Source organism: Salvelinus namaycush, chromosome 27 (assembly GCF_016432855.1).
Source record: "Salvelinus namaycush isolate Seneca chromosome 27, SaNama_1.0, whole genome shotgun sequence".
Classification (NCBI taxonomy): domain Eukaryota; kingdom Metazoa; phylum Chordata; class Actinopteri; order Salmoniformes; family Salmonidae; genus Salvelinus; species Salvelinus namaycush.
The window spans coordinates 22,904,023-23,048,201 of record NC_052333.1 but is presented as its reverse complement, the minus strand read 5'-3'; the positions used below and the strand labels follow the sequence as shown (position 1 = coordinate 23,048,201).

The 144,179-nt window shown below is 43.4% G+C and overlaps 5 protein-coding genes across 8 annotated transcripts in view; 1 reads left to right on the top strand and 4 right to left on the bottom strand.

Moving 5' to 3' along the window:
• Positions 1-4,538, bottom strand: part of LOC120022489 (RNA polymerase II subunit A C-terminal domain phosphatase-like) — a 119,720-nt gene extending 115,182 nt beyond the window's left edge. The window contains exons 1-2 of one of the 3 annotated variants that reach the window (XM_038966415.1): positions 4,085-4,537; positions 3,657-3,987 (exon numbers count right to left, since the gene is read on the bottom strand). In XM_038966415.1, the coding sequence (XP_038822343.1) occupies positions 3,657-3,958 (302 nt within the window). In that variant the 5' untranslated portion in view covers positions 3,959-3,987; positions 4,085-4,537. Of the gene's footprint in view, positions 1-3,656 lie in introns of all 3 variants that reach the window. The other 2 variants (XM_038966416.1, XM_038966414.1) reach the window with 2 other exon arrangements.
• A 596-nt stretch (positions 4,539-5,134) lies between these two features.
• LOC120022822 (uncharacterized aarF domain-containing protein kinase 5-like) lies at positions 5,135-14,452 on the top strand. The gene is made up of 15 exons (XM_038966826.1): positions 5,135-5,297; positions 6,725-6,804; positions 7,005-7,154; positions 7,262-7,337; positions 7,648-7,848; positions 8,629-8,769; positions 8,941-9,054; positions 9,207-9,338; positions 9,585-9,668; positions 9,749-9,830; positions 10,018-10,096; positions 10,235-10,326; positions 10,468-10,720; positions 12,033-12,149; positions 13,739-14,452. Exons 1-15 carry the CDS (start codon positions 5,274-5,276, stop codon positions 13,839-13,841), a joined length of 1,728 nt encoding a protein of 575 aa, XP_038822754.1. The 5' UTR covers positions 5,135-5,273; the 3' UTR covers positions 13,842-14,452.
• A 779-nt stretch (positions 14,453-15,231) lies between these two features.
• LOC120022821 (cleavage and polyadenylation specificity factor subunit 1) lies at positions 15,232-36,288 on the bottom strand. 2 transcript variants are annotated; one of them, XM_038966824.1, is made up of 35 exons: positions 36,118-36,288; positions 35,424-35,585; positions 35,256-35,283; positions 34,849-34,982; positions 34,572-34,652; positions 34,352-34,500; positions 33,922-34,068; positions 33,573-33,712; positions 33,357-33,467; positions 32,292-32,385; positions 31,995-32,082; positions 31,379-31,531; positions 30,664-30,715; positions 28,836-28,930; positions 28,657-28,731; positions 28,368-28,448; positions 27,118-27,351; positions 26,764-26,905; positions 26,428-26,606; positions 22,329-22,471; positions 21,908-22,100; positions 21,408-21,614; positions 21,191-21,280; positions 20,897-21,052; positions 19,403-19,763; positions 19,194-19,278; positions 18,902-19,043; positions 18,530-18,682; positions 18,075-18,251; positions 16,780-16,846; positions 16,637-16,684; positions 16,285-16,440; positions 15,945-16,074; positions 15,639-15,777; positions 15,232-15,475 (listed from the first exon to the last, which is right to left on the bottom strand). In XM_038966824.1, exons 2-35 carry the CDS (start codon positions 35,565-35,567, stop codon positions 15,428-15,430), a joined length of 4,422 nt encoding a protein of 1,473 aa, XP_038822752.1. In that variant the 5' UTR covers positions 35,568-35,585; positions 36,118-36,288; the 3' UTR covers positions 15,232-15,427. The 2 variants fall into 2 exon arrangements, with proteins under 2 accessions (XP_038822752.1, XP_038822753.1); XM_038966825.1 differs by having other exon boundaries at positions 36,040-36,129.
• Positions 36,289-40,477: 4,189 nt separating this feature from the next.
• On the bottom strand, positions 40,478-54,481 carry LOC120022662 (protein mono-ADP-ribosyltransferase PARP10-like). The gene is made up of 12 exons (XM_038966646.1): positions 54,093-54,481; positions 51,536-51,711; positions 51,061-51,303; positions 49,381-49,611; positions 46,831-47,888; positions 46,334-46,549; positions 43,190-43,316; positions 42,320-42,977; positions 41,735-42,144; positions 41,412-41,545; positions 41,140-41,314; positions 40,478-40,915 (listed from the first exon to the last, which is right to left on the bottom strand). The coding sequence occupies exons 2-12, from the start codon at positions 51,708-51,710 to the stop codon at positions 40,617-40,619; spliced, it is 3,726 nt and encodes a 1,241-aa protein (XP_038822574.1). The 5' UTR covers position 51,711; positions 54,093-54,481; the 3' UTR covers positions 40,478-40,616.
• A 6,939-nt stretch (positions 54,482-61,420) lies between these two features.
• Positions 61,421-101,807, bottom strand: LOC120022419 (CMP-N-acetylneuraminate-beta-galactosamide-alpha-2,3-sialyltransferase 1-like). The gene is made up of 8 exons (XM_038966304.1): positions 101,553-101,807; positions 81,180-81,328; positions 80,504-81,010; positions 77,465-77,658; positions 68,047-68,226; positions 66,348-66,393; positions 66,010-66,129; positions 61,421-62,956 (listed from the first exon to the last, which is right to left on the bottom strand). The coding sequence occupies exons 3-8, from the start codon at positions 80,792-80,794 to the stop codon at positions 62,783-62,785; spliced, it is 1,005 nt and encodes a 334-aa protein (XP_038822232.1). The 5' UTR covers positions 80,795-81,010; positions 81,180-81,328; positions 101,553-101,807; the 3' UTR covers positions 61,421-62,782.
• Between the last annotated feature and the right edge of the window lie 42,372 nt (positions 101,808-144,179).

Genomic DNA, 144,179 nt, shown 5'->3' with positions numbered 1-144,179 from the left:
TCAAACAATTCCATATGCCAGCTTAGTAACTCAGTAGAAAAGCAACGATTTTTATGGCCGGTTTCCCGGACAGAGTTTAATTTAAATCAGATTAACGATGTGCACATGGTGCTGACCTGAGGATGCCTCAAAAACCAGGGATGGGACAGTAATATATAAGCATTGTGTGAAATTGGAGCACGTCACCTAAACCAAACAATGGACGAGGTAAAAGAAAATGTTTACATTTCAGTGACTTTGAAAAAAAAAAAAAAAAAGGAAATTGTGTCAAACTACGCAATTATTGAGAACAAACAGCATGATACATCAACAGAAAACAAGAAAAAGAATGCCTGGACTACCATTTGTAATGAATTCGACTCAAATTAAAAAGTACACTACAACAACTTCAGGTAAGACACTGTATTTACTGTTGGCCCACTTTTACAAATCTGAGACAACACAGTGGGGCCTGAATGTATGTGTGACAGAAATGTAACAAACAATATCATACATAATTATTCATATAATTTCAATAACATCTTGTCTTCCTACGGTCCTATGGAAATACAAAAATCTACTTAAACAAGACAAATGCTGTTGCTCGTAGGGAGCATTTCAAGACTGGTGGCGGACCGCTGGTAAGACAGGGGAGGTAGGTAGCCTAGTGGTTAGTGTTGGGCCAGTAACCGAACGGTTGCTGGATCGAATCCCCGAGCTGACAAGGTAAAAATCCACTGTTCCCCCGGTAGGCCGTCATTGTAAATAATAATTTGTTCTTAACTGACTTGCCTAGTTAAATAAAGGTTCAAATTTTAAAAAAGAAGACCAAAGACAGATGAGCTGGGGGACTTGTTGACCGGGATCATTGTTAGTCAGCAACCCCTTGAAGGTATCCTCGATGACGACCATTTGGACAGATGGGGTACTGTTCCAATCCTCATTTGGTAAGACACATTCATTCAACATGTGCCATCCAGGCACTGCAGGGAATATGTAATGTCAGTCATCTCTTGCACTCCCATAATAAAAATGTAACAAACTCAACTCTTTAATAAATGATGTTCTCTAATGCAGCAATGTAATCATTTTATTGAGGAAGAATCACCATAGCTTGGAGGGGATAAGACAGGATGAAGTTCAGCCCGCTACGTCTGCAGCAGCCAGAAGGGCAGATTGTCCTCCGGCCCGGTTAGTGACAAAGAAGCTGAGCATGCATGAGAAACTGGCCTTGGAATTTCATGAGCGCAACCTAAATGTATTTAAAGGAGCATGATATGAAGATGCAAATCCCTCATGTTGAGTTGGCTATGAAGGAGGAGAGAAACATGAAGCAGCAGCAGTACCAATGTTCTTCTCAAACCAGCACCAGTTTGGGGTCCCAATATTTCCATTTGTGAATTAAAAACCATGCTGTTTGAGTTAATTGTGAATGCAGCATCTTCTTGTTTGAAAGCGTAATGTGTTTCTGAGACTGGAAATGACTCTTCCATACACCAAACACCTCTGGTGCAGATATTAGCTTGGTTGTACCGTTGTTGCTCAGGTCCTATTGCATGACGATAGGGGGTGAGCAAGAAGTTGATCTGTGCATACCCACTGTCGTCAAGTATGATTCCACTAGGTTGTCCTCTTTCAAGCTGAGCATACAATGAGGCGTTTTGGAAAATCCTTGAGTCATGAGTTCAATGTGCAACAATGTTGGAGAACTGCGAACACCATGTACATTTATTGAGAACCAGTTTTTACGATTCCTGTACTCCACAGCATCTGCTGTAGAGGGACACTTGATGGGAATATGACATTCATCTATACAGCCAATGACTCCAGGGAAGTTCCCATATTCATAGAACTCTACCTGGTAGTTGGCTTGGGCAGCAGCATCAGGGAACTTTATGTAATTGTCTTTCAGTTCACATATAGCATTGCAAACTTTGTGGACTATGTTGCATACAGTCAGTTCACTTACACCGCACAAATCTCCTGTTTCACAATGGAAGGTTCCAGATTCCAAAACCTCAAGGTGAATAGTACTTGTAGGGAAGTGCCTTCCCCTAAGAGAGTTAGATGAAAGTCTTGGCTCAAGCAAACAAATGTCAGCTGCATTAGCTTTGTATATACGGAAACGGTCACCGAAATGGATTTGATCTAAACCATTCAGTGAGTTGATCCTGTCTATAACCGCCCTTCTGTCTGGCCTTGGTAGTGCTCTTTGATCGTCATTGAAATAGTCCAGGTAATCCATTCTCCTCCATTGCCAAGGTCAACCTGGGGGCCAACATCCATTAATCTGAAGTTAAACCTGCCCCTGGACATATTTAAATTCAGCTTAAATCTAGATAATAACTAATTGTCCTTCTAGAAATCAGACTTTAAATCTAGACAAGGTCAAATCTGAGACTATTTTAAACCATATCTAAGAAATGCAATTTCAGATAGTCCAGGTTGATACTGCCCCTTAAAAAAATGTTAAAGGGGTTTAAACAGGGGTTTAAAAATGTTTTTTTTGCTTTGTAATTTCCAAAAATGTCCATAAAATATGTCACTAATAGTGGAATGATAGTGTTTCAGAGTATTACTTAGCCACAAGTGTTGTGATATTCGCCAAACTGGGAAAGCTGTTTAGACTTTTTCGGCTGTGTTTTCTAATGAAATAACTAATTTCCTGGTTGAGAAAAATCTACACTTTTCGGTCAATTTGATCATTGTACCATCTAAACAAAAAATTATAGTTTTTACAGCCGTTTGAAGCTGGTGGACCAAAACCTCTTGAATCATAGATGGTACAACGATCCCTTACACTATTCAGTGCTTATTTTTTTACAAACTGAAATTGAGCTAACAGTGTACAATGTTAGCAACCAAGAAATGACAGAAATTCCACTAGATAACACAGCCAAAGTCAGAACAGCTTTCCCAGTTTGACAACAGATGCTGCTCCATCAGGAGAAATCAATAGGCGAATATCCCAGCCAATCACAACACTGGTGGGTAAATAACTGTGAAACACTATCATTACACTATTTGCACACACACTTGCTAGCTTAACATAAGGAATTTGAAATGATTTATACTTTTACGTTAGATACTTAAGTATATTTAAAACCAAACTTTTAATCAAGCAGTATTTTACTGGGTGACTATTACTTGAGTCATTTTCTATTTGTTACACAAATTCATAACACCAAAATGTTTTCTGAGGCTCAAGCGGAACAAAGTATTCTAAGTTCTTCTTCCCCAAAAAAGTGCTCGAGCGTGCAAATTCGACATTTTCGATACCATGTGGATGATGTCATGTACGTAGTACTACAATATTGGGCCAGTTCGTTTTGCATGGCCCGGTGCCCCTTGTGGGTGGAGATTTCACTTACGGACCAATGGAATGGTCTAAAATAAACAAACTCGGCTCACCAGGGCACCGGGCCATGCAAAACGAACACGTTAATGTACATGATCCATCCAGCTGTTGTAGAGATCGGCGCTCCAGCACACGCACTGGGTTAGCATAGCTAGCTAGCGTTACCATTTATTAGCTAGGCTAATTAGCTATGCTACTACGAATCTGGTCTATAAGTAACAACATTAGCTAACGAACATAGTATATGCAGCACACTATAAAAAATTGCTGACATAGGCAACAGTCTATATAGCTAACGTTAGTTAGCTTGCAGACTCACCCAGGCGATATGACTTGTCCAAGTTGACAGCATAGCTCTTTCACCACTCCAGCTCGGTCCGATTTCAGCTTCTTCTCTGACAGCCGATTGGGCTGTTCTGGCGGATGGGACCCGGCCTCTTTCTCCGGTGGGATGGGAGCACATAACGCCAACACCGAGTCCACATTGACGAGGGAACCGGGTTTGACTTTCCATTCCAGCAGCCGCATAGGACGCGCTGCTATTGGGCAGCGGATCTCCGCCACTTGCGCCATGGGGCCCTGTGCTGCCCCGCCACCGCCGGAATCTGCGGGCTCCTCCATCAGTTTCGCGCTTCAAATCCCTTTAAACTCTGGGCACAGGTCAAGCAAAGATATATATCAGAGTCGCGGGGAATTCGGTTTATCATAAATTATTGAAACTGAGCTAAGAAACAAAAACAAACGTACCACTAATGTTTGAAACACAACGATGCAAGAACACAGACCGATAGTTTAGCTTCTTTCGCTCTTCCCGCCCGTAAACAGGAAACACAAGACTGAAGCGGCGACGACAGTCAGAGAGCTTCCGGTGGCTCTGATGACAGAGGTCCTTTCTACGTTCACTGAGTTCCACAGAACATCAATTTAAGTCCATTTAAATACTTTGATCAATGGAAGCAACAGCTAGCTTCCATTTGTGTTTGAATAGATGTGTCAGTTTGAGAGTCATACACAGCATGTCAAAGAGAAGTTGAAGTTGGGATGATCATGTAAACAAAATGCAAAAAAAATCCAATGGAAGATGCAACATCATGCTGTTTTTCTTTTCCACTCACACATTGTTTTCTAAGCCTTTAAAGCTCTGGGGACATCCCTTGATGGGCTCTACCTGATATGATGTAAGATGATGTAATATATAAATCATGCATCTACTCCTGGTGACAACTAGTAGAGTTGCTACCACTGATCTAAAGCCACACGAGGGCCTGGTCCCAGTAATTCGCACATTGGTGTTAATGTAAACAGTTATCTATAATACATATTATTCAGGCTATGCCCGTGATATGACGGCTGAGATGCTGGGAAAGAGGATCCCACATGTATGTGCCTGTTTTATATATGTTTAATAATCTCAAAATGATAGTCAAGACGCAGTCAGTAGTATTTTATCGTTATCATTTAAAACAACAGTGTTTTAATTCCACAGACCATACTCTACTACCGTAAACCTGACTTTAAACAAGTTTGTACAGAGACGGCACACTTGAATCGTTTCCGTTACATGTTATGTTAGCCTCATTAATTAATTATTTACAACGTCCATTCCTGATTCACCCATACACATACATGCATTATTCTGTACATTTGTAATTTCAATGAAAAAAAACAATGACTTGGGTTGATTAATTGACGATACCTGAAGAGGATATCGAGTCGTCATGATTCTTTTCACTAGAGAAGCTTTGGTCACATCGAGTCGGACCATTTGTCACGTGATCAATTTCGTGCACCTTCTGCCAGTCAAATCATTTGTAAGCAGTTCAGGAAATCAAGAATGATCTGAAACAGGAGGTGACAGGTACAAGGTTACATTAGAATGGTGACTACACAGTTTTAACGCCATATTAGTGAGAAGAGATCACAGTATAGGTTGAACATGGCAGGGGAGACCTTCAAAGCAGTGAGTTGAGCTGTTTGTTATATGTCTTCTTTGCCTGCTAGGCTAGCTAGCTAGCTCAAAAGTAATAACTATATGTATGTGTGCGCGCTTTGTATGTTAATAACTTTTGCATATTATACATGTTTATTTACAGATCACACTAGCAAGAGTTCTCATTCCATGAACTACTCTCTCTGACTCACAGGAAATGAGCGTGGAGACGCAACGTTAAAGTCCCCTGATGCAATGTATAACCGCCATACTAAAATCAGAGCTCGATGTACAATCTCGCTAAAAGACATCGTGTGATGTGCCCTAATTTTGAGATTGTGGTTTACCCTCCATTATTTATAAGTTGTCACGTGTTTTGTTCCATGCCATGGAAAGTGTGTGTGTGTGGCTCTCTCATTATGCAGGATTAGGTGGCTGCCTATGGTGGCAGATTGACGAGGGCAGCATTTTCTGAGCTATACTGACCAAGACGCATCTCCAACAAGACCTAAAACCTCACATAATTCTGCCCCAAAACAATGTCAATTTCTCTCAACCAGTGGCATATGAGATTTTTTAGATGAGCGCTGATGCTGCCCTGTGATAGGTGCCCACTTTGTCAAAGTCAGGGATGCAAAATATGTACCTTGTCCATTCCCAGCGTGCCTCTCCAGGGTGCTGTTGGAGAGAAGAAGCACTCTACCAACATTCCTTAAAAAAAAAAAGATCTAACACAAATCATGTAGCAGATATAGCATATGGTAAAAAGAGTGTGGCCTTTAATGTAGCCTACAGGGTGCAGGAAAAAAAAATGTATGACAATGTAATGAGAAACTTTTAACATCATACAGGTTTCTCTGATCAAATAGCCTAACCTAAACGGTGCCTGATCAAATTAAAAAGAAATGTGCTGACACGTTAACATATCCTAAAAACAGGTCAAATGGACAATCGGGCTACTCACAACTGCTGTCCAGGAGTTTCATCCCGTGGGCTAAATGGTCATGATCAGTGGTTTCAAGTTTGTGTCCGTACATTTTTTACGAGCTGATCATAGCGGAAAAAAGGGTCGGCGGCAATTATTTTTTTGTATCGCCTAGAGCAGCAGAATGGCCAGAACCGGCCCTGGTGTGTGTGTGCATGTGGTCAGAGAACTGACATAGAGCCTCTATTTATAAATCTATTAGTCTGGAAACGGTTTGTCCTGTGAGAGACGGCTAAGAACAACAACAGTGTGTTCTAGCCTATGGAGAGTGACATTGATGCAGTCCCCACCACCAGTCTACATGTTGTTCAACGGAAAGAAATGTAACATGATTTTTTTTGTTTTTCTCTAGTTTTCTAGGAATGAAGGTCTTTCTCAGCAAGTCTACTGTAACTGGCAAAAACAATGGATTAGTTTAAAGTTGATGCTTCAAAGTGACAATGATTGTGGTGGTGTGTTTGTCTTTCTGTAGTTAAGGTTGTGTCATTTGGCCCTGCTGGGAAGATGTCCCTGTCCACAGCTGCAACTGTACAGGTCCTTCAGCTCACAAAGGTACTAAACTAACTAGAATGACCCATCTCCTGTTTCTATAGCGCGAGTCAGCTTGATGTACAAGTACACCCCCTGGACAGGACACCGAATTATACATGCTGTTACTTAAATACTAACCTTCTAGAAAGCAACTGCAAGATGGGTGAAGACATGGGCATTTCAGCAATACAGTGTGTGCTGTGCACATTTCTTTCCGTCAGGCCAAGGAAGAGTCAAGGGTTGTTCTGGAAGATGTTTTTGGGTGTGGCGGTGGGTGTTCCCGTGGTGGTGGGAGTCCAGTACGCCCTTGCGGAACCTAGAGAGAGACGGAAGATGAAGATCTTGGTGAAGGGAGTCGGTCGCTTCTGTAGGTGGGTCCCATCATAACAGTAATATCACCATCCTTTTTGTATGTGATCAAATGTTTTGAATAATTTCCTTTTGGAGTTACTCTCAAACCATGTCTCTGTCTTTACAGGTCAATATATGTAGGACTCTATATCTCAGTAGATTATTGGTGGACCTCCAATGTGATGTTACGTGGCATGGACAAGGTAAGTTTGACAGAAATATTGGGTGCGGTCCTCTGCCCAGGCATCGCTGAAGCATTCCAGATATTACAACGGCTAGATACGTAAAATACCTATCAGCTAACCACATATGTTATAGCAATCTGGTGCCTGACAGCACAGTCGAAGACGTGGCACGGAACCATTGGTTGACGCATGCAACGTCTGAGCAGGGCAACGGGACCATTATGAATTGTGACAGGTCTATCTGTCTGTAAACAGTGGCGTGAGTGTGCAACGATCTCAGTAGTTCAGTCAGGAGACTCACGTCATCTTCCCCTCCCTGTTTTGCCAGAGCAGCCCATCGTTTGTGGCAGGGATGTCATTGTGCCATCAGAGGGCAGCAGACGGCATGGTGGAGGGAGCGGTGCAGAACGGAGGGATATACGTTAAACTGGGACAGGGCCTGTGTGCTTTCAACCACCTGTTGCCTCCTGAGTACGTCAAGACACTGCAGGTCCTGGAGGATAAGGCTCTCAACAGGAGATACAAGGAGGTGAGACCTGCAGTACTTTGTCTTGTCAAACATTGAAGAACAGTTAATGCTCGGCATCTGACCGTAAGGTGCTACAGAGGGTAGTGCTTAAGGCCCAGTACATCACTGGGACCAAGCTTCCTGCCATCCAGGACCTATATACTAGGCGGTGTCAGAGGAAAGCCCCAATAATTGTCAGACTCATGTCACCCAAGTCATAGACTGTGTTCTCTCTGCTACCGCATGGCAAGCGGTACCGGAGGGCCAAGTCTAGGGCTAAAAGGCTCCTTAACAGCTTCTACCACTCAAGCCATAAGACTGCTGAACAATTAATAAAATGGCCACCTGTACAATTTACACCACCCTCCATTTGTTTTTTTACACTGCTACTACTCACTGTTTATTATCTATGCATAGTCACTTCACCCCTACCTACATGTACAAATGACTGACTAACCTGTACCACCGCACATTTACTCGGTACCGATACCCCCTGTATATAGCCTCATTGTTACTTATTATTTTGGACTTAACTATTTCTTGAACTGCACTGTTGGTTAAGGGCTTGTAAGTAAGCATTTCACGATAAGGTTGTATTCAGTGCATGTGACAAATATTTTGATTTGATGAAGCAATACGATACAAGAGGCTGTAGTGAAAGTGATAGAGCCATGCTTGTAGTTTTGTCACAGCTTTCAATGCCTCTTCACCATTCATAATGTGAGGCTAGAACAAGCCATTTTATAATGAAAAGTGTTGAGGAACATTCTTCCATTTAAGTTATCTGGTATGTTCTACCAGGTAGATGCTCTGTTCATAGAGGACTTCAATACGACTCCAGACAAAATGTTTAAGAAGTTTGACTATGAGCCCATCGCAGCAGCCAGTCTGGCCCAGGTCCACAAGGCAGAGCTGCAGGACGGGACTCCTGTCGCTGTCAAAGTGGGTTCAGGTTAACTATACTACACATTCAGCCACTGAATTAAAAGTATACTGTGTATGATTTACACTATTAAATAGGGGTCACATCACCTTGTTAAACCAAACTACACTTTGGTTAAACCAGGCCAGGTGTATCTCTCCTGATTCTGAATAGTAACCACTCTTCTCCAGGTGCAGTACATAGACCTCAGGGATCGGTTTGATGGTGACATCAGGACTCTGGCGATCCTACTGGACGTTATAAAGTTCATGCACCCCAGCTTCGGCTTCAGATGGGTCCTCAAGGTAAGGGCTCAAACTTGTCTGACAACTTGGTCAAAAACGGTGTTTTATTTTATAGGACATTTATCAGATAATACCTGCAGAGCATGATTAGATACAGCCCTAGACGTGGTCCCCTAAACTAACCTAATGTTGGCATTCTCTGACGATTTTAGGACTTGAAGGGGACATTAGCTCAGGAGCTGGACTTTGAGAATGAGGCCAGGAACTCTGAGAGATGTGCAGAGGAACTGAAACACTTCAAATTTGTCATCGTGCCAAAGGTGTACTGGGACCAAACCAGCAAGGTGAGAGACCGAACTATTCACTGCTGTATATCACGATAGCTGCAATCAGGCAGCCCCCCCCAAAAAATTGTCTCTCTTGACCAATCACATCGGATCTTTTTCTGAGCTGATCTGATTGGTAAAAAGACCAATTCCTGAAGGAAATAAATATCAGTATTGGGCTGCCTGTCTAAACGCAGCCTTTTGATACCTTTTTGACCACTTTTGTATTATTGTACTGTAATAAACAAACAATTTTTCCTTTAGAGAGTGTTGACTGCAGAGTTCTGTGAAGGCTGCAAAATCAACAATTTGGAAGAAATCAAAAGACAAGGACTTAGTTTGAGAGATGTAAGTGCCTATTGTGACACAATAACCTTTGATCATTAGTACTCAGATGAATGTATAAACAGTTTTCTCTGGCTTTTCAGACTGCTGACAAGCTGATCCGTACGTTTGCAGAGCAGATATTTTACACTGGCTTCATCCACGCTGACCCTCACCCTGGCAATGGTAGGGTTCAGTGTCTACTGAACTCTTAACATGCTAATTTATTGATTTGTGTAACTTGTACCAGGGCAGTTTACAAGATGTTTTTCTGAGAACTGGGTCACGTTGATAATAAATAACTACAGTACAACAATATTTGCTTAAAATGACTTGGTGACCTTGAATGCATGTTATCTGTACCATGTCACAGTGCTTGTGAGAAGAGGTCCAGACAAGAAGGCAGAGCTAGTACTGTTGGATCACGGCCTGTATGAATACCTCAGTGAAATGTAAGGTTCATAATATGCCATTTAGCAAACACTTTTATCCAAAGTAACTCACCGTAGTGTGGATACATTTTAGATCCTGCATGTTTTAATGGTACAACTTGTATGTTTTACTATCAACTCTAACCTTTGGCTCTGTAGTGACAGGGTAGCTCTGTGTAAACTGTGGAGGTCCATAGTCCTGAGAGACGATGCTGCCATGAAGAGGTACTCCAACAGCCTGGGGGTCAAAGGTGAGAGGACAACTGTCATTTAGGCTTAATAAAGTTTCATTTTATTTCAAACGGATTCCTTCATTTAAACAGAAGTCAAATGCCTTGAACAAATCCAGTCTCACAACAAAGACCTGCTTACAATATCCTGTATCCTATCAGACTACTTCATCTTCTCTGAGATGCTGCTGCAACGGCCAATCAACATGCGGGAATTGGGCCTGTCCAACATCCTGAGTCGTGAAGAGACAACCTATATGAGGAACATGGCTGTCAATCACTTTGACAACATCATGGTTGTGCTCAAGTCCATGCCACGCCCCATGCTGCTGGTGTTCAGGAACATCAACACGGTCCGCAGCATCAACATCACACTGGGAGCTCCTGTAGACCGATACTGTGTCATGGCTAAGAGGTTAGTAGCAGCAACATCACACTGGGAGCTCCTGTAGACCGATACTGTGTCATGGCTAAGAGGTTAGTAGCAGCAACATCACACTGGGAGCTCCTGTAGACCGATACTGTGTCATGGCTAAGAGGTTAGTAGCAGCAACATCAGGCTGGGGGCTCCTGTAGACCGATACTGTGTCATGGCTAAGAGGTTAGTAGCAGCAACATCAGGCTGGGGGCTCCGGGTAGACCGATACTGTGTCATGGCTAAGAGGTTAGTAGTAGCAACATCAGGCTGGGGGCTCCGGGTAGACCAATACTGTGTCATGGCTAAGAGGTTAGTAGCAGCAACATCAGGCTGGGGGCTCCGGGTAGACCAATACTGTGTCATGGCTAAGAGGTTAGTAGCAGCAACATCAGGCTGGGGGCTCTGGGTAGACCAATACTGTGTCATGGGTAAGAGGTTAGTAGCAGCAACATCAGGCTGGGGGCTCCGGGTAGACCGATACTGTGTCATGGCTAAGAGGTTAGTAGCAGCAACATCACACTGGGAGCTCCTGTAGACCGATACTGTGTCATGGCTAAGAGGTTAGTAGCAGCAACATCACACTGGGAGCTCCTGTAGACCGATACTGTGTCATGGCTAAGAGGTTAGTAGCAGCAACATCAGGCTGGGGGCTCCGGGTAGACCGATACTGTGTAATGGCTAAGAGGTTAGTAGTAGCAACATCAGGCTGGGGGCTCCGGGTAGACCAATACTGTGTCATGGGTAAGAGGTTAGTAGCAGCAACATCAGGCTGGGGGCTCCGGGTAGACCGATACTGTGTCATGGCTAAGAGGTTAGTAGTAGCAACATCAGGCTGGGGGCTCCGGGTAGACCAATACTGTGTCATGGGTAAGAGGTTAGTAGCAGCAACATCAGGCTGGGGGCTCCGGGTAGACCGATACTGTGTCATGGCTAAGAGGTTAGTAGCAGCAACATCAGGCTGGGGGCTCCGGGTAGACCGATACTGTGTCATGGCTAAGAGGTTAGTAGCAGCAACATCAGGCTGGGGGCTCCGGGTAGACCAATACTGTGTCATGGCTAAGAGGTTAGTAGCAGCAACATCAGGCTGGGGGCTCCGGGTAGACCAATACTGTGTCATGGCTAAGAGGTTAGTAGCAGCAACATCAGGCTGGGGGCTCCGGCTAGACCGATACTGTGTCATGGCTAAGAGGTTAGTAGCAGCAGGCTGGGGGCTCCGGAGGACAGATACTGTGTCATGGCTAAGAGGTGAACAGACGAGTGTTTCACATAGCAGCAGTTGTAGATACTTACTAACCTGTTCTGTCTCCAGCGCTGTGCAATGTTGGGGGCGGCTCCAGGCAGAGAGGCCGGGTGTCCTTCCAAGGTTCAGGGTGTTGCGATGGGTGCGGGCCACCTGGGAGAGCCTCAAGTTCGAGTGTGCCCTGAGGTAACGAATTATCCTTACACACTATACACAGTAACCACGTTTCCATCCAGTTTTATGCAATTAAAGTCATACAGTATAAAAAATTAAATAAATTACGACAGCTGTGATTGGAATTGGACGCTTCGGTGCAATTTTATAAATGCCGACAGATAATTTGTTCGTTCGAAGTGGTGGGATCTTTGTCGATAACATTTATTATGCGAGAAATGGCAGTGGAATAACTTTTATGCGAAAATACTGATAACCATATCGAAGTAAACTTGTGAGTCACGCGATATGGTGTGTGTGGTCTACCCACTACGACTCGGGAAAGCATGACGTTTATTAGGCTACAGATTAAATAATTTCTGACCTTCACAGGGTGGGTAAAGCACACGGTAATCTTAATGCTTGATGCTCCTTTCCAATGCATATCGAGGGTCCTTTTCTGGTGACATGATCGATGCGTGACTGCCGTTTGACAAATGCAAAAATTCTCCATAAATCTCATGTAGACTAGCCTAACCACTATCTGCTAGCTGTTGGCTAGAGCGCTAGTGTCAAGACCAGTGTAGGAACATTTGCTATTTAAACACCATTTGTGACAACTATCAGTTGACAATGCGATGGAAACACATTGAACTTGAGATTTTTTTATTCGGTACATGAAAACTGAAGTGGAAAAAGTACATTGTGTGCAATACATCACATACTGAAAAGGTATCAGCAACTAGTCCGTTTGGAAACACCACCGGTAGGAAACCGCATTTTCTTTATGCGGATTATTGAATATTTGCATAAATCTGTTGCCAATTTTATGGAAACCTAGCTAGTGGCCAGTTTCGGGACACCCATCTAGTACCAGGTCTGATCCTCCCACCGTACCTGCCTCCAGATCACCATGTATTCTTTGGGGTATGGAAACGTTTCATAATTGGTATCAAGGGACTTTCCCTACACCACCAACAGCCTGTACTGTTAACACCAGGCATGATGAGGTTATTGTGTCATGCCGCTTACTGCCGTTAGCATAATGCAACAGAGATTCGTCAGACCAGGCAATTGTCCAGTGTTGGTGATCATGTGCCCACTGGAGCCGCCGCTTGTTTTTAGCTGATAGGCATCAAACCCGGTGTGGGAGTCTGCTGCAATAGCCCATCCTTTACAAGGACCAACGATTTGTGTGTTCCGAGATGCTGTTCTGCACACCACTGTTGTACCTCGCCATTATTTGCCCGTTTTGTGGCCCATCTGTTTGAAACTGTCATGTGTGCAGAGCCCAGGAGGCCGACCATGTCGGAAGATACTGGAACCAACGATCAAACCACGCTCAGTCGCATAAGTCACTTGTTTTGTCCATTCTAATGTTCAAACAGTAACTGGATGCCTGCATTATATACCAAGCCATGACCACATGACTGTCTGTAGGCGCTAACCATTTCTGGGAAAGGGGTGGTGTACCTAAATAAACTGGCCAGTGTATAGCAGTAGACCCGGCTGGGTAGGTCTTGCTACAAACATTCCCCAAAATACATACAATTTGGCATTTTTAGTTCCTACAAAATTGCCTAAATTTCTTACCGTTAACTTCAATCTTTGTATCTTCCCAGGTCTGAGATGGCGATGATGACTCTGACACGATCCCTGTTGTCTTTGTTGTCTTACTTTAACCTCATATCGCTGGACGAGGAAGTTTACCAATACCTGAAGTAGAGGCCGACAACACAAACCTCAGCTGCATACCTGATACTAGTGACTCCTGTTTCAAGCTCAAGAAATGCAACCCGTTTGACAGGACATGATAGTTGTCAAATGGATAGATGTGCTTCCAAAATGGTGCTATGCATTTCCAACATCTACAGTACATACCAAATCTGCAGATTTATGATGTAAAATTGTCTTAATCAGTCAGGACAGAAAAAGTAGTAAACACAGCTCCAAGCCAAGGACTTCATTCACCAGCAGTCATGGCATTGAGGCGCACTGTCTGTGCTGCCAAGGAATATGTGAACTGACATGACATTAACGCTATTTTATTAAACACAGAGCCATTTAATGTTTTTTTTTATTTGACCTTTCTTTCACGGGTTGAATTTGATGGCAGTATGTGGAGGTAAACAGCCTGAAAGTGATTCCTTTGAGGTAAGATTCTTGCTGTGACCAGTCAAGATTCAAATCAGATTGCTCTGTCATTAAGTCTTATTAATAGCACATGTTTAGGCACTGAGCACATTCAGGCCTTTTAACCCTCCTGTTGTGTTCGTTTCATGTTAATTGTGTTCCCGGTCCAAAATGACCACCCCATTAAAAATCCATGAAGTTGAGCTATTTATGGCCTGTAGGCCTCATTGAACTGAGCAAAAAAAAAGCATTATGTATGGATTATTTTGACTATAACATACTCGGATGAAACTGCTGTTTAACAAGGACTCTCTTCACCAGTGTCATGATCAAGAGCCTCAGTATATAATTTGGTCATTGTGCTGCCACAATGAAGTGTGAGCAAGGCCTCAAAAGCTTCATATACCAGAACGGCGAGAAAAGGTCTATATTATTGAAACAATGTTGCGATTATGAGAATGCCAACAGGTGTGGTTTCTGTGGAAGCCAAGAAGGTGAGTGCTGAAACACACATGCAGGGGTTTGGCAGAGGAAGTGTGTCTGTGCCTGAACAGAAGTTAAAACACCCCAAAAAATTGAAAATCTATGTATTTTGTGTGGACAAAGTCATGGAACCTTATGACAGAGAGAACTTGTAAATGGGTCCAAGTCGACCGGAACACAGCAGGAGGGTTAACCTTATGTTGCATTACCTGGATAATGGCACATAGATTCTGAGAACTACATACCTGCAGTGAAAGTCATTCATGTTCATCATTTTAAGGAAATATTGGGTGCATCGCTCAATCTAATGTGTAAATCTCCAACTGAAAACAAAAGCTTACGCTGCTGAATAAATGACTTTCATAAATATGAAGGTAAGAGTTTGTCAACTAAAGTGCCCTACCTCCCCTTGGACATCATTTACAAGTGCCAAAGAAACCCATGACAGATTTGTGAGTTACATGTGCGGATCTCAAATTATTGAGCCTAAAAGACCAAGATGGATATAACATTTTATAAAGACCCATACAATTCATATTTTGTTGAAAAAAATATTCTAAGAAACATGATTAAACACAAACTTACATTTCCATACAGAAAATAGATACCAAAAAGCCTCCTTTTCATTTAATATAAAAAATGGGGGAAGACCCTGGGTCTCACATGCTGAGGGGGCGTGGTCAAGGATGCTGCTCTCAGAAATGAGCAGTCACCCTGTCAACTTCAAGAAGATCATCCAAGACCTAAAATGGACAGAGGGATACATTATTCAAATATCTCAACTAATAGCTATTTGCTCCAAGTTGATATGGACTATAGATTGGATTTAGCTACATTATTAAGATGCATTGGCTTGCATAGCTAGTTTTGTCAGAGAACTAGGCCAAAGGGACTAATAATACTCACTATATCAGAGGTGGTGCCAATCTTCTTGGCCAACTCACTACGCTCCATGGTGCTGAGGTACAGGTACTTGTTGAGCAGCTCTCCATCCAGAATGTTTCGCACCGCGTTCTGGAGCTGCCGCCGGTCAGCATGCAACATCCTGGTGGAATGAGATCCAAAAACGGCATTAGTCTTTACCCAAAGTGTCAAATTTCTAAAAAGCCACTTAATGTTGCTTCAAAGCATTTAAGTGTTGCCAACAAGATTTATGGGGAAAATACTGATAACCAACCAAAAAAAGTTCAGTGACCTTGTGTGGCAAGTTACCTGAATGCCTTGGGGTTTAATCCTGCGTGGTGTGGCAGCATTGTGGTAAGAGCGTTTTGCAACATCAGCAATCTGCGGTAGGTCTTCTCCTGCATGGGCAGCAGCAGCCCGAGGCCTCCATCCAGAGTTGCTGGAGGGAGGGAAGAGGATTAGTTACTGCTGAAGCACCTGGAAATCCTCTTTTTAGCTATTAACACCATGTTGATCCTTCTGAGAACATACCAAGAGGAGAATTTGATCACATATACTGAAGGAAGATATCAGACAACTCTTTATTCACATGACCTACTCCTACCCTGTATTTGTCGATAGAAATTACAAAGTCAAAGTTGTGTCCTACCAAACCATGTGATGTGTTTGTTGTCCCAGGCCAGGGTCTTCTTGTTAGCTGTGTCCAGTGCCCCTCGACAAGGCATCCTCCAGAAGGCGTTGACATGAGCTCCCACGTTGAAGTCTGCCCTCCTCAGCAGACGCATGCCTCCGAAACTCTCCTTAGCTTCAGCAGGGCGCAAAGTAACACTTCAGTGATCATGACACAGTGGAACTGCAGTTTGTCATCACACATGACCTCGGTCTTTATTTGATATTCGGGTGTTTGTGGGATAAGCATTACAACATTTGTGGTTAACCTGAGTATTCGATATTCTCCATGCTTGTAGGAGAAGTATTACCATGTTTACGTTGTAACTCACCTTCAGGCAGATACATGTACACCGACAGATTCTGGTCTCGGTCTGACACTGAAACGTAGAGAAAACAGGTTTACTTTGAGAGGACTAGGCTCTAGCCTGGTAGAGCGTTCTCCTGATTAGCTACCAAAGTTAGATAACCTTACCCAGGAATCCCAGCTGGTTGTTATCCACCATAAACTCTACGCTGTAGACCTCCAGAGGCTTGGCGTCCTGGGGAACCAAACACCGAAACAAAACCATTAAGACAGGGCTCCCCAATTGCATTCAGACGCGGGCTGATTTTTCCTTGAGTGGAAGGTCGGTTGGCCAGAACATAAGTTGTACACTACAAATTGACCGCTAGAATCCCAAACAGATATAGTATGACAATAACACAATTTGAAACCTTGATTACATTGGAATACGATCACATATGCCTCTCCATTTACATGTGGGAATAGATTTCCCAAAATAAAACTGACCTCATTTCCTGGTGATTTTACAGTCTTATGTACAAGAACTACAATTATATACACACACTGAACAAATATATAAAATGCAACATGTAAAAAGTGTTGGTCCCATTTTTCATGAGCTGAAATAAAAGATCCCAGAAATGTTCCATTCGCACAAAAAGCGTATTTCGCTCAAATTCTGTGCACAAATTACTTTACATCCCTGTTAGTGAGCATTTCTCATTTTCCAAGATAATCCAGCCACCTGACAGGTGTGGCATAACAAGAAGCTGATTAAACAGCATGATCATTGTGCTGGGGGAAAAAAGGCCACTCTAAAATGTACAGTTGTGTCACACAACGCCACAGATGTCTCAAATTTTGAGGGAGCGTCCAGCAGAGCTGTTGCCAGAATTTTATGTTAATTTCTCTATCATAAACTGCCTCCAATGTCATTTTAAAGAATTTGGCAGTACATCCAACCGGTCTCACAACCGCAGACCACGTGTAACCACACCAGCTCAAGACCTCCACATCCGGCTTCTTCACCTGCGGGATCGTCTGAGGAAGGGGAGGTGCTGAGGAATATTTCGGTCTTCAATAAAGCCCTTTTTTGGGGGAAAACTAAATGTTGATTGGGGAACCCTGCATTAAGAGAAGAGACTCAAACACTGGCATGAAGATCGAACATCAATGACCCTGATAATTTAAACATCCCCTCCGGCACAGCACTGCTCTCTAGAAGATAAACTCAACACAAGAAACCCTGGGATCCAACAGAGGAACACAGGAAAAAAACATAGTACTTCCTTTCCTTCATGAACAGAAACACTCATCTGGGATGTACAGTTAAATCCATAAACAACAAACTAACATGGAACAAAACCCCTCAGAGAATGACAAATCAGAAGAGACTAAATCACGTGTTACTTGAACACAGTACTTTGAAGTTGACGGTTTCCCTGTGTTACTACTAAAGTAGTTCTGTATTCTTGCCGTCTTACCCTGCTAATTAGCGACAACGTCTTACTCTCAGGCTGGTATCTGAGCAGAGAGATGCTCTTCATGACGTCAGCTGCCAGGATAAAGTTCTTGATGCTAAACATCTGGTGGATGTAAAGCTGGGTGTCGATGAAGGCCATGCCTGTCAGGTCGTTGTCCTTCAGACTCCACAGAAAGATCTAGACAGAGAGAGGAATAGACAGACACGGTGAGCACAACCAGGACTTTGTCTCAGGGTTACAGGAGAGATGGTTGACATACTGTACTTGTGCTCCTTAAAAAGGGCTTTCTGAACAGTTCTTAAAATAATGGCTAATTCAATAATATATTCAACTGCAACATGTTGGCCACACAATGAAAACAATGTAAATCGGAACAGAATTATATTGAGAGGTGGGTGGGAAATGCATCTAGACTGAGACATCTGTAGTGGTATAATCAGAGGTGGGTCTGTCACCTTCTGTCCGATTGCAGAGACCAAGTATCCGCTGCAGTGACACAGAGCTGTGACTGGTCCCTTCTGCTCCTTCTCATACAGAACCTTGAATTTGTTCTTCGTCAGGGGCTGACCCGGTTCCGGGACCACCTCAATCACATCCAGGATCAGGATCTGGACACAACAGTAGAGAGAGAAATAAGTCCAGACTAAAATCAACATCATGAATTCAAATGGCATCGTCTACCTGTCGGTCCTGAGTTTCTTGACCACCTGACCCAACTAGGAAAAACTCTGGACCCCTGCTTTAGACTATAACTTAGAGCATAGAACTTGGGCCTAAAAAGGTATTCCTGGCTCTAGTCAGTAGTCACAGAAGTGTTGGTGACTCACCCGGCCCCTACAGGTGACCTCCTCCCCCTGCATGAGACAAGTCCCGGCAGCTATGTATCCCTTCAGCCCAGACACCGTCTCCTGACTCCTCAACGCCACAGTCTTCATACAAGTCACATGTTCCCACTCCTCCAGGTCAATCCTGACCAATATCACATAGGGAGGAAGGTCAGAACAGACACCCAACTACTGTGGCGTAGATGCTTAAATATAAACATGCATCAGATCTATAATGAATATGCCTCATGTTAGAGGCTATGCTCCAGATAGCTGCAGTAGCTACAGTTGTTACCGTGTGTTAGGGATGGCCTCCCAGCTGACAGGAGATATGAGCTGAATGGAGAAATTCTCCTGCTGAGGAGGAATGTAGCGTTCGTCTGAGGAGAACACAGCACCAAGGAATTTTAATGGTGGAAGAATGAATGAAGGAACAAAGAAATAAACCAATGAGAAAGTGAAACGCACGTCATGGAGACAGACTAATGCATATACTGGTCCCACCTCTGTCTATGGTCTCAAACTCCTTCTCCTCTCCGGTCATTCTGGGGATGCGAGTGCAGGGGTCCTTCACGCTGGTGCACACTGCATACACCTTGGACTCCACATGGTAGGACACATAGTGAACGGTGCACCTCAGAGGAATCTTCCTGACTGGCCAGGGGGCGTCATACGACAGGTACGTGGGTAGAACACTGATCCTCAGCTCGCCCTGCTTGTTGAAGTAGAGGAAACCTTTAGGGCAGTTGATGTTGTGGAAGGGGGAGAAGGACTCGATTGGTCCGTCAATCGTCATGGGGTGGAGCCTCATCGCCCCCCGTGACGTCACCAGCATCCAGTGAGGGGAGGGGCCACAGATGAACACCTGACACACAAACCAGAAAACGACACATGAGAACACACAGAACTACAGTAGATATGAAGTCTGCGTGCACAGCAGTACCTCTCCAAGATTTATCTTGCAGGGAACCTGAGAATCCACAAGTGTACCCCTTGTTACCCATGATGTACAGTGCTTTCGGAAAGTATTCAGACCCCTTGACTTTTTTGTTGTTATGTTACAGCCTTATTCTAAAGTTGATTGAATAGTCCCCCCCAATCAATCTACACAATACCCCATAATGAAAAAGCAAAAAAAGGTTTAGACATTTTTGCAAAATTATAAAAAATCAAATTTACATAAGTATTCAGACCCTCAGTACTTTGTTGAAGCACCTTTGGCAGAGATCACAGCCTACTTGCTCCGTTCATCTTTGCCACGATCCTGACTAGTCTCCCAGTCCATGCCGCTGAAAAACATCTGGAAAGTTCTCCCATCTCCACAGAGGAACTCTGGGAGCTCTGTCAGAGTGACCATCGGGTTCTTGTTCACCTCCCTGACCAAGGCCCTTCTCCCCCGATATCTCAGTTTAGCTGGGCGGCCAGCTCTAGGAAGAGTCTTGGTGGTTCCAAACTTCTTGCATTTAAGAATGATGGAAGTCACTGTGTTCTTGGGGACATTCAATGTTGCAGAATTTTTTTGGTACACTTCCTCAGATCTGTGCCTCGACACAATCCTGTCTTGGAGCACTACAGACAATTCCTTCAACCTCATGGATTGGTTTTTGCTCTGACATGCACTGTCAACCTTATATAGACAGGTGGGTGTCTTTCCAAATCATGTCCAACTGAATTTTCCACAGGTGAACTCCAATCAAGTTGTAGAAATGGAAACAGGATGCAGGGGAGCTCAATTTCGAATCTCATAGCAAGGGATCTGAATACTTACGTAAATAAGGTATCTGTTTTAAAAATGTTATACATTTGCAAACATTTCTAAAAACCTGTTTTCGCTTTGTTATTATTAGGTAGTGTGTGTAGATTTATGAGGAAAACATTTAATTTAATTCATTTCAGAATAAGGCTGTAACGCAACAAAAATGTGGGAAAAGGGAAGGGGTCTGAATACTTTCCGAATGCACTGTGTATATATAGTCTTGTAGGAAAATAACCTCTTACCCCAGAGTAGCCTGAGATATCCTCAAAGTATCTGAACCTGGCCACGCGACCTTTGACCACCGTTGGCCCCTCCTCGCTGAGACCAACCTGACCCTCCGCCTTCTTATCTTTCTTCACCTTCGACTTCTTCTCCCGGAAGTTGATGTTGTGGGGCATCTGAGACGAGACAGGAGAACAGTTAGAGGACATACATCAGTGTTGAATGGGAGTTTTAGGACTGGTTTCCCAGACACAGATTAAGCCTAGTCCTAAAAGCTGTTGACTTGGCTTGTCCAATGGCCTTGCTCTTCTTACCTTCTTGAAGCGGACCTTCAGGTTGCTCTGATGCTGCTGCTGGTCATATGGGAACGCTTCATAGATCAGAAGCTCCTGTTCAACATGGACCTGGAAAAGAAACAGAACATACAGCCAGTTATATCGAAAGCAATTTCAAAAATTTGAATCAATGAAGTACTACTGCTACACATTCTGCTGTCGTCATTCCACTTTAATACCTGTACTGAAAACTCACCAGCAGGTAGGGTCTGCAGTGGTTGTTGCCGAGCGACACCAGGGCCACCTCTTTGACCAATGGGATCTCTCCTTGTCGTGTCACTTCCTCCTTTTTCCCCTCACCCTGGGCTGCTGATTGGCCGGCGGAGCTGTCAACCAACACTCTCTGGCCAACAGGGAAGTTCTTGACCAGGAACACCAGTCTCCAGTCAGGTAGCTGGTAGATCTAGAGAACAGGAGGAAGATGTTTTACTATAGCTCTACTGTATAGATAAAGTTCACCTGTCGGTTGTGGTGTCACTCATTACTATGGCCACTGAGTTCCTGTGAATTTCTGAGCATAAAACTAAAGTTCCCAGGTTTATATCCAACCTCTAAACAGCACCATAGTATAAATGTTGGCATTTAAACAGTTAACATCTTAACAAATGTGTAAATTATGTAAACTAAATGATATACAATGTGTATTGATACAGCTATTGTTAATATGATGCTGATAAACTAGACATTGATCCTGACCTCCATGACGCCGTTCTCGCGGACCATCATGCACCAGTGTGTAGGTTCAGCTCGTCCCAACCTCCCCTCGGACCCCCCACCCAGGGCCCCAGAGGAGAGGCGGTAGCCGGGGTGGGACTCGTCTTTGGTGGGGGTGATGCCTGCTGGGTTACAGTCTCCATACAACATCTCCTCCTCATCATCCACTGTGTTACTAAAGTGGAGACATGGGAGAGAGGTTTACTGCTAAACTCTGAGGTGAGACAGGCCCTTCACTGACTACGAGACGCCCCCCCCCCCCCAAATAAAAAAAAGTGTCCATGGGGAAAGTTGGTATTGCTCTCATTCTTCAGTTTAAAACAATATACTTTATTCAAAAACATAATACCTGAGGTCCTGTAAGATTGCCTCTTACCTGAGGTCCTGTAAGATTGCCTCTTACCTGAGGTCCTGTAGAATGGTCTCGGTCTCTGATTGGCTCTTGAACATGCTGTCTTGATCCTCAGTGTGACAGGTCTGCTTGTTCTCTGTGGTGAACATCCCGCTGACGTCACGGAACGCACACAGCGTGATCACACGGGGTTGCTGTAGGGGAGAGAGAGTCACCGGTCTGACAATCCTATTTTTTCACTCATTCATCCATCGGTTGTGTTGTAATACTGCCTGGCTTAGTTGTGCAGTGCAGGATATGACCGTGACTCAAAGCAGCTATATGTGGTTTCTGCCGGGCCAGGCTGTAGTGTAATGTGTTATGTAGTGTCATATCAGTGACTCACAGCAGCTATCTGTGGTTTCTGCAAGGCCAGGCTGTAGTGTAATGTGTTGTGTTATGTAGTGTCGTATCAGTGACTCACAGCAGCTATCTGTGGTTTCTGCCGGGCCAGGCTGTAGTGTAATGTGTTGTGTTAGGTAGTGTCGTATCAGTGACTCACAGCAGCTATCTGTGGTTTCTGCAGGGCCAGGCTGTAGTGTAATGTGTTGTGTTATGTAGTGTCGTATCAGTGACTCACAGCAGCTATCTGTGGTTTCTGCCGGGCCAGGCTGTAGTGTAATGTGTTGTGTTAGGTAGTGTCGTATCAGTGACTCACAGCAGCTATCTGTGGTTTCTGCCGGGCCAGGCTGTAGTGTAATGTGTTGTGTTATGTAGTGTCGTATCAGTGACTCACAGCAGCTATCTGTGGTTTCTGCAGGGCCAGGCTGTAGTGTAATGTGTTGTGTTATGTAGTGTCGTATCAGTGACTCACAGCAGCTATCTGTGGTTTCTGCCGGGCCAGGCTGTAGTGTAATGTGTTAGGTAGTGTCGTATCAGTGACTCACAGCAGCTATCTGTGGTTTCTGCCGGGCCAGGCTGTAGTGTAATGTGTTAGGTAGTGTCATATCAGTGACTCACAGCAGCTATCTGTGGTTTCTGCAGGGCCAGGCTGTAGTGTAATGTGTTAGGTAGTGTCGTATCAGTGACTCACAGCAGCTATCTGTGGTTTCTGCCGGGCCAGGCTGTAGTGTAATGTGTTGTGTTATGTAGTGTCGTATCAGTGACTCACAGCAGCTATCTGTGGTTTCTGCCGGGCCAGGCTGTAGTGTAATGTGTTGTGTTAGGTAGTGTCGTATCAGTGACTCACAGCAGCTATCTGTGGTTTCTGCAGGGCCAGGCTGTAGTGTAATGTGTTATGTAGTGTCGTATCAGTGACTCACAGCAGCTATCTGTGGTTTCTGCCGGGCCAGGCTGTAGTGTAATGTGTTAGGTAGTGTCGTATCAGTGACTCACAGCAGCTATCTGTGGTTTCTGCCGGGCCAGGCTGTAGTGTAATGTGTTGTGTTAGGTAGTGTCGTATCAGTGACTCACAGCAGCTATCTGTGGTTTCTGCAGGGCCAGGCTGTAGTGTAATGTGTTGTGTTATGTAGTGTCGTATCAGTGACTCACAGCAGCTATCTGTGGTTTCTGCCGGGCCAGGCTGTAGTGTAATGTGTTATGTAGTGTCGTATCAGTGACTCACAGCAGCTATCTGTGGTTTCTGCCGGGCCAGGCTGTAGTGTAATGTGTTAGGTAGTGTCATATCAGTGACTCACAGCAGCTATCTGTGGTTTCTGCCGGGCCAGGCTGTAGTGTAATGTGTTGTGTTAGGTAGTGTCGTATCAGTGACTCACAGCAGCTATCTGTGGTTTCTGCCGGGCCAGGCTGTAGTGTAATGTGTTGTGTTAGGTAGTGTCGTATCAGTGACTCACAGCAGCTATCTGTGGTTTCTGCCGGGCCAGGCTGTAGTGTAATGTGTTAGGTAGTGTCATATCAGTGACTCACAGCAGCTATCTGTGGTTTCTGCCGGGCCAGGCTGTAGTGTAATGTGTTAGGTAGTGTCATATCAGTGACTCACAGCAGCTATCTGTGGTTTCTGCCGGGCCAGGCTGTAGTGTAATGTGTTGTGTTATGTAGTGTCATATCAGTGACTCACAGCAGCTATCTGTGGTTTCTGCAGGGCCAGGCTGTAGTGTAATGTGTTATGTAGTGTCATATCAGTGACTCACAGCAGCTATCTGTGGTTTCTGCAGGGCCAGGCTGTAGTGTAATGTGTTATGTAGTGTCATATCAGTGACTCACAGCAGCTATCTGTGGTTTCTGCAGGGCCAGGCTGTAGTGTAATGTGTTGTGTTATGTAGTGTCATATCAGTGACTCACAGCAGCTATCTGTGGTTTCTGCCGGGCCAGGCTGTAGTGTAATGTGTTATGTAGTGTCATATCAGTGACTCACAGCAGCTATCTGTGGTTTCTGCAGGGCCAGGCTGTAGTGTAATGTGTTATGTAGTGTCATATCAGTGACTCACAGCAGCTATCTGTGGTTTCTGCAGGGCCAGGCTGTAGTGTAATGTGTTATGTAGTGTCATATCAGTGACTCACAGCAGCTATCTGTGGTTTCTGCCGGGCCAGGCTGTAGTGTAATGTGTTGTGTTAGGTAGTGTCGTATCAGTGACTCACAGCAGCTATCTGTGGTTTCTGCCGGGCCAGGCTGTAGTGTAATGTGTTGTGTTATGTAGTGTCATATCAGTGACTCACAGCAGCTATCTGTGGTTTCTGCCGGGCCAGGCTGTAGTGTAATGTGTTAGGTAGTGTCATATCAGTGACTCACAGCAGCTATCTGTGGTTTCTGCAGGGCCAGGCTGTAGTGTAATGTGTTATGTAGTGTCATATCAGTGACTCACAGCAGCTATCTGTGGTTTCTGCAGGGCCAGGCTGTAGTGTAATGTGTTGTGTTATGTAGTGTCATATCAGTGACTCACAGCAGCTATCTGTGGTTTCTGCCGGGCCAGGCTGTAGTGTAATGTGTTATGTAGTGTCATATCAGTGACTCACAGCAGCTATCTGTGGTTTCTGCAGGGCCAGGCTGTAGTGTAATGTGTTATGTAGTGTCATATCAGTGACTCACAGCAGCTATCTGTGGTTTCTGCAGGGCCAGGCTGTAGTGTAATGTGTTATGTAGTGTCATATCAGTGACTCACAGCAGCTATCTGTGGTTTCTGCCGGGCCAGGCTGTAGTGTAATGTGTTGTGTTAGGTAGTGTCGTATCAGTGACTCACAGCAGCTATCTGTGGTTTCTGCCGGGCCAGGCTGTAGTGTAATGTGTTGTGTTATGTAGTGTCATATCAGTGACTCACAGCAGCTATCTGTGGTTTCTGCCGGGCCAGGCTGTAGTGTAATGTGTTAGGTAGTGTCGTATCAGTGACTCACAGCAGCTATCTGTGGTTTCTGCAGGGCCAGGCTGTAGTGTAATGTGTTAGGTAGTGTCATATCAGTGACTCACAGCAGCTATCTGTGGTTTCTGCAGGGCCAGGCTGTAGTGTAATGTGTTAGGTAGTGTCGTATCAGTGACTCACAGCAGCTATCTGTGGTTTCTGCCGGGCCAGGCTGTAGTGTAATGTGTTGTGTTAGGTAGTGTCGTATCAGTGACTCACAGCAGCTATCTGTGGTTTCTGCAGGGCCAGGCTGTAGTGTAATGTGTTAGGTAGTGTCGTATCAGTGACTCACAGCAGCTATCTGTGGTTTCTGCCGGGCCAGGCTGTAGTGTAATGTGTTAGGTAGTGTCATATCAGTGACTCACAGCAGCTATCTGTGGTTTCTGCAGGGCCAGGCTGTAGTGTAATGTGTTGTGTTATGTAGTGTCCTATCAGTGACTCACAGCAGCTATCTGTGGTTTCTGCAGGGCCAGGCTGTAGTGTAATGTGTTGTGTTAGTTAGTGTCGTATCAGTGACTCACAGCAGCTATCTGTGGTTTCTGCCGGGCCAGGCTGTAGTGTAATGTGTTGTGTTATGTAGTGTCGTATCAGTGACTCACAGCAGCTATCTGTGGTTTCTGCAGGGCCAGGCTGTAGTGTAATGTGTTATGTAGTGTCGTATCAGTGACTCACAGCAGCTATCTGTGGTTTCTGCAGGGCCAGGCTGTAGTGTAATGTGTTATGTAGTGTCATATCAGTGACTCACAGCAGCTATCTGTGGTTTCTGCAGGGCCAGGCTGTAGTGTAATGTGTTATGTAGTGTCGTATCAGTGACTCACAGCAGCTATCTGTGGTTTCTGCAGGGCCAGCCGGTGGGTCTTGCCCATGTAGGAGTCGGTCTTCAGGACAAACATGGTGACCACTCCGTCTGCTGTCATGATGACCACATAGGGGTCCGCTACAGAGCACTGCACTATGGGAGAACCCAGGTCCACCGGGATGAAGTGCAGCTGGGTCACTGGAAGGAACATCAAATCAAAAGTATTTCCAAAGCCCCTTTAGTTGTCACAAAGTGCTTGACAGTCAGTGAAAGAGAGGATGAGAGTGACGGGTAGGGACACAGAGGATCATGGATTATTTTCTTCTTTGATTGAAAGACGGACAGATCTCTCTACCTCCTTCCAGTAGCCGTATGCCCATGGGGGAGACCTGGATGATGTATTTGTTGTCTCCGATGTTCCCAGCGAACACAGTGGGCCCCTGGGTGGCGAAACCACTGGTGTCCAGCTCCATGATCTCCTGGCCCGTCTGCAGGATCTAGAGGACCACACAGGAGGGGTTCCAGTTACTTTCAATAGACCTCAATCATTACCCTTAACTCAATCAACATCACAGACTCAATCTAAACGTGCTGGAGCACTGTAGGAGAGGAAAAAGCTCCCTTTCAGACTGCTGTGTAGAGCGGAGTGTGTCTCGGGGTGCAGTGTGTACTGTACTGTGTAGAGATGTGGTGGGAGGTGTGGGTGTACCATGGTGGAGTCCTCTCTGCTGAGAATCAGGAAGCCATGTTTTTTCTTATCGTCCTCCACTGGCGCAGGCTCCGTCTTCTCCTCTTCTTCCTCAGGGGTCTCACCTTCTCCCTCAGCTGCAGGGGGCTTGTCTTTCTCTTTGACTTTCTCCTTGACCTCATTGGAGATGACAGTCCACATGTCATGGCAACCTGGCAGCTCAAAGGTGGTGACCACCTGGGGTCGGATGCTTCTCTGGGAGGGGCCAGGACAAAAACGATCATCAATGATCAATAACAGAACAATGACCCCTAGGAGTAAGTGACCACCTGGGAGTGATGGTCCTCTGGGAGGACAAGGGGCCACACAAAACAGTCATCAATAACCACAGAACTATCGCCAGAGGGAATAACTGAATCAACCACTCTCAAAGCTGACACTGAAAATATAAGCTCTTCACATAGTTTTTTTTTGATCAGTGCAGTAATTTATAAGTCTTCACAATGTTCTTTCCATGAATGCATGTATAAGTGTGTCTGGGTGGTTTATAAGCTGCTCCATTGACCTCTGAGGCAGCAGCCCTGGTAAACCCAGAGTGGTTCTTCTCTGTAGCACCGTCACTGAACCTGAGGTAGACAGGCCTCGCCACCACAGGTCTTAGAACAGTGCATCCACAAGCATGCACTTGCACAGAAATACAAAAGACAGGCTGAGTAGAGTATTTACCTGGCCGAGTAGAGTATTTACCAGGCCGAGTAGAGTATTAACCAGGCCGAGTAGAGTATTAACCAGGCCGAGTAGAGTATTAACCAGGCCGAGTAGAGTATTAACCAGGCCGAGTAGAGTATTACCAGGCCGAGTAGAGTATTAACCAGGCTGAGTAGAGCATTAACCAGGCTGAGTAGAGCATTAACCAGGCTGAGTAGAGCATTTACCAGGCTGAGTAGAGCATTTACCAAGCTGAGTAGAGCATTTACCAGGCTGAGTAGAGCATTTACCAGGCTGAGTAGAGTATTTACCAGGCTGAGTAGAGTATTTACCAGGCTGAGTAGAGCATTTACCAGGCTGAGTAGAGCATTTACCAGGCTGAGTAGAGCATTTACCAGGCTGAGTAGAGCATTTACCAGGCTGAGTAGAGCATTTACCAGGCTGAGTAGAGCATTTACCAGGCTGAGTAGAGTATTTACCAGGCTGAGTAGAGTATTTACCAGGCTGAGTAGAGCATTTACCAGGCTGAGTAGAGCATTTACCAGGCTGAGTAGCGCATTTACCTGAAGCACAGACAGACCTCCGTTCTTCCCAAAGCCAGAACACACCACTATCTCCAAGTCAGGTTCTGGGTTGGTCTGGAACTGTGAACACAGAAATACCAGACACGGTGATTAATGTGTTTTACTGTTTGCATAGCAAAAGCTTGAGAAAATACCTTGGTAGTGGTATTAGATATTGATCAGCGCTTTCACAAATAGAACACAGCCATGATGGACCAGAGAGACTCTTAAAGGTTAGAAACCTCTTTTGCGAGGGTGATCTGGAATGAAAGTTAAAGTGTTTAAGTACCTCTTCAGAGAGGAAGGCTGGCTCCCCCATGGACGCACCAGCACAAGGTCCGATGTTCAGTATGCTGTCACACACCTGGAGGCAAACAAAACCATATTGTAAAGACTGCAATAACCAAGACTGGAGTAATATGAATAATGAACTGATGAAGCTTCAACTGGGGTAACAAGGGGTCCTACCTCAAAGGAGTAAGTGGCCAACTGTGTGCCAGATGCCGCCTCGCTCCCGTACACCTCAATTTCATCCACCTCATCAGGCAGTTGGTTCTTACCAGCTGGATACGGGACATGGGAGGAAACGCGGTCATAAATATAAGAACATTATTATAGATGACCTTATTACCTTAGTTAGTTGCATACATACGGTGCCATCGGAAAGTATTCAGAGCCCTTGACTTTTTCCACATTTTATTAAGTTATAGCCTTATTTTAAAATGTATTAAATAAAAATAATCTTCAGTCTACACACAATACCCCAAAATGACAAAGCGAAAACAGGTTATTAGAGATTTTAGCAAATGTATTAAAACAAAAAACACAGAAATACCTTATTTACATAAGTATTCAGACCTTTTGCTATGAGACTCGAAATTGATCTCAGGTACATCCCGTTTCCATTGATCATCCATGAGATGTTTTTACAACTTGGAGTCCACCTGTGGTAAATTCAATTGATTGGACATGATTTGGAAAGGCACATACCTGTCTAGATAAGGTTCCACAGTTGACAGTGCATGTCAGAGCCAAAACCAAGCCATGAGGTCGACGGAATTGTACGTAGAGCTCCGAGACAGGATTGTGTCTAGGCACAGATCTGGGGAAGGGTACCAAAAAATGTAGGCAGCATTGAATGTCCCCAAAAATACATTGGCCTCCATCACTCTTCAATGGAAGAAGTTTGCAACCACCAAGACTCTTCCTAGAGCTGGCCCCCCGGCCAAACTGAGTAATCAGGGGAGAAAGGCCTTGGTCAGGGAGGTGACCAAGAACCCAATGGTCGCTCTAGAGTTCCTCTGTGGCAATGGGAAAACCTTACAGAAGGACAACCATCTCTGCAGCACTCCACCAATCAGGCATTTATGGTAGAGAGGCCAGATGGAAGCCACTCCTCAATAAAAGACACATGACAGCCAGCTTGGAGTTTGCCAAAAGGCACCTAAAGACTCTCAGACCATGAGAAACAAGATTCTCTGGTCTGATGAAACCAATATTGAATTCTTTGGCCTGAATGCCAAGCGTCACGTCTGGAGGAAACCTGGCACCATCCCTACAGTGAACCATGGTAGTGGCAGCATCATGCTGTGGGGATGTTTTTCAGTGGCAGGGACTGGGAGACTAGTCAGGATCGAGGCAAAGATGAACGGACCAAAGTACAGAGAGATCCTTGATGAAAACCTGCTCCAGAGCGCTCAGGACCTCAGACTGGGGTGAAAGTTCACCTTCCAACAGGACAACGACCCTAAGCACACAGCCAAGACAACACAGGAATGGCTTCGAGACAAGTCTTTGAATGTCCATTAGTGGCCCAGCCAGAGCCTGGACTTGAACCCGATCAAACATCTCTGTAGAGACATGAAAATAGCTGTGCAGCGACGCTCCCCATCTAACCTGACAGTGGTTGAGAGGATCTGCAGAGAAGAATGGGAGAAACTTCTCAAATACAGTGTGCCAAGCTTGTTGCATCATACACAAATAGACTCGAGGCTGTTATCACGGCTTCAACAAAGTAAAGAGTCTGAATACTTATGTAAATGTGATACTTCAGTTATTTATTTTTAATAAATTAGCAAAAATGTCTAAAAACCTGTTTTTGCTTTGTCATTATGGGGCATTGTGTGTAGATTGATGAGGGAAATTTTTTATTTTTTATCAATTTTAGAATAAGTTTAACCTAACAAAATGTGGAAAAAGTCAAGGGGTGTGAATAATTTCTGAAGGCACTGTATGTAAAGAAGGGTAATATGCAAGACACAACCAAGACATTGTAATACACCAACTGTCCAAATACCTGTCAACTTGGTAGAGGACTCACCCCTCTTCTTTTTACTAGGAGGTTCCTCCTGGAATTATCATCAAGGTCATTATGCAATTTATATCAGAATACACACATGGGAATGTGCATCAGCAATTCATTTAGCATTTCTATTTACAAAATGGACAACGGGCAGCAGGTAGCCTGGCAGTAAGAGCGTTGGGCCAGCAACAGAAAAGACGCTAGTTCGAATACCCGAGCCGACAAGGTGAAGAACCTGTCGATGTGCTCTTGAGCAAGGCACTTAACCCTAATTTGCTCCAGGGGCGCTTTACTACTATGGTTGACCCTGTAAAACACCACATTTCACTGCACCTATCTGCTGTATGTGACAATAAATTAAAAAATTCAGGGGTGAACTATAACATGCGACATCATCACATATCATGTGTCATATTTCCACATCTGCTTGTCAAACAACAGTCACAACACCAGTTGAAGTGCTGAAAATGTCTTTATAGGTTGAACACGAGCACAGAAGCTATTCAAGGACAACGACTGCTACTTGTTTTTGAAACCACAAAGTGAATCCTCTTTTGGCGACATCAACATCCATTTACAACTGGCTACATTTTCAAACTCAATCTGATCAATTATGCCTCAGCTAATCCAGAATCACACACAGCAATATGCCACAAGGACCAGACAGAGGAGAATATCTACATATGAACTCAAATCCAAACCAACTCACCTGCTTCTCCTCATCGGTATCCTCTTCCTTCTCTTTGTCCTCTTCCACTGGTGGTTTCTCTGGATTCTCCTGGTACTTCTCTGTGTATTTCAGCAAGAGGCTGTTTCCCAGCCGGGACCCCAGGAACAGATACCCAGGCTCCATGGTCATCATCTGGGGGGGACGAGGGACAGGGGTGAAGGGGAGGAGAACCTCTATGCTTCCACAGCTCCATGACCAGTTCTCTCTTGGCCAACGGCTGGCAGCAGACTGTGAATATCACTGCACTGCTCTCTTCAACACTAAGTGGATGTGTGTGTACACCAGCCCTTCTTTGCCAAAAACTCTCTAATGCACTCTCTTCCCCCTCGCTTCCCTTTTTCTCTCCCCTCCCTCTGTACATGAGTTTGCGCATAATGCAGTAAATTGTCAAGTAAGGGCTGCTGTCAGCACATATTATCTCTGTGTGTGTGTGTGTGTGTGTGTGTGTGTGTGTGTGTGTGTGTGTGTGTGTGTGTGTGTGTAATGCGTCTGGAACGGCATCTGTCCATAAGACTTACACCGGCCCTCATAGTAAACTCACGGTGCCACACACACACACACACCCACCCACCCACACACACTGTATGCTACTTACACAGGTGGTGAGGACGCTGGCAGCAGCCTTGTCCAAGTGGAAGGCCCGGACACTCCTCATGCCATCAGTGATCAGGGTCAACACATAGCTGAGGAGAGGGGACAGGCACACAGTCAAAGCATGACTCTTACAAGGTCATGACAGAATACAATGCCGTTCCAGCTGTAGTTATTTCTACTACGCCACACCGGTTGGAGGGCACAAAACATCGCTTTAACAAGGTCTAATAAAGCATTTACGGCAAATAAATACACACAGCTAATAAATCCCAACACAACTGTTCTGTGCTCTACTCACATCTCTCCTCCTTTCAGAGAGATGACCATCTTGTCAGAGCCAATGAAGGAGGACTGGGAACAATCTAGAGTGATTTTCACCTCCTCCTGTATACCTGAAACACCAACACACAGCCTTATTAGAAGACATAAAGGCTCATACATAATTTTAACACGTTATGAAGCGTTATACCTGCAGGTATATTGCAGCTTAAGCACGACTCCAACACCATCATTAGGTTTGCTGACGACACAACCTTGGTAGGCCTTATCACCGTCAACGATTAGACAGCCTATAGGGAGGTCTGAGACCTGGCAGAGAAAGGAGGGCCGAACACGCCCCCATTCACATCGACGGGGCTGTAGTGGAGCGGGTGGAGAGCTTCAACTTCCTTGGTGTTCACATCACCAACAATCTATCATGGTCTATTCAACGCTTATTCCCCCTCAGGAGACTGAAAAGATTTGGCATGGTCCCTCAGGTCCTCAAAAAGTTCTCCAGCTGCACCTTCGAGAGCATCCTGACCGGTTATATCACCGCCTGGTATGGCAACTACTCCAAAAGACTCCTTAACAGCTTCTACCCCCCAAGCCATAAGACTGCTGAACAATTAATCAAATGGCAACCTGGACTATTTGTATTGACCCCCTATTAGCATTTTTTTTTTTTTTTTTTACACTGCTGCTACTCGCTGTTCATTATCTATGCATAGCCACTTTACCCCTACCTACATGTACATATTACCTCAAACAACCTGTACCTCTGCACATTGACTCAGTACCGGTATCCCCTGTATATAGCCTCGTTATTGTTATTTTGTATTACTTTTTTTTATTACTTTAGTTTATTCAGTAAATATTTTCTTAACTCTTATTTTCTTAAAACTGCATTGTTAGTTAAGGGCTTGTAAGTAAGCATTTCACAGTAAGCATTTCACCTGTTGTATTCGGCGCATGTGACAAATGAAATTTGATTTGACCAAATGACTTTCCTTGGCATGGTATACATTTCTTAGAAATATTAACTAGGCTGCTTTGGTTTCTATACGGAGTGAGCTTGAGAACAATGTCCTCAGTCAGTACTTACGCAGGGGGAAGGCGGTGGTCCCTGTGGTCTGTGTGTTGAGTGACACGCCATATGGAGGAACACTCTGGTTGAGGTATAACAGGGAGTTGACAGCAAACACCACCACACCACCTAGAAATACAACAGGAATACATTCATATGATCTCTAAACTGATCATACAAGTCTCCATATATAACGCTGAACATACAGTATGAACCCAGTGAGTGAGAGATTACCGATGGGCTTGGGAACAGCCATGACCTGTGTGCAGTCAAAGGGCAGGTTGCCGAGGGACCAGATGACAGGATGAACCTTCTGCATGATGTTGAGAGAGATGGCTACGATACTGCATGTGTCCTGTCTCACTGCTACACGCCTGGAGCAGGGGGACATGGTCAGACTGGAGTTAGACACCACAATATTACCAGTCATAAACAGGTCTGAAAAAGACATAGCTAAGTTCCAACAAGGGGGGATAAGTTCCTAGCCTTCTTCATGTTAACTCGTCAGCAGACTTTTGTTTCGGGGGGAGGACTCCTTAGACAGACGGAACAGAGAGGACAGGTGCTGTTGTGGTGTACTGACCCAGGCCACGTCTGGTTGGGCTCATACAGGATGAGCAATGTGGGCTCATAATAACCGTGGAGGAACTTCATATCTACGATGTTCAGAAGCTTTTCATCCAACTCACGGACATCTATGATGTAGCTGGGAAGAAAGCTCGACTTGGGCCTGCATGTGTGGTAAAAGAAAAACACGAGGCAAGATGGCTGATGATAAATCCTCAAATCCAAAACCCATCAAAAAACGTATTACAACTCAAGTGTTTAGTTTATTTGATAATAAATGTGATTTTATTTGATAATAACCTTTGTGCATTGCTATAGGTATCCTAAATATCACTACAAGATGCTATGGATTGTAGGACTCCCTGGAAAAAAACTGTGGCAAATGTTACTGAAGGGACTATCCTAGCTAAATAAATCAAACGATGAAATTCAGTATGCCTGCATACCCTTCCACTACTCCCTCCTGTTCGTCAGTAAGTGTGTCCTTTCTGAATGGCAGCACCACCAGCTGAGTTCCATACACCAGCATCACAGCACAGCGGTTCTCTGGGTCCACACGTACCATGGGGATGTGCAGGTTCTGGACAAACCCATCCTAGAGATAGAACAATTATGGATTAAGACACAACTTTGGATGTTTTTCGAGCACAGTTCATTTCCTCTTACCCTCAGCTCTGGCTCCTCAAAGAAGTGAAGCGAGAGAGTCTTCAGATCATGTGTTCCTGGATCATACTCCACCACTGACAGCTGGAGTAAACACAACCAGGACATTGTAAAAAGCAGCCAGAGACATTTTATAGGGTAGACTGCTTGCACCTACTACATATAGCTACTGACACATGATCAATTGATTTTGAAAGAATAAAGTAGGCCAAAGTAACCTGGAATATGAAAGCTGTGAGTTTAGGATTAGTAAAACAATCAATTAAGACATCTCAGGTACCTTAGCATCTTTGAAGCTAAGCAGGAGAGCGTCTCTGTTGGCTCCTACTAGCTGAACAGAGGCCATAGACATGACGTTACCGAACAAGGAGAAACAAGCCACCTGCTCCAACTTCTCCTTACGACTCTTGACATCTGCAGAGGACAAGGAAGAGATCAAGGAAGTGTCAAAGAAGAAATCAGGTGTCCGAGATGGTCTGAAATGTTGACACGTGCATGTCTAAGGAAGGCTGACAACATAATAATAGCATACAGTCAGTGGTGCACTAGTCTGTCTAAACAGACAGGTTGCATCCCAGTGTTACAGCATAGTGGAACTGTTGCCCAGCCCCTAGGTCTCAGATTTCCACCAGACTAGCTCTTCTCTCATCAGAATGTTGCTAGAGTGCAAGGCAGTTTTGGACATACCTGGTGATTTGTCTGTCTTTGAGGCATTCTGAAATATGAAGAGAAAGATGTGAACATAAACTGGATTTCGAGAAGAAAAATATGCCCACGAAAGGGTAGTTACAATCTTTGTCATTGTACTTTTTTAATCAGTGATCGAGAAATGAACATAGCTAAAAGTTCCTTGACCTCCACATCGTGAATGATCCTGTAGACGTAAAGCTGAGATGTTCCAGCGACGACCAGGTTTTTCTCCACGTTGGAGATGAAGTTACAGTAGACAGAAAACTCGATGGCGGTGGGGGAGTGGGCTTGGCGGTATACGGCATACATCCTGCAAGCCCTCAGCACCTTAACGTTACAGCAGAGATCAGTTATTGGCCTATGTTCGATTTTTATCTGGATAAGCATTTATTAGAAGACACGTCTATGGATATTGCACCAGTAACGTTACTACTTAGCATGCTAGAATAAATAGCTACGTTGTAACGTTACACTGTGGATCAACATATTGGTGTCAGGCTTGAATACAATCCAGGCAGGGATGATTGTTAGCAAGCTGGTAACACAGTGGTTTACAGGTCAATGAAGATGATTTTAGCTGGATCGCGTGTCTACTTGCTTCGCCCCGCAACGAGCCAAACAATGTAACGTTATCGTTTCAGGAACGAAGCACGTCTTCTACTTGTTATTACTTTATTTGGGAGAATACTAGCTACAGTATCTTTCCAATGAGTTAGCCATCTAGATATGTAGCTAAATAGTTTTTAGTTAGCTAGCTAATCAGCATAGCAGTTTGTCTTACTTGCTAATTAATGCTCCACTCGCGTCTGTTAGCTAGCTTAGCTTCAAGGTGTTCCAGTATTTTATCACATAAACCTACCTATCATGAATAAGCTACGATAGTTTCCAGTTAGAGTCTTGCCTTTCACTTTTATTACAGCATAATTCATACGCTCCAATTGCAAAAAATAATAACTGGCTTTAGTTATTTTCATTCAATCATTTCGCAGAGATCCATTCGACCAACGTGAGCAGCTAAACTGAATTCGGCAAGAACTAACGACCACACAACACTAGTTCCTATCTTTATAGAAAAATGTGTGTACGGATTGAAATCTCACCATGTGTGTTTTGCAGTTGTGTACATAAATATGACAGGACACGTTTAATTGAACACAAATCTTCAATTACAGCCACCTTTTTACAAAATAAAAAGTAAATCTAAACATGTCTCAGAGGGAATACAATAAATATAAAACTAAGGCAACATGATAAGTAAAGTAACTGTTTGGCATTGCCAGACATATTACCAGTTAAATGCGTACATTTCACAAGTAACATTCCATGTCACACCATTGGAGGTGCGTTGTTAAACTGATTATAAACATTAAACTATACTGGAAACAATATGGTTCCAAACTATTACATTCATCTAATTCATATGATTGAATTGAAGTGTATGCATTACAATCGTATTATTGATATGGATAACAATGAGTATTTGTAATCATTATACAGTAGGAGGCTGCTATAGTGTTGTCTTAGAAATAAACAGTAGTGGTGTAAACACAAAAATTATATTAAGATGCATATTAAGTGCTAACACCAGAGAAGCTGCTGTTCAGAGGATATATTGGCATGGGTGTTCTTATGCATCCTGTGTCCATTGATCAGCCTTGGAGATGTTTCTACAACTTGGAGTCCACCTGTGGTAAATTCAATTGACTGGACATGATTTGGAAAGGCGCACACACCTGTCTATATAAGGTCCCACAGTTGACAGTTTACACTACCATTCAAAAGTTTGGGGTCACTTAGAAATGTCCTTGTTTTCCATGAAAACATACATGAAATGAGTTGCAAAATGAATAAGAAATGTAGTCAAGATGTTGACAAGGTTATAAACAATGATTTTTAATTGAAATAGTGTCCGTCAAAGAATCCTGCATTTGCAGCAATTATAACCTTGCAGACCTTTGGCATTCTAGTTGTCAATTTGTTTAGGTAATCTGAAGAGATTTCACCACATGCTTGCTGAAGCACCTCCCACAAATTAGATTGACTTGATGGTCACTTCTTACGGTCAAGCTGCTCCCACAACAACTCAATAGGGCTGAGATCCAGTGACTGTTCTGGCCACTCCATTATACACAGAATACCAGCTGACTGCTTCTTCCCTAAATAGTTCTTGCATAGTTTGGAGCTGTGCTTCAGGTCATTGTCCTGTTGTAGGAGGACATTTTCTCCAATTAAGCGCCGTCCACAGGGTATGGCATGGCGTTGCAAAATGGAGTGATAGCCTTGCTTCTTCAAGATGCCATTTACCCTGTACAAATCTCCCACTTTACCACCACCAAAGCACCCCCAGACCATCACATTGCCTGCACCATGCTTGACAGATGGCGTCAATCACTCCTCCAGCATCTTTTCATTTTTTCTGCGTCTCACAAATGTTCTTTGTGATCCGAACACCTCAAACTTCGATTTGTCTGTCCATAACACTTTTTTCCAATCTTCCTCTGTCCAGTGTCTGTTATTTTGCCCATCTTCAATTGGCCAGTCTGAGATATTGCTTTTTCTTTGCAACTCTGCCTAGAAGGCCAGCATCCCGGAGGCGCCTCTTCACTGTTGACGTTGAGACTGGTGTTTTGCGGGTACTATTTAATGAAGCTGCTATTTGAGGACTTGAGAGGGGTCTTTCTCAAACTAGACCCTAATGTACTTGTCCTCTTGCTCAGTAGTGCACCGGGGCATTCCACTCTTTCTATTCTGGTTAGAGCCAGTTTGCACTATACTATGAAGGGAGTAGTACACAGCGTTGTACGAGATCTTCACTAGTCTTGACAAATTCTCTCATGGAATAGCCTGACGAGTTTCAGAAGAAAATTATTTGTTTCTGGCCATTTTGAGCCTGTAATCGAAAACACAAATGCTGATGCTCCAGAACCTCAAGTCTAAAGGCGGACAGTTTTATTGCTTCTTTAAATCAGAACAACAGTTTTCAGCTGTGCTAACATAATTGCAAAAGAGTTTTCTAATGATCAATTAGCCTTTTAAAATGATAAACTTGGATTAGCTAACACAACGTGCCATTGGAACACAGGAGTGATGGTTGATGATAATGGGCCTCTGTACGCCTGCGTAGATATTCCATTAAAAATCAGTAGTTTCCAGCTACAATAGTCATTTACAACATGAACAATGTCTACACTGTATTTCTGATCAATTTGATGTTATTTCAATGGACTTTTGTTGTTGCTTTTCTTTAAAAACAAGGACATTTCTAAGTGACCCCAAACTTTTGAACGGTAGTGTATGTCAGAGCAAAAACCAAGCCATGAGGTTGAAGTAATTGTCCGTAGAGCTCCGAGACTGGATAGTGTTGAGGCACAGATCTGGGGAAGTGTACCAAAACATTTCTGCAGCATTTAAGGTCCCCAAGAAATTTGGAAGCACCAAGACTCTTCCTAGAGCTGGCCGCCCAGCCAAACTGAGCAATTGGGGGACAAGGCCTTGGTCAGGGAGGTGACCGAGAACCCAATGGTCACGGACAGGTCTCCAGAGTTCCTCTGTGGTGATGGGAGAACCTTCCAGAAGGACAACCATTTCTGCAGCACTCAACAAATCAGGCCTTTATGCAAGAGTGATCAGACAGAAGCCACTCCTCAGTAAAAAGCACATGACAGCCCGCTTGTAGTTTGCCAAAAGGCAGCTAAAAGACACTCATACCATGAGAAACAAGATTCTCTGGTCTGATGAAACCAAGATTGAACTCTTTGGGCCTGAATGCCAAGCATCACTTCTGGAGGAAATCTGGCACCATCTCTACGGTGAAGCATGGTGGTGGCAGCATCATGCTGTGGGGATGTTTCTCAGCGGAAGGGACTGGGAGACTAGTCAGGATCGAGGGAAAGATGAACATAGCAAAGTACAGAGAGATTCTTGACAAAAACTTGCTCCAGAGCACTCAGGACCTCAGACTGGGGCGAAGGTTCATCTTCCAACAGGACAACGACCCTAAGCACACAGCCAAGACAACGCAGGAGCGGCTTCAGGACAAGTCTCAATGTCCTTGAGTGGCCCAGCCAGAGCCCAATCGAGACCTGAAAACAGCTGTGCAGCAACACTCCCCATCCAACCGGACAGAGCTTGAGAAGATCTGCAGAGAAGAATGGGAGAAACTTCTCGAATACAGGGGTGCCAAGCTTGTAGCGTCATACCCAAGAAGAGTCAAGGCTGTAATCGCTGCCAAAGGTGCTTCAACAAAGTACTGAGTAAAGTGTCTGAATACTTAAAATAATGTAAATCACATATTTTTTTTATACATTTGTAAAAAAAAGTCTAAACCTGTTTTTGCTTTGTCATTAAGGGGTATTGTGTGTAGATTGAGGGGGATTGTTTTTATTTGATCCATTTTAGAATAAGGCTGTAATGTAACAAAATGTGGAAAAAGTCAAGGGGTCTGAATACTTTCCGAATGCACTGTATATTGGCTCGACTTCGTCTCTGGCCTAACAACATCCGTGTCAATATATCCTCCAAATACCAGCTTCTCGGGCAGTATCACAAACACAATACACAGTATATTCTTAGAAGCCGTTTTCAAATAGAATTCCCATTAATCAGTCAAGATCATCCGGACTGGTTGCATCACTGCCTGGTATGGCAACTGCTCGGCCTCCGACCGCAAGGCAGTACATATAGGGTAGTGCGTACGGCCCAGTACATCACTGGGGCCAAGCTTCCTGCCATCCAGGACCTCTATACCAGGCAGTGTCAGAGGAAGGCCCTAAAAATTGTCAAAGAATCCAGTCACCCTAGTCATAGACTGTTCTCTCTGCTACCGCACAGCAAGCAGTACCGGAGCGCCAAGTCTAGGTCCAAGAGGCTTCTAAACAGCTTCCACCCCCAAGCCATAAGACTCTTGAACATCTAATCAATTAGCTACCCAGACTATTTGCATTGCCCCCCTCTTTTACGCTGCTGCTACTCTCTTTTTATTATCTATGCAGTCACTTGAATAGCTCTACCTACATGTACATATTGCCTCCATTACCCTGACTAACTGGTGCCCCTGCACATCGACTCTGTACCGGTACCCCCTGTATATAGCCTCGCTATTGTTATTTTACTGCTGCTCTAGAATTATGTTACTTTTATTTCTTATTCTTTTTGTGTGTTTTTTTTTTTAAGACAGCATTGTTGGTTAAGTGCTTGTAAGTAAGAATTTCACTGTAAGGTCTACACCTGTTGTATTCAGCTCATGTGACAAATACAAATTTATTTGAATCCTCTTTTCTCAATAGGGAGAAAACTAACAAATAAAACTCTGACGAAACAGTTCTTTGGATATCAATCATCTCCCACTCGCTCCTTCCCTCAGCGGTGAATCTTCTGACATGTGATGAGATACTCAGGGTATGCCTGTGTGTCGTTGAAGATCACAAACAGAGAGGGGTTGTCAGTCTTATCTGCCACGCTGTCGTATCGGAGTGGTATGTCAGAGCTCTCCTTCAGAGGAGCAGCCTTCATGGAATGACTGCCCTGAGTGAAGTCCCCAGTCAGCACCTTGGTCACAAACACAAACTTGTGTCCATCTGCGTTGGGGGGAGAATATTGATCCTGGATGGACAAGGCCGAGTTCACAGCAAAGTAGACCCCCTGACCATACACAGTGGCTGCAAAGAAAAACCACAACGAGAGACCAAATTATTACAGAAAGAGATACAATAGGCCAAATTAGTAAAGTACAACCCTTGACCGTACACAATGGCTGCAGAGACCAGCATATACAAGAGAGGCCACATTATTACAACCGTCTACATCTTCTACAATGAAAATAATGATGAAATGAAAACGCTGATGAACTACCAATACTTTTTTTTATATTAGAAGGCCTCACCATTCTTTCCACAGAAGCTTCTATTGAAGCCATGAACACAGATCTCTTTCACGCTGGTCTCGCTTGTGCCGTGGTACAGAGTCCGCTCCACTTCTGGGTCAGTGGTACTCTGATTTATACTAGCCTTCTTCAGTCTGTACTGGTTGTACAGGAGCCTATTCATCAGCTTCTCAACCTGGGAAATAAGATTAACAGAGGAATGGACTCCGACATCACTGATACAATACAAAGTTAATGGTTAGTTGCTGTAGACGTCGATAGATACTACATACCTTAATGATTCGGATTTCGTTGTGGTACTCCTGTGTGGAGTCGTAGAAGTCTTTCACAACATCCCGGAACTCATCAGAGTCCTTGTTCATTCTGGATGTTTCAGGCAGGTTGGACAGTAGACTGTAGTCCTCATCTGAAAAACAGAAACATATTGTAACATAAGTGCAATATAGCTTGAAGGAAAACGGTGCAACATTAAATAGCTTTGTTAATATTAACATAACAGGGATATTGCATCAGTAATGAAATAGCATCTCACAAATGTAATTCTAATCCCCCCCATAACAATAAGCTCACATACAGTATTTGCTAAGTTCTTTACCTTGCATCTCTGAGTACATGTCATCTGAGCTCAGCATCTTCCTGGAGATGGTTACGGACTTCCCAGAGGCAACGTTGTACTCCTGCATCTTCTCAAAGTTAATGATGTGCGGCAGGTTGTTGAGCAGGATGTCGATCTTTTTCTGTCTCATCTTCCAGGCGTTCTCCATGAACACTGTCGCCTCAGGAGCGTACGGGATCTCCGTCCCTGACGACGCCGGGTCGTGCCACACCCATTGCACTGTCCGCAGGATGTCAGCGTCTGATGTCGTCGTGGAGATCCTCCTCAGCAGCAGCTTCATGTCCGGCATCGCACCGGTAACAAAGTCCTTGAACCCGGAGATGATTGCCGTAGTTCCCTGGATGGTGACCTCCACGGCGTGTTTCCTCTTGATGAGGTCCAGACACCACCTGATTGGTTGATTTAATTGACAATGAATCAATTTACAAAAAAGTAAACATTCACACTGTTGCAATGTATTTTATATAAACCAATATGATATTGAACTCAAATCGGGAAAAAATGCACCTGAATTCAATATAGATTTTCCACAAAAAAAATACATAGAACTGTACACACACACACCTGTGATACGGAGACAGGCTCCTCAGGCTGCGGTGCTCTAGCTTCTCCTCATGCTGTTTAATACTGACCCTCTTGTTCAGGGCAATGTCCACTCTGATCAGGTCACAACTGTAGCCAGCGAACACAAAGATTGTTGCCGAGTTGGCTGACTGAATAGCCTCCTGCAGAGATACCTGGACAGCCTGATCGAGGTGGGAGCCAGCAGTAGGGAGGGAAGCGGTAGGCATGGCACCACCATCATCCCGAGTCATCTTCGTCATCTTCCTAGACAGCTCTAGAACCTTCTGCAGCTCCTCCTCCTCGTCAGCCAGGGACCTCTTGGTGGTCTCCATAGAGTACTGGATGGCCAGGGACATCTGCGCCTCCTCCTCCAGGGTAGTGGAGAGTTGCATGGCCCGGGACAGCTCTCCATCCTGAGTCACCACAGGAGCAGTAGCACCCTCATCGTCAGCATCCCCTCCCTCCACCAGGGGCAGTGGAGGCTCTTCCTCCACCTCAACGTTAGCACTGTCTGGGCCCTGGTCAGAGCTCAGGGTCATGGGTTCCTCGGCCGTAAACAGATCCTCCTCGATGTCAGTGGTTCTGGTCAAACCGGAGAGGCCAGAGTCCAGCGTCTCATCTATGGCTGAGAACAGCCTCTTTGCCTCCTCTATACGATCTGGGATCAGTACATAGATTTTCAGTGATGAATTGCAAAACAACAATCCCAATAGAATAACCACCTTCTCTGAACATTATTCTGGCCACCGTGCTTCCATATGCTCTTTAGGGTCCAGGCTGGGTTACTGTACAACACTGTGACAAATGTTGTAAAAAGGGATTTACAAATACATTTGATTGATATGAGAAGAGTAAAATGAAAGTATGCACCTCTGTCTGAAGCTGAGAGGTTGTTGGAAGTCTGGATAGTGTGAGTCAGAACTGATGTTGAGGCCTGTAAGGAACTTCTCTGGAAGCTCTGATGGGACGTCATATCCCACGCAGCCTCAAAGATGTCCTGTAGGGAGATAACAAAACTAGAATACACAACATACATGCATACACACACACAGAGAGACACAAAGAATACAGTGCATTCGGAAAGTATTCAGACCACTTGACTTTTTCCGCATTTTGTTACGTTACAGCCATTTTTTCACCTCTCAAATCGACACAATACCCCATAATGACAAAGCAAAAACAGGTTTAAAAAACGTAAATACTTGTTGAAGCACCTTTGGCAGCATTTACAGCCTTCTTGGGTATGACGCTGCAAGCTTGGCACACCTGTGTTTGGGGAGTTTCTCCCATTCTTCTCTGTAGTTCCTCTCAAGCTCTGTCAGGTTGGAGGAGGAGCGTCCCTGCACAGCTATTTTCAGGTCTCCAGAGATGTTTGATCGAGTTCAAGTCAGGGCTCTGGCTGGGCCACAAGGACATTCAGAGACTTGTCCAGAAGCAACTCCTGCATTGTCTTGGCTGTGTGCTTAGGGTCGTTGTCCTGTTGAAAGGTGAACCTTCACCCCAGTCTGAGGTCCTGAGTGCTCTGGAGCAGGTTTTCATCAAGGATCTCGCTGTACTTTGCTCCATTCATCTTTCCCTCGATCCTGACTAGTATCCCAGTCCCTGCCGCTGAAAACAAATCCCCACAGCATGACGCTGCCACCACCATGCTTCACCGTAGGGATGGTGCCAGGTTTCCTCTAGATGTGACACTTGGCATTCAGGCCAAATAGTTCAATCTTGGTTTCATCAGACCAGATAATCTTGTTTCTCATGGTCCGAGATTCTTTAGGTGCCTTTTGGCAAATTCCAAGCTGGCTGTCAGGTGCCTTTTACTGAGGAGTGGCTTCAGTCTGGCTACTCTGCCATAAAGGCCTGATTGGTGGAGTGCTGCATAGATGGTTGTCCTTCTGGAATGTTCTCCCATCTCCACAGAGGAACTCTGTCACAGTGACCATCGGGTTCTTAGTCACCTCCCTGACCAAAGCCAGGCGGCCAGCTCTAAGAAGAGTCTAGGTGGTTCCAAACTTCCATTTAAGAATGATGGCCATTGTGTTCTTGGGGACCTTCAATGCTGGTACCCTTCCCCAGATCTGTACAATCAACACAATCCTGTCTCAGAGCTCTATGGTCAATTCCTGCGAACTCATGGCTTTGTTTTTGCTCTGACATGCACTGTCAACTGTGGAACATTATATAGACAGGTGTGTGCCTTTCCAAATCGTGTCCAATCAATTGAATTTACCACAGGTGGACCCCAATCAAGTTGTAGAAACATCAAGGACAATCAATGGAAACAGGACGCACCTGAGCTCAATTTCAAGTCTCAAAGCAAAGGGTTTGAAGACATATGTAAATAAGGTATTTGTTTATTTGGGGGGGAAAAATTATATAAAAACATGTTTTTTCTTTGTCATTGTGTGTAGATAGATGAGGAAAAAATGTGATCTATTTCAGAATAAGGCTGTAGCGCAACAAACTGTGGAAAATGTCAAGGGGTCTGAATACTTTCCGAATGCACTAATATATATATATATATCTCTGAAATACACCATATGCTTAAAGAGATTCTCCAGTACTTTTGTATACTTTTTAGCCAGTAGTTCCCAAAGTAGCACTCATGATGCAAAATTGGTCCCCAAAAATGGTTTAGTATGTCATATATGCAACACGTTATTGCTCTCTGTGCATCTTGCTATTTGTCACTCAAAATGACAAGGGACTGAAGCTCATTGGCTAGGACTCAAATTGCTAGGGGGCTGGCCCGGGTGGGGGAAAATTACTCAGCAGTTTCTAGAAAAACAGGCCCTTTCAAAGTAGGGATTTCGTGGCTAACTGAGGTAAGACACTAATTCTGTTCATACAATGAACAAAAATATAAAAGCAACATGTAAAGTGTTGGTCCCATGTTTCATGAGCTGAAAAAAAAAGATCCCAGAAATGTTCCATACTCACAAACAGCTTATTTCTCAAAAATGTGTTTATTTCCCTCTTAGTAACCTGACTGCAGCTCGGCGTCGTAACCGACTTCAGTGGGCAAATGCTCACCTTCGATGGCCACTGGTACGCTGGAGAAGTGTGCTCTTCGTTGATTAATACCCAGTTCAACTGTACCGGGCAGATGGCAGACAGCGTGCATGGCGTCGTGTGGGCGAATGGTTTGCTGATGTCAATGTTGTGAACAGAGTGCCCTATGGTGGTGGTGGGGTTATGGCATGGGCAGGCATAAGCTACAGACAACGAACACAATTGCATTTTAGCGATGGCAATTTCAATGCACAGAGATACCGTGACGAGATCCTGAGATCCATTGTCGTGCCATTCATCCGCCGCCGTCACCTCATGTTTCAGCATAATAATGCACAGCACCCATGTTGTAAGGATTTGTACACAATTCCTGGAAGCTGAAAATGTCCCAGTTCTTCCATTGCCTGCATACTCACCAGACATGTACCCCATTGAGCATGTTTGGGATGCTCTGGATCGACGTGTACGACAGCGTGTTCCAGTTCCCGCCAATATCCAGCAACTTCGTACATCCATTGAAGAGAAGTGGGACAACATTCCACAGGCCACGATCAACAGCCTGATCAACTCTATGCAAAGGAGATGTGTCGCACTGCATGACCAACAGATGCATATCTGTATTCCCAGTCATGTGAAATCCATACACAAGGGCCTGATGAATTTTTTTAAATTACTGAGTTACAGTTCATATAAATCTGTCAAATATCATAGAAATTGTTGCATGTTGTGTTCATATTTTTGTCCAGTGTAGATTATGCATGTATCAACTACACATCTAGCTCAAAGCCAGAGGTTTAAAAAAATACTTAGTTACTAAAGTTCCAGAGCATGTCTTTAACCATACTTATACAGCAAACCTTTAAAGAATCTATCAAATGTAGAGGAAGAAATCCATGGCACAGAAAACAAATCCCTGTCTATGTGTAGATTGTAATTTGGCTACCACATTTGCTAGTTAATTAGTAATGATACAGTCTATATTAATGTCTTTATCATTGAGCCAACTACCTCATTATCCAGGGGTTCCCAGTGCACCTTCTCCATGTTGATGTAGACCTGGAACTTAGTCTGCATCTCCCTGAGGATGCTGGTCCCCTCCCCCTCCTGGATGAGGAATCGCGCCACGCCCGTCTGTTTCACCGTGATGGTTCTGGTCTCGGTGGACAACACAACGCCCCTCAGAACCTCATCGGCCATTTGACATGCCGCAGCATTGCCTTGGATCTACCAATCACAGTCACATGGATGATTAAAGGAAGTGGAAAGTTTATAAGACCATTCACCAAGACATCCGACACCCTTTTCACGATAGCATGCACATTTTAGCCGTACTATACTGGCTGAGATTTTCTTTTCACATTGTCCTCTCCAGCATGTGTAACCAGTATAGTTCAGTGTGACTCGGGAGTGTGAAAAGGGTATGAGAGAATTACAGCATATACTGTGTTGAATTTATATAATGCAATGCATGCTTTTATGATTATTCTAAAAAGTAAAACACCTACTCTGAGTCCACAGACGCCATGTGCGTCCAGAGGGAAGATAGACACCTGGTTCATATCAGCCAGTAGCTGATGATGGTGGGTCTGGATGTACTTCAACATGCCTGGCTCCATAGAGATGATAGCCTCCGTTTCAATGGGTGTACTGAGGAACTCCACTATCTTAGCCTGCTTCTCCTCCTCCAACCCTCTCAGAGTCAGGACATCTATCTGTCCTCTTTCTGACACATTAGCTGAGCAGAGACCCAGAGACTGGAGGAAGCCAGTCCACTCCTGGGCGTACAGCATACACTCATACGCTCTATCCACAGGGATACTGAAGTCAGACAGCAGAGTCTTCAACATGCTACATGCCTGGCTCACCAAGCTGGGAGACAGAGACGTTACCATGACGACACAGTCCGACACGGTGTACATGGACGGCAGCCCGTTTTCTTTCAACGTCTGCAGCAGCCTGTCCTTCACTTCCTGTTTGGCCAGGAAGTGTGCCTTTTCTGGGTCAAAGGTGAGATGAGCCTGGGCCACGCCCCCAAGGAACTCCAACACAGCGTTCTTCAACTGCTCCAGCACTAGCCGGTCAGGCCCGGCCATGTGGACCCCGTCCTCCCTGATCTGGACGCTACAGCCTTGGTGGGCCAGATGGAGGCTCTGGGGCAGGGGACTGGCCTGGAGCAGGGTGAGTTTCACCGGGTCTGGGACGGAAATGTGGCTAGACATGGGCTCTGGGGTCGAAATTAGGTCATCCATGCCTTCCTGGGCTGCTGCTGCCTGGGACACAGGGGGGGACAGAGGGGGGACCAGAGGCTCAGAGATAGCCTTGTGGGAGGACTGAGAACGGTCATTGGTTATGTCTGCAGGGAGAGAATCAGTCTGTGATTGACCACCACTGTCTGTCTGCTGTGTGTTCGTTGTGCTACTATCTGATGTTCCATTCACAGAGGTCAGGGGAGAGGTCAGAGGTGAGGAGGAGCTGTCCTCTGATTGGAGGAAGGAGAAGTAAGGCCTGACCGTCAGATCTGTCTCCTCCAGTTTATGTGATTGTTTAAGGACACGTTCCACTGCTGTTAGATGCAATAACAAGGAAGGGAATAAAATACATTCAACAGCTGCATAGAATTCGCATGCTTTATACCTCAGCTTTATGCTTTTATGTTGCATTGACATACACTACCAGTCAAAAGTTTTAGAACACCTACTGATTCAAGGGTTTTTCTTTATTTTTACTACTTTCTACATTGTAGAATAATAGTGAAGACATCAAAACTATGAAATAACACATATGGAATCATGTCGTAACCCAAAGTGTTAAATCAAAATATATTTTATATTTGATATTCTTCAAATAGAGCAGCTCACAGATCACTGCACCTGTACATAGCCCATCTATAAATAGCCCAAACAACTACCTCTTCCCCTACTGTATTTATTTAGCTCCTTTGCACCCTGGTATTTCTACTTTGCACACTCATCTACTGTCAAATCTACCATTCCAGTGTTTTAATTGCTATATTGTATTTACTTCACCACCATGGTCTATTTATTGCCTTTACCACCCTTATCTCACCTCATTTGCTCACATTGTATATAGACTTATTTTTCTACTGTATTATTGACTGTATGTTTGTTTTACTCCATGTGTAACTCTGTGTTGTTATATGTGTCGAACTGCTTTGTTTTATCTTGGCCAGGTCACAGTTGTAAATGAGAACTTGTTCTCAACTTGCCTACCTGGTTAAATAAAGGTGAAATAAAAAATAGCCACCCTTTGCCTTGATGAAAGCTTTGCACACTCTTGGCATTCTCTCAACCAGCTTCACCTGGAATGCTTTTCCAACAGTCTTGAAGGAGTTCCCACATATGCTGAGCACTTGTTGGCTGCTTTTCCTTCACTCTGCGGTCCGACTCATCCCAAACTATCTCAATTTGTTTGAGGTCAGGGGAATGTGGGGGCCAGATCTGATGCAGCACTTCATCACTCTCCTTTTGGTAAAATAGCCCTTACACAGCCTGGAGGTGTGTTGGGTCATTGTCCAATTGAAAAACAAATGATAGTCCCACAAAGCACAAACTAGATGGGATGGCGTATCGCTGCAGAATGCAGGGGGAACTACACATGCGGAGATCATCCGTTCACCTACTCTGCGTCTGGAATGGACCTCATGAAGCTGGTTGAGAGAATGCCAAGAGTGTGCAAAGCTGTCATCAAGGCATAGGGTGGCTATTTGAAGAATCTCAGATATATTTTGATTTGTTGCACAAGTTTTTGGTCACTACATGATTCCTTATGTGTCATTTCATAGTGGTGATGTCTTCACTATTATTCTACAATGTAGAAAATAGTAAAAATAAAGAAAAACCCTTGAAAGAGTAGGTGTTCTAAAACTTTTGACCGGTAGTTACAACATCTAACATAATTACTTTAAAACAGATACAACAGCTAAAATGGAATTGCTTGTACACAAACAGATGAAGCCCTTACGGATGACGTCCTTAACTTACATCCAAACAAACATTCGGTAGAGATACAGTACATAACATTTTTTCAAAACGTACAGTCAAAGTCCAGGAAGGAGACCCTGGCAACCCCCTCTGACATCATGGTGACCTCCTTAACTTCACCGCGCCCGCCCCGTTGGCTCTCCAGGTACAGATTAAGCATGTCTGCTGTGATGCTGGGGTGCAGGTTCTCAATTAGGATGGAGTCAGTTTGATCGATCTGTTCCAGAACGATCTGCGCTCCATCCAGAGGCTTCTTAGAGATCTTTGAGCAAAGCTTCTGGAAGTCTGTGCATGCAAAATAAGGAAGAATTCACAAATTAACTATATTGTATGCAAAAGCATAGCCACATACAATATATTTGTAATTATATTGTTTCCCAAATCATGAGCCGTCCTCAATGACTTAAAATCTATGGTTTAGTTGTGATGATACTTAACTTTTATCCAAAAGGGGGGTGAATGAGGTGTGCTTGTGACTCTGTGGTCGAGCAACTACTCTCTCCTTGAGTAACAGGGAGGGGCATGGCTTGGTGTGATTAGCAGCATTAAGCAGCAGCAGAAGGGAGAGATGACAGAAGTAAACTATAGAAAATGTACATTATAAGCGCCGGAGTTGTGTATCACATTTAACAAAACAAACCTTGAAATTCCATTATGGAAGGTAAAGTAAAAACTCAAACCGGTCTTTGCATCAATACCGGTATATAGTAAAATATGGTATACCGCTGAGCCCTAGTTGCGTTTATATTTTTGTTCAGTATACTTCCATAAAATGTTTGAACTGGTATCCGGGGGCCCTTCAGATGAGTCTTGTAAGGACTGTGGGCATCCGATAGCAACACAACCGACATGTAGCCCAAAATGTTCAAACACTATAGACAGAAGTTGGCAGATCAGCAGTACCGACTTCAGACAAGTCCCTCTTGTGTTCGAGAGGGGTCATAATAGTTTGTAGGTCAAACGGTTCGGACGCTACAGAGAATTGTGAGAAGACCAATTTTCATGGTTGTCTCATGCATTTTTTTGGTCTCGCCAATGGCGACAGAACGGCAAGGACCGAACCTGCACATGGCTACATGCAACTCTCGCTTTGATCTCAAAACAAGCGCGTCTACGCATGCTGTAAACACAGTCCAGTTCAAAGTGAATGGCACAGATCCATATATGGCAATGGTTTATTTGCATATAGGCCTACTGCAGTTCTGATTAGTTATGTCGCACCGGTCTGTATAGAGTACAGGCTGAGTCGTGCGTATCAATACAATCCTACTCAGATGCGTTCTGCCTACAAAATCTCTTGCATAGTTCGTTTTGTGTCGATATGTTGCATTGAAAGTGGATAATTAAATCGCGTTAATTCGTTCACAATTGACACAGTAAAGGGAAACGTTTATAGTGTTAACTAAGGGGGAAAACTCTAGAAAGTTTAGTGCTTCTCTGCACGGGCTGATATTTCTTCTCCATGGCAGTTCCGGGGAGCTGCGCGCCTGCGCAGCTTAGATGGAACATTGGTCTCATGGTCTAACAAACACCGCTCTAGCTCTGTCACCTTTAACCGCAGATGTGGAAGTGCGACATCGGTGGATGCGGTGGATTGAGGTTCATCCAATGCAAAACAAAAAACTCTAGCTTAAACTGACAGATTTTTATGGGGATACATTTATGCTAATTCGATTTCCACAGGGCTGCGGAAATCGACTCCAGGGGGTTCAACTTAATAGGAAAACCCCAAACCTTTATTGAAGGCCTGATGGAAGTGTACTAGGACCAGGTCCCTGCCAGGTGAGGGGTGCAGAGTGTAGTCGTCTATGTCCATCCCCATCATGTTCTCTACATACAGCTCCACCAGCTCTTGACAGCTGGATGGGTTAATCCCCCGCAGCAGCAGCCTCCGTGGATCCTTACACGCAGGCTTCCTCACGGTCAGCTCAGCATTGCTCAGGACATGTGCTCTTTTAGACAGGACCCTTGATGCAACTGTCAATCAAACACAGACATAATTAGCATGCCATGGATGAATAGTTTTTTGGAACAATATTATCATGAATTTGTGGACCACAGGAAGACTAGCTGTTGCTAAGACATCAGACTTCTGTGGATCCAGATAAAGAAAGGAAATCTGATTATGTGTAGGTTCATAAAGTGAAACTTATTGGCCTTAAACATTATATCAGATCACAATAATTACACCGACTGAATGCATTCTTACCCTCCGCCTCTTCAAACAGCAGTAAGGCCCGGCTCCCTTCCAGCGCCACAGACACCAGATTACCTCCCCCAGAACGACGCTTGTTCTCAAAGTACAAATACAGCAGCTCCTCCTCCACCTCCTCTGGTACTCCCAGCACCTCCACTGTCCGGTTCTCTTGGCTTTCAGCAGACATCCTGAAATACAGGCACAGGAATAATCAATGGGATTGATTGACTTGCAAAGTACAATGTGTAAGCACACACACGCACACATACCTACAAAAGTATGTGGACACACCTTCAAATTAATGGATTCAGCTATTTCAGCCACACCCGTTGCCGACAGGTGTATAAAATCGAGCACACAGTCATGCAATCTCCATAAACAACCATTGGCAGTAGAATGGCCTTACTGAAGAGCTCAGTGACTTAACGTGGCACCATCATAGGATGCCACCTTTCCAACATGTCAGTTCGTCAAATTTCTGCCTTGCTAGAGCTGCCCCGGTCAACTGGTAAGTGTTGTTATTGTGAGGTGGAAACATCTAGGAGCAAAAACGTCTCAGCCGCGAAGTGATAGGCCATACAAGCTCACAGAACAGGATCCTCGAGTGCTGAATCGCGTAGCGTGTAAAAAATAGTCTGTCCTCGGTTGCAACACTCATCACCGAGTTCCAAACGGCCTCTGGAAGCAACATCAGCACAATAACTGTTCGTCAGGGAGCTTCATGAAATGGGTTTCCATGGCCGAGCAGCAGCACACAAGCCTAAGATCACCATGCACAATGCCAAGCATCAGCTGGAGTGGTGTAATACAAATATCTGGGTGTCCTCTTGGACAATAAGCTTCAGTGGAGTAAATGTAGACCTGATCTACAATACGCTTCGGAAGAGACTGTACTTTATCAAAATGCTGGGATCTTTTGTTGATTGTACAATACTGACTGTTTTACAAATCTTTCATTGAGAATATTTTAACTTTTTGTATTGTTTGTTGGTTTGGCATCACCCAGAAAAATATGCTGAGAAGGATTATCACCACAGCAAGTAAGGTACTTGGAATCAGACAGGCTTTGATGAGTCAGACATGCTTGGCGCTCAGCAAGGCTCACAAAATAATTTTAGACCCAAGCCACCCCCTGTACCCAGACTTTGAACTACTCCCCTTTGGGTGCAGGTATAGGGCACCCCCCAGCAGGAAAAACACAATTAGACAATTTGCACCAGGTGTGATATCCCTCCTAAACAGCTCGGGCTAATATTCAAATTAACTCAGTAACTCAGTAAGTAAGTCTCTTTTATTGTGTAATATGAATTTTGTATTGTCAATTTGTCATCTACTGTATTTAAAGGCCACTTTATTTATTTGTCATCTTTTTTTTGTATTTTACCCCCTTTCTACCGATCTTTTCTACCGATCTAGCACTGAGATGCAGTGTCTTAGACCACTGCGCCACTCGGAAGGCCCTAAAGGCTACTTTAAACATGTACATGATACCGCAACAATTTTCCCACGGGGACAATAAAGTCAGTAAAGTAAAGCTCGCCGCCATTGGACTCTGGCGCAGTGGAAACGTGTTCTCTGGAGTGATGAATCACGCGTCACCATCTGGCAGTCCGACGATTCTGGGTATGGCAGATGCCAGGAGAACGCTACATGCCCCAAATCATAGTGCCAACTGTAAAGTTTGGTGGAGGAGGAATAATGGTCTGGGGCTGTTTTTCATGGTTCAGGCTCCTTAGTTCCAGCGAAGGGAAATCTTAACACAACAGCATCAATGACATTCTAGACAATTCTTTGCTGCAACAGTTTGGAGAAGGCCCTTTCCTGTTTCAGCATAAAAATGCCCCCCGTGCAAAGCAAGGTCCATACAGAAATGGTTTGTCAAGATCGGCGTGAAAGAACTTGATTGGCCTGCAGAGACCTGACCTCAACCCCATCGAACACCTTTGGGATGAATTGGAATGCCGACTGGGAGCCAGGCCTAATCGCCCACTAATGCTCTTGTGGCTGAATGGAAGCAAGTCCCCGCAGCAATGTTCCAACATCTAGTGGAAAGCCTTTCCAGAAGACTGGAGGCTGTTATAACAGGAAAGGCGTGGGGGACACACTCCATATTAATGCCCATAATTTTGGAATGAGATGTTCAACGAGCAGGTGTCCACATACAGTACATACACTACATAACCAAAAGTATCATAGCCAGCACAGACAGGGCCTAGTATGAACACACCTACAGCCAGGTGTGTATTAATTGTGTAATGTGCATTGATCACAAAATGTATCCTACTTGGCTACAAAAGTCAGGAGTTAAGTTGACTTAAATAAAAATAAAACAAATAAGTCGCTGAATATAATAGCAAGTGGTGGATTTTATGTACATTAGTAACGTCACTCATTTTCGAAGAAATAGAAACTGAAACTATCCAGACGCACAACATCGCAAGTAGCACAGAGCAAATGACACAATAAAGGAATAATAACTCTCGTTGGGTATAAATATGAATTCACCCTTAGTTGTCGGGTGAAAAAAGCTTTGAAACACCTTTATTAGCAGTTTAAAGGAAAAACTTACCTGGAATACAAGCATTCTCAGATCACGACGCACAGAAATGGCTTCATTGGCGATTTATTCATCTTTGGGATTGCGTTGGCAGGTCGCATTCAACTTAAGGTGCATACACTGCCACCTACTGTACTGGAGTGCGAAGCCAGACACAGCCTACATACATTCAATTCTCTTCATTTTTCCTGTTCCTTGAAGAAGTTGAAAGAGGCTTGACACCACTTCCCTCCCCCCAATACACCACCCAAACCCCATCCAACCTCTCTAACCCTTACACACAATCTCTCCCTATCTACATCATACAGTTCACAAAATATCAACACATGCTCCCCCATTTCCTCCTCTAAACACTCATCACACAGACCTGTTTCATGTCACCCTACCATCCACAACGTTCCCAACCCGTAGTCTAGTCCACCCAACTTCCTCTTCTACATCCCATACACCCCACCCCTTCCTTTAATGACTGGAGCACACGATAAAATTGCCTCCCCTTACTACTAGTATCCCACTCCCTTTGCCAAAGATTGAGCCCTTTTGCCCGGATCAAGGACTAGACTTCCCTGCGGCCCAGCGGGACCTGAATATCAAACAACTTCTTCTTCTTCTATGATATCATGGTGGTCCGCAAACAATGGTTTAAGTGCATGCCGCCACCTACTGCACTGGAATGTACAATCAATCATGATCTGCCCAATTCTGTACTAGCATAAAGAAAATTATTATTATTAAGTTATCTAAACCAAATAAATCCTTAACTTCTACCAAACCTTCCCCCCTCCCCACAAAACCCCTCCCCTACCCCATTAAACGTATATATCATGCTGAAACACTGCACCCTTAGGATTGTTCAGCATGTCAATAACCATTTATCAGTAACATCTGTTACCCCCATCTCTTTTGCCGTCTCCACAATAACCTTCAACTTGGCATTTCTGCTTTCCACAACCCGAGTCGTATTGATAACCTTACCAATAAAAGCTATGAAGTCAACTTCATTCATTATCAAAGTCCTTTGACACCGCACATTCATGAGCACAAGATTTCTGAACCGACCTCAACCATGCCAGGACCATCAGAAGCACCAGCCCCGACAGTAGGTCCACTTACTACAGGTACATCCATGTAAGATCCATCAGTCCACACTGTAGTTCTACCAATCTGTTTTATGGCCTCTGCATTCGATACATCATGACTGATCCCGCATCTCTGAGCCTCTAGCATCTCTCTGTACCTGGCATCCAACAAATGCTGCACTTATGTTCTCCCCCATAATTACAGCACTTAACCTTCACATTGCTTCCACATTCACCGTAATCATGTGCCCCTCCACACTTGGCAGATCTTTTCTTTCTTTTACACTGAGCAGCTACATGTCCCATTCTTTGTCATTTAAAACACCACAGTGCATATGGGACAAATTCTCTAACATTGAAACTAAGGAATCCTATCTGTACTTTTCCCAGCAAGACTTTCTCAAACCTCAGCATCACTGATAAGCTTTCACTACTTTGATCAACCTTTAGGCTTAAATCACTCTGCCTCCCTTCACATTTTCTTTAATATCATCTGTGGACATAGATATTGGGACCACCGTGGGACTCCCCTCAATCTAGCATAAGCATCAGGGACATGGCTTTTAATCTTCTTCCCATTAAGCTTTTGCATTTTAAAAATCTTCTCTTGTTGAGCCTGGCTGCCGCATAATATTAACAATCTACCATTTCCAATGAGCCGAGCTAATTTCACTTCACCTACCTCTTTCTCTACGGCATTAGTTAGTTGGATAGGGTGTAAGCGAGGCCCTGTGGTCTCATCAAACACAATCACCACTTTCCACTCCAACACATCATTACTCTTGCTTCCTACCTTGACTCTCTTCATGATTTCTTTACTAGACACTCCACTGCTTACTGTATCATGATCTCTCTTCTTCCTATGTCTTTTCACTACCGACCCTTCCGGTCCTTGATCAGAACTAACATCCGTATTGTTCGCATTCCAGCACAGCTGTTTCTTCAAACTTTTTCTCCATTTCCTCCGCACTACACGCCGCCGTTTCCTCTACAATGCCCCGCTTCCGTGCTACCGTCTTTGCCATTGAGCAATCATATCTACCCTCTCTCCCGCACACACTCTCAGGACCGTTGAATGTATCCTATCCCGGAGTTTTGGCTTCCGATCCATATACAAAACACCCATAATCCAAAAATGACCTGATCAATGTGTGGTACATATACAACAGTGTTTGTCTATCTGACCCCCAATCACCTTACTACACTTAATATGCTCAACATGTCTCTTCGATGTAATCCTCTCATCAAACCACATACCTAAATACTTAAACTCAGACACCCTACCTATATCCTGACCGTATATTTGCAGCCTAACATCTTTAACCTTCCTCCTAGAATACACCATAAAGCAGGACTTGGACACAGACATCCTAAACCCCCATGTTAGAGACAAATCTTCCACAACTCCCACAGCTTCTTCCTCATCACATATTTCACATTCCCACTTCTCTTCCACCCTATTGACAATTCTGACCCCAACATGACTCGATCGAACAGGAAGTCCATGATCCAGTTATGCAGATGTCCCCCAATGCCCAATGCACTCAACTTGATCAACAACCCTTCCCTCCAAATGGTATCGTAAACTTTCTCAATGTCAAAATACACAACACTCATCACCTCTTTGGCTATCTCTGTACTATCTCTGTACTATCTCTGTACTATCTCTGTACTATCTCTGTACTATCTCTGTACTAACTGTCACCAGGGCCTTCATGGCAGACCTTCCTCTACTGAACCCACTCTGTGCTACGCTCATCACACCCCTAGCTTCCAAGAGATACATCATCCTATTCACCACTGGAAACTTCCTGGTTGTTCGTCATGTGCACCAGGTAGTGGTGCTTCTGCGTCAGCTACAGGATTTATGCATTACATTTTCAATAGCAAGGCCACTTGAATAAGCAGGCCTAATTAGTCAGAATATCCTAATTGGTTTGACTAAATATGCAAATTTTCATGGAACATGAGGTAATGTGGAGGGGGAGAGAGTCAGAGGACACTTATGATTCTAGCTAGGTCATTTAGTAAGTTTGTTCATGACTGTAATGTAGTCCTACACTATCATTTGTAGCCTAATGTATGTATCCATACATGTTTATAGCTTCAACAAGAGAGACTCAGGAGAACAAAGATGGTATTCTCATTATGACCTTGTAAAGCAGAACCTTTGGCAAATAAAACAGTTTATCCATTATCCACTAGGTGACAGTGTCCTCTAATGTACTGTTACATGACCTGTGTGTGTGTGTGTGTGTGTGTGTGTGTGTGTGTGTGTGTGTGTGTGTGTGTGTGTGTGTGTGTGTGTGTGTGTGTGTGTGTGTGTGTGTGTGTGTGTGTGTGTGTGTGTGTGTGTGTGTGTGTGTGTGTGTGTGTGTGTGTGTGTGTGTGTGTGTGTGTGTGTGTGTGTGTGTGTGTGTGTGTGCATATGTTTAAAAAAACATGGAGCATGTTATCATCACTGATATTAAATTCATTGACCATCAATAATTATACTCCTGGTCTCCTTTTTTAAACAAACACATCTTTATTCAAATGAAACATGTTACATGGTCTCAAAACGTGCAAAATAAATGATGGAAAGATCTCAATTGCATACTCCTCATGTCCTCTCTCCGCATCTCTTCTCAAAATCCATTGGAGGAGAAAGCCAGAGGGGAAGGACCTCTGGCTTTCTTATCCAATGGGTTTTGAGAAGGAAACAAGAAGAGAGGACGTGAGGAGTATGCAATTGAGATCTTTCCCACGGCTCAAAACCATTTATGGGGGGGGGGGGGGGGGGGGGGGAAGACTTTGGAGCAATAAAAATATCCATTGACTGGCAGAGTTGTCTCAAGGCACATAACACAGAAATACTGTTAAAAGTCATAATGTCCCAAAACATAAATCACAAAGGCATCCTTCAGCTTATCTCATGATACTATAAATACAATAATGCAGGAATATCAATTATCTTACCATGTCATTTCTCCTGTGAGAATTTTCTTTGTCAGCTAAAAGGTTAAATGAAAATAAACAAGGGAAAGAAATCTAAAGTGTATTTAAAATGTATGAATGAGTGCAATAACATAAGATTCAAGCACCCCATGTAAAAGAAAAGGTTGAGTGGTTCTGAATCTGACTGTCTTTAATGATATCACATTTAATAAACTTCAAACAAATATTCCCCTCAGTGCTAGGTCACTACAGTTTCCCATCATTGTTAAAGGTCTGATGCATCTCTCTGTATCAGAGTCCAACTAGTAGAGCTGTATTTTAAGTCCCTAACATCTGAAAAACCTGTAATAAAACATACTGTATTTGGTCATGAGTTATTGCAGAGCCTTGATGAGCAGCAACTTGTAATACTGTACATGTTAAATTATTTATCAAATAATATTGCACTGATTCCTCTCAAGAATATCAAAGGCACTTTGGACCTGTTAACTAGTAATATGAATATCATGGATAAGGCACTTAATTTAAAATGGACACATTGTCATTAGTCAGTCGTTTAGTCCTTCTACTTTGTAGAATGACACACTGTAAGATCCACCAGACATTGGTTCTTTGAGCAGCAAAGATACCTTGATAATAAAGCAGTCTGATAGTGGTTGTTGCACATTATTCCCTCATAGGACGGCCATTCAGTCAATGCCACACCCGGTAGCCAACTAAGATGGGAATACTGTATATACTTTAGAAGGGTAGCTCAATACAGAGATGACAGACGCTCCCACCAGCAGCCATCTGGAGAAGTTTGCCTCGGCCAGGGCTGCAGTGAGGCAACGAGCTAGAGACCTCTCTCATCCTCATGATCATTGGACCTGACTTCCCAGACAGGTGTCTGTGGTCTCAGGGAGGTGGTGGGGTGAGGGTGGGAGTGGCAAGGGGAAGGGGAGAAGTCACGTTTTGGTTTTGGATCAACACATTACAGAAGGTCACTTCATTGGAAAAACACACTTCTGTTTTCTGGGTTTACTTCTATATATAAATCATGAGGTGGCTAAATGTGAATATGAAGTTGTTTTGTTTCAGTCATCTGTATGAGTCCACCAGCATCAGCTCTGTATCAAAACCATACCCACATCACAACATTTAAATGTGGAGAATTGGGTAATATATGGTTGAGATGTTGCTCAATGAGATTACAACCTAAATTCACTCTCTCTCAGAAACTTTGTTGAATGTGTTATCACTATGCTTTCAACCATCTAGAAGCACAACCAAATTCCAATGGAAAAACTATGTCTGGTTTTTGGTTGAGTGGGCACCTACAGTGCTTTCAGAAAGTATTCACACCCCTTGACTATTTCCACATTTTCTTGTGTTACGAAGTGGGATTAAAATTGATTAATAGGTGGCTAATATATTTTCATTATATAATTTTCAACCCCGTGAGTCAATACATGTTTGAATAACCTTTGGCAGCGATTACAGCTGTGAGTCTTTCTGGGTAAGTCTGTAAGGTTGTTGCAAACCTGGAGTGTACAATATTTGCCCATTATTCTTAAAACAATTCTTCAAGCTCTGTCAAGTTGGTTGTTGATCATTGCTGGACAGCCATTTAAGTGTTGCCATAGATTTTCAAGACGATTTAGGTCAAAACTAACTAGGCCACTCAGGAACATTTAATGTTGTCTTGGTAAGTAACTCCAGTGTATATTTGGCCTTGCGTTTTAGGTTATTGTCCTGCTGAAAGGTAGATTTGTCTCCCAGTGTCTGTTGGAAAGCAGACTGAACCAGGTTTTCCTCTAGGACTTTGCCTGTGCTTAGCTCTATTTTTTATTTTTTTTATCCTAAAAAACTCTGAAGTCCTTGCCGATGAAAGCATACCCATAACATGATGCGGGCACCACCATGCTTGAAAATATGAGGAGTGGTACTCAGTGATGTACTGTGTTAGATTTTCCCAAACATAATGCTTTGTATTGAGGACAGAAAAATGTATTTCCTTGACACATTTTTTGCAGTATTACTTTAGTGCTTTATTGCTAACAGGATGCCTGTGTTTGAATACGTGTATTCTGTACAGCAGGGATCATCAACTACATTCAGCTGCAGGACAATGTTTCTTGAGCGCATGGTCAGGGGGCCTGAACATAATTACAAATCATTTGGAAACTGCAAATTGGCCGTAAGAAGCCCAAACGGATATATTTGACTAAAACATAATAAATTCAAACCTTGCTTCCATTTGTATACGATCACATCTCTCTATTATGTGTGTGAAAACTTTCAAACAGATTTCGAAAATTAAAAGCTTATTTATTTTTTATTTACTTGTGGGGGGCAAATAAAATCAGCTGCGGGCCAAAACATTCATATTAAACACCATTATTGCACACAGTGATAGTCCATGCAACTTATGTGACTTGTTAAGCACATTTTTACTCCTGAAGTTATTTAGCCTTGCTAAATAAGTTGATTACTTATTGACTCAAGACATTTCAGCTTTTCATTTTTTATACATTTCTAAAAACATAATTCCACTTTGCCGTTATGGGGTATTGTGTGTACATCAGTGACACAAAATATAAATCATTTTAAATTCAAGCTGTAACAACAAAATGTGGAAAAAGTCAAGGGTGAATACTTTCTGAAGGCACTGTAAATGTGTATCACTGCACCGCAGACCATTTAATAGCACAACAAATGGGAATACAATGTCAGATATTTTGTTTATTTATACAACTTAATGTGTTATCCCTGTTCTTCTTCTAATAGCACAACCAAATTACATGGATTGCAGTTGAGAATATATTACATTAAAAGTACATGGTGCAAGTGATCAATGCCGTTTATTATAGACATTTATTATAAAAATTGTGAAGATCTCCACAGACCTGTGATCTTGAACATGCACTCTTTAATTGATAAGACAATTATAGTTACATTAGCGTCAAAATGTGGCCATGGATGTGTTACCCATTTGAATAAATACTGTTACATTAGTCTGTAAGTTAGCCTTACCTTTAGGCTACTGTATTACAAAAGTAACATTGAATTGTGTTTGGTTGATAACACAACAAATAACCAGCATTTAACCAGGAGATTCATCTACTGCTTGAATAGTTTAATATGTCCCACTGACTTAGTCGGGCTTTAATTCCATTAATAATTGTTATGCTGTCTGAGGCACTGCATCGCAGTGCTAGAGGCTTCACTACAGACCTGGGTTCGATCCTAGACTGTATCACAACCGACCATGATTGGGAGTCCCATAGGGCGGCACATAATTGGCCCAGCGTCGTCCGGGTTAAGGGAGGGTTTGGCCGGGGGGGGCTTTACTTGGCTCATCTGGCTCTAGCGACTCCTTGTGGCGGGCCGGGCGCTTGCAGGCTGACCTCGGTCGTCAGTTGAACAGTGTTTCCTCCAACACATGGATGCGGCTGGCTTTCGGGTTAAGCGACCGGGTGTTATGAAGCGCTGTTTGGCGGGTCATGTTTCGGAGGACGCATGACTCGAACTTCGCCTCTTGAGTCCGTTGGGGAGTTGCAGCGATGAGACAAGATCGAATGAGAAAGAAATACCCCCCAAAAAGTACAAAAAATCTAATAGTAATTAAGATGTTGGATTCACTTCTCCAACTCGACCAAAAATCTAACTTAAAGAATAGGACAAAATCAAATCAAACTGTAAATGGAATTTAAATAAAGTTGGATTTAGTCCTATTCTTTAACTTAGATTTTTGGTTAAGATGGAGACATGAATCCAACATATACAGTACATTATTAACTTTTAGATTACATTTAAAATCAACCAACGCTTTAAACCCTATGCCTATATGTATCGTCTATTTTTAGTTGAATCCTGGGTTGAATTGAAACAATAGCTGTTGATGACTATACAGGCCTAAATAGCATCATTGATGGTATATGATTGATAAAGTATGGTTACGTTTCATTTGCTCTGTTAAACCTACCCCTTGGAATGACTTCCGATAGCAAAAGTGAATCTATTTAGCTCGTACATTTTTAGATTTTAGTCATTTAGCAGACGCTGTTATCCAGAGCGACTTACAGTTAGTGCGTTCATCTTAAGATAGCTAGGTGGGACAACCTCATATCACAGTCATAGTAAGTACATTTATCCTCAATGAAGTAGCTATCAGCAAATTCAGAGCTAGTAAGGGGGAACAAAGTAAATTGCGCGTGCTAGTTCACAAAATGCATTTTTTGGGGGGGGGGGGGGGGGGGTTGTTAGTGACATATCAAAGCTAAGCAGGGCTGGGCTGGGTTAAAACCCAGGATGGGAGACCAAAGGGATAGCTGTAGAATTCTCTGCCAAAGGGATAGCTGTGCTGCCCAGCTATATTTTTTTTCCTGATAGTGGATATAACATTGAAGATCAGACATTGTTTCAAAAGGTACAAATTCAACATATTTTATACAAGCTTTGTCTATGTTGAAAATTGGTTACAATGATGACAAAATCCTGTGGTTGAAATTTCACCCTCAAAACAACAGTTGATTACTTTTTGCAAATCCAATGAATTTTACACAGATTCCACGTCACAATACGTTGACAAATTACGTTGAAACAATGTTGATTCAACCAGTTTATGCCCAGTGGTTAACCTCTGAGTTGACAGAATTTCATTCAAGAGGCTTGATGGTCTCAGGCCAGTGACATCTCCAGACATCAGAAGCCTTTGAAAATCTTGATCTTGTGTTTGTCAGCCAGAAGCAGGGTAACGTTGTACTCATAGTCAGCATCATGCACCCCGGTGTGGCGGAATGCTCCTCCCTGGTGATTCTCTTCCCAGTAGTGGTGCCAGTTCCCGTACTGATCCGCTCCGAACCCGTACACACTCACCTAAATGATACAACACACCATTATACAGAGATACTCGTCCGCCCCGGATTTGGTGCCAGACTCTTCTATGTGACTTATATTCATGTACTTATATGCTTTGGCCTAATGCCATGTGCCACAGAACTGATGAGGTGGAATGTTGCTGTACTGATTGATGCATTGATAGGATGTTCTGGTACTCTGACACATACAGTTGACTTTGATAGGATGTTCTGGTACTCTGACAAATACAGTTGACTTTGATAGGATGTTCTGGTACTCTGACACATACAGTTGACTTTGATAGGATGTTCTGGTACTCTGACACATACAGTTGACTTTGTAGAGCTAATTTCTCCATTTGCAGATTATTTTCGTGAAACTTACAAAATATGCCTATTGATGATGCTTTAACTCTAGATGACAGTATGCAGTTACTAGAAACACATCCTTATACAGTTACTAGAAAAACATCCTTATACAGTTACTAGAAAAACGTCCTTATACAGTTACTAGAAAAACATCCTTATACAGTTACTAGAAAAACGTCCTTATACAGTTACTAGAAAAACGTCCTTATACAGTTACTAGAAAAACGTCCTTATACAGTTACTAGAAAAACGTCCTTATACAGTTACTAGAAAAACGTCCTTATGCAGTTACTAGAAAAACGTCCTTATACAGTTACTAGAAAAACGTCCTTATACAGTTACTAGAAAAACATCCTTATACAGTTACTAGAAAAACGTCCTTATACAGTTACTAGAAAAACGTCCTTATACAGTTACTAGAAAAACGTCCTTATACAGTTACTAGAAAAACGTCCTTATACAGTTACTAGAAAAACATCCTTATGCAGTTACTAGAAAAACGTCCTTATGCAGTTACTAGAAAAACGTCCTTATGCAGTTACTAGAAAAACGTCCTTATACAGTTACTAGAAAAACGTCCTTATACAGTTACTAGAAAAACGTCCTTATACAGTTACTAGAAAAACGTCCTTCTACAGTTACTAGAAAAACGTCCTTCTACAGTTACTAGAAAAACGTCCTTCTACAGTTACTAGAAAAACGTCCTTATACAGTTACTAGAAAAACGTCCTTATACAGTTACTAGAAAAACGTCCTTATACAGTTACTAGAAAAACGTCCTTATACAGTTACTAGAAAAACGTCCTTATACAGTTACTAGAAAAACGTCCTTATACAGTTACTAGAAAAACGTCCTTATACAGTTACTAGAAAAACGTCCTTATACAGTTACTAGAAAAACGTCCTTATACAGTTACTAGAAAAACATCCTTATACAGTTACTAGAAAAACGTCCTTATACAGTTACTAGAAAAACGTCCTTATACAGTTACTAGAAAAACGTCCTTATACAGTTACTAGAAAAACGTCCTTATACAGTTACTAGAAAAACGTCCTTATACAGTTACTAGAAAAACGTCCTTATACAGTTACTAGAAAAACGTCCTTATACAGTTACTAGAAAAACGTCCTTATACAGTTACTAGAAAAACGTCCTTATACAGTTACTAGAAAAACGTCCTTATACAGTTACTAGAAAAACGTCCTTATACAGTTACTAGAAAAACGTCCTTATGCAGTTACTAGAAAAACGTCCTTATGCAGTTACTAGAAAAACGTCCTTCTACAGTTACTAGAAAAACGTCCTTATACAGTTACTAGAAAAACGTCCTTATACAGTTACTAGAAAAACGTCCTTATACAGTTACTAGAAAAACGTCCTTATACAGTTACTAGAAAAACGTCCTTCTACAGTTACTAGAAAAACGTCCTTATACAGTTACTAGAAAAACGTCCTTATACAGTTACTAGAAAAACGTCCTTATACAGTTACTAGAAAAACGTCCTTATACAGTTACTAGAAAAACGTCCTTATACAGTTACTAGAAACACATCCTTATACAGTTACTAGAAAAACATCCTTATACAGTTACTAGAAAAACGTCCTTATACAGTTACTAGAAAAACGTCCTTATACAGTTACTAGAAAAACGTCCTTATACAGTTACTAGAAAAACGTCCTTATACAGTTACTAGAAAAACGTCCTTATACAGTTACTAGAAAAACGTCCTTATACAGTTACTAGAAAAACGTCCTTATACAGTTACTAGAAAAACGTCCTTATACAGTTACTAGAAAAACGTCCTTATACAGTTACTAGAAAAACGTCCTTATACAGTTACTAGAAAAACGTCCTTATACAGTTACTAGAAAAACGTCCTTATACAGTTACTAGAAAAACGTCCTTATACAGTTACTAGAAAAACGTCCTTATACAGTTACTAGAAAAACCTCCTTATACAGTTACTAGAAAAACGTCCTTATACAGTTACTAGAAAAACGTCCTTATACAGTTACTAGAAAAACGTCCTTATACAGTTACTAGAAAAACGTCCTTATGCAGTTACTAGAAAAACGTCCTTATACAGTTACTAGAAAAACGTCCTTATACAGTTACTAGAAAAACGTCCTTATACAGTTACTAGAAAAACGTCCTTATACAGTTACTAGAAAAACGTCCTTATACAGTTACTAGGATTTCTTTTTCTTCTCTTCTAAATGACTCGGTTGAGCTCTATGTAACAACTATAGGACATTGGGATGCCGTCTGCATCACTTGGGGCAACTGCGGAGATTGCTGTTTTTCTAGAGTCAACCTCTTTAAGGTTCTAGAGAACACCTTTTTTTCTAAGACTGTAGCACATGGCACGTGGTAATTGCTTGCATTTCACACCTCCCGTGTAGATGCAGATAATATGCATAACACTCGGCGCTCTGCCCCTCTTTCCCACTCAAAACGTTTGTTTGTAGAGCAGTGGCGGGTAGATAACACAGTGCTGCACAGCATGTGGCCATTTCACAGACGCAAAGGGTTACTTCATTTCCATCAGCGGTTTCATTTTTTGGACACTTGGGACACCTTTTCCGGCTTTAAACTCTGTAAAACCTCAGTGCAAATCCAACGCATGCTTTGCAGTCACAGAACACTCTCATAATTTACAGAACTTTGTCGGACAGACACAAAAGGAAGTGGGTGGGCTCACCTTATCACAGATATGAATGGAAAACAATAGGCTGAGGAAGCCAGTGGATGGATACCGGCCATGACTCTCCAGCCATGCGTCATAGACATATTTAAAGAAGGTCGGGCTGTATATCAACACCTGCAAAACATAACAACAGCTTTGACCTTGTGAGAAGTGAAAAGAATTTAAATCTTGAACGTTATCAATCAATGAACCAACCAACCAATCACTAGCTCTTCAAAATCCGCATTATATTGTCTCCAGGTAAACTAAAGCAGATCAACCCATAGGGCTTTGGTCAAAAGTAATACTCTACAATAGGGCGCCATTTCTGAAGCAGCCAAGGGTTCACTCACCCTGTTCCTGTTTGCCTTAATCCTGGACTGGACAGGAATGTACGTTCTGCAAGAAGCAAAAGAAGACATAATATGAGAAATATCAAAGTATTATCACAGATAAAAGGGGAAACCAAAGAATCTTTGGTACTGTCAGTTTAAACCACCATCGTTGATCAAATTCACCTTATTTCTGACAGAGGCGCCGCCATCTTTGTTTACTTTGTGGTGGCCATCCGGTTGGCTATCAGCATTGGCAAACATTAGCCATACTGACTATGAGCTCCTCACGACAAACTAGTAGCCTATACCGGTAATACGTTCAGTAAAAGGTTGTCACGTCTGGAAAAGAAACCCGATTTCAGGTTAGAAAATGTATGTAACAGTTCACAGTGTATTTGTGATACTGATACTGTTTAGGTTACTGTTTTGATACTTGTTTTTTTATGTTTGTGTTGGTATAGTAACAGTTTGCAAACAAAGTAATTGTCACATTATTTATGTTTTTACAGATGATCACAGTGACAGATACAGATGCAAACAGCAGAGGCTTGTTTCCCATCAAGGTCAAGGGTCATACGCTATTATGATGTGCTGGGTGTGAGGTCATATAATCAATATTGATTTGGGAATGATTTGATTTGTACTACAGGTATGCTATTCACCACCGGTAGGGTAGACTGTATGAAAAGAAAAGCTGCACAGTCTAGGTCAGATTAAATAAGTGCAATAGATATCAAAGTTTCGACAGCTATGCTGCCTTCATCAGGATTCAAGCTGTGCTGTGATATAACTAGAGCGCTAAGAATTCTTGACCATTTGACCCATAACATTATTAGGCTACAGTTCAACCCTGATCCTCAGGGCTGGACTGGGACCAGAAATCGGCCCTGGCATTTCTAACACAGTGGCCCATTTTTTTCTTTGAGATCCCCAAACCAGTCCATTTTTTCCCCTCGAGGCCCCCACACTGGCCCAGTTCTTACTTGAGGCCCCCGTTATTACAAAGATAATGATGATTTTGTGCAGAAACCCCAAGTTAGACAAGCCCACTGGGCAAAAAATGGGCCAGGCCACCCCTGCTGATACTCAAGGTGCCAGTAAAGATTCCTACAGGCAGCTAAGCACTTCCACAACCTCCTCATTCTCCTCCTCCCTTTCCTCTTCCTCCTAACATCCCACTCATCCTCAGCAGTCATTCGATCATTAACACAGGAACATCACCATAAGGATGTAACTGGCAAAAGCGTTCCAGCTGAAGCCATATTTATGACCCAGTTGAAGGAGAGTGTTACATATCCACACGCTAAGAATCCACATGCTTAGAAGCTTAACTTGTGGTAATAATGAGATGATTAATTGAGATGATTCAGGTGTAATAATTGTCTAACACAGAGCTTGAGAACATCGACCTTGTGACGCTGGAAGAGGTCTATATCAGTATGTGCCAACATGTGGATACTTGTGGTTATGACAAACAGCCCTGAAGGAGGCACCGGGTGCACTTTTACAAAGACTGTTTACACAGCATAAAGGATACCAGACCTCACGGGGATGAGAACGTTGTTTGCGGTTTCATCTTTCCATTCATTACAAACAATTCCACAGGCATTAACTACAGTTCGTATTGAAGGTTTGCTAAGGTGCACTTACTACACTTCCTTAGGTGAACTTGATGAACGTGTAGTGACTGTGTGGTGCGTGGTCATTGATCACTCACTGTTTGATGGAGCCTGTAGTCAAGGCACTGGTGATCCACTGCAAGTCCAGAGTCTTGAAGGGGATGAGCAGAAGACTGGTGGTGTTGTCCAGATCTATGGCACTCTCTGGGTACATGACGTGATGTGTGGTCCGGCTCCCAACATCCTCCTCATAGCCAGAGGTAGGAGCCATGTTCATTCTGCAGGAGCAGGGTTACGGTTAGAGTCAAAGTGGGTGGTACTGCATTATAAAAACTGGGTGGTTCGAGCCCTGAATGCTGATTGGCTGACAGCCGTGGTATATCGTACCGCATATCACGGGTATGACAAAACAACTATTTCTTATTGTTCTAATTACGTTGGTAACCAGTTTATAATAGCAATAATGCACCTCTGGGGTTTGTGGTATATGGCCAATATACCACGGCTGAGGGCTGTCCCTAAGAACAGCCCTCAGCCATGTACCCCGCCCCCCCTGTGCCTTACTGCTTAAATATAACATATGGATGACAATGCTTTCACGTACTAATCAACATATCTGCTTTGTTGAAGGTGGGATGCCTGGAGGTACAATACTGTAAATTGTATCTAAATAACATTTGTGTCATTTGGAACTTGAATGTGGTGATGAACCAGAGGCTTACTGTATATCCTCAACATCAGGCTCTGGGATTAACCGTCTTCATGACATTCCTGTAAATATCTACTGAATACCCACATCCTAGTAGTGCCATGGCATGTGACAGTTTGTGGAATTCCTGCTTCTCCACATCATCCAGTTCATATTTGTGTCCCAGTTACAGTGAGTGCATTGAGGGGAAAGCTATAGCTGTGATTCTGCCTGTTTAATTAATATAGTTAGTTCGTTCTTCCAAGGGGAGATCTTTGTGTGTGTGTGAGTTAAGTGAGTGTGGGGTGAGCAGTATAATCAATTTCAGCCAAGGACTTTCCTCCTAATTTACACACTGATAGTTGGTCTGGCTCCTCATTGAAAAACACAGCGCAGAAATCCAATCTAAAACTGGGCTTTTCACTCACAGGTGTGAGGTGCATAGCTATCACTACATCTGTTGGGCTCTAGGATCCAACCTAATGAAGTTACTTGCTGAGGCTTTACCCCATCATACACGGATCAGAAGTTGATTGATGATTAATCCACCGCTGATCCAACGCTGTCAGCGTCTTCTACTCCAGACAAGCTAATTATGTTTGAATAAAAGAACCCGGTACACCTTTGACACCTGTGATATAGCAGCTCTCATAGAACCTGAATAAATAGGCTTTTTTTTTAAAGTGTGAGGGGTTTTGCCAGTAAATATTTATCATTACATGAAAGGGGATGGGTACTATCATTTTACATTACCTTGGGCTATGCGCTTGGCAGTGGGTCAATGCTGTCAGCGTCTTATTATCCAGACAAGCTAATCATGTTTTAATAAAATATCCCGGTGCTTCCTTGACACCTGTGATATAGCAGCTCTCATAGAACCAGAATAAATAGGTTCTTAACAACAAAAAAGAGATGGATTTTGCTGGTAAATATTTATTTTCATTACATGGAACGGGATGGGTAGTATAATTTTGAAGCAGAGCACATACAACATGTTTTTCATTTGCAGTGTCGGGTCTGGCAATCGAGTGTTCATCTAAGTCACTGTAGTAGCAGCACATGGGGTCCATCCTAAATGGCACGGTATTACCTTTATAGGGCACTACTTTTGACCAGGGCCCACAGGGGATGCAGGGTGATATGAACTGTACATAATTCCTGTGCTTGTAAGCCTGTATTGCAGAGAAGGATTGTGTTAAAAGACAAGCAATACGTCTTGCGTCTCTTGTCCCAGTCTCTGCGTAATTAAATCAGCAAGCATGCTGCTCCACAGCATGGGATGTTGTAGAAGATAAGTGCAGTAATACAGCTTTACATTGAAGAAGATTTGTACAGAACTGCTGGTGAGTGGAGAAAAACCATACATTTACATTTGAGTTCATATCCAGAGTGACTTACAGGAGCAATTAGGGTTAAGTGCATTGCCCATCAACATATATTTCACCAAGTCACCGCAGAGATTCGTACCAGCAACCTTTCGGTTACTGGCCCAACTTTCTTAACCGCTAGGCTACCTGCCGCCCGGAGATGTACCAGAGAGCTCATCTCCTGTTTTTCCATGCTTCTGTGACAGCATGGCCAGCACCATTGAGGGCTATCTCCATTTTAAAGTAGTCAATGGGCACCGTCGAGCAGATACAGTGTGTTGCATTATGGGGATAAAACCTGCACCTACACGTCAACTGCATGAACTTTACAAAAACCCTGTAAGCAAAGGTAATGCAGTTTTTTATTAAGTCGCCTTCAAGTCGCTGTAGTTGCTTCTCACAAACTGTACCATGCAGCCATTACCTGCATTGTGGGATGCACTATTTGTCAACCAATCATTAGGCTGCTTTTGTTGACCCAAGCGAACATAGCCAAAGAAGTGACTGAAACAGGAACCAACGTTGCTGTGATTCTAAAGCTACAGGGGATAAAAATAAAAGTGATATTTGAGTCCTCTGTGTAGCCAAATTGTAGCCTACACATGTTATGTTTTCAGTTTGTGAGTCTGTGTGATATAGGGGTATAGAGGGCTTGCAGTTGACGTACGACACCGCCTGGCGGCCATGTTGGAAGACCACTGCATTACTTCTTCTTTCAACAACAGAGGAGTTTCTGCCCCAAACTGCATGATAACAGTGTCTAAAACTAGTTGATTCATCACCAAGGTCATTTTCTGTGGATATGTTCACAAATTCCCCACAATCATGAAACACCATTGATGACACCAATGAGAGAAACCTCGAGAACTGTCAGAAAAGCAAGTAAACCTTTTTGCCTGTCAAGACCTGAACCCAGACAGCTGTCAGTACAGGGTCTGCTATGATCATTTCATAACTGGTAAGTCAAGTCTGATCGATTTCGAGTTAAGTTTATCTGTTATGCTAAACAGGTGTTAACACTAAATTAGCTAGCTAGATTGTAGTCTAGCTATTAGCATATGTCGAGCAAATCTTTCACCATAAAATGGCACCTTTATAACAAATGACTGCATGCCTCGATCATCGCATTTGCAGACTAATGTAAGCCTACTATTCCTTATGTGATGAGCAGATTGGAAACGATCATTTTGGTTATTAATAAGCGCATACTGGCAGAGGTTTACAGGCTATATCAGAGAGATTTCTTTCCTTTGCACAGGAAAAATGTGGCCTTTGATAAACATTTGATGCAATTCTACTACACTTTATATGAAAGGAGACATTAGCAGAATATTTTTTAATACGATGGTAGCCTAGTCCTACTCTACTGACACTGACAACAGATCAATAAAAACGACCTTGTCTTGAATGCAAATTTAGAATATGACATTCATTTGACAAAAACTGGATCCCTTCTAGCCATGACCATGAAAAGGGGAGGCGCAAATTATACAATATGACATCCATATAGCCTGGGGGACAAAACTCCAGTGGTTATTATATATTCATGATAACTCATTGATAATTTGTTGAGAGCTTCATTCATAAGAGGGCAAATGTATTGATATTACAGCATAGGACAAAGGCCTCCAAAGGATAGGTCAACCTGCTGTGTTGACTATTGGTTGTTCCAGCCCAACAATAGATTTAATCTTTATATGACATTAAAACACCTGAATGAATTAAACAACCAAACAATGAATAGCCCTGATGGTATAAGTGACCTAAAGAAGTGCTATTCAAACATCAGGTGTGCTTTTCATTTGTTTATGTACTACTGTAGGTTCACCAGCTGACCTCTGTCAAGACACCCATGTCGACTGGATTCCCAATGTGAAGATGAGCAATGCTGCAGCAGCATCAGTTTCTACTTCTACTTAGTCATACGAGATGGTTGTCATATGCTGTGCTTTGGTCAATCAATGATTCTGTTGTGCAATTTGAGTAGAGAGCACCTTGCCGTCATGACAAAAGTGCCCCCTTAAACCATATGAATATATTAAACCCTAATTTGGAACGTGTAAAATACTACTGTTTATGATATTGTAAACATACTGAAGATAATATGCTATATTGTTGTCTGGGTGAAATTAAAAGTATTGTCATCTCTGCTTTGCCTAGCCCCATTGAATAAAAAGTATTTCTTATAGCCCAACTAGTATTCTTTCTTTTACAGTTTAAACACATTTAGCATAGACAACGTAATTGTTGTGGTAGGTTTAGGCAAACCATCTTCATTATCACAGTAGCCCGACTAAGTGACACTCAGACCTTCTGGGATAAATGTATCTGGCATTGAACTTGGTGGTAGTAGTTGTGTGTATGTTTGAAGAGAAGGACCCCCCATCATCTCCTGTTTCCAGACATTTCACCACCTAGATTACAAGGGTTGGATTTGCACTAAACAATTTCATGTCAGCACAAGGCATGTACAAAAGTCTAGTATAATGATTAGCCTCATACATTGTCTACTGTTATTGTTTTTAAATTGAGAACATAGAGCTTAACAATATGTAAACAATGTGTGAGTTAAGCTATTCTCTGCTTCAGATGCACATTGTCAAGGAGTCTTTTGCAAATGCCCATAAGGCTAATGCGATCATACTGTAGGCCAGTTTACAATTAAAACATGTTTAAACACCAAACTTCAAAGAATCAACACTATTGCATATCATTTCAAAGTGTACAAGTAAGCTAACTCATATGTAAGGGTTAGACATTTTTGTAACAAGTAGGCTATTATTACTAAAGCATAATTTCAGGTGAACAAAAGAAAGTCCATATCAGATTTGGCCAATCAGCACACTTGATTATTAACTAATTCATTTTGATACATTGAATCAGGTGTGTTAGTGCTGGGCTGGAACAGAAACCTGCACACCCAGCAGAGTTGGCCTGCTCCAGTTGTAATAGGTTTAAACATTGTGTGTGACTTTTAAACTGTATTTCTGTTCACAACATGTGCCAACATAGGTACACATATGGTATACAAGGATGTACCCTTATTCTCTTGGGACATTCACTGGGACCTCTTCATCTGCAGACAGGGTTTCACAGCTCTCTGTACCTGAGAACAGAAAACATTCTAAAGAAACAGGCTGCATTATTCTCAAATTAGACAGCCCTGAATATTATGTCACTATATCTCTCTGTCCTAAGTTTTTCCTCGCTATTGACTAGAACTGGAGAATATTTAAAAAAATGTCCTCCCGCAAATGGTACCTTCCCTATCTAGAGTAGCCTACTCTCCCTTCTCTGACAACTTGAATTGATAGCTAATCCTTTCACCCTCTTCCATGGCTGTTAGCTAGCTACAAATGTATTTAGTTAAAACGATAAATACATCAAGATAGCTAGCTAGCTATCTAATATGAAGTTAGCAAGCTGGTGATATTTAATTAACTTAGCTAGCTATACAGTTTGCTGTATAGCGAACATTACATTAGCAGCTAATTTGAGTCAGCCTGCACACTTAAGTTTCTGTAGCAAGCTAGCTAAAAACACAACCATTTTCAAAAAATATTTACTTACTTGAATAGGTTCTCACACTGCCGTTTTCTGGGTCCTTAGAAAAACGAAATAATGGGCAATCTTCCCGAAGTTTCCGATGGTAGCAAAATTCAGCCAGCCATGTGGACAATTGGAGAACTTACTGTCAACTGCGTTTATTTTCAGCAAACTTAACATGTGCAAATATTTGTATGAACATAACAAGATTCAACAACTGAGACATAAACTGAACAAGTTCCACAGACATGTGACTAACAGAAATTGAATAATGTGTCCCTGAACAAAAGGGGGGTCAAAATCAAAAGTAACAGTCAGTATCTGGTGTGGCCACTAGCTGCATTAAGTACTGCAGTGCATCTCCTCCTCATGGACTGGACCAGATTTGGCAGTTCTTGCTGTGAGATGTTACCGCATTCTTCCACCAAGGCACCACCAAGTTCCTGGACATTTCTGGAGGGAATGGCCCTAGCACTCACCCTCCGATCCAACAGGTCCCAGATATGCTCAATGGGATTGACATCCGAGCTATTCGCTGGCCATGGCAGAACACTGACATTCCTGTCTGGCAGGAAATCACGCACAGAACAAGCAGTATGGGTCGTGGCATTGTCATGCTGGAGGGTCATGTCAGGATGAGCCTGCAGGAAGGGTACACATGAGGGAGGAGGATGTCTTCCCTGTAATGCACAGCGTTGAGATTGCCTGCAATGACAACAAGCTCAGACCGATGATGCTGTGACACACCGCCCTAGACCATGATGGATCCTCCACCTCCAAATCGATCCTGCTCCAGAGTACAGGCCTCGGTGTAACGCTCATTCCTTTGACGATAAACACAAATCTGACCATCACCCCTGGTGAGACAAAACCGCGACTCGTCAGTGAGGAGCACTTTTTGCCAGTCCTATCTGGTCCAGCGGCGGTGGGTTTGTGCCCATAGGCGGCGTTGTTGTGATGGCTGGTGAGGACCTGCCTTACAACAGGCCTACAAGCCCTCAGTCTGGCCTCTCTCAACCTATTGCGGACAGTCTGAGCACTGATGGAGGGATTGTGCGTTCCTTGTGTAACTCGGGCAGTTGTTATTGCCATCCTGTACCTGTCCCGCAGGTGTGATGTTCGGATGTACCGATCCTGTGCAGGTGTTGTTACACGTGGTCTGCCACTGCGAGGACAATCAGCTGTCCGTCCTGTTTCCCTGTAGCGCTGTCTTAGGCGTCTCACAGTACGGACATTGCAATTTATTGCCCTGGCCACATCTGCAGTCCTTATGCCTCCTTGCAGCATGCCTAAGGCACGTTCATGCAGATGAGCAGGGAACCTGGGCATCTTTCTTTTGGTGTTTTTCAGTCAGTAGAAAGGCCTCTTTAGTGTCCTAAGTTTTCATAACTGTTACCTTAATTGCCTACCATCTGTTAGTGTCTTAACGACCGTTCCGCAGGTGCATGTTCATCAATTGTTTATGGTTCACTGAACAAGCATGGGAAACAGTGTTTAAACCCTTTTACAATGATCTGTAAAGTTATATAGATTCTTCCGAATTATCTTTGAAAGACAGGGTCCTGAAAGAGGGATGTTTCTTTTTTTTTGCTGAGATCACATACACACACACACAAAAGTATGTGGACACCCCTTGAAATTATTGAATTTGGCTATTTCAGCCACACTTGTTGCTGACAGGTGTATAAAATCGAGCACACAGCCATGGAATCTCCATAGACAAACATTGGCAGTAGAATGGCCCGTACTGAAGAGCTCAGTGACTTTCAGTGTGGCACCTTCAGAGGATGCCACCTTTCCAACAAGTCAGTTTGTCATATTTCTGCCCTGCTGGAGTTTCCCCGGTCAATTCTAAGTACTGCTATTGTGAAGTGGAAACGTCTAGGAGCAACAACTGCTCAGCCGCGAAGTGGTAGGCCAAACAAGCTCACAGAACGAGACCGCCTAGTGCTGAAGCACGTAACTCCTCGGTTGTAACACTCACTACAGAGTTCCAAACTGCCTCGAAGCAACATCAGCACAAGAATTGTTCGTCGGGAGCTTCATGAAATGGGTTTCCATGGCTGAGCAGCCACACACAAGCCTAAGATCACCATGCACAATGCCAAGCGTCGGTTGGAATGGTGTAAAGCTCGCTGCCATTGGACTCTGGAGCAGTGGAAACTCATTCTCTGGAGTGATGAATCACCCTTTGACGGATGCCAGGCGAACGCTACCTGCCCCCAATGGATAGTGCCAACCTTAAAGTTTGGTGGAGGAGGAATAATGGTCTGGGGCTGTTTTTCATGGTTCGGGCTAGGCCCCTTAGTTCCAGTGAAGGAAAATCCTAACGCTACAGCATACAATGACATTCTAGACAAACTTTGTGGTAACAGTTTGGGGAAGGTCCTTTCCTGTTTCAGCATGACAATGCCCCCGTGCACACAGCGAGGTCTATATAGAAATGCTTTGTTGAGATCGGTGTGGAAGAACTTGACTGGCCTCCACAGAGCCCTGACCTCAACCCCATCGAACAACTTTGGGATGAATTGGAACGCCGATTGCAAGCCAGACCTAAATCGCCCAACATCAGTGCCCAACCTCACTAATGTTCTTGTGGCTGAATGGAAGCAAGTCCCCGCAGCAATGTTCCAACATTTAGTGGAAAGCCTTCCCAGAAGAGTGGAGGCTGTTATAGCAGCAAAGGAGGGGACCAACTCCATATTAATAGCCATGATTTTGGAATAAGGAGGAGCAGGTGTACACATACCTTTGGTCATGTAGTATATGTTGACACTGCCAAATTTATCTGAGCCTTGCTGTTGGAAAATCACCAGTGTTCAACTTTCGGCTGTCGCAGATGCACCTCCCCCGGTTTCACTCTCCGACCTTCGTCTACAGTCGGCTTCATTAGCCTTACTGCTCTAACCCTAACCCTAACCCTATTTCTTCTTTTCAGAGTGTATTGGCAGGTCCCTCTAAGATTCTGTAATTCTGCGATCGCATATAATGTGAGGGCTTGCAAATTTGACCAATCACTGCACTATTTCAGCATAAAACAGTCAAATCATCTTAGGTATCGCATTAAACTGACCCATCAACGTCGTACAAAAAGAGGGCTTGCAATTTAAACCAATCACTGCACATTTTCCGCATAATATGGTTAAATCAAGCCACACAATCAAACTTTTTCCCTCATCAGCGCATTTTCGCAACAAATTGGCCAAAATCATTGCATATTGCCATGTAAAAATCAAGCATTTTAGCCCTCAAATATAAAAAAAAATCCCAGCAAAATCCTGGAGGGACTAATTGGCACTAACCTATATCAAGTCCCACCCAGTTGACTACTACAAAATAGCGAAAGCCCTAAATCGCATGACACATCATGCTAAAACAGGTTTTGAGGCCTGAAGTGGTTTTGAGGTCAAAGTGGCTTTGACTTCTATGAGACAAACTGACATGGGAACAACAGGTAGGGCAGCTGACAGGTGTGACATGATGGGAGGAACGGTCTATGCTAGGGTGAAATCATATTGACATCAAACCAAATGGGGCATCTACAATGATCAGATCACAGTATAATTAAACAGGTGAGATGCTATTCATAGCCTATACAAGCACCTCGATGGAACAAACTTGTGTTTGTTCCAATATAACCTTTCATGAGCTATTGTGATGATAATTGTAGGCTATAAACGCCTTCATAGAACAAAACCGTGTGTATCCTGGCTCAGGTGTAATCTTATCAAAGGTAGGGGTGGGAATCAAGAAACTGGACTACAATAATTACACTTGTAAATAACATCAAAGCCTAGATATTGGTCAGGCATGAATGCTATACAGAACAAAATCACTCTTATCTGGCTTTGCAGTTCCATTCCTAACATAATATTATATGTAACTCATAAACCAAAAACAAGTTTGATGAGTCACCTGATGATGACATCACTGGAGTCGATGAGGGCTCCGTAGCGGGAGCCCTTAAGGTTCCCAGAGTTCCCCACCACAGCACAGGTCCTACAGCGCTCAGGGCCCGCATCCATGTAAAGTTCAGCATCAGGGATGACCTGGAACAACTTCTCCACCACCTCGCTGAAGTTGGCCGGCTCTTGCTCTGCCTGCAACCACTGGAGAGAGAGGGAGACCTTCAAGCCTTTCAGCTCGGTCTTTAACCACTCGGGACAGAGCAGAGACAGTAGAGGTAGGGACACAGCAGAGGCAGGGAAGAGGTAGAGACACAGCAGAGATAGGCCAGCCAGTACATAATTATCTGAGAACCATATGTTTCTTAGAGCTTGGTGAGAGAATGATTGTCATATGGTTATTTTGCATACAACCTTCCCATAACGTTTCCTACAGGTTTCCTCATGGTTCTATTTAAAGTAGGTTTTCAAAACATTAGTAATGTTTAAAGAACATTCTAAGGATGTTATTTAAAAACATACTTTCAGTTCTCAGCATAAAAAAAACTCTTTATCTTGTTAAAGGGACACATTTGGATTTCGGCAATGAGGCCCTTTATCTACTTCCCCAGAGTCAGATGAACTTAAAGATACCATTTTATGTCTGCGTGCAGTTTGAAGTAAGTTGCTAAATAGCATTAGTGTAATTTCTATCTAGCGTTAACACAATGACTGGAAGTCGGCTAACATGCTAGCAGATACCCAAAGACTTCCAGTCATTGCGCTAATGCTAGTTAGTATTGGCTTTCAAAACAGTTATTTATCCCGGAAAAAGGGTGTAGTTTTGGGAGTAAATCCCGGTAAATCTCAGTAACCGGGTTACCACCATTCAACCCTAGCACACACCAAGACACTTTTTTTAACAGAGCCAGTAGATGGCCCAAGACAATTCTCATCAAGCCTCACCTCTTATGAAACAAGTTATGAGTAACAGGAGGTTACCTTCTAGTTAATATTCCATCTACTCTTACATCTAATTGGTCAAGGTGAATGTGACCTCATCTCCATAGAACCCTCTCAGGGCATGTGATCCTGTCACGTCTCAGGGCATGTGATCCTTCCACCTCCAACGTGTATCTCCTGATTTAATTTAATGGAGTCACGATGGTGGCAGCCACTGGTAATAGCCCCAGGATCAATTCTAATTTACAAGAAAGTGTTCCTAACTGACTTCTAAGAAGGGTGAATGGACTTTTGATGTTTGAATTAAAACGAACAACGCCGTACCATTTGACTGTTAGACGTTGTAACCGGGCTGTTCCTAAGTGATCGGCAGCTCATTCTTCATTGTACATGACCTTGCTTTAGAAAAACCAAGAATAAACTGACAAACTGTGATGCAGGGTTGAGGCAAGAATAATTTAGAGCTCAGTATACCATCGGCCTACGCTTTGAACTCAATATGGCCACGGATTAGGTTCAAAAATAGAATATCTCTTGTCTCTGAAATACTGAGAAACAGGGAGTGTAACGTTTTTATTTCTCCGTTTTTTGGATCTAGACTTCTCTAGCAGTGTTGAATGGTATTTATTAAGTAGTCATTCAGTTCTATCTGGTGGAATCTTAGAAATTAGCCACCTCAAAGTATAGCTGACTAGGAGATGGTATCGTTCATGGGCATTGGTACGTACAGTATCATTAATAACCTCGTCATGGACACAATGTTTTCTTCCTTGTCCTGATTATCATTAGGACGGTTAGCCTGATGTGACTGAACCAAACTCACCTGTGTGATTATTCACCTGTAAGTCTCAGAACCTGACATCACCTGTACGTGTCATCAGCCAGCAGACTGTTCCTCCAGGTCATCAGAGGGTGTACTAATCCAAACTCTCTAACCCTTGCTTCATGTCCACATCCCGGTTGAACCCTAACCTCAACCCTAGCTTCATGTCCACATTGGGGTTTAACCCTAACCTCAACCCTAGCTTCATGTCCACATCCCGGTTCAAGCCTAACCCTCAACCCTAACCCTTGCTTCATGTCTACATCCTGGTTTAACCCTAACCCTCAACCCTAAATCTGCTTCATGTCCACATCCCAGTTTAACCCTAACCTCAACCCTAGCTTCATGTCCACATCCTGGTTCAGCCCTAACCCTATCTTCATGTCCACATCCTGGTTCAAACTAACCCTAGCTTTATGTCCACATCCTGGTTCAAACTAACCCTAGCTTTATGTCCGCATCCTGGTTCAAACTAACCCTATCTTCATGTCCACATCCTGGTTCAAACTAACCCTAGCTTTATGTCTGCATCCTGGTTCAAACTAACCCTATCTTCATGTCCACATGCTGGTTCAAACTAACCCTATCTTCATGTCCACATCCTGGTTCAAACTAACCCTAGCTTTATGTCCACATCCTGGTTCAAACTAACCCTAGCTTTATGTCCACATCCTGGTTCAAACTAACCCTAGCTTTATGTCCACATCCTGGTTCAGCTCTAACCTTAGCATTCTTGTCCACATCCTGGTTCAGCCCCAACCCTAGCTTTATGTCCACATCCTGGTTCAGCCCTAACCCTAGCTTCATGTCCACATCCTGATTCAGCTCTAACCTTAGCATTCTTGTCCACATCCTGGTTCAGCCCCAACCCTAGCTTTATGTCCACATCCTGGTTCAGCCCTAACCCTAGCTTCATGTCCACATCCTGATTCAGCTCTAACCTTAGCTTCATGTCCACATCCTGGTTCAGCCCTAACCTTAGCTTCATGTCCACATCCTGGTTCAGCTCTAACCTTAGCTTCATGTCCACATCCTGGTTCAGCCCTAACCCTAGCTTCATGTCCACATCCTGATTCAAACTAACCCTAGCTTCATGTCCACATCCTGGTTCAGCCCTAACCCTAGCTTCATGTCCACATCCTGATTCAAACTAACCCTAGCTTCATGTCCACATCCTGATTCAAACTAACCCTAGCTTCATGTCCACATCCTGGTTCAGCCCTAACCCTAGCTTCATGTCCACATGCCAGTTATATCCTAACCCTAGCAGTGGTAACATCTCACCTGCCACCAGCGGTATGTGTCGTCAGTCAGCAGGCTGTTCCTCCTAGACATCAGAGGGTGGACAGACAGGTTGAACCTCTCAGTGAACCAGGGGTCGTCCTCCAGCTCGGTCATACACTGTCGACAGCCACACTGGCCCTTAGAGAAGAAGCTGTCCGACTTGCGGATGGCGTATTTGAAGAAGTACAGAGAGGGATCTCTCAACGTGTAACTGAAGAGGAATGTGGTGAAAGTTACAATGCATGAAAACACAGTAAATGCCCTGATCTTCCTCCACTTCGATAGAGACATGGTGCAGTGGTAGATTAAAAACTCAGTTGTCTCGGAGGTGGAAGGAAGGGAAAAACAGAGAGAAGCCACTTATTGAAAATTCCAATTTCCAAGTGATGTCTGAGAATATTTCCTCCCTTGGAGATTTCGTGGCTCTAACAGGCTGAACGCCAGGTTCCTCTGATGAACAGAAACAGTCCCTGTCTTCCTCATCACAATTACAGGCTCCTCTTCACTCTGTTGGAAAACAACAACATCTCAGAGTAAAAAGCTGACCAGAATACTAGTTCCTTATATTTTGAAGGGAAAGCCTTGGCATTCTGTAGAAAAATGTTTGGTCAGACAAAAATCACATAGATGAGGAATCCTTGTATATGTCCATGACACGTCTGCTGAACAATAATACCGTAGTTGAACGGTGGTACACAATCCAGGATGGTCCTGTCAACTTAACGATGGCCAGGTAACTACATCCAGCTGCTCTTCTGCGGTTGACAGTGTGAGGTCAGTGACTTGTGCGTCTAGCATTCACTGCCTGTCCAGTCAATCATTTCCCTAGACAGCAAACAAACAGACGACATGAATAAAAATACAAACACCGCTGAGTAAATGAATGATCATATGTGATAAAACACTTCCCTTCAACAGCTTTCAACTTTCAGTATTCCCAGAACCAACTCTAGCTTTATACTAAAAACAGAAAAGCAGGAAGACCCCCTGGGATCTATTTCTACATGAAAGGACCTCAGAGCTCCACCATCCAGCAGAAAGGCCTGGGTTTACTGTTAAATGCATAGACACACAGAACATTTCACAGTATTGTTCACATTCAGCCAAGGCAAGTCAATGGCCATTCTCCACACCGAAAACGCTCTTGTCAAATTATAGGCCAAGGTGATAAAATGAGGATTTGGACACAAACATACTAACTTCACCTTTTTGCTCTTTACAATCTGTGGCATGTCAATTTAGCACAGATCTACAAAAGGACACAGACACCAGAGTTTTTTTTTTTTTTTTGATGGTGTCAAGAATTAACAAAAATCTAAGAGAAAGGAACAGACTTGAATATAACACTTAACTAGTTTTCTTGAATGCAGCTTCCTAGCAATTTAACAAGCAGTAGCTGCTAACTATTGCCAATCAGCCTCAAAGACTGTTTGCAACACTTAACTAGTTGTCTTGAACGTAACTCCTCAAACAAGTTCCAGCTGCTACTAACTACTAATCAGCCTCAATACCTATTCTCACTTTCCTTAAGCCCCTAGAGTCGATTGTCACACTGGTGCAATCTTCTACCCCCAAACCATAAGACTGCTGAACAATTTATCAAATGGCCACCCGGACTATTTACATTGACCACCCCATTGGTTAAGAGCTTGTAAGTAAGCATTTCATGGTAAGGTCTACACCTGTTGTATTCGGCGCATATGACAAATACATTTTGATTTGATTTGAATCTAAGTAACATAATAAAAAAATCCCCATCAAAATCCGTCAATTTAAGCTAGAGATATCTAGCAGAGCTAGACCGGTGTTTGTCAGACCATGAGATGTCCCCAAAATCAGTCTTCTCACAAAAAAGTCTGTAGCGTCCGTACAGGTTGACCTACAAACTATTATGACTACTCTATGGACACGGAGATGCTCTACAACCCCCACAAGTGTCACGGGACTCATCTGAAAGTAACCGGTACGGAAGTATGAAGGTAGTTTTGTGCCAACCCCAAAAAGGGGTTAAATATGTGTAAAAAAAGGAAACATTTCCTGAACCTTCTTATATCTCCTAGATATAGGGCAGACACTTCAAAACCTTGTTTCTTATGATACATTTTTTGACAGACTTCTGTCATTTATGAATGTATTGTTCAATGCGCTTCTCTGGGCTATTGCAGTTCAGGCCATACAGTAGTAAAGCCCCCCCCCCCCAACGGCTCAGCCTTTTAAGAATTAATCACCACTACCATCCTACTTAAATCTGACGAGTCATTCCTCCTGTTTTGTGTCACATCCCTTCTCCTCCCTTTCCCCACCTCCTTTCTCCTTTTACTTATGTTGCCTTTACCACACCAGCCTAACTACCATGGCCTGACAGTGATGTCTACCTGAGACTCCAAGCCAAACCCTACAGAGTCAGCCCCTCTGGATCCTTCATCTGCAGCCCTCGGCTTCATCCAGTTCATTTTCATTTCCCCACTGAATCCTCATTCTCACATCCATTCCATTTCCTTAATAAATATTCTAAACCCATTCTAAACCCATTTCATGTCTGGTCCTTAAACTCGTGAAATGAGGAATCGACCAGGAAACCCTGGGTCTGCCCTGCAGGGAGAGACGGTGGTGAAGGGTGTCTGGGTGTCAGGCTGTGTGCTCAACTGGTCAACTGGAGTCAGGTGCAGGAGAGCAGAGATGAGTGAACAGGCACACTTTAATTGGCAGAAGCAAAACAGTCGGATGCAACAGCGTCACAACACTCCAGCCAAAGGCAAAAGCGAATAGCGTACTTAGTCACATAAAATAATGTACAACAATACAATACCACGCGTTCAAAACAATACCCGGAAAAAAACAGCCTGACGCGTCACACAAATAAACGTAACGAACAATTACACACACAGACATGGGGGGAACAGAGGATAATATACACGTAGAGTGATGAGGGGATGTAAACCAGGTGTGTGGGAAAACAAGACAAAACAAATGGAAAATGAAAGGTGGAGCGGCGATGGATAGAAGACCGGTGACGCCGAGCGCCGCCCGAACAAGGAGAGGAGCCGACTTCGGTGGGAGTCGTGACACTGGGAGAGATGACGTAGAGGATGGTGGGTGAGGGGAGGGATGTCTGAGACTGTGTGGGAGGGATCGTGATTGCTCTGTGGATGGGTTAGTCTGAGAAAAACATCACCCTCTCATAAGGTAACTGAACTAAATGACTATCGCGACGTAGCACTCACTTCTGTCATCATGAAGTGCTTTGAGAGGCTAGTCACCTCCACCTTACCCAACACCCTAGACCCACTGCAATTTGCATACAGCCCCAATAGATCCACGGATTATGCATTTGCCATCGCAATGTACACTGCCCTATCCCATCTGGACAAGAGGAATACCTATGTAAGAATGATGTTCATTGACTACAGTTCAGCCTTCAACACCATAGTACCCTCCAAGCTCATCATTAAGCTCGGGGACCTGGGTCTGAACCCATCCCTGTGCAACTGTGTCCTGGACTTCCTGATGGGCCGCCCCCCCCCAGGGGGTGAAGGTAAGAAACAACACCTCCACTACGCTGATCCTCAACACAGGGGCTCCACAAGAGTGCGTGCTGAGCCCCCTCCTGTACTCCCTCTTCACCCATGACTGTGTGGCCACACACGCCTCCATCTCAATCATCAAGTTTGCAGATGATACAACAGTAGTAGGCCTTATTACCAACAACGACGAGACAACATACATGGAAGAGGTGATGGCCCTGGTGGAGTGGTGCCAGGAAAATAACCTCTTCCTCAACAAAACAGGAGCTGACTTCAGGAGACAGCAGGGGGAGAATGCCCCCATCCACATTGACAGGGCTGCAGTGGAGAAGGTGAAAAGCTTCAAGTTCCTCGGCGTACAAATCACTGACAATCTGAAATGGTCCACCCACACAGACAGTGTGGTGAAGAAGACGCAACAGCGCCTCTTCAACCTCAGGAGGCTGAAGAAATTTGGCTTGGCCCCTAAGACCCTCACAAATTTTTACACCATTGAGAGCATCCTGTCAGCCTGTATCACCACCTGGTACGGCAACTGCACCGTCGGCAACCGCAGGGCTCTCCAGAGGATGGTGCAGTCAGCCCAACGCATCGCATCACCGGGAGCACACTGCCTGCCCTGAAGGACATCTACAGTACCCGGTGTCACAGGAAGATCATCAAATACCTCAGCCACCCGAGCCATGGCCTGTTCACCCCGCTATCATCCAGAAGGTGAGGTCAGTACAGGTGCATCAAAGTTGGGACCGAGAGACTGAAAAACAGCTTCTATCTCAAGGCCATCAGAATATTAAATAGCCATCACTAGCCGGCCTCCACCCAGTACCCTGCCCTGAACTTAGTCACTGTCACTAGCCAGCTACCACCCGGTCACTCAACCCTGAACCTTAGATGCTGCTGTCCTATGTACATAGACATGGAATCACTGGTCAATTTAATAATGGAACACTGGTCACTTGAATAATGTTTATATACTGTTTTACTAATTTCATAGGTTTATACTGTATTCTAGTCAATGCCATCCTATTCAACTGTTGCTGTACATGTACTATTCTAGCCTATGTAATCTTCAGGTATAGTATATATTCTATCTACATACTGTCCATAATGTCTATACATTCCATCACATATATACTGTATACTGTGTGTATATACTATATATTTATAATCCGGACTCTGAAATAGCTCGTCCTTAATATTTCTATATTTCTTAATTCCATTATTTTACTTTTAGGTTTTGTTGTGTATTGTTAGATATTACTGCACTGTTGGAGATAGCGAAATGCTTGTGTTCCTACACCCGCAATAACATCTGCTTAACATGTGTATGCGACCAATAAAATTTGATTTGACAATCACAGCTGAACTGCAGGCCTCAGCGCATATCCAACTAAGGATTAAACGGTAGGCCTCTCATGCTACCGCTACACTGAGGCTTTGTGGGAAATATGTGTGTGTTAATGGGTGTGTGTGTGTGTGTGTGTGTGTGTGTGTGTGTGTGTGTGTGTGTGTGTGTGTGTGTGTGTGTGTGTGTGTGTGTGTGTGTGTGTGTGTGTGTGTGTGTGTGTGGTGGGGTTAATGGACACATTAATGTGAGAGGTGGTGTATTAAACTCAGGGAGTCCTTGGAAACATAAGGCCAGGTACCGGAGATGACAGACTGAACAGACTGTATGCTATAACAGATGGTGGCTGGCTGTGTTTGACAATGGTGTGTGTCGTCTAGTTTCCTGACCTTGTCCTGCTGGAGGTTGGCAGCTTTGGATTGATCAAAGTTCCCAAAGCTGAAACAACAGCTCTGTTGTGGTGTAAACTTCAGAGCAAGAAGGAGGAAGGTAGAGAGGGGGGAGGGAGGAAGGAAGGGAGAGAGGGGGAGATGGAGGGAGGGAGGGGGAGGGAGAGAGAGGGATAGAAAGAGGGAGAGAGAGAGGGGGAGAGAGAGAGGGAGGGGGGGGAGAGAGGGAGGGAGCGAGCGGGAGGGAGGGAGAGAGAGGGAAAGCTGTGAAGGCTGAGGAGTTCTAGAGGTTCTCTCTCTAATCTCAGGCTTATACAAGTCATCAACTTTACAGGATGGAGCAACAGAAAAGTGCTCTAGATTGTGTTTTGAGAGATAGTTTTTTCTCTACTGCTTCCTGTGAGCAATTTCAGCTCTCAAACTTCTGCAGAGATGAGCCCTTGAATCCCTTTTTTATTACTTGTCTGACAGCACATCTGTAGTGTACAGAACATTCAAGATTAAAAAAATAACCCCCACCAAAACATAAAGCTATTAAACACATTACATACTATGTAGTGAGTTTCCTCACTCATGGAAATTACATTCAGATTTATGAGTTTCTCTTACAGTCATTTACAAGACTTTGATCAGGTTGTTTTTACATCTCATGAAAATGTTACTCTGATAGCAAATTCAAATTTGGTCAGTTTGAGGAATGATAAGCATTTCCCAAAGTTAAAGCTTTTAGACCAAGCAAGATGGCTGCCTCACAAACATGTTATCTAGGCTTGCATTCCCAATGGCACCCTATTCCTTATTGTGCACCACTATGGGCCCTGGTCAAAAGTAGTGCACTATATCGGGAATATGGTGCCATTTGAGACGCAGCTTAGACACAGGATAAGATGGATGTTTCCGATTAATCTTTGGGAGGGAGGGGAGTAGAGAACACCTCTCATTTTAGAGACTGGTAGTCAACAGTCTTTTCCTACAGGGAAAAAATAAATGTTATTTTCATCGGACTGGCGTTAACCTCCAATGTACACAGTTTATTTGTCACTTTAACCAGATTTAAACCCCAGGTCAACATCATTTAAAAGGTTAGTTTAAATCATGTTGAAATTACATTTGCTGACAACTCAAAATTAGATGTTGATTTGAGGTTTCATCAGGTTTTTGCCCGGAAAGGGGGAGTATGCTTGGTGTTGGCAGAACTTGACATAGCTGGGATGTTGAACCACATCACACACACACCACCTTGTGTGTGTGTGTGTGTGTGTGTGTGACCAGTATGACCATACATAATCTGGGCCGACAGTCAAAGGCACTTCCTTGCCCAACTTGATCTACTGTTAGAGGAAGTATGTCTTGAGTGATTTCCTGTTATTCTGGCCCCTATTGTCTTCACTCAGTTGTGACAGACTGAGGCAACCTTTTCACCTTTTCAAACATACAGATACATAGTGTCACATGTTTTGCAGATGCTTGCATTGGGTCGCTTGACTATATAAATGATCCTGTACTCTCTGTACATGAGGCTCTCACTCCATCTCACCTGCGTGGGTGGGGCGACCAGCCTCCTTATTATAATACGTTTTTAATAAAAGTAATACCTTGATTGATTGATTTTGTCTCTCCTCGTTATTAGTTAAAGGTAGAATTTCAACCACTGTTCACAAATGTATAGGTGTATTTTACTCCAATAATGGTTGAATTGAAGAAGCGTAGGCTAAGTTGCCAATCAATCATTGTTTTTATGACCCGTGGACACCCAGTGAAAAATGCGCTCTTGCAAAAGCTGCATAGTGCAGATCCCAGCCTATGGAATAAAAGTTTGAGGGAGTTCCTCCCAGGTAAAAAATAAATAAATAAAGATTGCTTTTTTGTTAACTAACACTAGCACTTGTAATGTAAATGTTGTAAACTCCTCTTTGGTACTGTGCTCCATACATACGCACTTTTGATAGACTTCAACATCTGCATATTATTGAGATATCAAAGTATCAACCATAGAGATCCTATTATATTAGGCATTCTAATTCCTAATTATATGGTGTCACCAACAAAAACGTAAACAATAGGCCAAAATGCAGCACTTTTCAGTAGCGCTCAAAAAATGCCAATCCATGAGAGCAGAATTTCTTTTTCAACCATGTTTTGAAGCAATGAGCCCAATCATTCTTCCATGACAAAAACATAAGCTAATAAATCCTTAGTTTTGGGGTTATTTTCAGGTATTAACAATTACAATAATCTACATTTCCAAGTCATATTCTTGAAGATCAAGGGGCATTTAATTAATTGGAATGACTGGAAATCTGACAGTTTAATGTAAATATATAGCCTACTCGTTTTATTATCCATATTGAAGTAGAAAGTAATGGGTTAGAAGCCTACATGACCTATTAATGCAATCGATATGCAACTTTTCAGGGAAGTCACGAACCAATACACAGTCAGTTAGGAAAGCTAAGGATAGCTTTTTCAAACAGAAATGTGCACCCTGCATCAGTAATTCCAAAAAGTTCTGGGACACTGTAAAGCACCTCTTCCCAGCTGCCAACTGCACTGAGGCTAGGAAACACTGTCACCAACGATAAATCTACGATAATCGAGAATTTCAGTAAGCATTTTTCTACGGCTGGCCATGCTTTCCACCTGGCTACCCCTACCCCGGCCAACAGCTCTGCACCCCCCACAGCAACTTGCCCAAGCCTCCCCCATTTCTCCTTCACCCAAATCCAGATAGCTGATGTTCTGAAAGAGCTGCAAAATCTGGATCCCTACAAGTCAGCTGGGCTAGACAATCTGGACCCTCTCTTTCTAAAATTATCCACCGAAATTGTTGCAACCCCCATTACTAGCATGTTCAACATCTCTTTCGTATCATCTGAGATCCCTAAAGATTGGAAAGCTGCCGCGGTCATCCCCAAACCGTTACAGACCCATATCCATCCTGCCCTGCCTTTCTAAAGCCAAGTTAACAAACAGATCACCGACCATTTCGAATCCCACCGTACCTTCTCCACTATGCAATCTGGTTTCTGATCTGGTCACGGGTGCACCTCAGCCACGTTCAAGGTCATAAACAATATCATAACTGCCATAGATAAAAGACAGTACTGTGCAGCCGTTTTCATTGACTTGGCCAAGGCTTTCGACTCTGTCAATCATCGCATTCTTATCGGCAGACTCAACAGCCTTGGTTTCTCAAATGACTGCCTCGCCTGGTTCACCAACTACTTCTCAGATAGAGTTCAGTGTGTCAATCGGAGGGCCTGTTGTCCGGACCTCTGGCAGTCTCTATGGGGGTGCCACAGGATTCAATTCTCCGGCCGACTCTTTTCTCTGTATATATCAATGATGTCGCTCTTGCTGCTGGTGATTCTCTGATCCACCTCTACGCAGACAACACCATTCTGTATACATCTGGCCCTTCCTTGGACACTGTTAACAAACCTCCAAACGAGCTTCAATGCCATACAACACTCCTTCCGTGGCTTCCAACTGCTCTTAAATGCAAGTAAAACTAAGTGCATGCTCTTCAACCGATTGCTGCCCACACCTGCCCGCCCGCCTAGCATCACTACTCTGGACGGTTCTGACCTAGAATATGTGGACAACTACAAATACCTAGGTGTCTGGTTAGACTGTAAACTCTCCTTCCAGACTCACATTAAGCATCTCAAATCCAAAATTAAATCTAGAATCGGCTTCCTATTTCGCAACAAAGCCTCCTTCACTCATGCTGCCAAACATACCCTCGTAAAACTGACTATCCTACCGATCCTTGACTTCGGCGATGTCATTTACAAAATAGCCTCCAACACTCCACTCAGCAAATTGGATGTTGTCTATCACAGTGCCATCCGTTTTATCACCAAAACCCCATATACTACCCACCACTGCGACCTGTATGCTCTCGTTGGCTGGCCCTCTCTTCATATACGTCGCCAAACCCACTGGCTCCAGGTCATCTATAAATCTTTGCTAGGTAAAGCCCCGCCTTATCTCAGCTCACTGGTCACCATAGCAACACCCACCCGTAGCACGTGATCCAGCAGGTATATTTCACTGGTCACCCCCAAAGCCAACACCTCCTTTGGCCGCCTTTCCTTCCAGTTCTCTGCTGTCAATGACTGGAACGAATTGCAAAAATTACTGAAGCCGGAGACTCATATCTCCCTCACTAACTTTAAGCATCAGCTGTCAAAGCAGCTTACCGATCAATGTACCTGTACACAGCCCATCTGTAAATAGCACACCCAACTAACTCATACCCATACTGTTATTGTTTTGTTGTTGCTCTTTTGCACCCCAGTATCTCTACTTGCACATCATCATCTGCACATCTATCACTCCAGTGTTAATGCTAAATTGTAATTATTTCACCACTATGGCCTATTTATTGCCTTACCTCCCTAACCTTACTACATTTACACACACTGTACATAGATTTTTCTATTGTGTTATTGACTGTACGTTTGTTTATCCCATGTGTAACTCTGTGTTGTTGTTTTTGTCTCACTGCTTTGCTTTATCTTAGCCAGGTCGCAGTTGTAAATAGGAACTTGTTCTCAACTTGCCTACCTGGTTAAATATAGGTGAAATAAAACATTTAAAATGTAAATGCAACGTCCATTTAACGCCAGCTATGTAAATCTGACATAGATTTATCTTGCAATGGATGTTGACAATTGGTAATACTCTATTTTCTAATCCCTCTTAAGGGGAAAGTAAAAAGTAACAAAGTAATCTGATTACGCTACTGGGTTTGGGAAATCCAAAAGATATGCTACTGGTTACAATTTAGGACAGGTAACTAGTAACTGCCCAAAGCATCACTGGGTGCACACTGTCTGCACTCCAGGACACCTACAGCATCCGATGTCACAGTAAGGCCAAAAAGATCATCAAGGACATAAACCACCCAAGCCGCGGCCTGTTCACCCCGCTACCATCCAGAAGGCAAGGTCAGTACAGGTGCATCAAAGCTGGGACCGAGAGACTGAAAAACAGCAGCCTCTATCTCAAGGCCATCAGACTTTTAAATAGCCATCACTAACCGGCTACCTCCCGGTTACTCAACCCTGCACCTTAGAGGCTGCTGCCTTATATACATAGACATTGAATCACTTGTCACTTTAATAATGTTTACATACTGCTTTACTCATCTCATATGTATATACTGTATTCTATTCTACTGTATTATTGTCAATGCCACTCCGACATTGCTCATCCTAATATTTATATAATTCTTAATTCCATTTCTTTACTTTTAGATGTGTGTATTGTTGTGAATTGTTACATACTACTGCACTGTTGGAGCTAGGAACACATGCATCTGCTACACCCGCAATAACATCTGCTAAATATGTGTATGTGACCAATCAAATTTGATATGATTTGATTATAACAGATTACATTTACATTTACTCACTCACTCACTCACTCACTCACTCACTCACTCACTCACTCACTCACTCACTCACTCACTCACTCACTCACTCACTCACTCACAGCTAATACAGCTATGACAGATAATCAAATTACTCACCCCGGTTCAGGTGCAGCTTGTTTGAGTGTGCAACAGCAGGAGGTGTTTAGAGCAAGTTCATATAGAACAAGTAATCGATGTGAAAGAGCAGAATTACAGAGTTTAGGAATGACATCTACTCAGGGAGCTAGTGGCCGCCTAGCTGGTTTTTCCAGTGACAATTTTAAAAACATTAATGTGATGACTCTGACTCTAACGCCGTAGAGTGTGCAAAGCTGTCAAAGGCAAAGGGTGGCTACTTTGAAGAATCTCAAATATGAAATATTTTGATTTGTTTAACACTTTTTTGGTCACTACATGATTCCATACGTGTTATTTCATAGTTTTGAACTCTTCACTATTATTCTACAATGTAGAAAATAGTAAAATAAAGAAAAACCTTTGAATGAGTAGGTGTGTCCAAACATTTGTACATACACACAACAAGTAGGTCACATGGGGGAGAGGTGTTCGTTAAGCCGGGTGGTGTTGCTTTATTTATTTTTTTCAACCAAGTTGGCGGTTCACAATGGATAGGCTACCATACAAAAACCAACGAAGAAGAGCAGCAAGTTAAGACGTATCATACATTAACTGCTTAATAACAGGCATTTAGGTAACAACAGAAATGTCTAACTTAATTGTCCCAGAGGGTTGCAAAAACAAAGAGTATGTAGTGTCATATTTGTGGGAGTTTAGCATGCTAGTATTCCATTACGTTAGTATAAAGTCATGTAGTTTGTCCACTGATAAACTAAAAATATGAGTCTTAATCAGGATGTGAAACCATGAGACTGTACATAATGAGTAACTGATGTATCTATGCGTGTCCCAAATATCCCCCATATTCTCCATAGGCTTCTGGTCAAAAGTAGTTTACTATATAGGAAATTCCACCATATGTGGCAGCCTTTCTTCAATTATGTACAGACGCTACAATTGCCCTCTACCCTGCAGTAAACGGCCTGTATTCGTTTTGTTTTGAATCGATTTACCGTTGTAATTGTTTTGTTTTAGTCTGACTTACTACAGCGGTCCTCTGTAGCACGCGTGACTGTAAGTCGCTTTGAATAAAAGCGTCTGCTCAACGGCTTATATTACTATTATCCATTTTGAAGACCAACTGTGTTTTGTTTTGTTGGTGGGTTGTTGAGTGTACAGTATGTTATGCTGTTGCTGACATTGTTATTCATACTTTGTTTCACATAGGTCTATACATTCCTACCTCCCTAAAAAAAAACATGTTCCCATATTATATGGAACGTATAATATAACATGCACCAACTCAGTCGTCTTGTGATTAGAGTGTCTGCCCTGAGATTGGAATGTTGGGTGTTTGATCCCCGGGTGAATCATACCAAAGAGTACAGTGAAATGCCTTTCTTGTGAACTCTTTTTCTTATTTCAGCATTTGTTGTTCGTGTAATTGGTTTGTAATGTTGCAAAGTACATCTTGTAAATGTTGTAAAGCAAGTCATGTTAACATCAACCTCCACTCCATGGCAGCGCAGTAGAAGTACTGTGCTGAGTTGGCATTCTCTTCTCCTTCTATGAAAAGGAGTGAACCCTCTGCTCTCCTAGGTTGCTTCCTTTATTCACTTTATGTCCTATATAGTGCACTGCTTTTGTTCGGGCTATAATCAAAGTAGTGCACTATATAGAGAATAGAGTGCCATTTGGGACAAAAACCTCCTAATGGGTAAGAATGTTTGTTCTCTGTATGTGGTCTGAGATGGAGAAAACACATGGTAGTACAGCCCAGGGGCCAAACCATGGGGCCCAACACAGCTGTAGCCCAGCTTAACAGGGGAAATCTACAACAACACTAAGGCCCTTGGCAACAGCAATGGACCAATCCGTTCAGGAGGTTGCCTTTATTTCACCCATAGGGATTCCACCATCAGCTTCCTTGGTCTGACTTCTGAAATCCTTTCTCCCCAATAGTCAGAGCTTTAGAAATGGGGCTCTGCCAAACACATTTAATCAATTATAATATAGTTCTAGTGTAAAACTAAAACTAGGTGTCAAGTTAAACTAGCCTACTTGAATGTCTCTACTTTTTCAAACCTAAAACTTCAGTTAGCCATGTATGATTTATACAGTAAGAGGAAAGAACTAAGGCCAGAGGCAAGAGAGATGAGAAATCATTAGGGTTCTGTCCCAAATGGTACCCTATTCCTTGTATAGTGTACACTCCTTGACCAGGACCTAGGGGCCTATACGTTGTGATGCTGCTGATCCAAGCCACTGGATTCAGACCCAGACACAAAGCACCCTATTGAGTTTTTTTGGGGTGAAAATACAAAAAGTCCTTTGTCATAGAGAACAAAGACAACAATGCCGCAATATCATTATACCAAATCCTTCAACATTCGTTCTGTTTTCTTCCACACAAAACCAAACAATGGCAGATCTTCCAAACACAAACGGACGGGTTATGCTTGCAGCCTGCTGTAGACAACACACCCAATATTCAGATCAGATGGATGTCATGCTTGTAGCCTAGAGACTCGTAATATAGATGTTCTTATGATCGGTGTCACCAACCCATTTAGAAAACATGTAACAGCCATGTGAGTTGAACTAGTCTCACAAAACAAAATTTACTTTGAGTGCTGACAGACTTTTTGTTTATTTTATTTTTTAATTGAACCTTTAACTAAGTCAGTTAAGAACAAATTCTTATTTACAATGACGGCCTACCGGGGAACAGTGGGTTAACCTGTTTGGGGTGCAGCCAGACACCGGTACACTTATGACAACATCCAGCTCAAGTGCAGGGCGCGAAATTCAAAAGATATTTTTTTTTAAATATTTAACTTTCACACATTAACAAGTCCAATACAGCATATGAAAGGTACACATCTTGTGAATCAAGCCAACATGTCCGATTTTTAAAATGTTTTACAGGGAAGACACAATATGTAAATCTATTAGCTAACCACGTTAGCAAAAGACACCACTTTTCTTACTCCATCAGTTTTTTACTCCATCAGTAGCTATCACAAATTCGACCAAATAAAGATATAAATAGCCACTAACCAAGAAACAACTTCATCAGATGACAGTCTGATAACATATTTATTGTATAGCATATGTTTTGTTAGAAAAATGTGCATATTTCAGGTATAAATCATAGTTTACATTGCAGCTACAGTCAGAAATTGCACCGAAAGCAGACAGAAAAATTACAGACACCAACGCCAAATAACTAAATACTCATCATAAAACATTTCTGAAAAATACATAGTGTACAGCAATTGAAAGACAGGCATCTTGTGATTCCAGACAATATTTCCGATTTATCAAGTGTTTTACAGCGAAAACACAATATAGCGTTATATTTGCGTAGCCACAATAGCCAGAAACACTTGGGCGCCGACGACCAGTTCACATGCACGACAGATATTAGAAATAGCATCATAAAATGTTTCTTACTTTTGGTGATCTTCCGTCAGAATGTTGGACAAGGTGTCCTTTGTCCAGAACAGTCGTTGTTTGGATCTGGAACGGCAAATTTCCCTCTTGATTTAGCATGGGCACTTGCCAAGTGGCACGGATCTCTCCAACGTCAACAAAGTCAGAGAACGGAACACGGCAAAACTCCCGAAAAAATTTCAATAATCTGATTAAACTATATTGAAAAAACATACTTTACGATGATATGGTCACATGTATCAAATAAAATCTAAACCGGAGATGTTAGTCGTCCATAACGACAGCTAAACAGAAGGCAAATCCATGTCCCCTTTCGCGCGCTCCAGAAACAGGAAATGGACGGTCACGTCATACAAAGAGCTTTAATTCCACCTCAGACCAAGATAAACACGAAATTTCTTCTCTCACCGCCTCTTGACAACCAGGGGAAGGTGTATGAAGTGTACGTAGACTCTTACGTATCATGCCCATGTATAGGCAGGAAGTTGAACAGAGCATCGATTTCTGACATTCCACTTCCTGGTCAGGAAATGTGCTGCAGAATGAGTTCTGTTTCACTCAGAGAAATAATTCAAACGGTTTTAGAAACTAGAGAGTGTTTTCTATCCAATAGTAATAATAATATGCATATTGTACGAGCAAGAATTGAGTACGAGGCCGTTTGAAATGGGCACGATTTAACTGGCTACTCAATACTGCCCCTTGCAGCCATAAGAAGTTAACTGCCTTGTTCAGGGGCAGAACTACTGATTTTTACCTTGTCAGCTCGGGGATTCAATCCAGCAACCTTTCGGTTACTGGCCCAACACTCTAACCACTAGGCTACCTGCTGCCCCAGACTAGGGGTTTGATGATGTGTGTAACCAATAGGATTACACTGATCTCTCAAACAGCAATGGTTGTTCCATCAGCTTCACACCACTTCTGGTTTAGACAGACACACAAGCAGCAGTATGGTTTGTACACAGGCAGCATGGTTTAGAGACGCAGTGTGAAACAACCATGTTTGTATCACCTTTCTGAGGCAGTTGGCAGATATGGCATTTCCTGTTTAATAATTTGTCCTTATATAAAAAAACAGCATCTGCTTGGAACCTTAAGGTCTGGGGAAGCACCTGGGGCTGGGGTGTTAAGGGGGAACATCTGGCTGAACCATGGGTTTTAAAGGGGAGGACAGGTGGTGCTCACAATTAAAGTTGTGACCATATGAAGAGCTGGGAGCTGAGAGGGATAACTCCTAATTAACAATACACCTCCGAGGCATAACAAACAGAAAGCAGGACAGAGAGGTGGAAGACAGACACATTGGGGAGCACCAGGACATACAGTGCCTTCAAAGTATTCAGACCCCTTGACTTTTTCCACATTTTGTTACGTTACAGCATTATTTTAAAATATATTAAATAAATACAAATCCTCAGCAATCTACGCACAATACACCATAATGACAAAACAAAAACAGGTTTTTAGATTTTTTTTCTAATTTATTAAAAATAAAAAACAGAAACACCTTATTTACATAAGTATTCAGACCCTTTCCTATGAGACTTGAAATTGAGCTCAGGTGCATCCTGTTTCCATTGATCATCCTTGAGATGTTTCTACAACTTGATTGGAGTCCACCTGTGGTAAATTCAATTGATTGGACATGATTTGGAAAGGCACACACCTGTCTATATAAGGTCCCAAAGCTGAGCTCAATATTTGAGTCTCATAGCAAAGAGTCTGAATACTTATGAAAGCTATTTTATTTTTAATAAATTAATAAAATTGCTAAACCTGTTTTCGCTTTGTCATTATATGGTATTGTGTGTAGATTGCTGAGGAACTTAAAAAAATATCAATTTTAGAAAAAGGCAAAAACATAAAATGTGGAAACAATCAAGGGGTCTGAATACTTTGCGAAGGCACTGTTGTCCTTGATGGCTAGGAGCTCGTCCCCAGTGATGCGCTGGGCCGTTGGCACCACCCTCTGTCGGGTCCTCCGGTCACGGGTGGTGCAGTTTCCATACCAGACGGTGATACAACTAGTCAGGATGCTCTCAATGGTGTAGCTGTAAAAGTTCCTGAGGATCTGAGTGGCCATGCCAAATCATTTCAGACTCCCGAGAGAGAAAAAGCTTTGCCATGCGTTCTTCATGACTGTTCTGGTGTGAGAGGACCATGTTAAGTCCTCAGTGATGTGGACACCGATGAACTTAGCTATTGACCCCCCACCCCACACACACACACTGCCAGTTCTCTGACCTCCTCCCTGTATGCTGTCTCATCGCCGTCGGTGATCAGGCCACAGAGATCTTATGTTAATAAATGTATGTTCACACATGACAAAGTAAATGGAATGATTCATGCTGACAGCAAAGGCATAATTTATTTAAGATTAGTGGAGGCCTACAGTATTTCTATGCACATCTTTTTAAATGATGCGTTTATTGACCTTACATTGTACTGTACAGTATGTCATGTGTGACAATTCTATGTACAGTATTAGAATCAAACAAAGGCAATGTAACTATTGCCCTCAGGTGAAGGTGATCAGAAAGTGTTCAGTATCAATTTGTCCTATACCCATTTTTTTTTTTTTTTTTTTAACGAGTGAAATAAAGACATTCCCACAAACTGAGGAATGCTGCTATAGTTGATTGTGCAATGTTTCCACTTAAAGATCTTCGTCAGGCAGAATGTGTGCTATTAAATGGAGTCAGTCTATAATAGGAAGTATAAATGTATTTCCTTTTATCTGACAGACAGGGTCCGGGTATGTGTGACCTTTTCAACATGACTTTATATAAGAATAAAAAGTTCAGGAAGAAGCTTTATGTAAGCTTTGGCCTATTCACAAGACCTACCACACACGGTGAAATAATGACACGAGAATGGCTACGCCTGACAGTGGGTGCTTCCCAAATGGCAACCTAGTGCACATAGGGTTCTGGTCAAAAGTAAGGTATTATAAAAGGGAATAGGGTGACATTTGAGATGCAGTCACAGCCTGATACAAGTCAAGGACAGAACATCTGTCCACCTAAACGAGAGGAGAAAAACATCAGTCTCATCTCTCGCAGCAATCTATGAAATGTGATGTGAGGGCATCAAAAGAATAAAACATCTGGTGGTATCTACAGTTCTACATAATGCATCCATACATCCTGAAACAGAGCAGCTGTAGGAAGCCTTTTAAACACGTTCTCTCCTTTAAACAGCTGCCTGTCTGCTAGTGTGATCAAATGGGCACCGCATTTGTTTATTTGGAGACAGAAGTTGTGTAGTATTAAGACTTAATTGAGAGACGTGGTTCACTTTGATTGCATTGGTAAAACACTTCCAAGAAACAGTGGTTAGTGCCAAGGAAAACAGACATTTGGTCATTCTCTCAACACAACAGCAGTTTATAACCGCTTATTAAAATATTCAAAAAGGAGACAATACAATTAATTGCATGTGTCATGACATGACGTCTGGGAAAGAGGACAATGATACGTAAATATGTCTTTTTTTATGACGTCAGCCAGCAGTAAAAAGCGTTGTACTGGTATGTAAAGTGTGCCACGCAGGATGCTGTGCTTTAAATGTGTGTTTGGCAAAGAGCCAAGACTGTAAATGTAAACAGAGGGTGAACCAAAAGCCCGGAGAGAATTCCTCTTGAGAGAAACTGTGTGGAGGGAAAATAGTGTCTGTGACCGCTCTGAGTGGTTAGAATGGAGACAACTCTGGTTATGCTGTCTGGAGGGAGACTCTGGGGCGTCCCAAATGGCACCATATTCCCTACAGATATAGGATCTGAATTTGAGCCAGTTTGCTATAGCAGGAAAATAATCCTGCAGCAACAGGAAATGTGATTATATGGATTATAATTATTGGACGTCTTTGTAGCGGTTGACACATTTTTCATAAAGGAAAATCTAGTCTGATTCTGAAAGCGCTCGAAAAAGCAAAACAAGCCCCCAAAAGATGGAGTGACAGTCAAGAGGGAACCACATGTCTTGAGCAAAGGGAGGAGGTGGTAAACGCCGGGAGATGAGCAGGTCCTCCGGAAGCCAGCAGCACAGTTCCCTTTCACCGGCACCTTGCCGTCCCCGACGTCTGGCTACGACTTCTCTGTAGCCGCTGACTCTCTTTGGTCTTGTAGAACAAAATGAAGTTTGTTTTTAGATAATGTGGACGGTGATAGCCCGCTCATAACTTCGGAGGAAACCTCCTTAGCGATGCAATCACCACTGTCAGCTTGGCATGCATTGAACTACTCCTCATTGTGTCAGGAGGCCGTAGTAATAACAAAAATAGGCTGGTGTATTCAAATCTAAATACACTAGCTAGCTAGCTTGGTAGCATAGCTAGCTGGCTATCATGATAATGCTGATTTGCCATGAATTCACGGTCAGGAAACAAATAGATGTAATCCATACACATTTGGCTATTCAAAACAAAAAATTAAGTTAAAAGATTCAAAGAACAAATACTTAAACACATTTACAAAATGTACAGGAGCTCTCTGCCTAGGCGACCTTATGGAATATATATTCCTATATAGGGAATATGGTGCCATTTGGGACGCAGTTTCTGGTTACTAGGGAAATATACCATCTCACAAGCTGTCTGTTTTCACTTCAGATAACCACATCCAGGAACCACAGCTATGAGGTCTGACTGTTTACAGGATGGGTTTCTCTCTTTTTCCGTCTCCTTTGCAGCAGGGTTGGTGCCCAGACCAGACCGTGCAGTTACAGTACAATATAATGATGTGCTGAAACGCTCTGAAAGACTGTGGTTAAAGCATGGCGTCTCCACAGTTTAGGATGCTGAGCTGCATGGACCACATGAGTTGGCTCTTATGACTACAGTGCTGACTAGATGACAATGTGACTTATGACTACAGTACTTTTATCAGCATAACTGTACTGAGTCTGGCTTAGCCTACAGTAGTCTCGGAACATAGTGGTTTCATCAAAGGACGAAATGATAGTATCTTGGAAAAAGTTTTTAGTCCAGTACCTAAATGTGTAATTATAGCTTTGTGTCTAACTGTATGGCAACTAATGTAAATCTAACTCTTATGCTCATCAGACTGCTTGTCTTTTTCTCTGGTTACATTTGACATTTCATTCATTTAGCAGGCGCTCTTATCCAGTGCATACATTTTTCATACTGGTCCCCCATGGGGAAACAAATTCACAACCCTGGCGTTCCATGCTCTACCAACTGAGCCGCACGAGTGATCGACAGTTGGTGAGGGTTATTGTACCAAGTTTCTCCAACATCAGTAAAATTCAGAATTGTTTTTACCACCAGTTACATAGGGCCTACTGTAATTACAGTGTACGGCCTAGCTGTACTATTCCTTAATATGAAATGACACCTGGCCTCCAATTCCATCTCTCTGAGCACACACTGGTCCCCCAAGGTCACTCCGCAGCCAATCACATCACAGACGGAGAGCAATATCCCTGGGGCCAATCTTCCTGCCATCCAGGACCTCTATACCAGGCAGGCGGTGTCAGAGGAAGGCCCAAAAAATTGTAAAAGACTGCAGCCACTGCAGTCATAGACTGTTCTCTACCGGTACCCCCTGTGTATAGCCTTGTTACTTTTAATTGTATTTTTTACATTAGTTTATTTAGTAAATATTTTCTTATCTCTATTTCTTGAACTGCATTATTGGTTAAGAGCTTGTAAGTAAGCATTTCACAGTAAGGTCTACATCTGTTGTATTCGGCGCATGTGACAAATAAAATGTGATTTGATATACAATATATTGGCAATGACATTGTACTTGCTTATTACTTTTAAATGGTGATTGAATGAAAAGGTAACCCTTATAACTGACACACTATCATTAGTATACATAAAGGACCTCAGTCATTACTCCAAAGAGAATGGGAAACACAATTAATAATTCAGATGCAATTTCAAATTAATTTCTAGAACACATAGCCACCCTGGGTTTTAATCCCAGTAAGGCATAGAGGTCTATAATGGCAGCATTTAGAGTGAATCCGAAATATTCCCTATATAGTGCACTACTTTTGACCAGAGCATCGGCCATCGTCAAAAGTAGTGCACTATATAGGGTATAGGGTGCCATTTCGGATGACAGCATAATGTCTGATGTTCTGTACTATTGTCTGGACTGAATGCAGAGAGAGCAGCATTATACCCTACTACATTAGTGATAATACAGTCAACAGATGTTGGTCTGTTCTCACTGTCATTACCGTGCCATTGAGCAGTTAAGAGTAAATTGTCAGAGATATTACAGAGATATTAAGCCATGCAGCATTACAGCTGGCCTCTATACTAGTAAAGATGTATGTCTGAAAGCCTACATTTTTTAAATGTTTTGCCTCTAGCCCAAGAACACGAGGTTCTTGAAAAGATAGCACTGAGGCAGTAGAAATGTCCATACAGTTTGCACTTCTGATGAATCCTCAACATAACTACATTTGGGGTGGGAGCACTACTCTCACAGAAATGTATAGGCTACATTGCCTTTAGGAAATAAATACATTGTTGCATCAATTTCACCTAATCAGTACTCTTCAAGTTATGGCTGTATGGTTAAAAGGTGACAGCATTTGATCGTTTTTTTCAATAGACTTTCTATCAGATGAAAAAAAAAGTTTCAATATTGAAGTTTGAACATTGGTTTGAAATACTGTAGCTTACTACGAATAGGAGAGTTGCCCAATACCCTTGCAGTACACTGAGTAGCCCAAGCTGTAGATAAAAACATATATTATTTGTCCCGTGATAATGTGACTAATCATATCAAATCAAAGAACCACAAAATGCAGATTTGATCATGCAAAACGCTTCAATGGCTGGATAGGCTACTTACTTTCATTTCCAAGACAGCTCTGGTCGGGAATGGTAGGGAGACCCGTTATCCGGAGCATCCACACAGCACAGTGATAAGGTTATCCAAGCAGGGAGCTGCTGAGGGAAATCATCCCGATATTCATCGAATACAGTAGCCTAGTTTATAAAACCGAGCAGTGAACGTCGAAATGTTCACACCCTTAAGCTACTAAAAGGTATATCTGCGAGTGGATGGCTGGAAACGGCCAGTCCGTTATTATTAGGCGACACCTCCCCGACGCATGGAGCGGCTAGTGGACCGCTATTCTCTTACTGGTGGCGATCAAGCGGTTTTGCGGCCATGTGGATTGGCGAGGCACAACAGGGCAACGCCACGCCCCTTTTAATCCTGACTAGGTATAGCGGTTTGGACAGAGGTGGGGTTGCCTGCATAGGATGTGTTGGAAACATTGAAATAAGCAAATGAAAGGAGTAGGCCTAGGCAACTTTTTAATTTCCAGTAATGATATAACTATGTATTTGAAAAACAACTCAAATCATAGAAAAGGTTTCTCTAATTCTAGTTATGCCCCTGGGCAAAATCTATTTAAATCATGTTTCCACGTCATTTCAACAACAAAAATGACGTTAAATCAACGTGGAAAACTGATTGGATTTGCAAAAAGATTTGCAAAAAGTCCTCAACGTAAGGGCATTCGTATCTTTTTCACGCAACTTTTTTTTCCAATGACATGGCGATTTTATTGTTGATTTCATATTATTTGAGAACTAATCCAAAAGTAAATCAAAACTAGAGTTTTTAAACGACCTCTGTGCCCCGTGGAATGTGACGAATGGGTGGACTGGCAGCCACAAGGTGTAACCTACAGTAACGAGTGCGCTGAGAGTCGGGAAGCAAGTTCAGGGAGTGAGTGTTTTAATAAATAAAATGAACACGAACCACAAACAACGCACCGACATGAAAACAGAGTCAATAACACCTGAGGAAAAACCAAGGGGAGTGACAGATATAGGGAAGATAATCAAGGAGGTGATGGAGTCCAGGTGAGTGTCATGAGTCGCAGGTGCGCGAGACGATGGTGACAGGTGTGCGGGATAAGCAGCAATTCAATAAAAAAAATGAAAAAGTGGATAGCAGAAAACATGTCTACCATTTACTCTCACTTCTTAGACAGACCAGAGGCTTATAAATGCAGTTTTAGAAACTGTTATTTGTTTTATTATTTTGATAGCACACAGGGCTGGGGGCCAGAAGGTTGTGGGTTCGCAGACCACCGTGGACAAGAGTAGAGGTGGAAAGTTATCCTTTATAGTAAAAGCATTGCATGAATCTATCATTGTATTCGCAAGTCCAAGAAAAACATACGTTTTACAAACAATTCAATCAATTTACATAATTAGCACAATCTTTATATAATGCAAACTTCTAGCAACCCAAAGGTTTTGAGTTTGAATTTCATCACAGACAATTTGAGCTAATTAGTAAATTTTCAACTACTTACTATTTTTAGCTACTTTGCAACTACTTAGCATGTGAGCTAACCCTAACCCTTTTAGCCAACACTTGCCCTAAACAACCCCTAATCCCTAGCCTAGCTACGTTAGTGAGCTAGCTAAGGTTAGCCACCTAGCTAGAATCTGTAACATATCATACGTTTTGCAAATTCGTAACATATTGTACGTTTTTCCAATTCGTAACATATAATACAAATTGTAATTTGTGACATATCATAGGAAATGGGTGATGGACATCCACAAATTAATACATACCATACAAAACGTAACATATCATACGAAATGGAGTGTCTCGGATTTACATAAAGAATAATATAAAATGCTCTGAAAATAGGTTGCTGATCATGGTACTTTCAAAGTTACGACTACCTTTCCACCCCAGACAGAATAGGCCTACCGACACAGAAAAATTGAAGCATTTACTGCTGGCTATTCTTCTTTCATGGCTTGGTCACAGGTGTTTCCCTAAAAGCTGTCTTGGTTTAAACATCTTATATTGTACAGAAAGTGAATCAAATCAAATCAAGTTTATTTTATATAGCCCTTCGTACATCAGCTAATATCTCGAAGTGCTGTACAGAAACCCAGCCTAAAACCCCAAACAGCAAGCAATGCAGGTGTAGAAGCACGGTGGCTAGGAAAAACTCCCTAGAAAGGCCAAAACCTAGGAAGAAACCTAGAGAGGAACCAGGCTATGAGGGGTGGCCAGTCCTCTTCTGGCTGTGCCGGGTGGAGATTATAACAGAACTATGCCAAGATGTTCAAAATGTTCATAAGTGACAAGCATGGTCAAATAATAATCATGAATAATTTTCAGTTGGCTTTTCATAGCCGATCATTAAGAGTTGAAAACAGCAGGTCTGGGACAGGTGGCGGTTCCATAACCGCAGGCAGAACAGTTGAAACTGGAATAGCAGCAAGGCCAGGTGGACTGGGGACAGCAAGGAGTCATCATGCCCGGTAGTCCTGACGTATGGTCCTAGGGCTCAGGTCCTCCGAGAGAGAGAAAGAAAGAGAGAACGAGAGAATTAGAGAGAGCATACTTAAATTCACACAGGACACCGGATAAGACAGGAGAAGTACTCCAGATATAACAAACTGACCCTAGCCCCCCGACACATAAACTACTGCAGCATAAATACTGGAGGCTGAGACAGGAGGGGTCAGGAGACACTGTGGCCCCATCCGATGATACCCCCGGACAGGGCCAAACAGGAAGGATATAACCCCACCCACTTTGCCAAAGCACAGCCCCCACACCACAAGAGGGATATCTTCAACCACCAACTTACCATCCTGAGACAATGCTGAGTATAGCCCACAAAGATCTCCGCCACGGCACAACCCAAGGGGGGGCGCCAACCCAGACAGGAAGATCACGTCAGTGACTCAACCCAGTCAAGTGACGCACCCCTCCTAGGGACGGCATGAAAGAGCACCAGTAAGCCAGTGACTCAGCCCCTGTAATAGGGTTAGAGGCAGAGAATCCCAGTGGAGAGAGGGGAACCGGCCAGGCAGAGACAGCAAGGGCGGTTCGTTGCTCCAGAGCCTTTCCGTTCACCTCCACACTCCTGGGCCAGACTACACTCAATCATATGACCCACTGAAGAGATAAGTCTTCAGTAAAGACTTAAAGGTTGAGACCGAGTTTACGTCTCTCACATGGGTAGGCAGACCATTCCATAAACATTGAGATCTATAGGAGAAAGCCCTGCCTCCAGCCGTTTGCTTAGAAATTCTAGGGACAATTAGGAGGCCTGCGTCTTGTGACCGTAGCGTACGTGTAGGTATGTACGGCAGGACCAACTCGGAAAGATGGGTAGGAGCAAGCCCATGTAACGCTTTGTAGGTTAACAGTTTTTTTGGTTCTAGTCAGGATTCTAGCAGCCGTATTTAGCACTAACTGAAGTTTATTTAGTGCTTTATCCGGGTAGCCGGAAAGTAGAGCATTGCAGTAGTCTAACCTAGAAGTAACAAAAGCATGGATACATTTTTCTGCATCATTTTTGGACAGAAAATTTCTGATTTTTGCAATGTTACGTAGATGGAAAAAAGCTGTCCTTGAAACAGTCTTGATATGTTCGTCAAAAGAGAGATCAGGGTCCAGAGTAACACCGAGGTCCTTCACAGTTTTATTTGAGATGACTTTACAACCATCAAGATTAATTGTCAGATTCAACAGAAGATCTCTTTGCTTCTTGGGACCTAGAACAAGCATCTCTGTTTTGTCCGAGTTTAAAAGTAGAACGTTTTCAGCCATCCACTTCCTTATGTCTGAAACACAGGCTTCTAGCGAGGGCAATTTTGGGGCTTCACCATGTTTCATTGAAATGTACAGCTGTGTGTCGTCCGCATAGCAGTGAAAGTTAACATTTATGTTTTCGAATGACATCCCCAAGAGGTAAAATATATAGTGAAAACAATAGTGGTCCTAAAACGGAACCTTGAGGAACACCGAAATGTACAGTTGATTTGTCAGAGGACAAACCATTCACAGAGACAAACTGATATCTTTCCGACAGATAAGATCTAAACCAGGCCAGAACTTGTCTGTGTAGACCAATTTGGGTTTCCAATCTCTCCAAAAGAATGTGGTGATCGATGATATCAAAGGCAGCACTAAGGTCTAGTAGCACGAGGACAGATGTAGAGCCTCGGTCTGACGCCATTAAAAGGTAATTTACCACCTTCACAAGTGCAGTCTCAGTGCTATGATGGGATCTAAAACCAGACTGAAGCATTTCGTATACATTGTTTGTCTTCAGGAAGGCAGTGAGTTGTTGCGCAACAGCTCTTTCTAAAATTTTTGAGAGGAATGTAAGATTTGATATAGGCCGATAGTTTTTTATATTTTCTGGGTCAAGGTTTGGCTTTTTCAAGAGAGGCTTTATCAATTGATAGTGACAGAATTAGATTGCTTTCCAATCAAAGTACTTTTTTTGTCTCCTTGGCTACAGAAGGTTGTAGCTCAGCCTCTGAATGTCAAAGAAACAAAACAATGATATTCCATAAACATCAGAGTCACGTCATTCCTGGGTAGTTTACACGTTGTTTCTAGTAGAAAGCATTGCGGACCAAAGCGCTGTTATAGATCACTTTATATAACAGGATCCGCTTTATTTTCTTCAAAATCTTAAACTAACGAAGGGTAGGCCTTTACTTTTTTCCATTTTCTTTAATAAAAGGTAGACCTATGGCATACCCTGTCAAAACCCTTCAATTCGAGTTTTGGTTTGAACTTATCAGGGCTTCACTGACATGGAGGTAGGCAATCTAAAGAGTGCATGGTGGGTGAAGGAATTGATTGACAAAGCTATACAGTAGCTGCCTATAGTCAAATGTTGTCTGTCAAACAGGTAGGCCTACACTGTAAGACTTTTCTGTAATTTCAACAGTAAACACTGTAGGATGCACTGCATAATACCATACATGTGTTTTACAGCATTCATGCTGTAGATTGCACTGCATTATGGGTAAAAAGCTGAAAAATACTGTTATTAATTGGAATTCAGAAGCCTCCTGTAAAAATGACTAACATACTGTATTTATTTACAGTAATAGCTTATGCCTACTGTAGATTCAAATGATTTGTTTCAGGCGCCAAACTTATGCTGTCAGGTGAGACACATGAAGCTCAGTCTATTTTAGTAAATATCTTCTTGAAGCGGCTGTGAAGTGGAAGAATAGTTTAAGCAGCTGCTGGGTAGGTACCTTGCTTTGTTTATAAGCATATTTATTGCTAGCCAACGTTGAATTGCTGCATGTTTCCTTAGCTAACCTAGCTCTAAATTGCTCGTTGATATCTAGCTGTGCGACATAGAAAACATCACTGAGAGAATATTGTGATTATATTCTGTATGTCAGCCTCTGAGTGCAATAAAGAATACTCTGAGTGCAGACTCGTGACCGTTATGTTTCCACCATTACTACAGAGAAAATGGCTTGTTTCTAGCAGTTCAAAGGATTACCCATATTTTTTCGGATTGATGGGCCGCATTTCACACACAAACTGCGCTGTGGGCCATACTCGCGAGCCACTAAAGCTAATGCGAATGAACAGTGCTGTAACATTCGTCTTGTGGTGATTGAACGGACCAAGGCGCAGCGGGTGATGAATACATACTGAATTTATTTAACAGACGAAATACTGACAAAACACTATAACAAACTACAAAACAATAAACGAAGGCAACAGACCTGAAACAAACGAACTTACATATAGACGAAGAACGCACGAACAGGAACAGACTACCTAAAACGAACGAACAAACGAAACAGTCCCATGTGGTATACACAGACACAGGAACAATCACCCACAAACAAACAGTGAGAACAACCTACCTTAATATGGCTCTCAATCAGAGGAAACGAACCACACCTGCCTCTAATTGAGAACCATACCAGGCAAACCATTAACCCAACATAGAAAACACATAACATAGACTACCCACCCCAACTCACGCCCTGACCAATTAAACACATACAAAACAACAGAAAACAGGTCAGGAACGTGACAGAACCCCCCCTCAAGGTGCGAACTCCGGGCGCACCCCTAAAACTCAAGGGGAGGGTCTGGGTGGGCATCTGTCCGCGGTGGCGGCTCCGGCGGTGGACGAGGACACCACTCCACCACTGTCTTTGTCCCCCTCCTTAGCGTCCTTTGAGTGGCGACCCTCGCCCACGACCTTGGCCTAAGAATCCTCCCCAAGGCCCCCACATGATTTAGGAGGTAGCTCAGGACAGAGAGGTAGCTCAGGACAGAGAGGTAGCTCAGGACAGAGAGGTAGCTCAGGACAGAGAGGTAGCTCCGGACAGAGAGGCAGCTCCGGACTGAATGGCAGCTCCGGACTGAATGGCAGCTCCGGACTGAATGGCAGCTCCGGACTGAGTGGCAGCTCCGGACTAGGTGGCAGCTCCGGACTGGGTGGCAGCTCCGGACTGGGTGGCAGCTCCGGACTGGGTGGCAGCTCCTGACTGGGTGGCAGCTCATGACTGGGTGGCAGCTCATGACTGGAGGGCAGCTCATGACTGGAGGGCAGCTCATGACTGGAGGGCAGCTCATGACTGGAGGGCAGCTCATGACTGGAGGGTAGCTCATGACTGGAGGGCAGCTCATGACTGGAGGGCGTCTCTGTCATCTCCTGACTGGCTGGCGTCTCTGGCAGCTCCTGACTGGCTGGCATCTCTGGCAGCTCCTGACTGGCTGGCGTCTCTGGCAGCTCCTGACTGGCTGGCGTCTCTGGCAGCTCCTGACTGGCTGGCGTCTCTGGCAGCTCCTGACTGGCTGGCGTCTCTGGCAGCTCCTGACTGGCTGGCGGCTCTGGCAGCTCCTGACTGGCTGGCGGCTCTGGCAGCTCCTGACTGGCTGGCGGCTCTAATGGCTCGTGGCAGACGGACGGCTCTAATGGCGCTGGGCAGACAGATGGCTCAGATGGCGCTAGGCAGACAGATGGCTCAGATGGCGCTGGGCAGATGGATGGCTCAGACGGCGCTGGGCAGACGGATGGCTCAGACGGCGCTGGGCAGACGGATGGCTCAGACGGCGCTGGGCAGACGGATGGCTCAGACGGCGCTGGGCAGACGGATGGCTCAGACGGCGCTGGGCAGACGGATGGCTCAGATGGTGCTGGGCAGGCAGGCAGCTCAGACGGCGCTGGACAGACGAGCAGTGCAGGCGGCGTTGAGCAGACGAGCAGTGCAGGCGGCGTTGAGCAGACGAGCAGCGCAGGCAGTTCAGACGGCGCTGGGCAGGCAGGCAGCTCAGACGGCGCTGGACAGACGAGCAGTGCAGGCGGCGTTGAGCAGACGAGCAGTGCAGGCAGTTCAGACGGCGCTGGGCAGGCAGGCAGTGCAGGCAGCTCAGACGGCGCTGGGCAGACGAGCAGTGCAGGCGGCGTTGAGCAGACGAGTAGTGCAGGCAGTTCAGATGGCGCTGGGCAGGCAGGCAGCTCAGACGGCGCTGGACAGACGAGCAGTGCAGGCGGCGTTGGGCAGACGGCCGACTCTGACCTGCTGAGGCGCACAGTAGGCCTGGTGCGTGGTGCCGGAACTGATGGTACCGGACTGGAGACACGCACCTCAAGGCTAGTGCGGGGAGCAGGAACAGGGCACACTGGACTCTCGATGCGCACTATAGGCCTGGTGCGTGGTACCGGCACTGGTGGTACCGGGCTGAGGGCACGCACCTCAGGGCGAGTGCGGGGAGAAGGCACAGTGCGTACAGGGCTCTGGAGACGCACAGGAGGCTTGGTGCGTGGTGCCGGAACTGGAGGTACTGGGCTGGAGACACGCACCACAGGGAGAGTGCGTGGAGGAGGAACAGGGCTCTGGAGACGCACTGGAAGCCTGGTGCGTGGTGTAGGCACTGGTGGTACTGGGCTGGAGCGGGAAGGTAGCGCCGGATATACCGGACCGTGCAGGCGTACTGGCTCCCTTGAGCACTGAGCCTGCCCAACCTTACCTGGTTGCATGCTCCCCGTAGCCCGTCCAGTGCGGGGAGGTGGAATAACCCGCACTGGGCTGTGTTGGCGAACCGGGGACACCATGCGTAAGGCTGGTGCCATGTACACCGGCCCGAGGAGACGTACTGGAGGCCAGATATGTAGAGCCGGCTTCATGGCACTTGGCTCAATGCTCACTCTAGCCCGGCTAGTGCGGGGAGGTGGAATAACCCGCACCGGGCTATGAACACGTACAGGAGACACCATGCGCTCTACTGCGTAACACGGTGTCTGCCCGTACTCTCGCTCTCCACGGTAAGCCCGGGAAGTTGGCGCAGGTCTCCTACCTGACTTCGCCACACTACCCTTTAGCCCCCCCCCCCAAGAAATTTTTGGGTGAGCCTCTCGGGCTTCCAGCCGCTCTGCCTTGCTAGCGCCTCATAATGCCGCCTCTCCGCTTTAGATGCCTCCAGCTCCGCTTTGGGGCGGCGACACTCCTCTGGCTCTGCCCAGGGTCCTTCTCCGTCCAGAATCTCCTCCCATGTCCATTCCTCCTTGACCCACTGCTGCTGTCGCTGCTGCCCGTTAACCCGCTGCTTGATCCGGGTTTGGTGGGTGATTCTGTAATGTTCGTCTTGTGGTGATTGAACGGACCAAGGCGCAGCGGGTGATGAATACATACTGAATTTATTTAACAGACGAAATACTGACAAAACACTATAACAAACTACAAAACAATAAACGAAGGCAACAGACCTGAAACAAACGAACTTACATATAGACGAAGAACGCACGAACAGGAACAGACTACCTAAAACGAACGAACAAACGAAACAGTCCCATGTGGTATACACAGACACAGGAACAATCACCCACAAACAAACAGTGAGAACAACCTACCTTAATATGGCTCTCAATCAGAGGAAACGAACCACACCTGCCTCTAATTGAGAACCATACCAGGCAAACCATTAACCCAACATAGAAAACACATAACATAGACTACCCACCCCAACTCACGCCCTGACCAATTAAACACATACAAAACAACAGAAAACAGGTCAGGAACGTGACAAGTGCACCATATTGTATCGAGGGGAATTTTCCCCTCCCAGGATTATACAGTATTTCAAGTAGGATAGCAGCCTACACAATAAATAACTAATATTGGTAGCCATCTAGATGTCACCGTGATATAGTCTACTCAATGGGAGAGCATAAATGGCTAAAACACCGGGACACAGTGTCCTCCTTAGCTGTCACAACCCTGTGTGATTCAGTTCACTTGGCTCTCATCTGCGCTACATAAATCATCGTTTTGTAGGCCAGGATTGTCCATATTGCCTCTCCCGCTAACCATTTGTTAAATTTTAAAAACATTGTTCCATAATGTTACAGTATTTGCTAAACCTGTTCACTTTACCAGTAGTTCGCAATCACTTGGTGGCACAGCTAGAAAGGAAAATGTTGTGAGTCTGGTAAAATGATCTGTGATATTGTGTAGGGCAGGCTATAGTCTTTTTTGTATGTATTCAATGCCTCAATTGATTTCATAAACTATATTGTATCAGAGGGTGATACACGCAGCCGAACGCACCATTGGGTGCACATTGCCTGCCCTCCAGGACACCTACAACACCAGGTGTCGCAGGAAGGCCAAGAAGAACATCAGGTACCTCAGCCATCCGAGCCACGGCCTGTTCTACCCGTTTCCATTACTCAGACGCGGGTGGCATTATGGCAAAAACTGGAAGACTAGCCAATAATTTCTACCCCCAGACCAATACAACAGGTGTAGACCATACCGTGAAATACTTACTTACGAGCCCTAAACCAACAATGCAGAGTTTTTAAAAAGTAAGAAAGAAAACGAAAGGAAAAATAGTAACACAAAAAATAACAATAACGAGGCTGTATACAATGTGCGGGGGTACGGGTTAGTCAAGGTACATGAGGTAATATGTAACTGTCACACCCTGATCTGTTTCACCTGTCTTTGTGGTTGTCTCCACCCCCCTCCAGGTGTCGCCCATCTTCCCCATGATCCCCTGTGTATTTATACCTGTGTTCTCTGTTTGTCTGTTGCCAGTTCGTTTCGTTTCGTCAAGCCTACCAGCGGTTTCCCCTCTGCTCCTGTCTCTCGATTGTTCCTGTTTCCTAATTTTCCCACTGTTGACCATTCTGCCTGCCCTGATCCGGAGCCTGTCTGCCGTCCTGTACCTTTGCCCCACCTTTCTGGATAACTGACTTTTGCCTGCCCTGACCCTGAGCCTGCCGTCCAGTACCTTTGCCCCACCTTTCTGGATTACCGACTTCTGCCTGCCCTTGACCTGCTTTTTGCCTGCCCCTGTTCGATTAATAAACTGTTGTTAATTCGACATTGTCTGCATCTGGGTCTTGCCTGAAATGTGATATTAACTGTAGATAAGTATGTAGAGAGTAACAGCCGCGTATGTGAAGAGTGTGAATAAATATGAATGTACTGTATGTGTGTGTGGTGTCAATATGCATGTGTGTGTTTTGTGTGTGTGTCCGTGTGTGTGAGTGTGTGTGTGTGTGTGTTGGAGTGTCAGTGTAGTATGTCATGAGTGTGTGATCCAATGAGTGTACATCGAGCCTTTAGAAGCTGTTAAGGAGCCTTTTGGTTCCAGACTTGGCGCTCCGGTACCGCTTCCCGTGCGGTAGCAGAGAGAACAGTCTATGACTTGGGTGGCTGCAGTCTCTGACTATTTTTACAGCCTTCCTTTGATACCGCCTGGTATAGAGGTCCTGGATGGCAGGAAGCTCGGCCCCAGTGACGTAATGGGTTGTATGCACTAGCCTCTGTAGAGCTATGGTCGGATGCCGAGCAGTGATGAATCCAGTCAGGATGCTCTCGATGGTGCAGCTGTAAAACTTTTTGAGGATCTGAGGTCCCATGCCAAATTTCAGCCTCCTGAGGGGGAATAGGCATTGTTGTGCCCTCTTACTGTGTTTGTGTGTTTGGACCATGATAGGTCCTTAGTGATGTGGACACCAAGGAACTTTAAGCCCTCCTTTTCCTGTAGTCTACGATCAGATCCTTTCACCTTTTTCAGCACCACAATGTAAGTTATTCAAATCTGGCTTATTGTGAGGTCAATAACTCTGATAAATACATAATGGGCAAGAAGCATATTGTTTTGAATAAAATCAATTACAGTAGTAGCAAACTATCAAAGTTGACCTCTGCTCCTCCTCATCTTCACACTCCTTTTCAAACGGAACAGGACATAGGCTATAGGCTAGTCCACGAGCAAGATGGTGAATTCTTTGGGAATAGGCCTAGTCCAAAATGATTTTGACTGACCTGCCACCTTAGGCCTACAGAGCACAGCCATTGGTTAGTTAGCACACACAAATGTGATCATCAAGGGCAAAGCAGGCTGGGGGTCAGGGTTGGAATATCCACTGTGGTGTGTAATGCAGCCTAGTTTATTTACACCATCCCAGCACCTATCTTTGAAATGCAACTTTGCTCTGTGCTTCTCCAAACATGCACTTCGTAGCCTATATGCTATGGATCTTTTGATTGAGACCACACTAAATAGCCTATAGGCACAATTGTTATTGCGCACACAGCGGAGAATCAGAGATGAGGGGCGGCATCACATCGATATAAAGCCTAATAAGCAACTAATTCTAAAACACTAAGAAATATAGACATTTCATAAATTACAAATTACATGACCCTCCCCTGGACTAGATTTAAAAAATACTAAACCCTCGCCTTGACTGAAATTGAAAAATCATGACTTTCCGCAATTTTCCTCCAGGTAAACATTCTGTACATTTTTATCCATTCCTAAGTCAATGTAAATGCATAAATCACATCAGAAGAGCACTTTAGATTAAAATAATAAATAAAATAACAAATATTTTGAGAGTAGGCCTAATACCCTTTTAATTGTGCATCCAGTGTCATTGCAGAGTTAGCAAAACAAATGCCCACCTAATTGGTACAATAATCAAGATATAATTCTGCCAGGTATGTCACGATAGTTGTAAGAACGGGACCAAGGCGCAGCGGATGTTGAGTTCCACATATTTATTGCAAAGTGAAACTTAAAGAAAAAAACAATAAATCAATAAACGAACAACTAAACGTGACTATGTGATGCACAAACACAAAATAATATTCCACAAACACAGGTGGGAGAAATATATACTTAAATATGATCCCCAATTAGAGACAACGATTACCAGCTGCCTCTAATTGGGAATCATACAAAACACCAACATAGAAAATATAAACTAGAACACACCATAGAAATTATAAACTAGAATACCCCCTAGTCACGCCCTGACCTACTACACCATAGAGAAACAAGGGCTCTCTATGGTCAGGGCATGACAAGGTAAGCATAATCTGCAGTTAACCTTTAACTGAGAAGGTTTTGATGAAAGTCTCTGTCTACCCACAAGATGGTTTTTGCTAACTGGCTACATGAAGTGATAGACAAATGCGCACACCACCCAGACAGACTGGGGCAATATTGCTGGAAATTAATTGGCAGATATTGTGGTGGTGTAGTGGTGCCTATACGCAGGTATACCCACTTTTTCTGTGGGCATTGATTAGCCTATACACATCTTTTCCCACTGATGAGTATCAAAGTAATGTAGTGGAGGTATCAGTTATGTAGTACAGTAGAGAAATCATGCACAAAGTAGCCTACACAATCGCAAAGCACATGAAATATTCAAATACGCACTACACATAGCCTAGTTTGAGTGGAATAACTCTCTACTGGTTGTCAAGTGGAGCAGCTGCAGAATATTGACATCGGTAGCCGGTACCAGTAAATGCTTAAGTCAACAATGGATATGCAAACCAGGTATTGAAAAAGTTTAGTCCGAAGTCTTGGTTGAATATTTGCAATGCGCAGCTGGCATTTGAGCTGGCATTTGAGAGGGACCTGACAAGTACATTTTGCCAGGAAGGAGAGTGGAATCAGAAACTTCTCATGAGGTTCGACACAGCATGGATGAGGCTGCAACTCATCTAAATAGTAAGCTACAACCTTTATGGCCCTGGCCGCCGTGCCAGATGTATTAATTCATTGGTTTTCTCGCATGTAAGCCTACAGGTTGTTTGGCACATTTTTTAAATCTAATGTATAGTTTAGGCCTTGGCTTTTATTTTCGTCCTTTGCGTTCATTCTTGATGGCGTTGCTTGCTTTTGCGGGTGTAATTTCTATTGACAGATATACAGCTTTTCCTTACTAGACAGGTTTAGGGACAATGAGGTGACGCTGACTGGCAGTAGCCTTCTGTCCATGGTCCTGAATCGATGGCTATGGTGTGTGCCGTTAATGAGCGCATCTGGGGCTACCAGTCTTCATGGGGCTTCTCTTCAACATTGCATGCGTTCTTGTGTGCAAAATGACAGTTTATTGTCAATATGGCTCCATTTCAGATAGTCCTACATTTTTGTATATATTGTTTGTAAGACCAATACCATGTGTAGCCTACTAAAACAAGTAGGCAAACTTTCACTCCTGTCATTCATTTGCATTACACAGTCATTGTGTGATAGGCTACTGTAAAAATTACTATGAAAACGACACAGCTTACTTTTGCGCACCCTCTGCTCTCTTGCTATAGCGTGAGTGTGTGTGTGTTGCTCTCGGAACGGGCATTTACTTTATTCGTAGCAGATTCAAATGAGCTACTGTCATGTAGGAAATGTCACATCAGCACCCTCCATCACAGAAATTATTGCGCACCTGGAGACGTGGCGTCTTAGTGGCACAAATTCCTATAGTTCTAACGATTGAAGTTTAGGCTATGAAGCCTGTAAGAATCTTAGAATAGCTAGTGGTGCTCATCCTGTCGAGCTGATCGAGCTGTATGTTGTAGTGACTGCTGCATTTCGGATACACATATCTTAGTGGGGCCCATGTCTTTCTTGTGTTACTATAGAAAGTGATGGCTGTTGATGTGTACGGCTACATTTCAGATGCCTTGTTGTACGTTTGATCAGTAGTAGGACCAATCTACCTTGTTTTATTAGGGCTCTAGTTGTGCACCCTCAGGCATGTCTTCCTGGAACCGGGCCTGTGTAGGCCAATATTGTACAGTACAGAAACACTGCTAACCAAATCGTCTCATGCTAGGTGCAATTGAATTAAAGAACAGCTACACCCCACAGCAAAAATATATTTTTAGATTTTTCCCAGACCTCAGAAATGTTCTCCAGGTGTAGTTTAAGCATTGTTCTGGACTTCTTTTTTTTAAAAGTGGGATTTTGAGAGTGAAAACCTGAACAAGCTATAGGAAAACATTTACTTTTTCACACAGGGCTTCGCTGGGTGGGTTATTTGGGAAATGGTCGCAAAATTTGAGTATACCCACTTTTCCAGGCACCACTACACCACTGGATATTGTGTTACTTTTGGCTATTTAAGCCAATTCTGGCTAACCTGTGGTGGGATAATATCAAAGTGGCTTTGATTGGATAGTATACTGGGAGATTTGTGAGATTTGTTTATGATACTGGTGAGATTGTTTATGACAGTCTGCATTGGAACAAGTGACAAAATACATGTAAATTCAGAATTGGCAAGCTACTCAAAGGTCAGTCTTGGAAACCCGACCTTTGGCAACATTCTGGATGATGTGAACTATGTATTGGTTTTTCTGATTAGAGATGACAGTTAACAGGACTGGCCCAGTTAATAGGACTCACCCATCTTATGATAGCCCAGACACAATAACATGTCATTCAGATAACCAGGAAGGTGTTTGACATCAGGCATAATTTTCTTTCTCTTAAAGGTGTCTCAAATCTTTTAAAATAATGATTGAAATGGATTGTAATAATATTAATTTACCTATCATGTCTTCATCTTTGATATTCTTAATCTATCATGTATTTTTATTTGTAATCGATTGTGTAGATTTTAACAATTACTTTTATGATGTATTCATCTTTTACAAAAAAATCATAAACTTTGCTTTACATAGTCAAAACATTCAGGTGTTGTAAGATCTGGCAGGCGTCAGCAACATCTGAGCAGAGGAACCGTGTCTTCTTTCAAACTTCTGCATTGCAGCTCATTCTCATGAAAGAGTGCATTGTTATTCAGCCCTGATAAAGTGCATTATAGGTCGACATGATAGGTTACTTCTGATAAAGTTACAACACTGGCATATTTGTCCATGGCTCTTTGTACGGAAAGGCTGTATGAGAAAGTGAAGGAGATTGACGCAGTTATAGCAGCAGTGTGTGTGTGTGGTTTTGGTTTTACTGTCCTTGTGAGGATCAGTAGTCCTCACAAGGACTGTAAAACAAGGAACATTTGGACAAGTGGAGACATTTCGCTGGTCCCCACAAGGAAAAAGGCTGTTTTAGGCTTAGGGGTTAGGTTTAGGGTAAAGGTTAAGAGTAAAACTCGCTGCATGGTCATTCCGTCTGCATTGGCCGTGCAGCATTTATGATGACACAGCCTCTGCAGAAGTCAGGGCATACATACTTCTTGCGCTCCGCAGAGCAGCGCAGAGCTGTTGTGAAGGAAGTTTTCAAGAAAGTGAGTTTGTGTTATACAGGACATACCGCACCTACCTACCTTCAAATGAAATCAAATGCAATGTAAATAGTCCGGGTGGCCATTTGATTAATTGTTCAGCAGTCTTATGGCTTGGGGGTAGAAGCTGTTAAGGAGCCTTTTGGACCTAGACTTTGCGCTCCGGTACCACTTGCCGTGCGGTAGCAGAGAGAACAGTCTATGACTAGGGTGGCTGGAGTCTTTGACAATTTTTTGGACCTTCCTCTTCAACCAATCATGTCAATGTGGAGCTATATGGAGCCCTACGCATTGTTAAACCATTTGAGAGGCGCACAGCGATGCGGTACTGAGCATGACTCCAGAGACTCCGCTGTTATGTCACACCATCCATAAGGCGCCTCCGACCACATTTTCGGATCAAGCATAAATTGTCTGCAAGGGTTAGGGGTTAAGGTAAATAGGATTTTGAATGGGAATCGTTTGTTTGGTCCCCACAATGATAGTAAAACAAACGTGTGTGTGTGTGTGTGTGTGTGTGTGTGTGTGTGTGTGTGTGTGTGTGTGTGTGTGTGTGTGTGTGTGTGTGTGTGTGTGTGTGTGTGTGTGTGTGTGAGAGAGAGCGAAGGATGTGAACCAAAACTCTGTCTCCCAGTGTGTAGCATACAGGCCTCTGGTTTAACTACTGAGCACCAAGCAGCATGTAGCCTACAGCCCTTTGGCAATACCCTTTTCACTGAGCACCAAGGTCATCTGGCGAACTGGCATCTCATCACAATGCTGAAGGATTAACAGTATTGTGCCAAGCCTCTCTTCATGAGTGCCTCCTATTCCTCCCCTTCATCCTTATCACTGTGCTTTAAGTTAACACTTCCTTCAGATGGATGAATATTGTTGGCTGGTTTCTCCTCTCTTCTCCACTTTGGTCCTGTACTGTGGCCTCTGTGCTGTCCCTCAAACCAGGTGCTGGTTCTACTTAAAGTAATATTCTAAAACATCCCTTGGATGAGATGATACTGTATATCAGAGAGCATTGAAATGGCATGTTCACCAGCGACTAGAGAGATTGTTGAGGTGAAGTTTGTCTTGTTTTTATGAGTCTGTCTGTAGGCTGCTTCCAGACCGAGAACTCAAGGATTACTCTCTCGTCTAGTCAGTCACACTTGAACTGTACCTCCTACATTCTGTAACAACCCGCTGTAAGGAACTCCCAGAGGACTCCATTCTGTTACGGAGGACAAAGATACAGAATTCAGAGTGTAAAGTCTCTAATCATGTGTTTACACGCTGTTGTTTTGTGGCCATGTTTTCTGGCGACTTTGTCATTAGGATTAGACAGCGTGAGATCTAGGCGGCTGCGGCCCTGAAAACGTCTCAGCCAGCCTGGCGCTGAGCCCCATGATGAGAGAGGAGAGGCAGATGAGCGAAGAGAGGAGACCACAGAAGTCTTTAAAAGAGCAGATCATCAATTCACCGCTGGCTGCCAGGAGAAAAGCTAGCTATCCACTGGGATGTGCCGTTATTTGAAATCTTTGTCCAATTATATTCCACTTGCAGGAAAGAAAGAGAGAGGGGGGAGAGAAGGGAAGAGGGAGAGGAAAGATGAATTTAAAAGTAGCATTTAATGTACAACACAAATCCTTTGTGAAAACCAATGAAGAAAGCTCCTTCTTGTCTCTGAGGAGACATGATGAGAGAAGGACGAGCCTCCAGGGAGGAACAGACACCAAACACTGTGATTTGTTCCTCTGCTGAGGACCAGGTGCTACTACAGCATCCTAAACAACAGCATTCAGACCACGGGGGAACGTGTCTACACCCCAGATAAAACCTTGGGTTCAGACACACGTCTGGTGAGTGAGCGTGTGTGTGTATCTCCCTCCTTTGATGTTTGCGCCAAGAACAGAATCTCTGTGGAGAGGAGAGCCTCAGCCAGGATTAGGATTGAGGCAATTACATTTTTTTCCCATTATTAAAGGAGATTCATTTGTATGCTCTGTCTGATCTGACACAGTGGAACAGAGTGCAGGTGGTTCTGTCAAGAGACCTGCTGTGTAACGACACGGTGTTCGGCCACTGAGCAAAAGTCTATAGGCATTGGCTCGGGGAGCTAACGCAAGTCTTCATTGAACCACCTTCGTTACAACAGCATTGTGAATATTGCGTACTGTTTTTAATGGACATTTATGAGACCTCCAGTTTAAGTTTATTATGCTATTTGTTACTGGGAGAATGGTGGCTGTTTTACAAAATTACCAGTCTGTAACTGTCACGCCCTGATCTGTTTCCTGTCCCTGTGATTGTCTCCACCCCCTCCAAGTGTTGCTTTTTCCCCTCAGTGTATTTATCCCTGTGTTTCCTGTCTCTTTGTGCCAGTTGGTCTTGTATGTTTAGTCAAGTCAAGCAGTGTGTCTTTCCCGTACTCCTTTTCTATTCTCTTTTTATAGTCCTCCCGGTTCTGACCCCTGCTTGACTCTGGACTACTTTCCTGCCTGCTTGTTCATCCTGCCTGCCCTGACCTTGATTCTGCCTGCCCTTCGGTACCTATTGGACTGTACGTTGCTTGTACACGACCATTCTCTTGCCTACCCCTTTGGATTAATAAACATTGTAAGACTCCAACCATCTGCCTCCTGTGTCTGCATCTGGGTCTCTGTCACGATCGTCTTGATAAGAGAGATTGGACCAAGGCGCAGCGTGTGAGAAATACATCTTCCTTTTAATATTGATGACGAAGACGTAACACGAAAAGAAACACTCTTACAAAAAAACTAACAAAACAAACAAACGACCATGAAGCTATGAACGTAGTGCACACACAGGCTACAGACGTATAACATAGACAATTACCCACAAATGCATGATGCCTATGGCTGCCTTAAATATGGCTCCCAATCAGAGACAAATGAAAGACATCTGTCTCTGATTGAGAGCCACTCAGGCAACCATAGACATACCTAGAAACATACACTCAACCATAGACACAGCTAGACTTCTATACTAAACATAAACCCAACTACTCTAATAAACCCCCTAAACCTTACAACCACCCTAGACACTACAAAAAACACATACATTCCCCATGTCACACCCTGACCTAACTAAAATAATTAAGAAAACAAAGAATACTAAGGCCAGGGCGTGACATAACCCCCCCCTTAAGGTGCGAACTCCGGGCGCACCAGCACAAAGTCTAGGGGAGGGTCTGGGTGGGCGTCCGTCCACGGCGGCGGCTCCGGCACTGGTCGTGGTCCCCACCCCACCACAGTCACTACCCGCCTCCGTAGCCTCCTCCAAATGGCCACCCTCCACATTAACCCCACTGGATTAAGGGGCAGCACCGGACTAAGGGGCAGCACCGGACTAAGGGGCAGCACCGGACTAAGGGGCAGCACCGGACTAAGGGGCAGCACCGGACTAAGGGGCAGCACCGGACTAAGGGGCAGCACCGGACTAAGGGGCAGCTCCGGACTAAGGGGCAGCTCCGGACTAAGGGGCAGCACCAGGATAAGGGGCAGCTCCGGACTGAAGGACGGCAGCTCCGGACTGAGGGACGGATCCTGGCTGGATGACGGCTCTGGCGGATCCTGGCTGGACGGCTCTGGCGGATCCTGGCTGGACGGCTCATGGTTGGCTGACGGATCTGGCTGCTCATGGCTGGCTGACGGATCTGGCTGCTCATGGCTGACTGACGGATCTGGCTGCTCATGGCTGACTGACGGATCTGGCTGCTCATGGCTGGCTGACGGATCTGGCTGCTCATGGCTGGCTGACGGATCTGGCTGCTCATGGCTGGCTGACGGATCTGGCTGCTCATGGCTGGCTGACGGATCTGGCTGCTCATGGCTGGCTGACGGATCTGGCTGCTCATGGCTGGCTGACGGATCTGGCTGCTCATGGCTGGCTGACGGATCTGGCTGCTCATAGCTGGCTGACGGATCTGGCTGCTCCTGTCTGGTTGGCGGCTCTGGCTGATCCTGTCTGGTTGGCGGCTCTGGCTGATCCTGTCTGGTTGGCGGCTCTGGCAGATCCTGTCTGGTTGGCGGCTCTGGCAGATCCTGTCTGGTTGGCGGCTCTGGCAGATCCTGTCTGACGAATGGCTCTAGCGGCTCCTGACTGACGAACGGCTCTGACGGCTCGGGACAGACGGGCGGCTCTGACGGCTCGGGGCAGACGGGCGGCTCTGACGGCTCGGGGCAGACGGATGGCTCAGATGGCGCTGGGTAGACGGATGGCTCAGATGGCGCTGGGTAGACGGATGGCTCAGATGGCGCTGGGCAGACTGATGGCTCAGATGGCGCTGGGTAGACTGATGGCTCAGATGGCGCTTGGCAGACGGGCAGTTCAGGCACCGCTGTGCAGACGGCAGACTCTGGCCGGCTGAGGCGCACTGTAGGCCTGGTGCGTGGTGCCGGAACTGGTGTTACCGGGCTGGGGACACGCATCTCAGGGCTAGTGCGGGGAGAAGGAACAGGGCATACTGGACCCTGGGGACGCACATTAGGCCTAGTGCGTGGTGCCGGAACTGGTGGTACCGGGCTGGGGACACGCATCTCAGGGCTAGTGCGGGGAGCAGCAACAGGACGCACAGGACTCTGGGGACACACAGGAGGCTTGGTGCGTGGTTTAGGCACTGGTGGTAAAGGGCTGGAGACACGCACCATAGGGCTAGTGCGTGGAGGAGGCACTGGTGGTACTGGGTTGGGGCGGGGAGGTGGCGCCGGAAATACCGGACCGTGCAGGCGTACTGGCTCCCTTGAGCACTGAGCCTGCCCAACCTTACCTGGTTGTATGCTCCCCGTCGCCCGACCAGTGCGGGGAGGTGGAATAACCCGCACCGGGCTATGTAGGCGAACCGGGGACACCATGCGTAAGGCTGGTGCCATGTAAGCCGGCCCGAGGAGACGCACTGGTGACCAGATGCGTTGGGCCGGCTTCATGACATCCGGCTCAACGCTCAATCTAGCCCGGCCGATACGTGGAGCTGGAATGTACCGAACCGGGCTATGCACGCGTACAGGAGACACCATGCGCTCTACTGCGTAACACGGTGTCTGCCCGTACTCTCGCTCTCCACGGTAAGTACAGGGAGTAGGCGCAGGTCTCCTACCTGACTTCGCCACACTCCCTTTAAGGCCCCCCCCAAGAAATTTTTGGGTTGTACTCACGGGCTTCCAGCCTTGCTTCCGTGCTGCCTCCTCATATCGCCTCCTCTCGGCTTTAGCTGCCTCCAGCTCTTCACGAGGGAGGCGATATTCTCCCGGTTGTGCCCAAGGTCCCTTACCATCCAGTATCTCCTCCCATGTCCATGAATCCTGTGTAGGTGGGTCCTGTTGCCGCTTGACACGCCGCTTGGTCCTGGATTGGTGGGTAATTCTGTCACGATCGTCTTGATAAGAGAGATTGGACCAAGGCGCAGCGTGTGAGAAATACATCTTCCTTTTAATATTGATGACGAAGACGTAACACGAAAATAAACACTCTTACAAAAAAAACTAACAAAACAAACAAACGACCGTGAAGCTATGAACGTAGTGCACACACAGGCTACAGACGTATAACATAGACAATTACCCACAAATGCATGATGCCTATGGCTGCCTTAAATATGGCTCCCAATCAGAGACAAATGAAAGACATCTGTCTCTGATTGAGAGCCACTCAGGCAACCATAGACATACCTAGAAACATACACTCAACCATAGACACAGCTAGACTTCTATACTAAACATAAACCCAATTACTCTAATAAACCCCCTAAACCTTACAACCACCCTAGACACTACAACAAACACATACATTCCCCATGTCACACCCTGACCTAACTAAAATAATTAAGAAAACAAAGAATACTAAGGCCAGGGCGTGACAGTCTCGACTTGTGCCTTGATAGTAACTACCTCTAACAAGCAACAACAATGATTAATATGTGGACTTTGTACCTTATACAGTATGTTGAGTGTTACCTACAGCCAAGGCATTCTCTGTGAGGTTCCTGTGAATGGAAGGTTGAATACATGTGGAAATACGAGATAATTACTCTCATGGAGACAAATCAGTAATAATCCTAACAATTCTCACCGTTAACTAGGCTCCATCTGTTCAGTAGCTCTTTACTATTCTATATAATCACTGCCACAACGTGATCCTCATCTGTTTTACCATTCTATATAATGAATGAGGAATACAAAAAATGCAGTAACTGAACAATATGAGTAAGGGGTATTATTATTGTAATGATGTGTTTTATGACGGGTTTGAAACCAGGATTTAGTTTTGGTGGATAGCACAGTATAATAGACAGTGCAAGTTCAGCATGTGTTATTACAATGGTAAGCTGCACTAAAGCTCATCATCTATTATTAAAATGGAGAGTTGCAGTGGAGCTGTCAAGATTGTCACGATTGTGAGGAGACCAGAATTGTCTTGACAGGACTGAGGATATAAACGCTTCTTAACAGATCTATTCCCTCGACAGCAGCATCTTTCACATAACATCAGAGAACATAAGCACCAACCCCTCCTCCTTCTCCCCCACTCTTCTCCCTCCCTTCCCATCCTCCTCCCCCTCTCCTCCTCCTCCTCTAAGAACTGTTCTCCTCTCAAAGGAGCACCAGCCAGGAGTCTCTTTCTTTTTCAAGACCATCTCTCTCAACTTTCTAAAAAAGAAAAGAAAAAGAGACTCTACTGGAAGTGCAGCAGCAGTAATTCCTAAAATGTTCTTTCACCAGACGGGTGAGAACATCAAAGTGTGTTTGACGTGTACACCTGGGAAGGAGGGAGTCCCTGGTAAGAAGGGAAGGAGGCAGTATGCTAGGCTAGGCGCTAGTAGCTTCACACAGATACCCGAGGACTGGCCCGCTAGTAGCTTCACACAGAGACCTGAGGATTGGCCCGCTAGTAGCTTCACACAGAGACCTGAGGATTGGCCCGCTAGTAGCTTCACACAGAGACCTGAGGACTGGCCCGCTAGTAGCTTCACACAGAGACCTGAGGACTGGCCCGCTAGTAGCTTCACACAGAGACCTGAGGACTGGCCCGTTAGTAGCTTCACACAGAGACCTGAGGACTGGACCGTTAGTAGCTTCACACAGAGACCTGAGGACTGGCCCGTTAGTAGCTTCACACAGAGACCTGAGGACTGGCCCGCTAGTAGTTTCACACAGAGACCTGAGGACTGGCCCGTTAGTAGCTTCACACAGAGACCTGAGGACTGGACCGTTAGTAGCTTCACACAGAGACCTGAGGACTGGCCCGTTAGTAGCTTCACACAGAGACCTGAGGACTGGCCCGCTAGTAGTTTCACACAGAGACCTGAGGACTGGCCCGCTAGTAGTTTCACACAGAGACCTGATGACTGGCCCGTTAGTAGCTTCACACAGAGACCTGAGGACTGGCCCGCTAGTAGTTTCACACAGAGACCTGAGGACTGGCCCGCTAGTAGTTTCACACAGAGACCTGATGACTGGCCCGTTAGTAGCTTCACACAGAGACCTGAGGACTGGCCCGCAACAATAACAGAGCTGGGTGTTTATTGAACCAGTATCTGTGCGTTAGAGAACTAGCTAACTCCCAGGAAACTCAGATTCAAACTCCCATTCACCGGCTCTGCAAGCATTATAATGTCAAAACATGTTCGTTGATCACCAAATATGGAGTTTCGCTGAGCAACTATCTTCATTTACTCCTGTTATGGCCAGCATGTAATGCCAAAAAGGTCTAAATAAAAATGTACAAGGAATTTTAAAAATGACTCTGTAGCACCTCCAATGTATTGTGTGCCTTCAGAAAGTATCCACACCTCTTGACTTTTTCCACATTTTATTGTCTTACAAGGTGGGATTAAAATGGATTTCATTGTCATTTTTTGGTCCACAATCTATACAAAATACACTGTAACGTCAAAGTGGAAGAACAATTCTAACGTTATGAAAAATAAAACACTAATATATGTTGATTATCATAGATCTTCACATAGACTTCCAAGTTGATTTAAGTTTGAACTGTAACTAGGCCACTCAGGAGTATTCAATGTCATCGGACGGGGCCACAGTGTCTCCTGATCCCTCCTGTCTCAGCCTCCAGTATTTATGCTGCAGTAGTTTATGTTTCGGGGGGCTAGGGTCAGTCTGTTATATCTGGAGTATTTCTCCTGTCTTATCGGGTATCCTGTGTGAATTTAAGTATGCTCTCTCTAATTCTCTCTTTCTTTCTTTCTTTCTCTCTCTCGGAGGACCTAAGCCCTAGGACCATGCCTCAGGACTACCTGGCATGATGACTCCTTGTTGTCCCCAGTCCACCTGGCCGTGCTGCTGCTCCAGTTTCAACTGTTCTGCCCTCGGCTATGGAACCCTGACCTGTTCACTGTGATTACTATTACTTGACCATGCTGGTAATTTATGAACATTTGAAAATCTTGGCCATGTTCTGTTATAATCTCCACCCGGCACAGCCATGAGAGGACTGTCCACCCCTCATAGCTTGGTTCCTCTCTAGGTTTCTTCCTAGGTTTTTGCCTTTCTAGGGAGTTTTTCCTAGCCACTGTGCTTCTACACCTGCATTGCTTGCTGTTTGGGGTTTTAGGCTGGGTTTCTGTACAGCACTTTGATATATCAGCTGATGTAAGAAGGGCTCTATAAATACATTTGATTTGATTTGATCTTAGGAAGCAACAGTGAATATTTGGCCTTGTGTTTTAGGTTATTGACCTACTGAAAGGTACATTGTCTCCCAATGTCTGTTGGAAATCAAATCAAATTGTATTGGTCACATACACATGGTGAGCAGATGTTATTGCGAGTGTAGCTAAATGCTTATGCTTCTAGATCTGACAGTGCAGCAGTATCTAACAGGTAATATCTAACAATTCCACAACAAAACCTAATACACACAATCTATAAAGGAATGGGATAAGAATATATAAGTTAAAAATATATGGATGAGCAGTGACAGAGTGGCTAAGATGCAATAGATAGTAAAGAATAGATAGTGAAGGATACAGTATGTAAATATGAGATGAGAAATGCGAGATATGTAAACATTCTTAAAGTGGCATTATTAAAGTGACTAGTGTTCCATTTATTAAAGTGGACAATGATATCAAGTCTGTAGGTAGGCAGCCGCCTCTCTATGTTAGTGATGGCTGTTTAACAGTCTGATGGCCTTGAGATAGACGCTGTTTTTCAATCTATCTGTCCCAGCTTTGATGCACCTGTACTGACCTCGCCTTCTGGATGATAGCGGGGTGAACAGGCAGTGGCTCGGGTGGTTATTGTCCTTGATGAGCTTTTTTGCCTTCCTGTGACATCGGGTGTTGTAGGTGTCCTGGAGGGCAGGTAGTTTGCCCCCGGTGATGCATTGTGCAGACCGCACTACCCTCTGGAGAGCCTTGCTGTTCGAGGTGGTGCAGTTGCCGTACCAGGCGGTGATACAGCCCGACAGGATGCTCTCAATTGTGCACCTGTAAAGATTAGTGAGGGTTTTTGGTGACAAGCCACATTTTTTCAGCCTCCTGAGGTTGAAGAGGTGCTGTTGCGCCTTCTTCACCACACTGTCTGTGTGCGTGGACCATTTCAGTTTGTCGGTGATATGTACACAGAGGAACTTAAAACTTTCCACCTTCTCCACTGCTGTCCCGTCGATGTGGATAGGGGGGTGCTCCCTTTGCTGTTTCTTGAAGTCCATGATCATCTCTTTTGTTTTGCTGACATTGAGTGACAGGTTATTTTCCTGACACCACACACCGAGGGCCCTCACCTCCTCCCTGAAGGCTGTCTCATCGTTGTTGGTAATCAAGCCTATCACTGTTATGTCATCTGCAAATTTGATGATTGAGTTGGAGGCGTGCATGGCCACACAGTCGTGGGTGAAAGGGAGTACAGGAGAGGGCTGAGAACGCACCCTTGTGGGACCCCAGTATTGAGGGTCAGCAAATTGAAGTGGGTCTAGGGTGACAGGTAGGGTGGAGGTGATATGATGCTTGACTAGTCTCTCAAAGCACTTCATGATGACAGAAGTGAGTGTTATGGGGCGATAGTCATTTAGTTCACTTACCTTTGTGTTCTTGGGAACAGGAACAATGGTGGCAATCTTGAAGCATGTGGGGACAGCAGACTGGGATAGGGATTGATTGAATATGTCCGTAAACACACCAGCCAGCTGGTCTGCGCATGCTCTGAAGACGCGGCTAGGGATGCCGTCTAGGCCGGCAGCCTTGCGAGGGTTAACACGTTTAAATGTTTTACTCACGTCGGCCACGGAGAAAGAGAACCCACAGTCTTTGGTAGCGGGCCACGTCTGAACCAGGTTTTGACAAGCCACCACCATGCTTGATTGGTACCCAGTTATGTGTTGTGTTGGATAAGCCCCAAACATAACACATTGTATTCAAGACATACAGTTTATTTCTATGCCATATTTTTTGCAGTATTACTTAGTACCTTGTTGCAAACAGGATGCATGTTTTGGAATATTTTTTATTCTGTGCAAGCTTCCTTCTTTTCACTCTGTCAATTAGTTTAGTATTGTGGAGTAACTACAATGTTGTTGATCCATCCTCAGTTTTCTCCTTTCACAGCTTTTGAACTCTGTAACTGTTTTAAAGTCACCATAGGCCTCATGGGGAAATCCCTGAGCTGTTTCTTTCCTCTCCTGCAACTGAGTTAGGAAGGATGTCTGTATCTTTGGAGTGACTGGGTGTATTGATACACCATCCAAAGTAAAATGATAACTTCACCATGCTCAAAGGGATATTCAATGTCTGCTTTTTAAAAACCTTCTAAAAACTTTCTCACCTTCTAACCATATGTACCCTTCTTTGCGAGGCATTGGAAAACTCCCCTGGTCTTTGAGGTGGAATCTTCCCTGCTTGACTGAGGGATCTTTCCCTGCTTGACTGAGGGATCTTAGAGATAATTGTATGTGTGGGGTGCAGAGATGGGGTAGTCATTTAAAAATAATTTTAAACACTATTATTGTACACAGAGTCCATGCAACTTATTATGCGACTTGTTAAGGACATTTGTACTACTGAACTGATTTAGGCTTGCCATAACAAAGGGGTTGAATACTTATTGACTCAAGACATTTCAGCTTTTCATTTTTAATTAATTTGTAAACTTTTCTAAAACCATAATTCCACTTTGACATTATGGGGTATTGTGTGTGGGCCAGTGACACAAAATCTCTATTTAATACATTTTAAGTTCAGGCTGTAACACAACAAAATGTGGAAAAAGTCAAGGGGTGTGAATACTTTCTGAAAGCACTGTAGACTTCCGACCTACGCATGGCAGTAATTAGTCATTTAAATTGGTGCCAAAGAGATATTTCTTTCAGTGGGTTGTAAACTTTTATTTCTACCTTTTTTGGAAGTACATACCGGCCGTAATGGGAGTAAATGAAGATATTTATAAATTATAACACTTGCAGAACTGATGAATGGGAATTGAAGCTGCGCTTCCTGTGCGTTTGAGGTCCCTAAGTTAAATTATGATGAGGGATACCTAGAGAAAATCAGACCTCTCTGAAATGAAAAAGGACGGCCCTCCCTTCAGTAAAATCAATTTTTACCTGACCCTCCCAGAATGCTAGAAATTTTTTCAAAAGTCAAACATAATGTGGATAGCAGAGAACATGCCTACCGTTTACCTTCACTCCTATGACAGACCAGAGCCTTAGATATGCAGTCTAAATGCGAAATGTATAGGCATGTTGATGAAGTGCTGTTGTTGACTGTAGCGTGTCACACATGCTTCACAATGTATTTCTTAAATGGCATTATTATTATTATTATTTCATAGCCTAAATACTGCATTTTTGATCCTTCTTAGGCTACCTGGCTTTCTCTTGACTGAGAGTTAGAATGTTGTTTGATAACATATTTAGCTGTTTTCTTTAACGAAAGCCACAATACCCTCACATACTCATTCAATTCAAGCCCCGGTTTTAACTTAACACACCAAGCCCTTCACTGACACTGAGCTATTTAAGGAGTGCACGGTGACTGAAGGAATTGGCTGACAAAATCTATTGACAATAAACTATAATTTTGTCTTTCAAACAGGTAGACCTACCTTTTAGTTCTTGAATAGGAAGAAATAGGCTCCAACAGGAAGCCCTCTTGTAGTTAGTTGCCTAAATTAAAATTAAAATGAAGACTGTTTAAATGAAGTAGGCCTTCTCAAATTTGCATACTTTTGTGCTGTCCATCTCCGCGGCTACCGCCGCTTCATAGTAATGTAAATTATGTAGGTTACTCAAATATGGCTTATTGTGAGGTCAGTAACTATGATAAATAGATTTATTACGGGCAACAAAACATATTGTTTTTATTAAAATCAATTATAGCAGTAGCAAGCTTACCTTCGGTCCTCCTTCTCATCTTCACACACTCTCTCTCTCAAACTGAACAGGACATCAGTTGGCCTAGTCTGTGCACACTGATATTGCTCTTTAAATTTTTTTTTTTTTACAAATAAATAAAACATTCTGGTAGAAGCCTTTGACTCGCCTACTGAAGTGTCACCGTACACAGCACAGCCATGGTTAGGCATCACAAAATGCATTTACATCAGCAAGAGCAGAGCAGGGCAGGCCAGGGCTCATGATTGGGATAGCCTATCAATTTCAGCCTAGTTTTATATACACACCATCCGAGCAACACAAAAAGGAAGTAAAACATTTTTGAAATATAACTTTGCGCTGTGCTTCTGCGAGCATGCACTTCGTATAGCCTACGCCTATAAGGGATCATTTTACTGAGACCGCTACAAGCGCACTTGATATTGCACGCCCAGCAGAGAATCAGGAATGAGGGGCAGCGTCGGGCACACATTGAGATATAATAGGCAACTAATTATCAAACACTAAGCAGTATAGACATTTCATGAATTACTAATTACATTACCCTCCCTGAACTAAATAAAAATATACTAAACCCTCCCCCTGACTGAAATTGAAAAAGTATGACCCTCCCCCATTTTCCTCCGGGTAACAATTTACTAAATGTCGACCGCTCCCTAATGTACAAATACTGGTTAAGGTGTTTCTACACCATTAACATTCAAAGGAGCAAGCACTCCACTTCGCTCTTACACGGCCTGTTTGAATTAAATATGTGTCATCGCTGTCTGTCACAACAGCTCTGTATAATGTAGGATGAGACAGGGTTGAATGTAGGTTACTCTGTAAGGATGACTGCTGCGGTACAGACACACTTCCTGCTAGTTATAGGGTTTGTAGTCTTCACATATTGAGTCATGTTTTTTTGCATAAGAAATTGGATTATTGTATGTTTTAATGAGCAGTTCTATAGTATTTTCAGTATAACTAAAAATGTATTGTAGCCTACAGTATTTGCACTGTTTGGTTTTATGTGTGATGTGTGGAATATATTTGACTCTGTGATTACTTGGTTGTCGTGTCTTTCTGAGCTGTGGTGAATGTTGAAAAGGTAACCTTCCATGACCACCTCCACTTCACCTCCACTACTTTCACAATACATGGGTAGCCAGCAGACCATAGGGCTTTCAATCTGTTAGTTTATGTCCCAAAATGAAACCCTACTTTAGACCAGAGCCTATAACTATAGTTTTGTCAAAACTAGTGCGCTATAAAGGATATAGGGGCCATTTGAGACGGATTCTCAGTCTACCAGCGAGCAGCGTTCTCTAAATCTTGTCTTTACTTCATCCTTGTCTATTCAAGCATTTTCTTTTCAATCCCCTCTTTCTACATTTCATGGTGCTTTCACAATGGGCATCCACTGTGTGGAATTCACTGTGAAAGCTCAATATGTTTTTTTTATTTTTTTTTTTAGATATGAGTGGAGGTAGGATGTATGAAGAATACTTGAATATAAGATTACACAAATGAATAAGTAATTAATTCACAGGCAATAGAAGCTTATTTTACAATAATGTTGTTATAATAATGTCAAGAGAAAATAAATACATTACAAAATCAATATCCAAGACAAAATGAATACATTATAAGTGTAGCCACCCCTAAAAGCTAACCAAGATTCTCTGCTGGATTTCAAATGAAATATTTAAGGTATTTTCAGATTTTATTGAAAAGAGATAGGATGACATCCTATGACATTGTCAACAAATGTCAGGTTTAGTCTAATATTCCTCACCCTTAGGGAGAACCATGTAGGATCCTCTGGGGGAGAAACTGCAGCCTATAGAGATGTCACGTGATACTCCAGTATCATGGACTGGTTTCATGAAGGTGTCATGTATGTATAAACCCCTTCAAATAAAGTATTACCCTTGGAGTCGCAAGTAGTCTACTGTGATTCCCTAAAGACAACGTTATATAAAATGTATTCGGTTATTTCCATGAGCCATAGAATTACATAGAACCTTATGTACCTATGTGTGAATGACATAATCCTATGTACAGTACCAATATGTACTGTCATGACTGGCCTGTTTGGGTCAGGTTACCGTGGATCACAGTCCTATAGAGACATCCCTCACTCCAGCAGGGGGGTGGGGGGGTATAGCGGGATTGATGGATGGGGGGGGGGGGGGGGTGTTATGAGACCTTTTATGAGAGATACTTCAACAAGTAATTACATCATTATAATTTTGACCCATAAGAGCGGCAGTTCGGGGCATGGTGTTAGGGCTAAACTAAGAATAGTTTACAAATGTATCCAAGTGTGCTGTTCTCTCGTGCACTCTCTCTCTCTCTCTTTCTAAATCTCCATCTTGTGTAACACGTGTCATATTGTGTTGGTCCGCTAGGGACCTGTTTCATTGTACTAAGTTCTAATCAATAACCTAGACTGTGTGTTTGTGTATGTGTATCTTATATTATCATTTAGCTTCTTAGTAAATAAATAACCAACTCAATTGGTGTGGTATGGAATGATTTAGTGAGACCCGGGTTTGTGCAGATTTACGAATTATGCGACATTCAGTAGAGGAAATTCATGAATTAGCGACTACTGTAAAATAGATATTCTGATATTCTTTGAGTTAATTTGGGAAACGGAAACTCATTAAACAAACGTTTCCCATGGTGCCCCAGGTTACTGAGTTAATGATTACCTCATTAATTTAATCACGTAATTATAAACATAGTTAATTATTCGATAAACAGCAGTTGTCACATTAACGATACATTACGACAGTACGTATTCTGTACCTGTATGTGAAGTAAATAATCCTATGTACATTACCGATATGTACGTATCCTGTATGTGAGGTAAATAATCATATGTACAGTACCGATATGTACGTATCCTGCATGTGAGGTAAATAATCATATGTACAGTACCGATATGTACGTATCCTGTATGTGAGGTAAATAATCATATGTACAGTACCGATATGTACAGATCCTGTACTTGTATGTGAATGACATAATTCTATGTACAGTACCGATATGTAGGTATCCTGTATGTGAGGTAAATAATCATATGTACACTGAGCACAGATCATTACTTAATCCTATATCTCTATGCCGTGAACAGTAAATGAACTGGAAGTATATGATCTGTTCTCACCTTTTTGAGAGACGAAAGAGTGAGTGAGAGAGAGAGAGTGAAAGAGAGAGAGAGAAAGACAGAGGGAGTTACATTTTCTATATTTACAATTTAGAATTTTCCATACAAATTCAATAATTTGTATTACTGAATGTGAAAAGCACTTTGCCAACACTGCGACAAACATGATCTGCATCGTAGTTAGTGAGGTCAGTAGCAGCAATGGAAGGGTTTGGAAGAGAGTGGCCCATTAAGTTTTTGGGAGAGAGTGGTCTATTATAGAAGTGTCTCCCAGTCATAATTATTACTCTATCTCCCTGGCTAAATAAAATAGCTCTCTCTCTCCCAGCACTACTGAGTAAATAAACACAATCATTAATCCTCGTGCTTTCACAGGGGACAGACATGTAATTGATGGAAAAGCAAACCCAGATCAATATTTACTCCATTACACTTGATCCATATTATCTCCTCCAAAATCGTTTTGACAAACATTTAAACAGATGTTCTTATCCAGAGCAACCAGGGTTAAGTGCATTGCTCAAAAGGCACATCAACTGATTTTTCACCTAGTCGGCTCAGGGATTCAAACCAGCGACCTTTCGGTCAAACCAACTTTTCAGTCTAAGTGTTACCTGAACTTACAACAAGTAAACTTAGGCAAAAATGAGGTTAGGGACACCCACACACAGTGTTTTTATTAATGTATGTTTTCAACATGCATATTTGACACATGCTGACGACATTGTGCATGTTAATTCATATAGTAATTTCTATTCAACGTGTTGTTAATTGGGACTTGAACTCACAACCACTAGGTTCACGGCATTCTGAGCTTCCTGCTACATCACCATGTCTGTGTCAGTTATCAGTTCATCTGACTGTTCTCATCATTGATTTGATTTACTTATTTGAGGTTTTTCTGTTTTAAAGTTAGTCCTGAATCACTATGATATATAAAATAGTTTTCGTTTAACAGAGCTGAAATTTACTTTGAAGTGCAAAGTCTAGGAATACAGGTGAAATCAGTCATTGACACAGACATGGTGGCATAGCAGGAAGTTAAGAATTTCATGACCCAAGAGGTTGTGAGTTCAAATCCCAGGTGAGGACATGTTGAATAATATTTATGGATAACTAAACATGCACAATGTAATCATGTATGTCAAACATGTACCATTTTATAAGCACTATTTTAATGTGTGGGTGTCACTAGTGTCACGGCCGTTAAAAGAAGAGGACGAAGGTGCAGCGTGGTGAGCGTACATTTTCTTTTATTAATAAAAATTACGCAGAACAAAACAATAAACACTACAAAAACAAACCGTGAAGCTAAAGGCTATGTGCCCCAAACAAAGTCAACTTCCCACAAACACAGGTGGGAAAAAGGGCAGCCTAAGTATGGTTCTCAATCAGAGACAACGATAGACAGCTGTCCCTGATTGAGAACCCTACCCGGCCAAAACATAGAACTACAAAACATAGAACATAGAATACCCACCCCAACTCACGCCCTGACCATACCAAAATAGAGACATAAAAAGGATCTCTAAGGTCAGGGTGTGACAACTAGCCTATGTTTTTTGAAGTTGGAGCTAAGTTTGAGCAATTTTTTTTAAGTTATGGTAACTCTTTGACCGAATAGTTGAGTAAGCTAAAAAAGGCTGTGGAACCAGTTTTGACAGTGTACTGTATATGTGCTTTATGAAAATGTACATTATTTAATTGAAGATAAGTGTCTTGTTTATTACTCTTCATAATTAGTTTACATTAACTTTGTTCAACCATTCGTTGATCACCACAGATATAATACTTGATCATTTGAATATTTCGCTTCAGAACAGATATCTGGAAGGTTGGCTATATTTACGTTAAAGAGAAGAGGACCCAAAAATGATCCTTGAAGCCCCCGTTCTGGCCTGTACGTCTGGTTTTATTGATTACTACACAGGGATTGACAGTTCACCTGGGGTAAGTGAACTGAGTGGTCCCACAAGTTGAGCTGTGAGGATGCCCCATTGGAAAACCAAACTGCAAACAATTCCATTAGCCTAGAACTTTCTGGTTCTTCTCCATTGTTTAAGTGAAGGACAGACAAGTTATGGCTGTCAGGGAAATTGAGCCTGCACTGAGAATTGTGTTACTGATAACAACCAGTAGTGATCTTTCTGACTCCTGCCCCACAGTATGTGTAGGTGAAAGGGAAGTAATACATGGTCCTTCTGCATGTACAGTGCCTTCAGAAAGTATTCATACCCCTTGACTTATTCCACAATTAGATACGTTACGGCCTGACTTCTAGATTGATTCAATTTGTATTTTTCTCACCCATCGCCACACAATACCTCAGAATGACAAAGTGATGTTACCATTTAAAAAAAATGTAATACATAAATATCTAATTTACATAAGTATTCCCACCACTGAATAAATACATGTTAGAATCACCTTTGGCAGCAAGTCTTTCTGGGTATGTCTCTAATGGCTTTGCACACTTGGATTGTCCAATATTTGCCCACTATTCTTAAAAAAAAAATGTTAAGCTCTGTCAATTTGGTCATTGCTATTTTCAAGTCTTGCCATAGATTTTCAAGCAGATTTGAGTCAAAACTGTAACTCAGCCACTCAGGAACATTCATTGTCTTCTTGGTAAACAACTCCAGTGTAGAATTGGCCTTGTGTTTTAGGTTATTGTCATGCTGAACGGTGATTTTGTCTCCCAGACACTTGGAGATTTTGCCTGTGCTTAGCTTCATTCTATTTACTTTTTATCCTGAAAAACTCCCCAGTCCTTAACGATTACAAGCATACCCATAACATAATGCAGCCACCATTATGCTAGAAAATATGGAGAGTGGTACTCAGTAAAATGTTTTATTGGATTTTCCCCAAACATAACACTTTGTATTCAGACCAAAAAGTGAATTGCTTTGTCACAGTTACTTTACTACCTTGTTTCAAACAGGATGCATGTTTTGGAATATTTTTATTCTGTACAGGCTTCCTTCTTTTCACTCTGTCCATTAGGTTAGTATTGTGGAGTAGGTAGCCATCTCTGTACCCCACACAGAGAGTCCATGCAACTTATTATTTGACTTGTTGAGCACGTTTTTACTCCAGAACTTATTTACGCTTGCCATAACAAAGGGGTTGAATACATTGACTCAAGACATTTCATCTTTACATTTTTAATGAATTTGTAAAACATTTTTAAAACATAATTCCACTTTGACATTATTGGGTATTGTGTGTAGGGCAGTGACAAAAAACAAATTGACATTTTATACATTGTAAATTCAGGTTGTAACACAACAAAATGTGTAAAAAGTCAAGGGGTGTAAATACTTTCTGAAGGGACTGTAAATGGCTCATTTATATGACACATAGAAGAATCCTGTGCTATGTGAATGTGAACATGTTATGGAATGTATTCTCTGGTCTCTCTGACTGTCCAATGCACTGAACGTACAGGTTTACAGCCAATCAGGGAACTTCCTCCTCAGATGTCTTTATCATGGACGTGCTCATTAGTTAATTGAATTACTGATACTCTGTTCATCTCTTAATAACCCACATCTGCAGAGGGATGGGGCGAGAGAGAGAGAGAGGGAGAGAAGGTTCACAGGGGATTTAGGGAGTGTATTCCCATGCTGATTCTTCCTCCCTCTCTTCTCTTCCTCCTTTCCCAGTGGGTTGGGGGGACCTCAGGGAAACTCTCTCTGAGACTCCAACCTAGGGGAAGAGTCTCATGGTCTTATCAAAACTCCATTATACACTAAAGAGGAAGGAAGGCCATTGTAAAACCTTCAAAGTGCTGTTCATTATACTTTTATATTACACCCAATGTCATCTTAAAGTGCGTCCTTGAGTTGTGAATATGTGACACAATGTATGTAATCAAACATATATCAGGTAGTAGGGGACAATTCCACTAATTGTATCATTCTAAGGTTTCTCTCCATATTATGTAAATAACATTGATTCTGTCCTCTCGAGTCAATTATCATACAGTTACAGTTTTTCAATTCCTAAATTTGACTCACCTGAGTAGGGATTGAAATACTACAGCTTCCTGTCTGTTTTAAGCATACTGCATAAAGGTTAACCCTACGTTTTCTCCGGGGGGGTATTTATACCAGGATACCTCAAGATAGCAAAGAGTCTTAGCCACACGCTGGAAGGCCCTCTGGTCACAAATCCACCACATAATCTGCTGCTGGTACTGTAAATACCTGCAGATGAGATGCATAGCGTTGGCAGATGAGCTGCGCTGCGGTACAATCTGTACATGCACTGTGCTTGCAGTTTCAGTTGCCGACTACTATAGCTGTATATTGCGGTCACCATAGCAGCATAGATCGACTTTTCTGCTCAACTCTGGAATTGAAAATCCCCCCCTTTCCCTCCTCTCTTGCTACTCTGCAATCTCCCCGTCTTTCCACTTAGGTTATTGGCCAACAACATCCCATATACCCCAGTATATACCGCATATTATACCTCTCTTATATCTCATATACCCCAGTATATATGCTCTGTCCCTTATTAGTAGGAGTCCTCTACCAGTTTTTCAATATCCTTGATGAATTATTCATTCTCGCACAATCGAGAAAAACATAATAATATGCAAAATGATCATGTGTGACCTATATTTCCACAGTGACTTGTTCCTCGTCCATTTCTCTGTAACTAAGTTTGTTTGTTTGCTTGCTTTCAACATGAACTGTTCCCTATCGCGATGCTAAAACAAACTGCCTCTGAAGAAGAGAGGGTATAGTCTCCTTTGGCAGAAGGGTTGCCTCCCGCTGTCACAATCGTCTTGAGGTGAAAGAGTGGACCAAGGCGCAGCGTGATACAAATACATCTTCTTTAATGAAGACAAACAAAACACTTACAAACGAACAAAAACAACAAACGACCGTGAAGCTACAAACGAAAGTGCATACAAAAGCTACTAACGTTAGACATAGACAATTACCCACAACAGCCTAATGCATCTGGCTGCCTTAAATATGGCTCTTAAATAGGGCGGCTCTGGCTGCTCCTGTCTGGCGGGCGGCTCTGGCTGCTCCTGTCTGGCGGACGGCTCTAGCGGCTCCTGACTGACGGACGGCTCTAGCGGCTCAGGACAGACGGGCGGCTTTGAAGGCTCAGGACAGACGGGCGGCTTTGAAGGCTCAGGACAGACGGGCAGTTCAGGCGGCTCTGGGCAGACGGGCAGCGCAGGCGGCGCTTGGCAGACGGGCAGCTCCGACGGCTCTGGGCAGGCAGGCAGCTCAGATAGCGCTGGGCAGACGGCAGACTCTGGCCGGCTGAGGCGCACAGTAGGCCTGGTGCGTGGTACTGGAACTGGAGGTACCGGGCTAAGGACACGCACCTCAAGGCTAGTGCGGGGAGCAGCAACAGGACGCACAGGACTCTGGAGACGCACAGGAGGCTTGGTGCGTGGTGCCGGAACTGGTGGTACCGGGCTGGAGACACGCACCATAGGGCGAGTGCGTGGAGGAGGAACAGGGCTCTGGAGACGCACTGGAAGCCTGGTGCCTGGTGTAGGCACTGGTGGTACTGGGCTGGGGCGGGGAGGTGGCGCCGGATATACCGGACCGTGCAGGCGTACTGGCTCCCTTGAGCACTGAGCCTGCCCAACCTTACCTGGTTGAATGCTCCCCGTCGCCCGACCAGTGCGGGGAGGTGGAATAACCCGCACTGGGCTGTGTTGGCGAACCGGGGACACCATGCGTAAGGCTGGTGCCATGTATGCCGGCCCGAGGAGACGCACTGGAGACCAGACGCGTTGAGCCGGCTTCATGGCACTTAGCTCAATGCCCAATCTAGCCCTGCCAGTGCGGGGAGGTGGAATAACCCGCACCGGGCTATGCACACGTACAGGAGACACCATGCGCTCTACCGCATAACACGGTGTCTGCCCGTACTCTCGCACTCCACGGTAAGCATAGGGAGTTGGCGCAGGTCTCCTACCTGACTTCGCCACACTCCGTTGTAGCCCCCACCCCCAAGAAATTTTTGGGTTTGACTCGCGGGCTTCCAGCCTTGCTTCCGTGCTGCCTCCTCATATCGCCTCCTCTCGGCTTTAGCTGCCTCCAGCTCTTCACGAGGGAGGCGATATTCTCCCGGTTGTGCCCAAGGTCCCTTACCATCCAGTATCTCCTCCCAAGTCAATGAATCCTGTGTATGTTCCTGCTGCCGCTTATCACGCTGCTTGGTCCTGGTATGGTGGGTAATTCTGTCACGATCGTCTTGAGGTGAAAGAGTGGACCAAGGCACAGCGTGATATAAATACATCTTCTTTAATGAAGACAAACAAAACACTTACAAACGAACAAAAACAACAAACGACCGTGAAGCTACAAACGGAAGTGCATACAAAAGCTACTAACGTTAGACATAGACAATTACCCACAACAGCCTAATGCCTATGGCCGCCTTAAATATGGCTCCCAATCAGAGACAACAATAGACAGCTGTCTCTGATTGAGAACCAAACCAGGCAACCATAGACTTTCCTAAACACCTACACTGAACACAACCCCATACACTCTACAAAACCCCCTATACAATACAACCACCCAAGACGAGACAAATACACACAAACATCCCCCCTGTCACACCCTGACATAACTAAAATAATACAGAAAACAAAGTTAACTAAGGCCAGGGCGTGACACCCGCATTAACAATGTTTCAGCATACATGTCGTTTGGGTTAAGCGCAAATGGATGTGCAGGAAATCTGTCCAGGGCCTTATCCATTTGTGTCCTGGCCTATCCCTTCATGGATATTGTCAATGAATGTATTTTTGTTGAATAAGCAATGACAGCTAATGTTAGCATTATAATAAGCTGACTGTGGCTATAATTAGCCTAGATTTCTTCATCCGCATGCGTCCTTCTCCGTCATGTTTCCAAGGGGATTCTTTTTCAAGAGCACAATTCCCTCTTGCATTTTAAGCCCCCCCCCCCCCCATACCCAAACGTGTTATTTGTTGGGAGAGTTGTCTGTCTGAAGAGCAGCCTCCCCAGATTTATTTTCTCCCCTTTCGAAGTGGCCAAGAGAATCCCACAGTTTCCCCAGACCTAGTACTGTTGCCATAGGTCTTGGATTTCCAGGTATAGTCTCAAAATAAACCCTGTTTCATGGTGAGGTCAACAGGGAGTTGTCACAACAACAAAAAACAGCAACAGAGAGATAAGTGCTTTAGAACAGAGTTTGTCTGGTGTTAATAACATGTTCTCCCAGTAATAACCTTCTACCGTTTGTCAACTCTCTAGTTCTCTCGTCACCTATAATAAAGGTCTGGATCCATGTACATCACCTTATCCATACAGATCACATGTCTACTCTGACCTTTACTGCATGTGGGCTGGGCAGCCTAATTTTATCTGCTCTGATTTCTCTGAGTGGAATGCTGATATGTCCTTTTGTAACACTGTTATGAACAGGACTGGACAGGAGACGCTTGCAGAGGACATAATAGAACAAATAGGAGGCCACTGAAATACTGATGTGACCCGTTTCAGGAAGCTAGGCATATGTCGCACGTCATTACCTCCCAGGAGAGACGTAAAAAAAAATCTAATTTAGTTTTTTGGCAGAAATGCCTTCTGGAACATGTGAACATTAATGTGCCTTAATAATAAACTTGTATGCCATCTGTAAATATGAATATAACTGTTAAATTAAGAGCCTAGTTGGTTTAGCCACAGAAAAAGACAGGAACCTTCCCGCTAGCAATGATTGACTTAGATAATGGATGGGCTAGACATGCCAAGAGATGAGTTTGGATTGGTCTGCCATGTAGCATGCTTCTGTCTATAACATGAGCTGCTCAGTATGTGTAGATATTCCTTGCTACCGTGGCTTTAAAAAATATATATATAACGTTAGCCATGGAAAACTGCACAAGTGTTGCTACTGCTCTCAACAACATTGCTGCCCTGAATTTAGCAGGCGCTATCACCAAAGATCAGTGGGAAAAGTTGTGATAGACTACTTTCTGCACAAGGTCAGTGTGAACCATAGTGACTTGACACAACGCGAGCCAAACAAGTTGTACAAACAAAATGGAGTTAAAGGGTTTCTAGTCTGCCGTGAAGTGTTCATCCATGTGTACGGGTAAGAGTCTAGCTACATTTTCAGATATGATACGTTTATAATTTTGTCAGAAAGTCATTTCCATTGCAGGTTAAAGCGTACTGTTAGCAAGCTAGTGAACATTAGCTTGCTGGCTCATTAGCTAACGTTACGTGTACGATCTGTGCAGTCATATTATAAGTATCTCAGAAATAAGTATCCCATTTGCATTGCTAGTTATAGCCTAATGTTAGCTAGCTTTAGCTAACTGCGATTTACACTACAACATTTCATGCATGGTGGCTATCTATGACAATCTGTTTGTATTGGGTTGGGATTATGGTTCATTGTTTAGCTAACTAGCTACATGTCTAAACATCAGGCTCCACTTTGCCAGATGATTACATGACCCATCAAGTTAGCCAGTTGTGCCTAGGGGTGATTACGGACAACTACTGAATTTCATGAACATGTGTACATGTCTACACAATAGTGACCCATCGACTTATTTAGATGTGCCTGGGGGCTGGTTATAGCATTTACTTCACATGACCCATCAATTTAGACAAGTGTGTCTGGGTAAGCATCATCTAATAATTATCAAATATTTATCAAACATTTTTATCTGGACACTTTATATTTTTGATATTGCTACTATGCAAATATGCAAGTAACCATTTCACTGTCCTGTTTACACATTCTGTATCCTGTGCATGTGACAAATAAACGTAGATGTTATTTGATATAGTGTGTGTTTACCAGAGACGGTAATGTGAAGAACAACATGACCTGCACCAAAGTCAGATTAGGATATGGGTCAAGTACTAGATCAATATTCATGGTCATTTTCACAAAAGTGGGGTTACAAGTTTATCAACTTTCAAAGCAGAATTGCTTTCCCATTGTTCCTCAACTGCAGTGTATGATATACCATTTTGTAGCTCTGAGTCTGTAAAAAACACCATTTCAAATTTTGCAACACAAGACCTAATCGAGCTGGTCGGTCAAATATAGGGGACAAAATACCAGTACAGGATCGGTCATTGACAAACTGTATAGGGGACAAACACTGCTATGAGGGGGTTGGTTTAAAGTGTGGTAGACATACAGTACACAGTGCCATAGATGCAGCAGTCATCCTTTGACTGTAACCTTGGCAAATCTTGAAGTTTCAAGTGTTTAGTGTGAATAGGAAGATAAGGAGGAGAGGTTGGAGGATTCTCAAAGGAGACTGACGGCAGGAATTACATTATTATCTGAAAAAACATTGTGGGTGGTATTCCTTTCCAAATCTATTTTACTACTGAAAAACTAAGACTTTGAAGGCAGTCAATTGAAGGCAGTCAACTCAGGAAGTGATTTTAATTGAACTAAATAGCTTCTACATTTCATTTTATTGGGAAGTCATTGAAAATAAATCATATTTTTTCAATTACTAAATTGAATTTTCATTTAACTTTCTGAATTGACTGCCTTCAATTCTTTATGGCGTAAAATGTCTGCTGGGTATGCAAATTCTGGGAATGAGTTTTTATGTCTAATAGATTGCATCACAAATTATACGTTTGTGACTAAAAGCAAGGTTCTAGGGCCCTAAAAGTCAACTCTGGACCTCGAAGCCAGTTGCACTGCATTTTTTCACTGTTCCCCTCTTATCAGGGACCAGACCTTATAGGGTAAGAGTTGAATACCCCTGCTCTAGGACTTCCAAATCTTCAAGATACAGTTTTCAGAAACATTTTATCCCTGGTTTTCCAACTACTGTGGTACTGTAGTACTACTGTAATATACTCTAATCTTCCATTTTTCAGTCAGGCTGAGAAACACCAACCCCAGGCAGTACTGGATAAGACAGTCAGAGAAAAACAATCATTCAAAGCTTTCATTTAATTTCTAAGTAATGTTTTAGTTTGTTAACAAGGCAGCTGCTTCTCTGCTCTGTCTCTGCTCTCTCTCTGCTCCCGCCCCCACATCACTCCCACCACAGCTGTCCAGTCTCCTTCTCCAGTAGTCGGTCTACCCTTCTGTCTACCATCCCTTTAACACCCTGCCTGATGAAATCTCATTACTTATCAGAATTCTTGACAAACAATGTGACAGATAATCCAGTCAAGTCCCAGACTGAACCACCATGCTGCTTCCATCACGCTGCTCCATTGGCTGGCTGGGGACTGAATATTCTATTTACTGCTGAAATTAAGAATTGGGAGATGGGGATGCCAAGTGCATTCCTTAATGCCTGTGGTTGGTTGCAGATCGGGGTTATTATAGTAAACAAACTGAAACAAAAACGAAAGCTAATCAATTTCGCAAATTGAAATAAAATTATTAACAAACCTGTTTGAAAAACTAAAATTATTATCTTTGACACACCAAAACTAACTAAAATAAAAACCATAATGAATCATGTTCAGTTTTGGTTTGTTTTCTTCTAAACTTGAGATTTTCAAGCCTCTTTTTCAAAGTCGAGGCTGCGGAACCGGAGGTAAATGCCCCCATCCCGCCCCACGTTCTGCTCATGTGTTTCTTTACCTCTACGCACACATTCTCATTTCTCACTGATCATTAATGATAATTCATCAAGTTTTACCATGAAACATCCATGCAGCCTGCCAACCATTTGATCTCAATCAGTTTCATTGGGATATGCATTTAGATGTTCTTGAGTTAAGTGTTGTTTCGAAGTAGGCTATGCTGTTGTTTTGAATTATGTACAGAGAGTGAATTTTAGAGCAGGTGGTGTTAACAAACTGTGGCATACCTGTATTTATACTGAACAAAAGTATAAATGCAACATGTAAAGTGTTGGTCCCATATTTCATGAGCTGAAATAAAAAATCCCATAGCTTTTTGTGTGTAGGGAAAATTGTATTTTGCTCAAATGTTTTGTTTACATCCCTGTTAGTGAGCATTTTCACCTTTGCCAAGATAATCCATCCACCTGACATGCTGCATATCATAATTATACAGGTGCACCTTGTGCTGGGGACAAAATGCCACTCTAAAATGTGCAGTTTTGTTACACAACACAATGCCACAGATGTCTCACGTTTTGAGGGAGCATGCAATTGGCATGCTGACTGCAGGAATGTCCACCAGATCTGTTGCCAGAGAATTTAATGTCTCTACCTGTTAGTGGAATTAAATAATTCCTCTAATGTACTCATTAATTAAATTCAATCTGTCTATTTATAAGAATTTGTAAGATACTTATTAACATAAAATAGACAGGATACAGTCTTATTAAAATGAGATAATAGTGTTTATTCTCGGAGCACGCTGCCATTTGATCATAAACACAGGTTTATATACAAGATATGACGTCATAGGTTACAGAATAAGTCTCATTGTCCTGACCAATAGAAAACAGGTTCAAAAGTTCATTCCAACTTCACAGGGCACACACGACACACAATATAATCAATTATCCTGAAGGCTCACTATAATTTATTACCACTTTAGCAGACAACTCAAGATAATGGAAGACCTAAAAAGTTACCCACAGCCTTATCTAAACATCTCAGGGCTAAGTTGGGTCAGTTCAACCATAGTTTAACGACCCTTTCTGCTTATTTTA

Bases quoted from the DNA above. Each gene is read 5' to 3' on its own strand.
- LOC120022419 (XM_038966304.1), bottom strand. From the start codon at position 80,794: ATGTCTCTATCGAAGTGGAGGAAGATCAGGGCATTTACTGTGTTTTCA. The intron at 66,394-68,046 runs GTGAGTGATCAA...TGCTTCTTGCAG, and splicing joins ACTACAGGCTCCATCAAACA to AACGTACATTCCTGTCCAGT. The intron at 66,130-66,347 runs GTGAGTGAACCC...TATGTTTTGCAG, and splicing joins TTAAGGCAAACAGGAACAGG to GTGTTGATATACAGCCCGAC.
- LOC120022662 (XM_038966646.1), bottom strand. From the start codon at position 51,710: ATGTCTGCTGAAAGCCAAGAGAACCGGACAGTGGAGGTGCTGGGAGTA. The intron at 51,304-51,535 runs GTAAGAATGCAT...TTTGATTGACAG, and splicing joins GCTGTTTGAAGAGGCGGAGG to TTGCATCAAGGGTCCTGTCT. The intron at 46,550-46,830 runs GTAGGTGTTTTA...TGTGATTGGTAG, and splicing joins ATGGCGTCTGTGGACTCAGA to ATCCAAGGCAATGCTGCGGC.
- LOC120022821 (XM_038966824.1), bottom strand. From the start codon at position 35,567: ATGTATGCCGTATACCGCCAAGCCCACTCCCCCACCGCCATCGAGTTT. The intron at 32,386-33,356 runs GTAAGTACTGAC...TTGGTGTTTCAG, and splicing joins GACCACCGCCTTCCCCCTGC to GTATACAGGAGGAGGTGAAA. The intron at 18,252-18,529 runs GTGACAGACCCA...CTCTCTGTCTAG, and splicing joins TCTCTGCAATCGGACAGAAG to ATCTTTCTGTGGAGTCTGAA.
- LOC120022822 (XM_038966826.1), top strand. From the start codon at position 5,274: ATGGCAGGGGAGACCTTCAAAGCA. The intron at 7,338-7,647 runs GTAAGTTTGACA...CTGTTTTGCCAG, and splicing joins TGTTACGTGGCATGGACAAG to AGCAGCCCATCGTTTGTGGC. The intron at 9,669-9,748 runs GTAAGTGCCTAT...CTGGCTTTTCAG, and splicing joins AAGGACTTAGTTTGAGAGAT to ACTGCTGACAAGCTGATCCG.